Source organism: Musa acuminata, chromosome BXJ2-1, assembly GCF_036884655.1.
Source record: "Musa acuminata AAA Group cultivar baxijiao chromosome BXJ2-1, Cavendish_Baxijiao_AAA, whole genome shotgun sequence".
NCBI lineage: Eukaryota > Viridiplantae > Streptophyta > Magnoliopsida > Zingiberales > Musaceae > Musa > Musa acuminata.
In genome coordinates, this window is record NC_088338.1 from 6819754 (window position 1) to 6927500 (window position 107747).

At 37.5% G+C, this 107747-nt stretch overlaps 7 protein-coding genes and 1 pseudogene across 15 annotated transcripts; 6 read left to right on the forward strand and 2 right to left on the reverse strand.

Moving 5' to 3' along the window:
• The first annotated feature begins 221 nt into the window (after positions 1-221).
• LOC103993639 (GBF-interacting protein 1-like) lies at positions 222-17565 on the forward strand. The gene is made up of 10 exons (XM_009413783.3): positions 222-585; positions 1625-1668; positions 2619-2724; positions 3232-3367; positions 4602-5164; positions 8305-8695; positions 11699-12008; positions 13245-13409; positions 13795-14298; positions 16580-17565. Exons 1-10 carry the CDS (start codon positions 423-425, stop codon positions 16871-16873), a joined length of 2676 nt encoding a protein of 891 aa, XP_009412058.2. The 5' UTR covers positions 222-422; the 3' UTR covers positions 16874-17565.
• A 145-nt stretch (positions 17566-17710) lies between these two features.
• On the forward strand, positions 17711-24231 carry LOC135598673 (ABC transporter G family member 26-like). Its single transcript, XM_065092843.1, has 9 exons — positions 17711-18578; positions 19647-19927; positions 20086-20241; positions 21028-21211; positions 21433-21711; positions 21957-22241; positions 22400-22684; positions 23104-23211; positions 23432-24231. Exons 1-9 carry the CDS (start codon positions 18369-18371, stop codon positions 23699-23701), a joined length of 2058 nt encoding a protein of 685 aa, XP_064948915.1. The 5' UTR covers positions 17711-18368; the 3' UTR covers positions 23702-24231.
• Positions 24232-24854: 623 nt separating this feature from the next.
• LOC135584427 (GPI inositol-deacylase-like) lies at positions 24855-51299 on the forward strand. 5 transcript variants are annotated; one of them, XM_065092844.1, is made up of 19 exons: positions 24855-25032; positions 25098-25632; positions 28007-28258; positions 29164-29354; positions 29448-29619; positions 30144-30281; positions 30358-30547; positions 31973-32118; positions 32583-32765; positions 32972-33082; positions 33890-34009; positions 34134-34281; positions 36755-36918; positions 37043-37129; positions 37575-37903; positions 46481-46562; positions 46736-46875; positions 49409-49679; positions 50682-51299. In XM_065092844.1, the coding sequence occupies exons 2-19, from the start codon at positions 25342-25344 to the stop codon at positions 51015-51017; spliced, it is 3351 nt and encodes a 1116-aa protein (XP_064948916.1). In that variant the 5' UTR covers positions 24855-25032; positions 25098-25341; the 3' UTR covers positions 51018-51299. The 5 variants fall into 5 exon arrangements, with proteins under 5 accessions (XP_064948916.1, XP_064948918.1, XP_064948917.1 ...); XM_065092846.1 differs by lacking the exon at positions 24855-25032 and having other exon boundaries at positions 49433-49679; XM_065092845.1 differs by lacking the exon at positions 24855-25032 and having other exon boundaries at positions 25199-25632; positions 46745-46875; positions 50682-51165.
• A 1273-nt stretch (positions 51300-52572) lies between these two features.
• Positions 52573-61985, forward strand: LOC135598674 (C2 and GRAM domain-containing protein At1g03370-like). Of its 2 annotated transcripts, none has more exons than XM_065092851.1 (9): positions 52573-52691; positions 54537-55805; positions 57579-57761; positions 57922-58205; positions 58290-58406; positions 59532-59794; positions 60040-60208; positions 60322-60594; positions 61085-61985. In XM_065092851.1, exons 2-9 carry the CDS (start codon positions 54653-54655, stop codon positions 61286-61288), a joined length of 2646 nt encoding a protein of 881 aa, XP_064948923.1. In that variant the 5' UTR covers positions 52573-52691; positions 54537-54652; the 3' UTR covers positions 61289-61985. The 2 variants fall into 2 exon arrangements, with proteins under 2 accessions (XP_064948923.1, XP_064948922.1); XM_065092850.1 differs by lacking the exon at positions 52573-52691 and adding an exon at positions 52698-53679.
• A 2741-nt stretch (positions 61986-64726) lies between these two features.
• Positions 64727-68082, forward strand: LOC135598675 (protein YELLOW LEAF 1, choloroplastic-like). 2 transcript variants are annotated; one of them, XM_065092855.1, is made up of 5 exons: positions 64727-64827; positions 66043-66118; positions 66986-67125; positions 67489-67564; positions 67708-68082. In XM_065092855.1, exons 2-5 carry the CDS (start codon positions 66061-66063, stop codon positions 67905-67907), a joined length of 474 nt encoding a protein of 157 aa, XP_064948927.1. In that variant the 5' UTR covers positions 64727-64827; positions 66043-66060; the 3' UTR covers positions 67908-68082. The 2 variants fall into 2 exon arrangements, with proteins under 2 accessions (XP_064948927.1, XP_064948928.1); XM_065092856.1 differs by lacking the exon at positions 64727-64827 and adding an exon at positions 64936-65436.
• Positions 68083-68272: 190 nt separating this feature from the next.
• Positions 68273-78607, reverse strand: LOC103995433 (uncharacterized). Of its 3 annotated transcripts, none has more exons than XM_065092853.1 (15): positions 78092-78607; positions 76881-77539; positions 74600-75775; positions 74401-74472; positions 73788-73859; positions 73586-73623; positions 73407-73494; positions 73181-73330; positions 70703-70894; positions 70538-70617; positions 70382-70454; positions 70155-70256; positions 69099-69204; positions 68691-68775; positions 68273-68616 (listed from the first exon to the last, which is right to left on the reverse strand). In XM_065092853.1, the coding sequence occupies exons 1-15, from the start codon at positions 78459-78461 to the stop codon at positions 68433-68435; spliced, it is 3447 nt and encodes a 1148-aa protein (XP_064948925.1). In that variant the 5' UTR covers positions 78462-78607; the 3' UTR covers positions 68273-68432. The 3 variants fall into 3 exon arrangements, with proteins under 3 accessions (XP_064948925.1, XP_064948924.1, XP_064948926.1); XM_065092852.1 differs by having other exon boundaries at positions 68691-68778; positions 78092-78606; XM_065092854.1 differs by having other exon boundaries at positions 68691-68778; positions 78048-78186.
• A 563-nt stretch (positions 78608-79170) lies between these two features.
• LOC135598676 (uncharacterized) lies at positions 79171-90101 on the reverse strand (annotated as a pseudogene).
• A 4699-nt stretch (positions 90102-94800) lies between these two features.
• LOC135598677 (C2 and GRAM domain-containing protein At1g03370-like) lies at positions 94801-104708 on the forward strand. Its single transcript, XM_065092858.1, has 9 exons — positions 94801-95675; positions 96540-97811; positions 100499-100681; positions 100842-101125; positions 101210-101326; positions 102451-102713; positions 103076-103244; positions 103359-103631; positions 104125-104708. Exons 1-9 carry the CDS (start codon positions 95327-95329, stop codon positions 104326-104328), a joined length of 3114 nt encoding a protein of 1037 aa, XP_064948930.1. The 5' UTR covers positions 94801-95326; the 3' UTR covers positions 104329-104708.
• The last annotated feature ends 3039 nt before the right edge of the window (positions 104709-107747 follow it).

A 107747-nucleotide genomic window follows, 5' to 3' on the forward strand; every position in this document is an offset into this window, starting at 1 on the left:
TTTGATCAGTTCATAAAGGAAGGGGCTCACTACAAACGAAATGACAGAGACTTGATTTGGGAAAACCTTTTTGGTTGAATTCTTTGCCAAAATGCCAAATAGAAAAGAAAATAGAATGTAATCAGGAGAAAAACGAAAACCTAACTTTGGGCATTTCATTACAAGGCGAAGAATTGCCCGAACGTCTTTAACTTTGTACGTAATTGGGGAGAATTCCCCAAATTAAATCGTTCCCCCTTCTCACAAACACGCTGTCTGTTGTAAAAGACCAAAACGAGGGCGGAAGGGACTACAAGTGAAAAGAGGCGGCGAGACGACTTCAAGTCTCCTCTTTCTTTTGTGCTCTCTCTCTCTAACTCCTATTACCTCCTCCTCCTCCTCCTCCTCCTCCTACCTCTCTCCCGTCTATCCCGGATTGGAAGATGAGCGGCGGCGGTTCTAGGGTTTCGATCCCTGCCGGTGTGCGACGGACGATTCAGAACATCAAGGAGATCGCCGGCAACCATAGCGACGAGGAGATTTATGCAATGCTCAAGGACTGCGGCATGGATCCCAACGAGACCGCCCAGAAGCTCCTGCTCCAAGGCACCCTCTCTCCTTTGCCTTCCTCGTCTGCCGTGCGCTTTGGTCCGGTGTTCGGCTTTTGGTTCTGATGGGCGGCCGTTGTTCTCGGGCGAATCGACTCGCAGCGTTTTGGCGCTGTGGAGTTTCTTGAGTATCGATATTTTTAATCCTCCTTTGGCACTATTGCGCATCTCATTGGATTTCTTGGGTAGGAGATTTGGAGTTTCTGGCTGGCGAAATTGATTCGTACGTTTTGTTGTTCTGGGTTAGGTGGATCGATGGTGGTTGGGGTAGCCTAGTCGTTAAACTGTATGTTGTTGGAGTTAAAATGAGTTTTTCCGGAACAGAAGGAACAGTTGGGTCACCAGTGCCCTTAGATTGGATTTCACCTTTAATTTGAATTATATGATCTGCTTTATACTATAACTGCAATATCTAGCAAAAAATATTTATAATCTCGGAATCACGTGTGATTTAGTTGGACTTGTCTTTCATGATTCTGGAGCAACAAGTATTTGAGGAGTGATGGTCTTAGGCGTCTTTTCTTGTTATCTAGAGAGGCACAGTGATGTTGAGTTCCATGTTCTTTCCCGGTAGAGTAGCTTGTAAAATTTTGGTTGTAGTTGTACCTTGCTAAGGGAGTATTTCTATTATATTAAACTAATTTACTAAGCGTCATGTTCTATGTATAATTTATTTTGGAATATCTAGTGGTAATATGGTTGGCATATTTACATTATTTAGATATTAACAAAACCAAGAATTTTGATGGCATTTTACCATGTTCCGTACCATATATTCTGCTAAAATTTAATTTAGATAATAATATATAAATATATTTATATGTCTAAAAACATCTACGGTTTCCAGTATGATGTCTCTTCTTTTCCATGTTTTCACTCCTTTGTCTCTTCAGTAATAACAATATTCATTTATCAGTTGGATATTCTGTAATCTCTTTCTTGGTGTGTATATACCTGAATTTGGAACGTACTTGCTTATGTTGTATTGTTTTAATTGCCTTCTTAGTCATAACTACTATCTGGTTTTTGTGTTGTAGACACCTTTCATGAAGTGAGAAGGAAGCGTGACAACAGAAAGGAGGTAATTTTTTTTATTGTCTTAATGCGTCTGTTTTTATTCTTTGCTTATGCTAAGAAAGTGATTAATATGTGAAGTCTGGGGATATATGTGTTAACAAAGTTGCAGGATCAAACAAGTCATTGACATTTACTTTAATATAAGCATTTGATTAAAGTACATGTCATTTTGTCATCTGTCTGAATCCCAAAAGGGACTAATTGGAATCTATATTGAGACATGTGAAGGTCCAGGTCTTCTTTATATTATATAAATTGCGTAATTCTAGATTAAATTCTTCTTTTTCTTCTTCACTTCTCTCTTCAAAATTTAGTTTCTAGCACAATGTGTTGATCTAATGATTCAGATTTGTTTTCTCCAAATTCTTTAGAGTTTAAATAGGAGAGTTGTCGAAGTCAAATGGCTGCTATGTAAGTTAAATAGGAGTCACCGGAAAAAATTAAACATGCTGGTTCTTGTCACTGCCTAGAATGAACTATTATGAAAAGAATTGAACCCACAATAAGTGTGATTGAAGTGACAAAAAGGATTTGCTTGCTCTATTACTTTCTTAAGTTATAATCTCATAAGAGCCGGAGACTGGATGGTTTCAAGTTTTGGGTGATATGGTTGAAACTGAACCATTTTGGGTTGGTCTTAGACCAGACCCGTAACTCGAAATGTATGGACTTCCTTTGTCTTGAACAAAATATTATGGAAACTGGTTGAGTTTGTCTGTAATACAATGATCTTAACTAGTTGAAACCTGTTCTAACCTGCCCAAAGCCTATTCTTTCAGTTAAATTATTGTATGATGGCTACCCGCATGCATCCTCCACATACTAAAAATCATTCAAGATCCCATTTCTTTATCTCACATTTTTGCCCCTAAAATAAACAAATATCAACAATTTTCCTCTATAAACTCTCCAATTTTGAGATTAACCAAATGAATATTCTGCTATTCTCAACAGAATGTGAGAGACCCTAATGATGCTAGGTGGAGGCCAGGTGTGCAGGGACGAGGTGGTAGAGGAGGTCGAGGAAAGTTGAACTACTCTTCACACTCTCTGCCTAGTGGTATGTAGTTTTCTTGTAATATAATACTCAAACTTTATGTGGCTAATGAGTTGCTCTAAGAAGTTATATGTTTCTCTTCTTGGTCTTGGACCCTTCTTTGTTTATCTGACTGCATAACATTCGTATTTTATGTGATATTACTTGGTTATTAGCTAACCATATGTACATCGATGCCTTTTCTTCTAATTTGAACATCTCACACATACATCAATAAGAACTTTCTTAAATTACCCAAAGTCAGTTGTATCAGAAATCAGATTTGTGCCATCTATATTATGATGTGTGGACTCAGTGTTCTGTTCCATATGCTGTGATATTTTGCATTTTGCTCTTTGGAGACCTTCCATAAATGCTTTTGGAAATACTTTATAGAACATGTTTTGTTGTATTTCTAAGGTGTGTTCTGTGACACAAAAAACACATATTGGCTACTGTTGCCATGCTTTATTGCTACTTGTTGGATATTTATTATTGGATATTGACCATATAATTTCCATTGGCTACAAGATGATGTTGCTGGAAGAAATGTTACTTCAGGGAAGGAGAATGGATTAAATCAAGGTACAGATAAAGCCAATACATCCTTTTCATCCACCACCACCACCCTTGACACAGATAATAATTCTGCTAAGTTCACGTCAAGGTATTTATTTGTGTCTGTTCAGGTTGGCTTTAAGTAAATATACTAATATTGTTAAACTAGGAACATGTTTTTATTTCTTGATGCTCAATTTGAAGAAGACATATATCAAGTTTTATAGTGCTTTGGATTTATGCCTTAATTGTGCTGACGTTCGGACTTCAGTGCCATCAGAGGCTGCTGCTAAGTCAGGTTGTTTTTTCTTGTTATAGTTTCCAGTGCTTCATTGCGTCTTATGTTGTCTTAACATCGAAGCAACATGATCTGCTTGATGGTTTATGTGAGTTGTCATTGGTATGTTATTGGGGGAACATCCTGAGATACCGTTGTTTCCTTCATATGTTTACTTCTAAATAATATTGGTAGTCAAAATTGTCACATCCTGGCTTTTGGTGGTTATATTTTGACTACATGTTGTTGAAGTACAACTTAGGAGATAGCAACTAGATTGAGATCAGTAATTTCATTTTGCTTAAGAATGAGCCTTTTTTTTTTTTGGGCTGGGAAGGAGGGAAATTTATGTGTTAAAGCTTTTTATGTAGCAACTGGATCAAGTTTATGCTGATGAACACATAACCATTAAACGAGGCAACCTTTTTTGTTCTCTGTTTAAGAACTCATGGGCGGATGATAATAGCAGATCACATTCATTTGGAGAGGATGAACTTTGATGCCACCATAAGATTGGTACTCTTCAATTTTGGTGTCAAGGGATTGAGTCATTTTTATAGTCTCTTTGCTTACCGGGATATCATTTCATGTAGCAACTTTCTGCAGTATGCAGTATGCACATCAGTGGAAACTTGTCCACTGGGTTGCCTTCTTTTTGAACCATGTTCATGTGAACCAAAAAAGAACAAACCAGAGAAAGCACACACACACACATAATTTATTCCTAAATTTCATGAATCGTCAGTAGCAACTGTTTCTAAGACTAATGCATCTTTTACCTTATGAAGCTCAACTATCGTATTCCAGTTGATAATGAAGCACAAACTCAGCTTCTAGATATAATTGTTGGTTAGACTATAGTTGATGTCTAGATATAATTGTTGGTTAGACTATTGTATTCCAGCATTTATTTTTATCTGATTTAACACTACTATAATATATATATTCTGATGCTGTCTGTTATGATTTGTTTTCTCTAAGTGTGAGATGTCTTTCTATTACTGCCTAGTTTATTGACCTAGCTATAGTTTGTAATAATTGCATCTGATGTTGCCAATGGTCCCAGCAAAACAGATCATCCATTATCATCTCAGGGGTCCCATGTCTCTGGCGCTAGTGGCATTGCCCCATGGGAAGAAAATTCTGGTGCTGTAACTACTAAGAGTGGGACTTCAGGGATAAATTCCAGTGATGTAATATATGGATCTGCATCTGGACAATCTGTACTAGGTTCAGACCACAGTGCAGAAAACAGGACAGCAGCACCTGTTTTTGAAGTCTCTACTTCAATCTCAGACCTTAAGCTAGTGACATCTCCTGTTACATGCAGCACTGCTGAGTTGGGAACTACCAAACAAGTAACAGGGATTCAACACTCCCTTATTGAGACAGCCACACATGAGTCTGCATCTCGAGATATTTCTGGACGGAATTTCTTAAATATCGGCGGAAAAGGTTCTTCTGACATGAGCAATGCCGATACGCATGGAAAGAAGATACAAATCAAACCACAAGGATCCAAAACAAATGAACTCTCAGAAAAATCTGTATCTTCTTTCTCCAGTGTTATAAACAGCAGACAGTCCTCTACTTACAACAATCGTCCTCATCTAAGTGGTTCACAGAAAGGTAGAACTTAACATTTATTTTGTAGCATCTTTTTCTTTTTGTACTGGGTGATGATTGATCGATCGACTATATCTAATATTGTTGTGGTGCTTTGTTATCATGACCCTCCATTTATTACAGACAGTGGAAGTTTATGAAGTGATAATACCAGGATGGATTATTTCCTTCCCACCCCCCCTTTGAATTAATGCTGACGAATTGATCTGTCAGTTTATCTAAAATATACAGCATGCTTGTTTCTTAGGAGATAAAATAAAGACGACATCTTGTTGTTAACTAATTTCCTAAGCCTGCTTTGACCATGGTTCTTAAATTATTTATTTATATGCTATCAATATTTAGTTTGCTCTGTAGCAATTTTGTTGGCTTCAAGGCAAAATTTTTGATTCAGCATTAAGTTAATGCTTTAATAGGATCTCTCTGTTTTCATGAGCAGGCACCTGTGCATGATAAACTCCCTTGAATCGCTTTGTTTGGTTTGTGATTAGTCCAATTAATTACTTCCATTCTCCTAAATGCCCATTTTTGAATATATATAGAAGTTTCCAAAATATGCAATTTTTTGTTTAAAAAGGTGCTGCAATTCCTGAATTGATCAAATTTCTCTGCTCACTGAGCTTAAAAAATTATCGGTGTTTGAAGATGAATGAGAGACCAATATTTCATGCATCTTTCTGGATCTTTGAGTTATTGCTGTTCAAACAGTATGATTACCCCAGAACATATGACTTTTGCATTTCTTAAAGCTTTCCAACTAAATCTCATTTACTTGAATCTCATGTAACCTCCCAAAATAGAAACTGAAAGATATGGCTGACCATTCTTTGTATCAGTTGTAATACATTGGTTGTCTGTTTGTAACTTTTAGATTTTAACTGTCTTAACAAAGAATATTATACATTGTTTAATTAGCCAAGCTGTTATCTTGAACTTGCATAACAAGTGATACAAACATGTTAACTGGATAAGAGAAATGCTTGTTGCAAGTGCATTGCAATCCTACAACCCTCTCAGTCCCATGACTTACACCACATCTTTAAGTTGGGACTTGGTCATGATTTAAGTCATGATGTGCCATACTCACCGGATAGTCTTTGTCTTAGATGTTTGTTGTAACTATACCTGGAGGGGTTTAGCTTATATTGGCATTCTACTTTTGTAGACTGATACCCGTTATGGTGCTCCCTATCGGAGAAGAGGCCACGGATAAAAGGGTATGTGTACTTTTGATTTTAGCCAAGAATGAGATGATTGATATTAGCTTGAGGAAGATCGAATAAGAAAAAGAAATAATTTGGTGACTTTTTTACTTAGTGACATTGACCTAAAAAGAGGTCAGTGGTGGGATAGTTGATCCCAAATAGATGGGATTTATGGCTTGTTCTTGTTGATGATAATGATAAGATAACAATTTTTTCCTCACTATGTTTTTCTTTGTTTCTTGCCTTCTATTCATGTCAGTATTCCGAGTCATGCCTAGAGTTGACACAAATTGGTACATCATTGCAGCATATGGTGTGATGCCAGGTCTTGAAACCATGGTCCATCAGATTTTTGAGTGCATTGATCTATTTGAATTTTGTAACAATGACAATGAAAGATGCTTAGGGCTCCTTACTATGGTATGTTGAAGGTCAATGTAGCAGCCTTACTCCTACAAAGCAATGTTGTTTCCCTGATTTTAGTCCTGATCATTTAGATCACAAAGAATCAATCTCACTATGACACTGGCCCATTCTCTAGTGATGAAAAAATTGAACCTTAAACTATCTGCAAAAATCAGGTTTTAGATTAGATATAAAACAGAGCCTGCTTCTTGGTCCCAAAGTTCTTCTTTATGTACATATCAAGTAAATCATGTTATAATTGGTTAGATTAAGATGGCTTGGGTAAATTGGTTGTGCAATACATAAATGATAAACATTCTATTATAATACACATGAAATTTGTACTGATATTTGGACTTTGTAAGGGGGAAATCAAGCTTTTGTTATGGTGGATTTATGTTCAGTATGACAGATACAGCCTTCGGTGAAACTCACCCAATTTTTTAAATCCAATGTATGCCTGAACTCTAAATACAAGATAGATAAACAATAAGTTCATTGAACTTGACCTGAAGTGACTTGATTCATGACTTAGCTCTTGTACCCTTAAAGAAAGAAGATACCTGCTATTTTAGGTTTTATTTCTGAAGGGACTAAGTTGAGAACATTTCATGTAATGAGAAAAAAAGATTAGACATGAATATATCTTGTAAGTGCCTGTTTTGTGGGAATAATCCACTATAATATGGTCCCATCAGGTATGATTTGATTTTAGTAAAGTAGTGATAACAATATATCTAATGCCTCCCTGGATTTTGTTTGATTTTTTATCACAGTGCTTTGTTCATTCCAAGCAGGCTGTAGTGAGAAAATAATCCCCAAATCATTCTAGTGTTGTGTCAAATCAGCAGCCCTATCTTTGAAATTGACTAAAATGTTTTAGTTTTATAAAAAACTCAAGCTGGATGTCACTTGATCTGTATGCAATTTTGGCCCAATTAACATCTCAAATCCATTCTCTCTATCATCCCATATACCTTGTTGCTAGAGTGTATCAATTTATTTGTAGATGTGATAAGATGCAAGTTTGCTAATTATGTAGATGGGAAATCATCTAATACAGAGAAAGCTGTGGAAGTTTGCTAATTATTTGAGGTTGGCTTCCATTACTCTTATCTCTCTGTTTCAGAGTATATTATACTTTAACGCAAGGTTTGGTATTGTAGCATAACCTTGTGTTGGAAACTTGCTGGCTTATAGTGCATAGACTTTAGTCCAGTGGTGCATTTGGATGCTCTTGCAGTTGACACACTTTGTGTCAAATATCAGTGCTGCAATAGCATGTATGAGCAATCTTTTGTTGTATGTCGACCTTGTTCTCAGTGCAATTCCTATAGGTAGTCCACAAATGTTTGGTAATTTTTAGTAGTTGATCTCCTAAAATCAATTCTCATATGTAATTACGTCAACCGTGTACAGTTTATCTTGAGTGTTGAAATTACATGTATTTAAGTTCTTGATTATTCATTTTTCCACTCTTTGATAAGTTTGCTATACTTAATAGTTGACTAAGTAGTACTTATTCTTATTCAGCACCTGTGCCTAATAAAGAGTGGAAACCAAAATCAGTACAAGTGAATCCTGCCCAAGCATCTGAAATAACTGACACTTCTGATATATTAGTGATGGCTGAAGCTGTTTCTCAATCGTTACCAGCATCATGTTCTGTGACCTCAGAGGAAACTACCATGAAGTTAGAAAAGAAGCTAGACGAACTGAAGTTATCTGACAGACAACATGTCATAATTCCAAACCATCTTCAAGTCCCAGAGTCTGAAAGACATGGGTTGAGTTTTGGAAGCTTTGATGAAAATTTTGAGTTGAATATGGTTTTTGCTAATGGCCCTACTAGAGACAAGATTGATACACCACCTTCTGAGTCATCTCAGGAGGTTAAAGAGACTTCTGAGCAGCCTTCTTTAAGGTCTCAGGCGCATTAGTTGCATTGTTGTTTGACAATTTCATTTACATGTGCTTTACTTATTGGTTATTTTAGATCAGGGTATCATGATTCACATTTACATAATGAACTCATTTTGTATTTGATGAGATGAAATAACTTCAGTAAAAAAAGGCTAACAAGTTTATTCAATATGGTATAATATGCATGTGCATATTAATGTCTGTTGAGGAAGCTTTGAACTTTTACAACGATCAATTTTGCTCTTGTTTGTGTGGTTGTTTTTTCCTATACTATTGTTTTGGCTATGTGGAAAAAATTGCAAAGTTGTGTGGTAGAATTTTGTCGACTGCTCCTTTTGCTGTAAAATAAAAGATAGGTCTGTAAGTGATAGGCATTGTTACAGTACTTGTATATTAGAAAATAGAAACTTTCACATGTTATTCTTCCAAGAATTTTAGTTTACCCGCTAGTTGATAACTTGATATTTCAGTCACTCGTATTAGTAAAAACTTTTTGTTGTTATGATACTCATGCATGTTGATGCTTCCTACAATGTTATATTACGAGTTGGTATATCTATCACTGGTATTAATAAAATAACTTTAGGATTTAACTTTGGCAAAGGGCATAGAATGCAAAATGTTATTTGCGTTGTGTACAAGAAATACTAGTAGGCGGTGACCTTTGCAATCATTGTCTGTTTTATTTGCTGATCATAGCATAAAACTATATTGTAAAATGTATCTATTATGGCAAAGATGGTGTGGTCGACATGTTAGCGCCACCCGTCGACATGTCGGCTCTTTTTCGGCACCTCAGCTCCACGTGGTTGACCGACTGATTCCACAGGGTCTACATGTCGGTTCCACGTGGACACATCAGCTCCATGCAATTCGATTGGTTCCACGTTGAATTCGCCATGATCTACTCAATGGCCAGATGGTAGGTGACAATTTCACCACATTGCCCTTGTCACCGGTGTGTCACGACCTTAGCTGGAATTGCCTAAGGCATGAGGCACCCTTGTGGCAAAGATGCGAACTTAGCTTGCGTTGCCTAAGTCGCGAGGCACTCTTGTGGCAAAGGCGCGAACTTAGCTTGCGTTGCCTAAGTCGCGCTTCGCCCTTGCGATTTGCGTCCGCAAAGATCAGCCTACTTGCAACCTCTCGCAGGTCCCGAAGGGCCTGTAAAAAGAGAAAGTTGATTAGTTCGAAGAACGAGCGACGAACAAATCCCGACGTCTCGCAAAAAGGGGAAGCTTTACAAGCAATTCAGCGAGCACCTTGCGTGCACAAGAGAAAAGAGGGAGAGGGGGAAAACAAGGACTTTAAAAGGTTGAATGAATAACTGCAAGTCCACAAATAGCTGCTCACCGGGTGCCGGGCGCGACAACAAGTTCCTGTCAAGGTAACGTGCGAACTTGCGAAAGATTGTTTAACGCCCGACACTGTACCGAAGCCCCATCCAGCCTTGTGCCACCTGGGTGGTTCCAAGGGGCTGAGATGGCTGACGTTTTGGTGAGCGAAAGCGGACTGCAAGAAATAGCCCGTGGCACACGAAAACGGAGCTGTTTTGGGGCTGTTTTGCTCGGTTCGGTGAGCGGTCGCTTTGTAGCGCTGCAACTTGTTCGAACTTACATTTTTACAAGCAAAATAACTCAAAACCATGACAAAACATGCTGCCAAGCTGCTGTACATGTAGATGAGAGCGACGAACGGTTCGTTGAATGGAGTTGTTGCGGGTGCGCGACGACCGTTCGTGATAGGTGGGTATGGTGCGTGATTAGTTATCAGATCACGCTTGGATTCTCCCGCTCCCTAAGAGAGGAGGTGTGCATAGCAAATGTCCACGTCACTTCGTGTCGTTGTGCCCAGCCTCGATGGCCCACCACGTCGTCACGCTTGGCCCTGTCGGTCCACTGTGCCTGGCCTTGTCGGCCCATCATGTCGTGCCGTTGCTCTCGGCCTTATCAGCTTGTTGCACTCAGCCTTGTTAGCCCATCGCATTGTGCCATCGCTCCCGGCCTTATCTGCTTGCCACACTCAACCTTGTTGACCCATTGTGCCACAACGCCGACCTTATTGACCCACCGCCCCACTGTGCCTGGCGTTGTCAGCCCGTCATGCCATTGCACTATCATGCCCAGCCGCATAGGCCCGCTAGAACCACAACGCCAATCGCTGATGTCAACCTAACCCTACTTTTCGACCTGATTTTGCTACACTCCCTACCTCGGCTCTCTTTCGACACCTTGGTTCCACGTGGCCGATTGATTGATTCCACAGGGCCGACACGTCCACGTGGACGACACATCAGCTCCACGCAGCTGACTAGCGGACCCTACGTGGCTGACATCAAGGAGTCACTTGGTTGACTGCTTGTCACCACCATAGCTTCATACAAACTCCCTATAAGTAAAGCCAAATGGCCGCACCTGATGACTGTCACGTGGAAGGAAGTTATGCAATCTTGGGTCCCGCACGAGTTGACGACAGTTACAACCAAATCCCACGCCCCCAATATGGCACAAACTGCACAATAAGCAGGCGTAATGGCTCCAAACCTCCACTATAAAAGAGGGGGTCATAGGTATGTCTCGACACACTCAACAATATAAATCCGACTAGATAATTGACTTAAGCATCAGAGGGGACTTTGTCGGGAATGCCCCCCACATAGTTTTGTAGGGTTCTGACGTCTGAGTTGGGGAGTTTCGCTTTGGGACTGGCTCGAGGAAGAACAAGGTTAGATCTGATTCAGCTTCCAGCTCGGACAACCAAAAACTGCTCTTAACAGTGTCGAAAGAAGCTTACATTTATTTAGAAACTTTTCTACCTCATTTTAATATATACTATAGTCAAGTCAATATTGATTTAAGCTATCTTTCACTAATTTCAATGCTGTATTGGAGGATCTTGTTTCCCTTTTCATCATTTTTTTCTTGTTTTGTTTACTACTACCATTTTGTTATGCTTAGATTGTGGCTTTTTAACGATTTTGTTTCTTTCTGTTTTTTATGGGCAGCATTCATATGGCAACCTCAGCTGGTCAAGAAGCTGAGTTTATGGGTCATCCTCAATCACCTGAACTGGTGTTAGATAGTTATCCAACCAAAGAAGCAAGTGATTCGTCAAGCATATCTACTGCAGTGGAAAATGACCAATGCAAACAAGAGGCTTCTTTAGCTCCAGATGGCTCTCAGAATCTGGTTGTTCAATCTGCACCATCATATCCATCACTTGGATTGGACACACAAGTGCTCGGAAGCCAATTTGCACCTTTTGAAAGCTCAGAACCTCAGGCTTGTGATACCTCTCGTCTCCCAAACTTTCTGGTACAGTGACACCTTTAGATCTTTATATCCATGTCACTTAAATTATATAATCTGATAGCTGAAGTGATGCAGTGTTTTATATACAAAAGTGTTCTTTATTTCAATTTTATGATATTAGTTAATAGCATGATTGCTACTGAAGCTAATCTGGTGGTGGCCAATAGCCATAAGATATTGAGGATCAGTCATTGCCATTTGTCTATCATTCAAACTTTTGCCTTCAGCTGTACACTTGATACATAATCTTGATTGCATCAATGAGCTCATTGCTTGTCATGGATTGCCTCCCCTACTTCCCTGTAACTATCAGGACACAAACATCCTTCATGCCTCTATTTGTGTGTCTCCTATGCTCCTAGCCACCTTCACAACTGCTTTAGCTGGTAGCGATCAAGTGTTTCTCAACGACCCTTGTACAGCTTGCAATTTCTGCACACACATCCCACATGGTAATTGTCAGCCACATGAGCATTCACAAGTCACGACTCACAACTACCTTGCTTTTCTGCCTTGTACCATCCTTGACATGGCAATAGGTCCCTCCTACCACTATGGAGTTCCAGCAGGATCTTATAATACTGTTCAGATGGGGAAAAGGGCCATGAACCCCTATTTCAACTAGGAATGGTGCATAAGAAGGGGGATTATGCTGCCACTTTTTGTGAGGCCAGGTGATGAGGTAACAGATCATAGTTGGGTATATGGTGCTAAGGAGATAGTGTATCAATTTACTCTTTTTTCTAAGAGTCTAGGTAAGGTTAAGATATGGAATAGTTTAAATAAGAGGTCTTTAAAGCTGTAAGAACTTGTCTCGTTTTCATAATTTTTTTAAAATTTTCTGTAATCCTGCAAGAAAATTATTGTAGTAATCTGTCTCTTGAGGAGTCTTCTGCTTCCCCTTGGATCCAGTGGTGATGCTCGAACATTATTTGGTATGTGAATGAGATTGATCGGCAAGCATTTGTCAGAGTTCTTCTATGCTGATGCACACCATGAGGGGTTCACCCCTTTAGACGTCATGAACTCATGATTAAGTTGATAAAGCTATAAGAAGACCTCAACAATTTGGGAGCTAGTGGAGAAGTGTGAAGAGGAAGATACTTGCAAACCATAATCACACTGTCTGAATTCCCTTGTTTCAAAATTTCTCTATTTTTTATTTTTCAGATTGGCACTAGAAAACAATCTGCTTCATCTTTTCTCATTTCCTGTTGGTATATTGATCCTGTTATACAGGTTCAGCAATCCTATGACCCCTCCACAAGCTACTACACACCATTCTATCGACCTATTGCCGATGCTGATGGTCGCATCTCTCCACTTCTTGCATCCAGTGCCTCCTCTAGGTACAATGGGAACACTACAGTCCTACCTGCTCGGACAGTCCAGGCTTCTCAAGAGGTTTGTGTTTGACTTTCTGCTTATATACTTTTTTTATTTTGAAATATTGGGAGATATCCTTTTGAATTATGTCATACTAATTACCACATTACGGTCCATCTTTTGGTATTGCTTTTGGAAAACATATGCTCTGCTATTTGCCCTCTTCATAATAGTAGAGGTTTAAATGTTCCTAGCTCTTGAATTTTGTGGTTGAATTCTAGGATTCATTATGACACCCTTTTTTCCTGGTCTTGACAATTTACTTATTATTTATAATCTTGTATTAAAATCCCCAAATAGTTGGGATTTTACAACCTTGTTGTATTAATATTATCTTCTTGTTCAGATTCTCAACATCATGATCTTAGTATATTATGATGCTCTTACACTTTTTCCCATCCAGAATACCAACTCCGTTGTGCTACCTATGGTTGGGTCAACTCCTCTAGCAACTCAAGCTGCAGCTCCTATGCAAGGTTCTGTTGCTATTCCTCAACAGCCAGTTCCTATCTTCCGACAACCTCCTGGTTTACATATATCTCACTATCCTCCGAACTATATTCAATACAGCCAATATTTCTCACCATTTTATGTTCCTCCTCCTACCCTTCACCATTTTTTGAGTGGTGCTGCATTCCCTCAGCAACCTCCTACTGGCAACATATATCCAACTCCTGGAGCTGCAAGTCCTGTTGCTGCTGTCAAGTACACCCTTCCCCAGTACAAGCCTGGTGCTAATACTGGCAATTCAACAATTGTTGGATTGCAATCTGTATATGGAACGTATAATGCAACTCCAGCTGGCTATGCTTCTGGTCCTGCTGCTAGCAGTGGAAACTCAACTTCCAATGAAGATCTTGGGTCTTCCCAATTTAAGGAGAATAATGCTTATATTCCTGGGCAGCAGGTATTTCCTGTTTTTATTATACAGGTTTTGTGTATGATGTTTAGTTCTTGCTTAGTTACTTTATTCTAATCTATAAATCCATAGTTCTGCTGTTACTTAGATGTGTAAATTGTTGATTTAGAATTAGCTTAAGGGTTCCACAAATCGTTTCTGAAAAAGCTGTCTTCTAGAATCTTAATTGTATAACTTTCAAATGTTATCACTGTTTGAGCTCCTAAACTCATTATTCAGTGATGATTTTTTGCTACTTCACCTGAATTACTCAAACAGCTACAGAGTTATATTTTTGTATAGTTTGCAAATGTGGTAGGACTCAGTTCTCCTTTTGCTTTTCTCAGTGCCTATATGTAATTGTATGTTGCATAAATAGCTTAGGAAGCTGTTGTTAGTTGAGCCATTGCAGATGTTGAGCTGACTGAATCAGTTTGTAATCTTGATAGTTGATCCCTTTCAATGTTTAGCATGCAGGATAGAGTGAACTGGAAATCATTTCTCTTTTTTATAAATGATTGCTTTGGAAGTGTTAGGATTTGCATTGAGCTGAGCATAAGCAAATTTTTTGCTGCAGTTTTTACCTTTTAGAAGCATAATTTTTTAAGGAGATGCACTTGATTTGATCTGAATAAGGTATGAGGTGAGAACAATTTTTAAGTCCAAGATCTGAACTTTTCTCAAGTCCTATATGTGAATTTATTGAAGTCAAACTAGAAACTATTGATCATGGACTAAGGAGAATGAATTCACAAAGCATCCGTTCTCTGAAGCATCAGAAGCAAGTGTAAGATAAGCTTACAAGTTGTGACATGACTATATTCCAAGAAATTCTGAGCACTGGGATTGTACATGATGTTCTTATGGAATGACTTATAAAGGTAGGGACTTGGATAGGTCAATCTTGTTCAGGCAAGATCTATCAGTTTATTTCATTAAGATTATGAATTCAAGTACTAGTGGATACAAGCCAGAAAGGGGATAGAAAGAAGGAAATTGCAGAAGGGAGAGTGTGGGCCTTACATTATATAACCGAAAGCATCTTGGAATAATTGAATATATATGGTGTATGCTTCTTGAATGTGTTCTAAGCTGATTCCTTGAAAGATAATATATTGTATATATTTCAAACAGTTAGAGAGCGAACTCTAGTGACAGTAAGATTTTTCTTTTTGATCTGGGGGACCTTGGTTCAAGTCATATAGACAACCTATCTGTTTGCAAGGATAAAACCTCTCCTTTTGAACATATGTTGGCAAGAGTCTCGTTCACTGCATTTCCTTTTCTTTATTTCTAAAAGTTGTCATTTTTGAAGCATATTTTTTGTCAGATGCTTATCTTGCATGGCTACTTCTTCTCTAGGAAGTAAAATCCTGTCAGCTTTAAGTTTATACATTTTATCAAGTTATATTAATTGTACTCGATATCCTTCGATCTGGGTTCCTTGAATAATCATGACCAACTATCTGGATGGTTTGATCATTAGCTTCTATTTACCTGTATAGACTTGTTTCAATGTCTTATTGTTATCAAACCCAAAATAAAAAGAGCCATCCCTGATGACAAGTTGGTTATAGTGCTTGCTTCAAAATTAGACTAGTTCCAACCAGGAAGTTGCCTGGTTTTTTTAATCCTTTTTTTTTTTGGTTTTTCTGTTGGTGCTATAGGCGTTAGGTGCTCTGTTGGTGCTATATCCTATAGCTGCCTAAGTTGACCCTCCTGGGACTTGCATTGGTAATAGCCTCCTGAAGTTGGTGACCTGGTCACGTTTTTTCTTCTTTTGCTGTACCTTTTCCGTGAGATCTTGCCATAAGTAACATGATTAAAAAAGTGTTTTCTAGTTTCACAATGTGCTTAGTTCACAAGTTTCCTGTATAACTTTGTTGGTGTTCCAAACAAAAATATGTTGATTTTCTTGGAACCTGTGAGATGATAGCCTACTAGGGAGTTACTACAAACTAACTAACGTGGAATTTAGCCTGAGTTTTGCAAAGCTGTACTTATTGCCCATATGTTGGATGTATTTACTGGTTAGCTTGTGGTATTGATACGAGGAAAACCTGCTGCACCAGTAAATAATACTTTGTACGAGTTTTTTGCATTGACCTGTTGGCTCTTTTTTGAAATCGACAATATTGAAACATAAGATTCTCCATGCTTTGTTATGCCTTTGCTTATATTGCTTTTTTCTTGAAATTATAGAGCTTTTTTGTAATAATGTGCATTCTCATTTATAATCCATGTGCATCAGTTAGCCTTGGTTGTATCTGAAACTCTGTTTTCCAAGCAGAGTGAAGGTTCAGCTGTCTGGATTCCGGCCCCTGGACGGGATATTTCTGCTCTTCAGGCTAGCTCCTTCTACAACATTCCTTCTCAGGGACAACATATGACTTTTGCACCCACACAAGCTGGCCATGGTGCCTTCAGCGGAGTCTACCCTCCGACGCCAACTGTCTCAGCTCCTGTTCATCCATTGCTCCAGCAGTCCCAGACTGTCACTGGAGCTGTCGAAATGTTGGGGCCCTCTGGTGGTGTTTATCAACAGCCACAACGTGCACAGATGAATTGGACCAATAACTATTGAAGGAAACCAAACCTAAGTTATGGCAGCCGCAGCTCAGTGATCAAGGATACCTGGGGTTCCGATCAGAAGATGTTTCGAATGTGGCGTAGAGTTGCCTGATCGGAAAGACTGGATATATATCTATATCTAAAAGACGGCCGTCCTGAATGAGAAGGTTTCAGAATTTGGAATCGATAGACTTTAATAGTTCAAGCTGATGTTGACCATTTTCATGTCAATTGTCCAGTCCGCTCAAATTCCACGTCCTGGGTTGTCTGCTGCTCATTCTTTGTCATTTGCTTGTTTCTTTTCGATGGATGAAAATTTGACATCCATTTGCGCCGCCACCACCACCACCACCACTACTGATGAGGTGATAGAAAGACCTTAGAAGGTAAGAATTTACCCTAGTGGGTTGTCATTTCTCCACTGCCTTTGTCTGTAAAGTAAAAATTGATACTGAGAAACTGTAGCACAACAGTTGTATTTGGTGTAATCGAGATAGCAGCCGCACATCCTCTTTGTTACATGTCGTGTTCTCCTTTCAGCTCACCAGTGTTTGGGAGAAACTAAAGATGGATTCATGCGGGCTCATATCCTCGTCTTTGTAATTCAATAGAATATGAGACATGCCACAATTCCAGGTTTGTTTCTGGCAAAGCATCAACCAAGTGTTCTTATTCTTTTTCTGGTAATATGATCATTATTTTTTATTCTTTTTCTGGCAATATGATCATTATTGTCAATTAATTGGAGTTCAACATTGAATGGTTAGTCGGGACATGTGTCAAATGGATATGTCATGTCAACACAATATTTAAGGAGCATATTTCGTCATAAACATTTATCATTTGCATTCTATGCTGGTTGTTCACGGTGAACTTCTGATATAGTCTCTTATTTAGGGTCTAAACTTTCTAAAATAAGATGAAACACTTGGTTCTTCTTAGAAAGGGAAATAAGATCGAGCATACGAATTACCCTTATTTGGTTCTTTTTATTCTAATAATTTGATCGTCAACGCACTTGAAGCTTCTTATCATTAAAGGAAAATAAGATGGAACACATGAACTCGTTATATGTGCTCTTTGTTTACAATAAATAAATTTTAATTTTTGTTTACAACAAATGAATTTTAATTTGATGGCTAGAGGGATCTTGTCGGAACGTTGTTCTTGCGAAAATGAACCAAGTGGGATAAAAACTTTTTGGCCCAAAAAAATGTATTCTTTTCCTCGTCAACTTTTCCATGTTGTAGATGATTGCCTCCCCAGCATTCTGCAGAGGATGGAGTTGTAGTTCCAGTCCTGAATCACCCGCGATGCGTGAGGGAGCGGTGCGTGAGGGAGATGTCACCCAGGAAATGGTTTCTCGGGTGGCGGTTTGAACGAGAGACGACGTGCGAAGCTTGTGGGGTACCGAACCATCACTCAACTTGGATGAGCGACATAAGTAGGCGCGCTGTTGGTTGCTTCTCGTTGGCCGTGACGCCCAATCTTATGATGCATATACGGCCATGGCATCGCAACCTTGGCCCTATCGTTTCTTTCACCGCTCCATGGAGATTCGCAGCGTCGAAGACGAGAAGCAGCCGTCGGCCGTCACCACAAAGGGAGGGCTCCCCAACGCCGCACTGCATCAAGGGAACGATGGCGTCGTTGAGATCGAGATTGAACAGGATGATTCGGGCACTTGTGGCTATGGCCCTCTTCCTATATTTCTCAAGGTACCTCTCCCCAGCCTGCAATAACGTGTTATCGATCCTCCAAAGCAGGTCATTTCGCTGTAATATTTACAATTTTTGCCTGAGATAGGACAACATCATAGCAGTGAGACATTTTTCGTTAATATGTCTTATGAACTATCCTGCATTTAAGCTAAATGTTCCCTTGCAACCTTTGCTTTTTTGTAGCACATGCACACACATGCAGATATATTCTTATAAAGTTAATGATTTCCATATTTATTGCTTTAAATTTACTTAACATTAGGTGACATCCCGGTTTAGTCTCATGTCGAAAGTCAGACGAAGTTTGAGTTAGTCTACAAAATTAGATGTCTTTCACTGCTAACTTGGCTGGTGTATTGGGACGTAGATTATCATAGCGTGAGGGGTCTAAGTAGAAAAGAGCTACTTCTTCACAGCTTGAAGTAATTGTGACTTGTAACATCTTACTTTAGTTCTACATTGACAGTCGAGGAGATTTGAGTTGACATATGATGATTCAAGTTTATCAGGTTAATAGGTTAATTATTATGTCAGGTTAGATTGTGACAATATCCCTTAAAGCTTGAGCTAACCTAAAAGCTTAGGCATCTGCCATTGTTGTTAAACTTTCATTGAATGCCGTATAATTACTAGTTGAAACTCTAATTTACATTAACAATAAAAAAAACACTATAATACTAAAAGTATCGAGGTACCTTATATATATATATATGTATATATATATATATGTATATATATGTATATATATATATATATATATATATACACACACATTCCAATTCAAATGAATTAATACTAAATTGTTAACCTAGTTCTTCTGCATGGATGTTAACATTGGTGATTTTTGTGGAGGGTTTTAATATTTTGAGGATATAAATATTTATCCTGTATGCTGAAATTTATAATGGCAAATATGACATTTCGAAAGTCACCATTCTATAACAAGTAAGTGATCATGGTTGGGGAAATCCAAAACTGATTGTGGAAGGGTGTCAGATATGGACCACAGTTGACAGGTTCATCATGTGAAATATGTTCCTCCTGCTTGCTTTTTGTCTGCTGCAGTTTGAGGATGTGGAGTATAAAATTAATGGGAGTTCAAGGAACCCTGTGAAAGCTACAATTGCCGGTGTAGCCTCCTGGCTGAGGATGGAGCAAGGAAACTGCAAGCACATACTGAAAGGCATAACTGGAAGTGTTGGCCCTGGTCAAATCCTTGCTATGATGGGGCCTTCAGGAAGTGGCAAGACCACCCTGCTAAAATTACTTGGTGGTAGGTTGGATGGGGACATCAGAGGGAAGGTTACTTACAATGACACTCCTTATGGCCCCTCTCTCAAGAGGAGGTGAACAACTGCTCTTTCTACATGTTTCAATTCTTTTGTTATTGAATTACATTGATTAAGAGTTGGAATTTCCCTTGTTTCGATGTGTACATCAGTAGGATTGTCCACTTTATGATTTCATTTTACCAAATGCTGATCTTGTTGCAATTGCTTGACAGGATTGGATTTGTTGCACAGGATGATGTGCTGTTTCCTCAACTTACAGTGGAGGAAACCCTTGTCTTTGCAGCATTCTTGAGGCTTCCCACAGAGATGAGTCGCAAGGAGAAGTACTTGAGGGCGGATAGGATCATAAAAGAGCTAAGTTTAGAGAGGTCAGTATCAGTGTTTGCTATGGTCACATATATGTGCAAGCAGCCCATATGAATTATATGTTCCTATTGGTTAGAACAATCTTGTTAATTTTGAATCAGGTTCTGCTCTAACTTGAGACTTTGTAAGTGAACTTTTTCCCCTACATTTTTGTAGTTTAAATGCTTGTGGATTTGCTTGGGTGTCTCTTTGCATGTGAAGCATGTGTGTGCTTAATCATTTGGTTAAGCTAGTTTTAGTAAGTTTGAGGGAGATTTCAATGTACTGTATTTGACCTCGGCTAAATCTATAACGAAGTGTTGGTTGTACTTGCAAAATCGGAATCGACTTAGATCATTAGCTTGTGTTGGTGGTAATTTGTCATATTAATACTCTATCCCCACCTCTGCAAATGAAACCATGTAGCCGGTGCTCCAAGTATAATATTAGTCTCAACTTTTAGATTCATTCTTTAGTTTTGACATGCAAATTATTCTTTCTGATTATTTTGGTTTTATTCACAAAACAATGTATACATTCATGATAATCTATATTTATTAGCGGAAATGTCTTTTTCAAGTTTCTAGATAGATTTTCCAAGATATTGATGCTTCCACTACTACCTTGATACACTAAATCTCATTAGGATCATGTGATCATGGTCCATGCTATTGAAATGTTTGGCCCTCATTTCTTGTCATCAAAATGATTTGATTCTATTTATACTAGATATATAAGGTGATTAGAAAAAAGGTTAAATAAGTTAAAAAACTGTTTTGATGCACTCATTATTTATCTCTGTGAATTAGATGCCGACACACCAGAGTGGGTGGTGTTCTTGTGAAAGGCATTTCAGGAGGAGAAAGAAAAAGGACCAGTATAGGTTATGAGATCCTGGTCGATCCTTCATTGTTGTTTCTTGATGAACCCACTTCAGGCCTGGATTCCACCTCTGCGAGCAAGCTCCTTATAATTCTTGGAAACCTGGCAAAGGTGATAAAGTCAACTGATTCTCATAACTGTCTTTCTGAGGAAAGCTTATATGAACTGTTTTCACTAATATCAGTTAATTAATTACGGGGAGAGTAATATGTTGTTTCACTTCTGGAAAAATGCTTATTATACACGGAAAAATCAGACATCTGTGGAGAAAATAACACCTGAAGAATCTGCAAAAAATGTATGTTTGAGGGTTTTTTTCCCTCCAATTTCAGGTAGGGCGAACAGTTATCATGACCATCCATCAGCCATCTAGCAGGATATTCTACATGTTTGATAAGCTTTTGTTGATATCTGAGGGTCAAACCATATACCATGGTAATGCCAGGGAGTCCATGCATTATTTCTCGTCCCTGGGTTTTGTGCCTGAGATGGCCATGAGTCCTGCAGAGTTCCTGCTAGATATAGCGACCGGACATGTCAAAGACATCAGCATCCCTGAAACTTTGCAAGGTTCAACAAATATGCAGGAGATCGAGGTGAAAGTAATTAAGGTGAAAAAGAATCTCAAGAAATCTATTAAACCATTGTGTTCTCTCATTGCTCTTTAACTAAGATTCTTGTAGTTTAGTCAAGAGCAAGTTCATTTTGCAAGAACTTGCAGAAAGCTCAATGTTCTGTTTCTTTTTTCTAAGAAAAAATTATTATGCCAGTTTAAAAGTGAGCATTTTGATTTCTACTGCAAGTTATCTCTCATTCCAACACCATATTTATTTGTTTCCTTCATTGCCTCTTACAGTTTCTGCAATGCAAATATAAGACAGATTTGGAACCTAGAGAAAAAGAAGGGAACTATCATTCAGTAAAAGCACCCATGAAGCTTCAACTATCAATTCAAATTAAAAAGGATTGGACTTCGAATTGGGTGGAGCAGTTCATTATTCTATCAAAGAGGACATTTAGGGAGAGAAGCAGAGATTACTTAGACAAGCTAAGATTTTCACAAACAGTTGGAGTGGCTGTTTTATTAGGCCTTCTATGGTGGAAATCTAATATAGGAACTGAAGCTCAATTAAGAGATCAGGTGGTTAACAAAACACAGACAGTTCAACTTCTGCTGTAAGATGTATAAATATTATTTGCAGCACAACATTATTATCACAAATGTTGGCGGAGTAATTTAAAATATCTTTTGACCCCTCTATTCCATTTGAGTCTTAAGCATTTTCTTCCATGATGCAGGTTGGCCTAATGTTCTATATCTGTATATTCTGGACATCATCATCATTAATTGGAGCAGTATATGTCTTCCCTTTCGAAAAGTCCTACTTGGTGAAAGAAAGAAAAGCTGATATGTATAGATTTAGTGTTTATTATGTGAGTAGCACTCTCTGTGACATGATCATCAATATTGCGTATCCCATCATTTTTATGGTCATCCTGTACTTCATGGTTGACCTCAGAAGAACGACGCCTTGTTTTCTCTTGACGTCCTTTGCAATTATGTTGATCGTCATCACGAGCCAGGTAATTTAAGATCATGAAGCCATTTATTTTGGTATAAGGCAGTATGTTTATAATTTACTTATTTAGACAAATGAAAACAAACATCTTGTGCTAGCACTTGTAGATGAAGTGTTCAAAAAGAAGAAAAAAAAGACTTGGGTACCAAAAAGTTATATTTCATTACTTCAACCACCCAACTTGAGATCTAAGACATATATTTCATAATAGAACTTGATGTGAATTTGGATATTTTAAGGTCACCATCTTTCAAAATTCACAAGTAAGAATTTTGCTATCTTATGGTAGATTCTTACGTTGGTTCTTCAGCAGGAAATTTCTGGAGAAAAATACCTGAATAACTTCTCTTTCTATATTTATTTTTCTTTTTCTTTCCAGTAATTCTTAACATTTCCAACATTCACAAATCTGTCTAATTCCAGGGAATGGGGGAGTTAATTGGTGCAGCAATGTTAAGTGTCAAACGAGCTGGGTTGATGGCATCATTGGTTCTAATGTTGGTTCTCCTCACTGGTGGATATTATGTGCAGGTATCTATGTCAGTTACTAGAGGGCTAATCAAGATCCGAAGAAAGTTGATATGGCTGAAACTCAAAGTGATTATTTATTTGAGGATTAAAGAAAAACTCAATCTGATTTATGTTTTTAATAAATTATCTATCGTATCAACTTCTGAAACATTAGCAAATTCACAACTTCTCTCGAGGAGCTTCCTACCGATGATAACAACTGAATTTGCTTGTCTTGCAGCATATTCCCAAGTTCATGATGTGGCTGAAGCACATATCATTCATTCACTATGGCTTTAGACTCTTGCTGAAAGCACAATACTCACAACACTTAGTGTATGATTGCCAAAGTAAAGGTGGATGTAAACACTTACAGAGCTCACCAACATTTGATACTATAGACTTCAGCAGCCGATTACAGGAAGTCTGGATTCTCTTGGCCATGGCTCTTTCTTTCCGAATACTTGCTTATTTTGCTCTCGAGAGAAGAATAAACATGACTCCTTTTTAAGTTTGGAGTTTTGTAGAAGAGTGCAATGCCCGCAATTCTTGGTGTATGACCACCAAAATAAATGTGGACGTAAACACTTATGGAGCTCACCAATGTTTGATACTATAGAGTTAAGTGGCCGATTACAAGAAGTCTGGATTCTCTTTGCCAAGGCTCTTACTTACTGATCGCTTGCTTATTTCACTCTTCAACGAAGAATAAACATTACTCTTCTTTGATTTTGGTCTTGATAAAAGCACAATACTCTTGATACTTGGTGTATGATTGCCAAAAGAAAGGCTGATGTAAAAGCTTACAGGTGCTCACCAACATCTGATACTATCGACTTGAGCAGCTGATCACAAAAATCCTTGGCCAGGATACTTGTTGATTGCTTACTTATTTTGCTCTTCAGTGGAGAATAAACATTTCTCCTGTTTGATTTTAGACACACACTTAATCTGATTGATTGGTGTATGATTGCTAAAGTCAAGGCGGCTGTAAACACTTGCAAAGCTCACCAACATTTAATACTATGGTGTTGAGCAGCCTGACTACAAGAAATCTGGAATCTCTCAGCCACAACTCTTATTGATTGCTTTCTTATTTCCATCCTTCAACGAAGTACAAAAGTTACTAATTGATTTCAGACTCTTCATCTCATTACCTGGTGAATTGATTGCCAATGTAAAGGTTAATGTAGACACTTCATCTTTTTCTGGTAATTCTCCATACATATGTTTTGTCCTGCAAATTGAAAGAATTTGTTGGGAATCCTATGAAATTTGTGCACCTGATTTGATCAAGAAAACCTAACAAAATTAGTTGGAAATCGGGAAAAAAATCCGGAAGTATTTTGGATCTTTAATTGCCCAAATTGACATATTATTAAGCAACTAAGTTAACCCAATATGGATTAGTCATTAATCAAATATACACATCAAACAAACACTTCCATTCTCCTACTTAGTATTGAAATATTTGGTGATCTTTCACTCCTCCCATCACGCTTTCGTCTCCTCTAAACTTACTGGTAAGCAGCGGCGACGAGCTGCTTCGCTGAAACCGGCTACCGCCGGTAGTCGGAAGCCTACGGTGGGACGCAAACGGCCGTAACGGACACCTGACGACCGGGTACCGCCCGTAAACACTGAGGCTGGGGCTCACTTATAAAGCCCCCCTGGCGTTGGGTTATCGGCTCTCCGCCGCGGTGTCTTCGCTTGATGCTTTCTCCCGTTCGCAGGGCGAAATCCTCCGGTGAACGAGCTCAAGATCGGCGAGTCCCGCTTTCGGATCTCTTCTGTAAAGGGTTCCCCTTCTCCCCAACCAAGATCTCGAGTCCTCTCCGCCGGGTGAGTTCTTGCTTGGATCTCAGGTGTCGATCGCCCCATAACACGATCTGGTTGGCTTCTTGTAGGTTGAGTTCGGAATTGTGGTTTGAATCCTCTGCGTGTTCGGGGTTGGGAGATCTCGCATTCTTGATGAATACGTTGATCTGCCGACGGAATCTTGGTTCTTGATTTCGTAAGGGTTTCAGAATATCGGTTTGTTGGTTCTTGGTTGGATCCCTTCCAGATCTGATCGCAGATCATTCTCGCCGGAATTTGGCTTTTGATGAGATTCTTGTAGCTGTGATTTCTCGAATTGAAGTTCTTGGGGAAATGAGGGGCTTGAGATCGAAGTGTAAAGTTGTTGTTCTTGTACTTCTCTTTGTATGGGTGGCTATCACGGGGCTATATGAACTGTTGAAACCAGTCCCGAGTGGCTGCATCATGACATACATGTATCCGATGTATATCCCTATCCCCACGCCCGCTAATGTCTCGTCGGACAAGTACGGGCTGTTCTTGTACCATGAGGGATGGAAGAAAATTGATTTCGATGAGCATCTGAAGAAAATTAATGGCGTCCCTGTTCTTTTCATACCTGGAAATGGTGGCAGCTACAAGCAGGCGAGCCTTTTTAATCTTTTACCCTTTTCATTGTTCAAAGTATAAAATTTTCACTTTCTCCAAGTATCTTAGTTACAATATGTTATTTAAAAATGTTTATCTTTTGTATTATACCAGTTATTTCTCTAGCTCTGTAGTAAAAAAAAAAAAACACTTCTTGTTCATGTACATTCAAGTTAATGATGCAAATTTGTGTTCAAGACTTGATGCATATTTGAGTAGTTTTCAAGTTAAAAAAAAAACACTTTTTATAGCAGCAAGGAATTTTGCTGCCAAATCTGGTCTGATATTTGAGTAGTTTGACTGGAAATAGACTTCACCAATGAAATTGTTGGTCTTTTAAATTAATCACGATGCTTGTCATTCCTTGAAAAGTCAAACTGACCTGACACAGTCTGCATCCAACATTTGGGAAAACCAAGAAAATATGGGGAAAAGATAGGATTTTGATAATGTTTTTATTTCCATGGTACGGGAAGAGAATAGGGATGGGTGTCAGTTTCAACCGTACCTTCTTAATATAGGCTTCTGATCTTCCTTCTAGTGAATCAGATAAAGATTTCCATTATGTTCGCTGAATTGCATTTTGAATTCACTGGAATGCCTAAGCTGTTATAGAATTATGCAAAAGATCGGAGACTTTAAAATACCAACTCCATATATCAGTTAATCTGTATGCATTATTTTTCCTGTTCAAACAAACTTGTAATCAGAACTACTGTCATTTTCAACTAAAGCGAAAATGGCTAAGTTGACTAATAGTAACTTTATATTTACTGTGAAGTATGGTATCAATGGAAGACCACTAAAGGGAAAAAATAGTTAAAAGTGAAACAACACATAGAAAATATGTTTATAGTTTGAAGGTACAAAGATTTTGTTCACAATCTTGAAGGTACATAAAATAAAGTTGTAGACATAAAAAATGAATGCTTCATCCATAAAAAAAATTATAATTAGGTAATTAAAGGATCTTTTTGTGATGGTTGCTGAACTGATGTCAATTCCAGATATAGTGCAGACTGCAGAGTTAATTTTCAAAAAATGAAGCAGGCAAATTGGAGTTGTAGGTAGTATTTACTTTTTTGAACAATTTTTTCTGAAGCTATTATCACATAGCCATTTATGGTTCTGAATACATGCCAAATTGTCATTTTCATTAAACTTCTTAATTTGATGTGCAAAATAACTCAAAAGTCCTCCTCTGAAAAGTCTTCATATCTATTATGCACCCTGCATATGTGCTACGTGGTACTTTAATATCTGCATATCGCGCTTATTCGAACATTGCCTGGGTCATTTGAACATGCTCTAGTGATGTCTAGTGATGCTCCAAGCCCTAAGATATAGTGTAAGGTTGAACTTGGTTTGATGGCTTGTTGAAAAGGCAACTCAGGTAAATTGATCCTCTTTTGTACCATGGTAGATGAGCCATACATTGTGCATTTGTTTCAGGAATTTTGTTGTAATATAAACTCCACAATCTCTTCATCATACTCTTTCATGATTTTTGTATCGCTGACTTCAATTTGCCGTTATCTTGACAACCTCAAGGCAACCTTCTTCTTTGTATCTTTGGACCCAGCAATGGCTCTTATTTTAAATATTTATAAGTATCTCGCCTGAATGATTACCTGAATTCTGAGTTATCATGTATCTTTTTTTGATCCTTGATTATGGAAGAACTAGGGTATTATACCTTTAAAGAGGTTATGAGCTTCTGAAACTGCTGGTATCTGTGGCTAAACTTTGGATCCACGGGGTCCATTTAGTTGTTATAATCTGCAGTTTCAAATTCAATCATATGTTCCTAGTTTCAACTATTGTCACAGAAAAAATTGTCTATACCTAGCTCTGTGCTGTAAATGTTGTTGTCATGACTTGATGTTGTATGATTTGGCAAGCAACATCAGTGGTTAATTGATTTCATGGCAACTGAAGTTATATGAGCTTAACGTACAGCCACAGGGACATATTCTTATCGCTAGCAGGCTTGGTTTAATTGAAACCTGGAAGTACTCTCTTCTCTTAATTTGCTTCCATTTTCTGAAGGATTTTTATCCAGCTTGATAAATGAGTGTTGGTGCACTTTAGGATTGAGTTAAATCAAGTACTTAAATTTGTGTCTTAGGAAATGCACATCTTTTTATTTTATGTTAGTCCATTATGATTTTCATTACAAAAACTTGGGGCTTCCTTAAGCCAGTTAGCATGGTAGCTTCTTCCTCCATTGAATCTAAACATTATGTTATGTCTCTGCCGTCCCAATGTTCTGATTTATGCTCTTTTAAGCCTGCTTAAAGCTTGATTTGAATGTGGTGTTGTAAATAACATCTGTCTTGTTTATCTTTTCATCTGCACTTTGTCTTTCTAGGTCCGGTCTTTGGCTGCCGAATCTGAACGGGCTTACCAAGGAGGACCACTTGAACTAACTTTCTACCAGGAAGCATCTGTTGTACCGGAAAAGACAAAAACTAAGTCGGAGGATCTGGATAACTTTGTGCTTCCCACCCAATATACTCATAAGCTTGACTGGTTTGCTGTGGATCTCGAAGGGGAACATTCTGCCATGGATGGTCGGATACTTGAAGAGCATACCGAATATGTTGTATATGCAATCCATAGGGTATCTTCGATATTAGACTGAACCATGTGCTACGTTTTGAATGAAGAATTTACTTGCCCAAACGATAATTTGCTTAATTGTTATCAGATAGGTAAATAGTTGCATGACTACTAAATGGTGTAGAACCTGATCTCAGTTACATAGTTCTTTTTTCAGCATTTTATGCTGAAGATGCTTCCGATTATGCACATAAACAAAGAAACATTTTGTGTTGACAAACTAGTTTCTTTACACTTGTTTGAGCTGGTTAGTCCTCTTTAGTCATCGCTTGAAGTGCACCAAGGGATAGTTGCATTTAACCTTTACAAGTCAATGACATATCTGATTCCTATGTGGTTTCAATTAAATTGTTCTCAAGTAGTTTAGTGAGTTAGCAGAGCGGCATTTGGAAAAGCTGCAAACAGCAAGGGACAATTTTGAATCTTATATGATTTTTTAATACTTGAATTTTCTTAATTAAAATGTAAACATTGGATATCGCTTTATTAGCTTACTTTAGTAAGTGAGCATAAGTTGACCTGAAAATTACTGTATCTAAATCCTTTTGTATGGTCGTAATTCAAATATGAACTTGCCTGCAAAGTTTTGAATGTCGATCGGATCGGCACATGCTGATTGGCATTTACTGGTCCAACCAAGGACCAGTGGCGGGCCATATAGGTTGTTTATGTTAGTATCTAATATTTTATTATTTTGTCAATGATATTGGGCACCAGAATTCATATATCTTTCAAGTATATCGACATCCTAATGGTCCAATCGGTTACTAAAATTAGTATCATTTCGAGATATAAATCCTTCTTTGTCAATTCTGACAAATTATGTAACTTGTTCTTTCATTTGTACAAAATTATGTACTAGATCATCAGATAATTGCTGACCCATATTTTCATATGCTCTTGTAGATCTTGGATCAATATCAAGAGTCTAAAGAAGCCCGATCTAAAGAAGGTGCTGATGTTTCCGGAAGCCTGCCCTCAAGTGTAATATTAGTTGGCCATTCAATGGGTGGCTTTGTGGCTAGAGCTGCAATTGTGCATCCATACTTGCGGAAATCAGCTGTTGAAACCATAATAACACTTTCAAGCCCACACCAGTATGTTTTATCACCTTTTTTCTCTGATTATGTAGATTATTAGATTTCTAGCATGAATATTTAATCCTTGATGAGAGCTTACAACTTGTCCAGATTGCCTCCAATTGCACTGCAACCATCCTTGGGGCACTATTTTTCACAAGTGAATGAAAAATGGAGAAAGGGTTATGAGATGCAAACAAACAATATTGGCCATATTATATCTGGTCCAAAATTATCTCATGTTGTTATTGTCTCTGTATCTGGCGGCATTTACGATTACCAGGTTTGTTTTTTATTTTTCTTAATGTTAGTTATAAAAGAGATTTTTGATGACTGTCTTTATTTTATCTTCCATTTATATTAGTGTTTACTTTATAGTTCTTGTTCCTGTAGTTCTTGGTTATATGATTAGTGATGTTCTATCAATCAGCATTCTAGATCCTTAAAGACAATACACTCAAGTCGGGAAACCATAGAAAATAACCTTGACCATATTTAGTGTGCATAATTGGGAGTTTTCTATGTGTGGTGTGATCATTGACCATATTTAGTGTGCATAATTTGGAGTATGCATAGAAAATAACCTTGACCATGTTCCAGCCAAAGTAGGTCTTTTGCAATTCGTTCAGATTTGGATGCCAATCCTTTTTACAATGAGTTGCTAGGTGTGTAATTTTGCATTTTCCTCTATTTTGCTTGGATGATTTTTGTTTGTGCTTGAGTTTGTAAATGTGACTTTGTTCAATGTAAATCTTGTGTGAGTATGCTGACTGTGGTCCCACTTCTTTGATGAATATGTTTTTCCAGGTCCGTTCCAAATTGGCTTCTTTAGATGGCATCGTTCCGTTTACTAATGGTTTTACAATAGGAAGCTCAGGTATGAACAATGTCTGGCTTTCAATGGAGCACCAGTCTATTCTCTGGTGCAATCAATTAGTTGTACAGGTAAGCAAGTCTACAGATTGGTGCATGGATCAGTTTGGTTCTGTGAGTCCTCCATCAACATCAATGTTCTTTGCAGATTTCACATTCTCTTCTTAGTATGGTAAACTCTGAAACTGGGCAACCATATCCAAGTGTAGCAAGAAGGATACTTGTGCTAACAAAAATGCTTCAAAGTGGCATACCTCATAGTTTAAACTGGCTGGGGGATATGCATACATCTCAGGTTTCAATAAAGCTTCCCATCAAGGATGCTGCACGTGATACTGGTATTTTTCATTTTGCCACCTCTAGCACATCACGCGTTGTTTTCAATTTTACCAAGTTTGTAATTATTTATGCACGAAAGCTGTACAAACTACAAATTCATGCACAAATTATCTGTGCACTGAAGCAATGACATTATTATAAAAAAGAACAAAGAAAAAGCTATCTTTCATCCGATGTGGATATGAACTTAGACATATTTTTTTTCATTCTTCATACAAGTTTCAGAAATAAATTTTGGCATCAAATCTGTGACTTTTTAGAAAATAAGGGGGCTGTAAGAATAGCAGTGGCCTTCCTGAAGAGGACTTTTATTGTGACTGGCTGCTACTAGTGTTTGGTCTGGCGAAAGTGAAAGAGAAGAAAAAAACCAGAAGTGCAATTCTAGATAAGAGATTATTTCTTTATTCTGACTTTGGTTGGGAATGTGAAACTGACATCTGTGGCAATTAATGTATTGATTTTTCTTAACCAAACATCATAGGTAGCTATAAAATGATTTGACATATTTTAAAGCTAAACAAATTTGTTTTTATATGATCCAACTTAATATTATTCTTAACCCAGACACATTAAATCAATGTGATCAAATCAAAATTAACTAAATAATTAAAATTTATTCTAATTAAAACAATGCTGTCATATTTCATCTTTCTGCAATAATAAATTCTGGAACTCTGCAAGTTTGGCAACGACTTTGGGTCAAACAAAAATCTTCATGGGAACCTAAGGTCCTAGTTCAAACTGAGTTCAACTTCTTAAAACAATTGACTCCTAATAGCTGCAGAAATTAAGGCAGCTATTTTTCTTGAACACATCATTCATCCATCTTTTTGTTCCTTTTCTCAAGGTAGAACATTTAGAATTCCCTTTACTCACTGTATGAGTATTTATTGATGTCTCTTTTGTCTAAAGTTGTTTTTCTTACTTTAATATTTACAGTTTCATTCACTGATCCCTCTTGCCTAAAGTGGCTAAGAATCTGTTACAAACTTGAAGCTGAGAATGGCTGGTTAATACTGCATAAAAAGTCTGTGTGACCCTTCATTAGAATTTAAGCGGTTTGATTTATATTCAACTCCTATTGGTGGAGGATAACTTTGATGATTTTTATGATTACTCCCATTGTACATCTAGAATCTGAACATTGATATAGATATATGTAGGAAGAGAGATTTCTTGGGGTAGAACATTTAAGCAAATGAGTAATATATTATTGTTCATTGCTTTTGGACTGAGAATAAGAGCCTGTTGCTTGTTGCCTATCTCTCTGTTCATGCTTATTTGTAACTTTCTCAATGGTTGGGAAAGATCTTTATGACTGACCCCAAATTGTTGTTCTCACTTCTTACCTTGTACTTCAGAAGCCATTGTGATAGATATGAACTATGAAGTATTATAACTAAAGATATGCATTGGGCTTGCAGATCCTCCAGTGCAGGATCGATATTCATGCCCCCCCTCTGTTCACTGGAGTGATGATGGCCTTGAGAAGGATCTCTACATAGAATCAACCACTGTTACGGTTTTAGCGATGGATGGGAAGAGGCGTTGGTTGGACATTAAGAAACTGGTAAATTTCACCCAGCTTCAATATTTTCTACTCATGGGTGTGGTTTGAAGTTAGTGTTCCTCTTTCTTAGCTGGTCTCATGCTTGATGGGATGCTTAAAGAATAATTTGCATAGGTGTGCAAGCAATATTTTATCTTTTGTTTCATCATTTACTCTTGAGAATATAAGTTCTGTGCAATTCATCTTTTACTCAATCAAACCCAGTATTATCCCCACGTTGGGAAAGGCTGTTTCCTTGAAACCATGATGTCAAAGTGGCAATAGAGCAAGCTTCCCAGTGGCTGATGCTTGTCGTTATTTATGTTACTCTCACACTCTATCGCATTCTGTTAACCATCTAACTTGGTCAATTTAATTTGTCTGTTCTTGCTAATAAGTCACTGAAGACTCTTTTGGATGGTTTCTTCACTGTATGTTTAGGTAATATATATGTATTGCTTAATTAGTGTTTTAACTGCTTTCAGGGTTCAAATGGTAGAGGACACTTCATCTTTGTAACAAATCTTGCTCCCTGTTCTGGGGTTAGACTTCACCTGTGGCCTGAGAAGTCGAAAAAATCATTATTAGGTGAACTGCCTGTTAGTAGGAGAACCATTGAGGTGACATCAAAGATGGTTCACATTCCTGCAGGACCTGCACCAAGACAGGTACCTATTCTGCATCATCCTCCGATGAAATTCCATCATGTACAATCTGCATAGAAACTATTGGTTTTTATTCATTGACAGACAGGTATCTCTATTTTTATTCAATTTTTATCCGAGCATCATGCCATAAATGCAATTCTAGGCTTTTTTTTTTTATGATTTAAGGAGGCACTCTTACAGTGGAAAGATCCTCTTTTATGCATCAGATTGAACCAGGAAGCCAGACTGAACAAGCACCTCCATCTGCCTTTCTTCAGCTAACTCCTGAGGAACTGCATGGTTTTCGATTCTTGACCATTTCAGTCGCTCCACATCCGGTAATACCTTCTTTTCTGTTTTCTTTTCTTTTATTCAGCTATATGGTAGATCTCAATTGTCACCTCCTATATAAAAAAAATGGATTTCTTTTGGAATTCCACATCACTTTCCTGGTCTATCTGCATGAATTTCTGTACAAAATTTGTGCTCTATGACATGATCTTGCTTCTGCAGATGTAGATATTATTTTCTATTCTGCTTTGTGGTTCCTAAAGCAAATGCATTCTGTAGAGGGGACCTAAACTAATGCTCATGTGGGTTAGGCTGTTGCTAGGTTCTCTCTTTTGGCTATATTTATGATGATGATAGCTTATGAAAATGTTGATATGCATAACTAGTAACAATTCCTAGTTTCCTTATTTAAAAAAACAAGTGATAAACCATACTTTAGATTCTTACCCTTTTTGTAGATTACCTTTCCAGAATTTCATTACACCATGTTAATATTTTCTGTATTTCAATTGGTTGTACTAAACTATAAAATACTATCTAAGTTTAAGAATTGAGACATGTCTTTACAGGTCTTTAGCATTGCATGTATCAGATCTCCCTTTAGAACATTGTGTCTGATAATAAAATAAAAAATTACCTCTTTCTATCATCATTGTAATCTATGCAGTAATTCAAACAGTTAAAATCTGTTTAAGTATAGAGCCTATGACAATTCTATAGAAACTTACAAAACATATGTATACTGTTATATAATGCTACAATTTAACTGTCTAGGAGAAAGATGCTACCTTTTGTTTTAAAATCAAGTTAACTGGTAGATTCTTGATCTACATTTATTTTTTGTTGTTGTTCAGACTGTTTCAGGTAGGCCTCCGCCTGCTGCTTCTATGGCAGTTGGACAATTCTTCAACCCTGAGGAAGGAGAGAGAAAATTTTCTGCTGCTATGCTTCTTCGGTCTAGCTATGTGCAAGAGGTTCATGCTTAAAAAGTTATTTGTAGGTTTTTGGTTCACTTACATATTATATAGATGTGGTACTTAAGATGTTCATTCTTTTCCATTTAAGTAAAAACCTTAATCATTTTCCGGGTGGTTGCAGGAAATGTTGCTTAAGGAGGATCATCCACTTGCTTTCAATTTGTCGTTCTCCATAAGCCTTGGTCTTTTGCCAACTATTTTGTCTCTAAAGACAACTGGTTGTGGGATAAAGTCTACTGCTGAACAAACTGGAGATGATGAGCAAAGCAGTAAGCTCTATTTGATCCTTCCTTTTCCTTGTTTCTTCCAATCATGTTTAATGTTTGAATTCTGAAGATTTTAACTTTTCTAACTATAAATGATTTCTCTCTTTTTAGTTCTTAACGTCCTAAATCCTAATTGCATATTGTTTCCCACTTGTCAATGTGTATTTATATTTGAAATGTTGGACTTTAAGAGTTTAGAATCTGTGGTTGATGTAAAGAGCATTGGATGGGTACCATATAAAATGACAGCAAAGATGAAGCATAATGTTAGATCTGGCATGAGAGAGCTTATTGATCTTTTTCTCTAAAGATAAGTGAGGTAGGTAATATAATCTTTGTTGCATGCATTAATCAAATAAGTTAGAATGATGGGTATGCTTGTCAAAACTTTGAGGGGCCTATTTGCCAAAATCCTTGGAGAATTGTCATAAGATTTTGCATGGGTGACAAGGAACCTCAAATGAAGAAATCAAAGGCTAGTAAACATTGGAAAAGAAAGTATGAAGAAATTGGTTGCACAAACTAAATAGTGGCAAGACAAGGTATCATAAAACCAATCAATACATTCAAAATTGGTGAGAAGGAACCTTGGAGAATTGTCATAAGATTTTGCATGGGTGACAAGGAACCTCAAATGAAGAACTCAAAGGCTAGTAAACACTGGAAAAGAAAGTTTGAATAAATTGGTTGCACAGACTAAATATTGGCAAGAATAGGTATCGTAAATGATAAAACCAATCAACACATTCAAAATGTACCTCGGTAGAAAGGTATTGGTGCTTGCTGTGCCAACTCAGAGTTGCTGCTGACATATAACTATCAAATTGTGCATTGTATGAGGTTATCGGCGTGGCAAACGCTATTCCATGATACTACTTGAAATGCAAAACTGCAAAAATGACAAGTTGACTATATATGGAAATTTAGTATCAAGAAATTGATGAAGCAATTCCAAATGTACCTCGGTAGAAAGGTATTGGTACTTGCTGTGCCAACTCAGAGTTGCTGCTGACATATAACTATCAAATTGTGCATTGTATGAGGTTATCGGCGTGGCAAACGCTATTCCATGATACTACTTGAAATGCAAAACTGCAAAAATGACAAGTTGACTATATATGGAAATTTAGTATCAAGAAATTGATGAAGCAATTCCAAGTACACAAGTGTAATATGTCAAGCTAGTCCGATAAAATCAAAATTATATAGATTGTCTTAAAGAATATGGCTCTAATAAATATCCTTAGGAGTTAGTTACTTGCGCCTCATTAATCATCACAAGAACAAAGCAGTTAATGTAGAACTAATTATTGTTTGGACGTGAAATGATCTGCCTTACTACACTTGAATGATCTAAAGGTGATTGCTGTTGTGATATATAATATAGAAATAATCTGAACTTTAATGTCTCATGTCTATTGAAAAATTGAAATAACATGTTTCTATGGAAACTGTAATCCCATTACATTCTTCTGAAACTGACCCCTAGATTCCCAAATAATTAATTCCTAATGACTTAATAATCTCATTGACATAATTTACATCTTGGTAGGATACATGAGCATAAATTCCATTCAGGTACTGGATATTATGGGGATCAGATGTAAATTACAGTTTCAGAATTTATTATGTCAATCCCAAATAATTGGGACATCTTGTGTTGCACTAGTGATGGAAAAAAGCTTCTTTTCATGTTTTTAAAATTATGGCAACTGAACATATCATGGTGTCACAAGACCAGTTTTGTATCTACGAAAGGATGATTGGAGATTCTACTAAGGAGGAATTATGTGCCAATATAGTATGAAGCATTAAATGGGAATAAAAGGACTAAGACATGGAGAAGTGAAATATTACATTTTTGACAAGGACAACAACAATAATAAAACCGTAATGTCCCAATTATTTGGGATTGGCTAGATCCTTTGCTACCATTAGACTCTGCAAAAATAATATTGAAATCGATTAAGATTTATGTTTATGAAACCTGATTTTTTTTATGAGTAGATCAATGAAAATTGTATCACACATTTTTAATCAAATATACATCACCATGGACATATACACATCGGAATAATGGGTTGCTAGACTTGTTATTGAGATTCCCCATGGTTAGGGTGGGAACATATAGAGGCAACATGAAATATAAAAACTACAATTTTTTAACATCTGTCATGTGTTATGACAGACTTATTGGAAACTTTGATAGTTTGATTGGTCAGGATGTTTGAGGTTGGTCTTGGCTTGCCGCACCTTGTCTTTTCATAGATAAAAACTACAATTTTTTAACATCTATCACATGTTATGACAGACTCATTGGAAATTTTTGATTGGTCAGAATGTTTGAGGTTGGTCTCAGCTTCCAGCAGCAATGCTGTCTTTTCATATATACACAACATTTTTTTTCTTTCTATACATGCTTGCTTAAATGTTCAGTCCTCCAGTTACTCATGTTGATTTATTGTTAGCATTTCAGGGTTTTGCAAACTTCGTTGTTTCCCACCTGTTGCCCTGGCTTGGGATTCGGTATCTGGTCTGCATGTCATTCCCAACATGTATACTGAGACTATCACTGTAGATTCATCACCTGCAATGTTTGATTCTAGTCCAGAGTCTGACAAAACTATTGTATTTTTGTTGGTAAAGCTCTTTTTTATCTTGTAGTATATATTTGTTGATGATTGTCATGGATTTGCAATCGATTTCTGAATATATATATCAAAATGTTCGTTCTAAGGTGTATCTTGCATCAACATTATTGCAGGTGGACCCACACTGCTCATATACAATGGGTATTTCTGTTTCTTTAACTGCTGCAGCAAGCAGATTTTGTCTTTCATATTCTTCACAGGTGATTGTTTTCTGTGATTCGCTGCTTTTCTTCTGAGCTTACTGATTTGTAATCTACAATTTTGATCTCCATATAGAAGTCGCACATAATAAGTAACCTTCAAAATTTGGAGAGAGGAAAAGGAATTAGGAAAAAAATGAGAAATCTTAATTAGTGATCTTTTCAACCTATCAAACAGAAAAAATAATAATTTCACTTTTGACATTTGCAGGTAAATTTGTCGTCTTCATCAAAGAAAAAGGATAAAATGGTTTAAAATAGGTTCAATTCCCCATCTAAGGGTGTTTATGTCTGCATGCTTATATCCTAGTATTGTGCATATTGCTCGCAATTTGATTCACTGCATGTTTTTTTCGTTCTTTCTTCATTTGTTTGAAACTAGCTTTACTTCCATGGATATGCTTCTCTATATCAAACTTGATCACTAGGCTACTCGACTTTGCAGATTACTGGTTTCATGATAGCGGCTGTGTTTTTTGCTCTGATGCGGCAAGCACGTGCTTGGGAACTCGATGCATCACTTCCATCCATTTTGTCAGCTTTGGAGTTTAATTTGAGGATGCCACTTCCTTTTCTGATCTTTGCTGTGTTACCTGTTTTTGTTTCTTTGCCTGTTCTATTGCTGACAAGGCAACATGTGCCTCCAATTGCAAGCTACATCTCTCTTTCTGTATTGTGCTATTTAGTTGCAAATGGATCTGTGATGATATTGATTCTAAGTTCTCAGCTGATCCTCTATGCTGCTGCAACTATACATGTTTACATCAAGAAAAGGTTAGTGTTTTCCGTAGTTTACAAATAATCTGTTTTCCAATTAATTTAAATTATGCAGTTCTTATAATTCTTTTCCTTTTGTTAAAAAAATGTTCATTTGAACTAGTCTTTGTTGATCATTGGATTTGTATCTTCCATCTTCAAAAGGATTTTATTATGCATTCTTTAACACTAAATTAATTGTGCTAAAGCAAAATTTCCTGTTTTTGATTAATTTAATATGCAACAGTGTGGATGATTTTTTTGTACCAGGAGGTCTCTTGCATGTCTGCACACCATCCAGCAGCTAGGACTAATAATCGTGGCATAACCAAATTTGTTGACCCTAATACCTTGGATTGTGTCAAAATTCAGTAGTTTACTCTTAAAAATGTTCTGCCCAAAGAAGTTTAGTTTCTAGAAAAAGATTTTATTATCCTAAAAGAATAGAAGATCTCTCTTAAACCAAGGAAAGTTTTGGTTGACTGGAGAAGGAAGTGATTAAAAAGTTCTGGAAGGTATGTGTTAGATGGATTGTTCACCTTTGCACACCATCCAGCAGCTAGGACTAATAATCGTGGCATAACCAAATTTGTTGACCCTAATACCTTGGATTGTGTCAAAATTCAGTAGTTTACTCTTAAAAATGTTCTGCCCAAAGAAGTTTAGTTTCTAGAAAAAGATTTTATTATCCTAAAAGAATAGAAGATCTCTCTTAAACCAAGGAAAGTTTTGGTTGACTGGAGAAGGAAGTGATTAAAAAGTTCTGGAAGGTATGTGTTAGATGGATTGTTCACCTTTGCTTTCTAGGAGCTAGAAAAATCAAGAAAGAGAGATTTTTTTTTGATGAATTTTGTTGGATCTAAACAAAATTTTGGGCAAGGAAACTAGAATTATGATTGGTGGAGGTTAACATGTGACAAAAATATATAATAGGTTGGTGATCAGTCTGATTTGTTCTAACGTCTCTTCTGGATGGCTCTTTTTGTTTCTTTTTTTCTTCTTTATCCCTCTGTCCTAGTATTTATGTTGTCTTTTTGATAAAAGGGAAGCTCAGGCTTTGCCTATCTTTGCCTCAAAGAAAGACCAAATAGCAAGTCAATCATATGCTGGTGGGAGTATTGTGCTCTGGGTTATATTAATTAATAAAAGATGCATATGATCAAGTTTTAAATACAGGGTGATATATCGACTGCTTATATTGCTTGATATCATCAGAAAAATAATAAGATGTTAGATATCAATCAGCACTGTCCTGTATGGTCTATTGGTATATGTTTGAATTGGTATAGACTACTTTATACATATTGGTTCATAGAGGTGTTTTTTTTTTCAAATAGAATTATCTTAAATCATCAAATGCTCGTACAAGATGTTTGGAGGTGAAATGCTTCTCCAAAAGATATTAGTCAAATGTTGTCTTGCAAAGTTTGCTAAAGCATGAGCATAAAAAATTGTGTTGACGTGGGATAAAGTTCCAGTCTGTAACATGCATGACTTTTGCTAGATGTAGGATGTCTAGAGTTATATTTTTGAACCTCCATGAGTGATGTCAGGTTGTTGCAGAAGCTATATGAGTTGCATAGAGTCTGATTTGACCTGTAGAGAGGATAAACTCTTGCTCAAAGCTTTACCTAGTCCTTGGTAGATCATCCAAGTTTCAGCCATTAATGAGGAGGATGTTTTTACGGTGCAGCAACCAGCAAAAACAATATTGTTGTCTCGATCAAAGATGACGTATCTTGCCCCTGTAAAAGAAGACATAGGAGAGTAAGAGCCATCACAGAAGAGAGAGTATGAGTGTTGATTAGTTGTTTGTGTGGGAATGGGGGAAGGAAAATTTTTTCCTTATCCCTCAGGTTTTGGGATAGTAATTGGGGCATCATTGGTTAAGCCAAGTGCACTGACCGATATATTGGTGGGTTGAAGGTGTTGGTTACGATGTTTGCAATTCATTACGATGCTTCCATAAAAGCCAAAGACAATTTGCTAGAAGAGAGCAAAAGAGAGAAGTCGAGTGAGGATCTAAATCTTCTCCTTTGTAAAGCCAAGAACCATGAATCAAGTTGTTGAAGAAATTAAGAGGATGAGATGTTTGGGCTTTACCAGAGATTTTTTGTGAAGACAATCAAAGAAGATATGCTTGATTGAGTCTTGGCTGGATTGGCAAACCGGACTTGTGAAAATGTAAATATGGAGAAAGTGGGATGTCCATTTGGAGGTGGATAGACATTTCTGAAGCTTCCATAGGAAGTTTTTAATCCTAGGGAGTATCAGAAATGCCCACATCACCTTCCAGCCCTTCCATCCATTGTCCATTTTTCTAGGGATGTCTTTTAGATAGGCATAAGCACTACGAGCAGAAATATGTCTGAGGGGATGGGGGGTCAATTGTCATCACTTGGGATGGCTGGAAGAAAAATATTAAGAATGGAGGTGGCAATGTCAATAGAGAAAATGTGATGAATGAGTTGGGCATTCCATGAGTTGTGTTCAAGAAGGTCCTAGACAGAAGTGACTGTATCTAAATAGTTGACGTTGATGTTGGTAGACCACTTGGATAAAGGAATATTAATGATCCATGGGTCATTCCAGAGATGAGTGGTAACACCATTTGATATTAGTGGCATTGAGTGGATTGTAGAGGGATTTCTAACCATAAGATGATTTCTTGGGTAATGAGGAGTTCCAAGGGTGAAGATGTCCATATTTAGTAGACAAGATTTTGGCCCATAGACAAACAACATCATTAAGTAGAGAGATGATGCGTTTAGCAGCAATCATGGTTTTGACAAGTTTCAAATCACGAAGACTGAGGCCGCCATCAGCCTTATGATTGGTAATCCTAGTTGATGAGACAAAGGCTGTTGTGATTGGGTTAGTTGTTCTGAAAGAATTTTCTAGAAATGGTAATGATTCTATTAATATTTTTGTCAGATACCCAAGTGTTCATGAAGGTATGAAGACGGATGACATTAACAATCGAGTTGATAAGGGTGGTTTTCCCAGCTTGAGAGATAAGGTCTTTTTTCCATCCTTGTATTTTTGTTGAGGCATTTGTTAATAATGATGTCTTGGTGCACCTCAGTGAGTCTGGCGTGGCTGATGCAAGTACCTAGATAGTTGATGGGCCAACTGGCCTCACCGATGTTGAGAAGGTTTTTGACATGATGCCTAATGTAGACATTGCAATTTTTCAAAAAAATATATGCTGGATGTTTTAGTGTTAACCTGAAGGCCTGTGATTCTAGAATGTGTTGAGGGCATTAATAACATTAAGGCAGGATTTATCAATAGTTCTAAAGGCTATAATGATGTCATCGGAAAACATCAAATATGTGAGCTTTACACCTTTGATACTGAAAGGAGTAATATGACCGTTGGCTGACAAATCATTTAGTATACGAGAAAGGATTTGCTGAGTTATAATAAAGAGTAGAGGGGATATGGGGTTGTCCTTACGAATGCCATGATGACTCTTGAACCAATCAGTATGGAAATCGTTGATTAGACAAGAGAAACTTGGAGATGAGATGCATGCTTTAACCCATTTGGTAAATTTAGATGGAAAATTAGTTCTAAAGGCGGGATTTATCAATGGTTCTAAAGGTTATATAATGATGTCATCTGCAAACATCAAATATGTGAGCTTTACACCTTTGATATTGAAAGGAGTAATATGACCGTTGGCCAACAGATCATTTAGTATACGAGAAAGGATTTGTTGAGTTATATAATAAAGAGTAGAGGGGATATGGGGCTGGCCTCACGAATGCCATGATGACTCTTGAACCAATCGGTATGGAAATCGTTGATTAGACAAGAGAAACTCGGAGATGAGATGCATGCTTTAACCCAATTAGTAAATTTAGATGGAAAATTAGTTCTAAAGGCAGGATTTATCAATAGTTCTAAAGGTTATAATGATGTCATCTGCAAACATCAAATATGTGAGCTTTACACCTTTGATATTGAAAGGAGGAATATGACCGTTGGCCGACAAATCATTTAGTATACCAGAAAAGATTTGTTGAGTTATATAATAAAGAGTAGAGGGGATGTGGGGTTGGCCTTACGAATTCCATGGTGACTCTTGAGCCAATCGGTATGGAAATCGTTGATTAGACAAGAGTAACTCGGAGATGAGATGCATGCTTTAACCCAATCGGTAAATTTAGATGGAAAATTCATTTTGGACATGGCAAAAAGGATGCCATCCCAGAAGATAGAATCAAAGGCTTTAGATAGGTCAATCTTGAGCAAAATCAAAGAATTACGACCTTTGGAGTTGTACATTGCGTGAGCTAACTCATGAGCCACAACAATGCTATCGTGTATGGAACGACCCAGAAGGAAGGCTGAATCTGTTAATGATATTGGGAAGGATATTTCTGATTCTATTAGCAAGAGTTTTGGTAAGAATCTAGTAGAGAACAATACATAGAGCAATAGGTTTGTAGTTCGTGATGGCTTTTGTATTGGACTTTTTAGGGATGAAGATTAGATTGGTTTTGTTCCAACTAGGAGGCAGAAGATTGAAAGTCATTGAATGCTTTAGTGATAGAAGAGGCAAGCAAGTCCCAATAATGTTTGAAAAATTCAATAGTGAACCCATCAAGCACAAGACTTTTACCAAGTCCCACAGAAGTGCACCATGTGTCTCAGATGTGGTGAAAGATGTCGTGATAGAGTCATGGTTGGAATCAGGAATTTTTTGAAATTGAAGCCAATTGGTCATGATTGGGATTTGAGTTATCCAAATTGACTGCCCATAGATTTGAATACCAATGAAGGAAGCATGAACTAATGTCTTCAAGCTTGGTGATGATGTCACCAGAGTTAAGTTTAATCGAGTGAATGAGATTTTTACATCTTCTGTGCTTGACAAGGGAATGAAAATATTTGGTATTCTTGTCATTGTTCTTGATCCAATTGGTTTTGGCCTTGGTCCACATTTAAGGTGCACCTGAGACTGAGAGTGCCATGCTCTTGTCGGTGAGAATTTGGAGTTCAATTAGGTCTCTCTCATTCAGAGGATGGGACTTGTTTCGAGATTCAAGGTCAGCGATAGTGGCTAAGGTGTTCTTGAGTTTAGTTTTGATGTTCCCAGCACTGTACTGACTCCATTGGAGATGTCAGGACCAAGGCTGTTCAATCTCTCATGAAGATTAAACAAGGATATGGTGGGGAGACTAGGATTGCACCAAGAATCGTTTAACACGGACCTAAGCTCAGGGTAATCTGCCCAATAAGGCTCGAAAATAAGTGATTTAGTTGGCTTGGGGCCAGAGTAAGAATTGGTGCAGATCAAAAGAGGGCAATGACCCAATAAAAGGTGTCTTAGATAGAAAACAAAAGCAATAGGGTTGATGTCTAACCATGACATATTAGCAAGTGCTTTGTCAAGTCCAACTCCAACAGAAACTCGAGAGTTACCAATCCGATTATTGGACCAAGTAAAGTTCGAACCATGAAAACCCAAATAAGAAAGATTGCAAGTGAACATAAAATCACGGAAAGAAGTAATTGAATTATTTAATTGAAATGGCCTGCTCCCCTTCCTTTCCTTGGGGTGGACAATACAATTGAAATCTCCACAAAGAAACCAAGGTAAAGAATCCAAATCAAGCGATGAAAGACCAGACCAAAGCGAGTTGTGTAAACTAGGAATAGGACTGGCGTAAATAGCAGAGAGGAGCCACAAAGATTTACCTTGTTCTTCCAGTAAGAAGTGCATAATTTGGGATCCATACTCACAGTGCCTGCTCTTAGTTTGTCAAGTTTCCAAGCAACAATTATACGTCCTGATCTACCGCGGGCTAGAGAAGCTGCTCCCTCCCAGTCACGGCTGAGTCTGCTTATGAATTTCTGGCTGGCCTCCATGTTCAAGTGAGTCTCTAGAAGTACAACATGACTAATATACATGGATTTAATTAAATACAACAAATGATTGAGGCAATCACATTTGTGAGCCCCTCTACAATTCCAACTCAACACATTCATGAGGGAGATGGAGAGGACATGGCTAAGGACCTGCTGCAATCTGTAGAAACAATTTTGGTGGATTCGGATTTCTTTTTTCTTACTTTTGTGCTTAGAGAAAGAAGAAATAGGAAGAGATCCTTCGGAGGGGTGGATCAGGCTTTGGGACCTGGCTTCTGAGGAAGATGGGACCATTCTAGATCATCACCATCTAGGATGAAGTCCCCTTGATCTTCATTTGCTTGCTCTGCTGCTTTTGGAAAGCTTGGGTTACCTTGTGTACAAGGCTGTTGAAAAGCCCTTCTTCAGGATTGCTCAAATGAGGGGTGTCTTCGGTCTTCGTAGGACGTTGAATGAGAAGGATCAATCGGTAGGGACCTGCAGAAGAAACTCGCCATGTTCTTGCAGGAATGGAATAGAAGGTGGAGAGGCCAAATGTGTTAGCGAATGGTAGGGAAGGGAGAGGAGTTAGGAAACGGGACAGATTGGAGATGAAGATATTTATCATAGCAGAAGGGGATGATTGTGATAAATATCTTGCCATGTTCTTGCAGGAATGGAATAGAAGGTGGAGAGGTCAAATGTGTTAGCGAATGGTAGGGAAGGGAGAGGAGTTAGGAAACGGGACAGATTGGAGATGAAGGTATTTATCACAGCAGAAGGGGATGATTGTGATATCATAGAGGTGTATTTAATGAATATCTTATGACCAGAGTATTATATCAAGGTTCAACTTTAAGTCCTTTATTTTTGACATTTGTAATAGACCTTCATAAATTTTAGAGTTTGCTAATGATATTCTTTTGATTGATGAGAATATGAGTAATTATAAAATCATGGAGATAATTGTTAGAAATTAAAGGTTTTAAATTAAATAGGACTACAGATTAAGTACAAGGCTTTAAATACCAGTTTCATAAAAACATCAATTGCTGGTTGGATTATTACATTGTCAAGTTACCAGTGATATTTCGACGTATACCACCCATATGTAGAGCGGTATCAAATTGCATGGATTGTTATCAAGTGCTTGGTCGGGTTGACAAGTATCAAGTTTTGTGTATTGGTTTGATTCTATTATAAACCATGTCTGATTATATGAAATACATTTTTAGCAATCCTAGAAAGGAATTAAGAGTTGCATCTAAAATAGACAACAAGTCTGTGTAAGCAAAAAAAAAGTTATAGTGTATCTATTCTCAACAAAAAAGACAGATTGATGAAATTATATTTCATAAACCAAACTGTACGGAAAAAGAGAGTGGGAGTGGGTAGTTGTAGTTTTGTATGATTGTTATGTGTTCCTTAGATTAAAAAGAAAAACTTTATTGGATAGTTGTAAGGCTAGCCATGCCTCATAGTGATATTTTGACATCTAAGAAACAACAAATACAAAAAGTTATAACTAAAAAAGATATTCATTCTTCTATATAAGATCGAATGAGTATCCATACAAAATGGTGTGGCTTTTTGTAGAAAAAGAGACATATATACCTTCCAATGAGGATTAGTTTCAGAGTGATTCGGCTAGCAACCTAAAGATGGATCGGACGAATTGCTTGGTCTAATTTGGAGGTAGGGTCATTGCCTAGTAGTCCTACCTAACTAGGCTTACCACTCGGTTTTAATAGTTCAAAATCTACCATTCGGTATCCCTATAATTTATTTTATTTGTTTTACAGTTGCCTTTCCTTTTTTTTCTTTTTCTTTAATATTATCTTCCACGTAAAACTAAACCCTTTCTTTCTCTCTCCCTCTCTTTGCCACTTCTGCTCGATCCGTCATATTATCACTGCTGCTTGGCTGCCTACAGCTTCCATCCCACTGCATCACCACTTGCCCACCATCTGGTTCGCACTTCCTCCGCTGTTGGTATATCTCATTTTTTTCCTCCTCTGCTTCTCTTGTTTCCTTTCCCTGGTTCTCCTTCACTTGCACCGCTCCCCCTCCTCTCCCTTTGGTTAGTGTTGACAAGATGGTATTGTCGGTATGTACCGGGATTGGTATGAGTCTAGTATATAGATTCAAAACCCGCATTCTAGTTATGGAGACAAGAAAATTTTCCAAGAAACTGTAAAAAAAATACAGTTGCTTTTAATTTAGCTAGGATTTTTCCTTATATGATGCTCAGTATCAGGAAAATATTCAAGTCACCGGCCTAAATAGTTGGGACATTGACATCTTGTTCTTGTTGTTGTGATAGAAGATATAAGCAAGTCCTTTATAAAATTAATTTTGGAGGCTGAAAGTTAAAACTAGGGTGTGCGATCAGTGAGCACAGTTCCATCCTAGAAAGAGCAGCTGTGTAAAGTTTGAATTTATGAAAAAAAAATTATTTCAGTAAAGTAACAAGCTAGTTTTTAACAGGATACTGGACTTTTTGTAGAAAATTAAACAAAGCCCAGAACACTGGACATTAGTCACATTATGCCCATCCTAATGAGATTTTCCTTGCACTAAAGTAATAAGCTAGTCTTTAATAGGATATTCGACTTTCTGTAGAAGATTAAACAAAGCCCAGAACATTGGACATTAGTGACATTCTGTCTATCCTAACAAGATTTTCCTTACAAATTCAATCTTCATGATTTTGGAAATGGTGTATTGGTTTTGCAGCTGGCTGGCATGGGAAGACAACTTTCAGATTGCGTTTTTGAATCAAATATTTAGGTTTACATCAATCTTTTACTCATTGAAGGTGAGCTACCTCTTCTACATTTCTTGATTTACAATTCGATTATGGAGAATGTGAAACTTTGATGAGGACCTATATGACATTTGGAATTACTTATGCCTCTAGAAACTAGAACTGTCTTTAAGAGCTATTCGTAATTCTCCTAGCATCCACACATAAATGAACTTCTGGAACAGATTGTGCAGATTCTCAGGGGCAGTCCAAATTTCGTTGTAGCATTTGTTGCAATTCCACTGGTCTGTTTTGTTCATCCAGCACTTGGCCTGATTGTATTGCTTATATCTCATGCTTTCCAGTGTCATGCTGCTCTGTGCAGGTATTTCTTTGAAGCAGCTCTCAATACCTGTTTGATCAAGTTGTTATCATCTTCATTTTAGTGTTGCTTTTTCATTCCTAAAACATTATATTCCATCCATCAATAACTGCATCAGTTTTTGCTTATTAACAACTTATTCTACTTTCTTTGTTAATGTAATGTTTTTATTACTTGCCCTTGCTTTCCTTTTAATTTATTTACTGTGGACAATGCAGAAACTCATTGTTATTGGTGCATTGTAATTGCATCTGTAACAAGTTCTATTAGCTTCCCAATTTCTAAGTTTTGTGTGTCAATGGTGTAAAGGAGACTGTTGATCTTGCTTTCTTAACTATTTTACACAAGTGTACACTTAACCAAAGCTAATGGGTACTTTTGAGAACTGGATAGCTTTGTCCTGCTCAGTGCATCAATGCTCTGCTGCAACTTAAGTTTTTCTGTCTCAAATTTGGTAGTGTTCTGCAAGTTACGACTTCAGTTGTTCTCTAACTTTATGCTGTTTCATTCTTCTATGAAATTACAGAACTAATACAGGATAATTGTGAAAGAAAAGGAGCATGTCACAACATCTTACTAGTTGTTCCAAGTAGAATAGGTGAATTCAAATAATGAAGTCCTTGTTTAGGTAGGACGTAGGAGTACTAAATTTTTTGATCAACAAGCACCAAGATCATAACATGATATGCAGTAATTACTCCTTGTGAGTAAATTTTTGGAACCTAGAACCATTTAAATGCCCAGAATAACTAACTAGTATGTTAGCTAATAAAGTAATGAGCTCTAGTAGAGGTCATTCAGGTCATTCTTTTCTTTCTTTGCAATTTCAGGAATTCCAGGTCTTCATACTGCATGCAATAAAGCTTTGAGAGAGAAAAGAAAAATGTCTACCCAAATAAAGGTCTTTGGCCTTCCAAAGCTTTTTCACTATGTACTTGAGTATTTCCTCTAGTACGTCATTAATTCTCCTCTCTTAGTCCATACTTAATGAAATGGTCTGATGCTCATACATATCCATGTAGTAACAAGGTCAAGCTTTTTGTGTCCGTAAGATTTTGTTCTCGATTATTTTGTTGACCTGATATCACCCTAATTTTTTTTTTTTTTTGCTTTATTTTCATTCTAACAAACCTGGACACATCAAGGAACTTCATGGTTATAAGCCCCAAGCTGCTCTTTGGCCACCAATTTTCGGCATTTGTTAGATATTGTGTGATTCATTTACAATCAGTTTTTGCCCCTCTTTAAAGTTGACAGAGAACAGAAATAGCTATTAATTGATATTGTGGTTAGGTTGAAGAAAGCAAAATAAATTCTTAGACAAACACCTATTTGGCAAGAGTTAAAGCAAGATTTAGAATGAGATCCTCCTAGGGGTCCTGCATCAAAGGTTCCAAAGCTGGTCCTCTTGTTAAAACTTCCTAGGAGCACGTAAAACTGGACTTGTAAATAGATTGGATATAATCCAGTCAGATCCAAAATCTGATCTGATATAGGTGGTTCTTGATGGACATTTTAATACAATGTTTCAATCCACTTATTCAATTATAATCAGATTGGATACGACATCAGCCCCATCGTATAATAGATCCAATCAACTTATTGTTTACGTGCACCAAAATGAGTAGATTGGATATTTCATAATTGTGTAAAGGAAGTGAGATGTACGGTGGAAGGAAGAGACTAGAATCAGGAATAAAGCTCAAAGGAGGAAGAAAAAGAATAACCGCGGCCATAAGGATATGTCATCTTTTACCCTATCTTAGGATATGTCAGTATTTTATTGTTAAACCTACTTTTTAGAATAAAAAAAAGTCTCAAAACCTCCCATGCAAGAAAGAATTTCTGTTGACATTGACATGTCCTCTATTCTTTCGGTTTACATTTGATCATCTTCTTATAATAAGTTCCTTGATCTTTGTTACTTCCTTTGGATATACGACTACCAGTGGACAAAGTGTCTTTCCCAGATTTATTAATTGTTTCAACTTCATCTGTGGTTACACCTTCCAAAAATATTAATTACTTCACAAAAAAAAGGGCATTTCTTTTGTATCAGTACCCCTATTTTTGCCCACTAAGATGAGTTTTATTTGATCTTTGAAGGAAGGATATTGCATTTCTCTATGTATTGTTTGACTTTTCACTATTAAGGTCTGAGTTTATTTTTGTTCAACATTAGCAAAAGTCCACCCATGTGGATTAGTGGAATATCATGATCTTTGATATCATGTAGCTTTCTCGTTGAACACTTGAACACCTCATTTCATTTACTGTCTCGTGGACCCTTATTCATTTTCACTGATATTTCCTTTTTTAATTCTCTCAAATAGTTCTTTTTGTCTTTATGACCTTTGAACACTCCATTTCATTTATTATTCCATGGACCCTTATTCAATTTTACTGATGTTTCTTTTTTTGTTTTTCATTCTCTCAAATAGTTCTTTTTGTCTTTATGACCTTGCTATCGTATTGATACTCTTTTATATGGTTTCTCTGGTTATCATTCTAAGAGTTTATTTCATTCTTGTAACAGTTTTTTGACGGCTTCTTTACGCAGCCATGCTCAAAGAAGGGAATTCTCTGGCTCAGGAACCAATTGCAAGCCTTTTTTGCTATCCAAATGTGGAACAACTGATGATTTTGATTCACTGCTTCCTGTCGATGAAATCTCTCCAACTAGCCCAAACACAGTGAAAAGCTTTGGTGACAGTCAACTAGAATTTTTCAATTGCCAGCACAGCATATTGATCTTGCATCTTCTTGCTACACTGATGTTTCTACCATCACTAGTTGCCTGGTTGCAGGTATGGGATCTCATAGTTCTTTTCTAGCTACTGATAGGCATCTCGTTGTCTTAAAAATTTCGTGAAAAATTAACTGAGAAGGATTGCCTACTTGAACTTACCATTATGCTAGCACAGCAGTGAGCTTTTCATTTTTAACTCTTAAAAGTTTTGAATTTGCCAGGACATGCATTGCAATTTACATGACAGACATGTCAGGTTTCTTCTAGATTGTTTTCTTCTGTGAAAATTTCCGTGCATTAAGCTTAAGTTGCAACACATAATATAAATCACCAAGAGTCCCTTAGTCTTTGCTGGGAAGCTACACCTAATTATCTAATAATATATATTTTTTAATGTTTTCTCTTAATTCCACATGTCTACCTCAACATATCTATCTCAACGATCCATAAAGTATTACTGAACTAAAAATTTTCTTATATATTTTTTCTTTCAATTTAAATTTTAAAGTACCCAATGATTATACAAAACTCCTGATGCCCTCTCCATTTTAACTACCCATTTTTACTCATTGAATAATAAATCTCTTCATTTTGTTGAATTACCATTCCAAGATATCTAAAATTTTATTTATCAAAAAATATTGTTCATTTGACTTAATTATATTCTTAGGTTTACTCCTTGTATTAATTACTAAGATTGTATATCTCATATATTCAGTCTTAGCTTTACATAATCTATACCCTTTAGTTTCTTAGGATTATTTTTATTACTCAAAGTAGAATTAGTTTCATGTAAGCGCTCATCAAGTAATACAAATATATCAGCAAATAAGATACATCAAGCAGAGGTCTATCTTATATATGACTAGAAAGTTCATCCATTTTTTAGCTTGTATATGTTTTTTATTAACAAGAATAGTCTCGTGGCTTCTCTTATGCTATTATAATGTTTTGTAGTTTATACTTGCTTATATTTTTCATCATATGAAGTTTCTTTTGGCTTGTCAAAGATTTACTTGTTCTCTCCTGCATCTCTTATATTTCTCAACATTTGTTCCAGAGAATTGGGATGGGCCAGAGCTTCCCTTGGCTTATCGATTCTGTTCTATGCATGGGTGTCATTCTGCATGGTCTTTGTGGATCGAGGCCAGATGTGAACTCTATTTATTTGCCCTTACAGGGCAGTCATGGTCGCGAAGTTGGCTTTGGCCTTGTGTATTTTCTTGCTGGGTATTTTACTTTCTTGAACACTCTTGTTTCGACCCCTTACAGAGCATTCTACGCCATGGCGGCTATAGGAACCATATCTTGCATTTTGAAGAGTATTGATAAAAGGAATAGAGAAAGAGGAGACATTCATTCTAGAAGTAGGCGGAGACATTCTCATAAACACTAACTACCGACTTCCCAATGGTTTGAAAGAAGTATCATATGGTGCGTGCATGTTAGTTGCTTTCTGGATGGTTGTCTGCGGTACAACTTACAGAACAACTAGCTGCCATGGTCATGACACTGTATGAGCTACAATTCCTCCAGTTTTGATGTGGGACAAGAAAGAAGCAGCATTGTTTTTCTTTTTCTAAATTTTGGGAAGAACATCCATCCATTCCCAAAGTAAGAAATTATCACATGTAATTTGCTGCATTTTCAAAGCAAATTCGAATGCACCATTTTTATAGGCTTTATATGTCAGTTAAGTAATGGAACTTGCTCCAGTCAATTTATTGGTAAGCTTTTTGTTTGTATGTGGTACTGAGATCCGTTGTTGCAAAACGTAATGCTTTTTAAAACCCTTTGCTGTGGTCCCTCCAAAGTGCTTGACAAATTCTTTACTGAGTCCAGAATTTTCCATGTTACCACGTTCAGTATTGCTTTTGTAGTCTTTCTCGCCTTGAGCTTTCTTCAATCGAAGTATGATTTGCTTAATGAAGTTTTGTTTTCCTCCTTTTTTTATGCTGTCTCCTGCCCGTTAATAAGGTGCAAATCTTGCAATGCTTACTCATTTTATAGTTCTTAAGAGGAAAACCGTGCAAAGGCAGGCAGGTGCCAAATTCTTTGTATAAGTGCAATTAGTCAGATGCATCCTTCTTCAGGTAACTGAAACAAAAGCTACATCTCTTGTTTTCTCCTTTTTTTTATTTTTATTTTTAGCTATGCAAAATGAACATGATCCAATGCAAAACCCATCACCTTATATATTTAAAGCAGGGGTATGTATTGATCTATCGGATAGATCTAGACATGGATCGTCCTATACCTATAAAGGTACTTAACGTCCAAAGAAGATAAGTCCATTATCCTTTTCTTATTTAATTTTGTTTATTAAAATGAAACAATTTATATTAGGGCTAATCAAAAGGCTCTAATTTAGGTTTTTTATTTTCGGAAAATTTTTTGATTATTTTTTTTTATAGATTTTTTGGCATGCACCTATGTACTAATAATATGATACATCTTCCAACTTAACGCAACTTGCAGATTAAGGTATCTCGATATTGGACACTTTCTGCCACAATTAATTGTTCCTCTCTTTTTCGTTGCGTCTTATTATGATGCATAATTAAGAGATTTGATACACCGCAAACGCTATAAATATATGATTCAAATATGGGTCATGCTTTTAAGACGTAACATAATGTCATATAATATGTTGAGCCGGCTTATTTTATAAAATAATTCTTTAACCAATTTGTATTTTCTTATAAGTAATATATAAAGACTGCATTATAGACGAACCTTTTAATATTGTCTACTTCTTTAAAGCGATAATATACAAATAAGAAAATTAGTTATAATTTTTTTAGAGAAATATATTTTTATTCTTTTAGATCGTGGGTGGTACGAACGAACTCAACCAACCAAAGTCTGACATGTATTGGGCAAAAAGCGAGCGGTCTACAGTTACGCCAGCGTCAAAAGTAGTCAGTCGGATTCAACCCCGGACGAACTAATTGGACGACACGCGTTGTTCCACCTATTGGATGCAATAAATCCTCCCTCGGTCGGTCGATTGGATACAAAAGGGCGAGGATGACTTCGCGGGAAGCCGGGGCGAGATAGACTGTTACAGGTATGGATTCATGCCCGAATTCTTGAATTAGGGATTGTGCTTCTAGATTTGCTACAAGCATCCGAAGAGCGCGGTGGGGAATTCCCATTTCCTAAGTCTCTCTCTCTCTCTCGTGTATGCCTTGCGTCGATCTTCGAGGACTCCACGTGGGCTTTCGATGCGAGACGGTCCTTTTTTGTGTACATTAATTCAGTCGTAGCGAGATTTCGATGCGTAAAACGGTGACGGTAGATGATCCACCTCGTTCCCATCTTTCTCATGATTCCCAAAAACATTTCTCATTCCAATTCCAACTCGACGCTGCCTTGTGTGGTTCCGCTTTATTCTCGCCCCCTTGTCTTTTTTTCCCCGGATATCGGATGCGAAGGCAGGCAAATTAGGGTTCTAGAGTCCCCCAATTACTGTTTCATTTTGATTTTATTCTTTCATTTTGATCGTCTCATTAAGATTCCAATTACTTTTTTTTTTTATTCAACTGCTAAAAATTTGGATTTCCCTCCCCTCTATTCATGTGAGATCTTTCTGTCGCTATATCTTGTTTATTCTATCCATTCGTCTTTATGCTTGGAATCCAATTTGTTGTACGTAATCGATTAGTGGTTGGGTTGAATTGTTATTCCTTCCTGCATATTCTTTAAAATGAAGCTTTTTGTTCACGTCATTGAGGCCCGTGGTCTTCCTGTAATGAATATGAATGGGTCATGTGATCCCTATGTGAGATTGCAGCTTGGCGGTCGTAGGGCGAAAACTAAGGTCATCAAAAAGAACTTGAACCCTTTTTGGGATGAAAAGTTCAGCTTCCTTGTCGGGGAACTCAGTGAAGAGCTTACTGTCTCAGTTCTCAACGAAGATAAGTACTTTAATAATGATTTCTTGGGGAAGGTGAAGGTGTCATTGTTGAAGGTCTTGGACGCTGAAAACCTATCCCTGGGGACGGCCTGGTACCAGCTGCAACCCAAGAATAAGAAGTCGAAGATCAAAAAAAGGGGTAATATGCCGATTATCCTTCTCTGTTCTATGGATGTTATTCTCTAGCTGGAATTATTTCAGTTTAGTTAGCTCCAGCTTTCCCTCTCCTGATCATGTCTCTCCTCCCTTTCTTGGCTTACATATGGATTCTCTGGTTCCTGGTTCAGGTTCCAACATGTGGGGCCCTGGATATTAGTTCTTTTTCACTCGTTTAGTTGTATGAATTTAGTTTCTTAAAATGCTCAGATGTTCTTGATAGCTTGTAACCGTGTCAAGTCTCTATATCGTAGATGAATGAAAAGAGGCAAATATTAGGCGACCAAAGTTGTAAATGATATATAGTGAAAATGGATCATGAAATGGTTTTTGTGAATTCCAGATACAAATGTTCTTTCTTTACTGAATACCTATAACTGTACTAGTTGTTATTGCACATGTTTAGTCAAACATATGCATTTATTAATCAAGTAACTATTATCTGTTTATCTTGCATTTAAAATGAAACAATTGTAGATCAACAATTAAAAAATGATCTCCATTTACAGTTTCAATCGGTAAATTAGATTTAGTTTTAGCAAGTTCAGCAGCACATGCTCCAGCTTTGGTTGTTTTGTTAGAAGAAAAATAATAGAACAGGGGAAGGATAACCCGACACATGCAGATGTTAGTGTCTGGTAGTTCTCTAATCTTCATTGTATTGATAAGATTAAGTGTATAAATGGTGTCATTTAAGCTTTCCTGGCTCATCTCAAAACATAATGATTTTCACTCGATGTCCTCACGATCAGATAGAAATTTGTACCATGACGTAGTTCTTTTAGCACAGGCATATGCAATATTTAATGGTACTAAATATTTAATTTGTCCCACTTGTAGGGGAAATTTGTCTCACCATACAATTGTCCCCTAGAAATACTATCTTGGATGAATCTTCTATTGTCTCACAAGCACCTTCTGGTGATCTTGCATCAAGTTCAGAGACCTCCCAACTGATGAGGGAAGCGCCTTTGTGTACTTCTGGTGGCAAAATTGATTCATCTTCTTTGATGGATCTTGAAGAAACTAGAGCTACCAAGGAAAATAAGTCAAACACAACATCTTTTGTTGAGCTATTGTCTCAGATGTTCCGTGGGAAGAATGCAGAATCTGTTCCTTTAGCTGAAAATAGGGACCTTGATTCCTTAGAACAGTCAGAAGGGACATCTACGAAAGCGGATGTATGTGCTGACTCAGCTGACAATGTACCATGTGAGAACAAATTCGAGGAACTACTGGAAACTATGGCCTCAAAATGTCTCGGGTCTGATATGCCTGGGCATCTACCTGGTGGAATATTACTTGATCAATCTTACGCTATTGCACCAGGTGATCTGAACTCCCTTCTTTTTTCACCAGATTCAAATGTTAGGAAATCTTTTGCAGAGCTTCAAGGAACTACAGATCTGCAAAGGGAACCGTGGAGGCTTCTTAATGGTGAAAGTAGTTTAAAGAGAGTGCTGACTTACACAAAAGCTGCAACTAAACTGATCAAGTCTGTGAGAGCTACAGAGGAGCAGACATATCTGAATGCAGATGGAAAACAGTTTGCAGTTTTAGCAAGCGTAAGCATTCCTGATGTTCCTTGTGGTAGCTATTTTAAGACAGAGATCCTCTATTTGATAAAGCCTGGGCCTCAGCTGCCATCAGCTAATCAATCATCACATTTGATTATATCATGGCGTTTAAACTTTCTTCAAAGTACAATGATGAAAGGCATGATTGAAAGTGGAGCAAAGCAAGGTCTTACAGAGAGTTTTGCCCAGTTTGCTGACATTCTTTCCAAGCATGTTAAACCAGTTGCTTTGGATGACTCTTCTTGCAGCATAGAGAAAAACTTGGTTCTACCAGAGATAAAACGGGAGTCTAGTTTGGGCTTGGCATTCCAGTTCCTCCGTAATTTTACAGTTCTACTCTCTCTCTTTGTAGGATTATATGTCTGTGCTCACATCCTAATAGCCAAACCTGGCACGGTTCAGGGGCTTGAGTTTGTTGGACTTGATTTGCCTGACTCCTTCACAGAACTTCTAGTGTCTGCAGTTTTGACGCTTCAAGGGCAATATGTTCTAGAAGTAATAGGACGTTTTTTGCGTGCCAGAAAACACAATGGTATGACCTGTAATCCATCACATTTTTTTCAGGAATGATTTTTATTTTTATTTTTTGTCTCTTAAATGCTTGATTGAGGAGCTTCTGTGAAGAATAATCAAAACAAACATTATATATGTTGAGTTTCTGATCTATGCTTGTGCTAGAATATTGCTAACAGATCAAGAATTAGATTGAAATTAAGGCCTTAAGTATAACTTCCTGTTGCTGCTGAGCCTAAAGATTATTAGCAAATTCCCTGGTATATGAATGACACGTAGGTTCTGAAGATGGACTTTCAAGTAGATTCTGTGGAAAAATATATAAGTAGATTCTGTAGCAAAATATATAAGTAGCAAGCAGGTGACGAGTCATGCAGCACCTAAGGTGTGAATTTAAGCATAGATGGTTCAAGAGCAATGGTGGAAACTAGATGATTGGGAAGATGCAATGGAGATACTAATGAGGTTTTGGGAATTATCAAAATTTTCCGAGGAATGGTAATAATCGGTTAACCACCCTTTTTGCTTTCATAATGCAGGGTTTAATATTTTGATCTGGAAACTGTACTGATCCCCGGATGGGGCATACCATGTTTCTGTATTCCCTGTGCCAACTGAGGTGGGCCTGGCCAAAAGAAGAGGAGGAGGAGGAGGAGGAGGAGGAGGAGGTGGTGGTGGTGGTGGTGTGGAGGAACCGGAGGAGGAGGAGAAGGAGAAGAGTGAAACAAACAAGATGTAACAACAATGAGGAGAAGGTGACAACATCAGCAGTGGAGGCTGCAAGCCAGAGAAAAGAGATGGGAAAATGGGAGGCTATCAACAGTTGCTGACAACTGTTTTCAACCAGAGATTAAAAAGATTAAAAAAATGAATTACTTGTTTCAACTGGATCGGACAAAATGGTTTGATCTATGCCCTATAGCTACGTGGACCATAGTGGACAATACGGTTGGCATATAAATCTTTTCGCAATGTATTATTTAGTTTTAACCAGATCTTAATACATGATCAGATTTATATGTTATTTCTATAATCTAACTGTTTCCATGCATTGAGATATGGTAGGGTTAACATTCTCGATTTGTGTGTAATGCCTGGATTTTTTTTTGCTGTGTCTCTGATATGAAGTCGAACTTGAGAGTATATTGAGAGGAAAGAAATGAAAAGCAAACTAGTGGTCGGTTAATTGTCATCTCAAATATGTAATAATTTATCAGTTGGAGAATGGGTAGTATTTTATTATAATTGCCCAGGAAGGTTATAAATTAAATTTTTTTCCAACAATATAACTTTGCTAAAAATTAAGGATTGTTGTCTTGTAGTATGAGAGCTTGCTGATAGTATGTTAAGACTTGGCTTAGGTATATGTTTGTATGGATCAGAAGAGCACATGCAGAAACCTTTTTGGCATGGGACATACCAACCCATGCTGACCAGCATGGAGTCATTGCTTGTAATATACCTGCAGCATTAGATATAAAATAGGATTTCTTGCAGATTCACTTTAAAGTAAGTTCTCTTGTACAACTTTGCCACAATCTGCATAAAGCAATAGATAAACTAAGTTTTTTAAGAATATTAAGGCTGTAACACAAGGTAGTGTCCACCATCCAAACATGGCTAGTAGTTGAGTTTGCCACCTACTGCAAATTCAAAGTGTAGTTGTGAACTTTTTAACTTCCACTGATGAGACTTTCAGAATCTTGGTTTCTTTATCTATTTTTTCTCCTGCTAAAGGAACCATGTTTTTCTTCTTCAGTTGCTTGATTAAATAGCTGCATTTTCTGCACAGGTAGTGATCATGGGGTTAAAGCACAAGGAGATGGTTGGTTGCTAACTGTTGCATTGATTGAGGGAAGCAATATAGGAGGTGCATATTCATGTGGGTTCTCTGATCCCTATGTTGTCTTTACATGCAATGGAAAAACAAAGACAAGCACAATTAAGTTCCAAGCAGCAAATCCAGTATGGAATGGTAATTTGGTGAAATACCACTTCTTTCACTTTGTTTATTTGGATAATTGCAGTGATTTGGAAAGAAGCATATACATTTCTGTTACTGACTTTTCATGTTGGTATATAGATCTTGATACAGTGGACTTCCTATAATTGTTCGTACTTTGTTGGATCTGCAGAGATATATGAATTCGATGCCATGGATGATCCTCCATCTAGAATGGAGGTGGCGGTTTATGATTTTGATGGACCATTGGATGAGGCTATATCTCTTGGTCATGCAGAAGTCAACTTTGTGAAATCTAATTTATCAAAACTAGCTGATATCTGGATTCCTCTTCAAGGAAAATTTGCTCAAGCATGTCAGTCTAAGTTGCGTTTGAGGATTTTTTTGAGCAATTCAAGGGGCAACGGTGTTGTCACAGATTATCTAACAAAAATGGAGAAAGAAGTCGGCAAGAAGGTAAAAAACACATACAGTATGATGACACTGTTCTTGTGATTCTTCATGTCTTCTGGCTTAGGTATCGGATGGTTAAATATGTAGATAAATCTGCGGTCACCTCAAACAAATTCTGCATTCCAGAAGCTCTTTGGTCTCCCACAAGAAGAATTTCTCATTAATGACTTTTCCTGTCACCTGAAACGCAAAATGCCTTTACAGGTACTTTATGTTTTCCTTATGTTACTTGATCTAGCTAATAAATTAGCACTGGTACACTCTGTGTCAATTTACTATTATGGAACTTTATTGATCTCAAAGTTTTTGATGGTTATGTATTTCAGAATGTATCCATAATATAATTTATGGAAAACTTGTTGGTTGGACCCACCATGGATACATTTATATAATTGCTAACACAAATCACTAAGGTGTGTTGCTTCTCAGTCTCTAATTTTTAACTCTTCTGTATATATAATACTAGCCTATTCGCTTGTGTGACATATGCAAGGTTCAGAAGATCAGGAACCAAATCTAAAGCGACATCAGAATTTGGGATCCTTTTCTGTCCAAATGGAGTCATTGAATTGGATGTTCTGGAATTGTAGGCCCAGACTGGGCTAGCAGCAGTCCTGGATCCATGGGAACCAGCTCAATTTGAGCAGCTAGTATATGTACAGTAGAAATGGAATCTTCCATTAATCCTGAAGTATTATTATGAGTAGCCAAAATGTATTTTACAAGTGGAATCTTCTATGTGCTATGAAGAACTATGAGTAGTTTAAGCTGCCAGTGATGGATCGTGTTTAGGACACTAAGCTATATAGGACGATGAAGATGAATGGAATGGAATGGAAATATAAATGTAAATGCACCTTTACTTGCTCTTTAAGCCCCATCCATATATTAAAATGAAAAACAAGAGGAATGGATAGACATAAGGAGAACATATTGATCAACTATATAAGTTGGAAATTACATAAAAAATAACATGAACATTCTTTCTTTTTTAATGGGTAAATAAAATGAGAACCATTCACTTTACTATTGTGTCCAAGTGTCGTATCCATTTTGAGTAAAAGGTTCATTTTAATTGTTGACATGTCCAATAAAAGTGAGCCTATCTCAATATTTTTGTCAGCATGTTGGGTATTGAGATAAATCGGTCTTCACATTGCAATGATATATGTAATCCAGCTATCAAGTTTGCAGTCCATTGCACTAAAGGTTGTACTTCTTTTCTAACTGCTACTTAGCTTCTTCAGATTCAATGGTTGTGTATTTTAGAGTTCTGTTAAATGTTTTAATAATGATGCTTGAGCAGCTAAATGCATAGGATTTTTGCAGGGTCGGCTTTTCCTTTCTTCAAGAATTATCGGGTTTTATACGAATATATTTGGACACAAGACCAAGTTTTTCTTTCTCTGGGATGACATTGATGATATCCAAGTTATTCCGCCATCTCTGGCAAATGTTGGTAGTCCTTCTATGATTATAGTCCTATGGCAAGGTAGAGGTATGGATGCAAAGCATGGAGCAAAAGAAATAGACCAGGATGGAAGATTAAAATTTCATTTTCAGTCATTCGTCTCATTCAACGTAGCCAGCAGGTACTAGTTAGTAGTTTCTTTGTTTTATACTATTGGTACAACTTGTAGACTAACTGCTCAAATGAATCTTAATGGACATTTTTCTTTAATGTAATCCCAAACAGCTATGACTTCTTTTGTTTATTTATTTGATGTCATTTGTTTTGGAGGTACACTCACAACTCCTAGATCTATATAGTCCTCCTCAGTTGCAACTTTATATTGGCATATCAAAGCTTGCATCTGGAATAACTCATTTCTGACAGGACAACCATGGCATTGTGGAAAGCAAGATCTTTGAGTCCTGAGCAGAAGGTGCAACTTGTTGAAGAAGAATCTGAAGCAAAACACTTTCAAAGTGAAGAAAGTGGATCATGCTTGGGATTTGAAGATGTCAAAACGTTTGAGATCTATGCTGATGGCCTTCCAATGGCTGTGAGTTTTTTTTTTTTTTTAACTCGGACATTGCCAATTGGACCAAATTCGTGTTTTCTATAAAAAAACAAAAATATTTTTAGTGAATACCATGCTGTTTGATGCTTTATCAGGCTAGTTTTGTAATGAATATATTTGAAGGAGGCCCATTGGAACAGAAGATTATGCAGAAAGTCGGTTGCCTTGACTATTCAGCCACACAATGGCAACCAGTTAAACTTGATGTATGGCAGAGGCGAATCGGTTACAAATTCGATGGTAATTTATCACGTTTTGAAGGGGAAGTGACCAGCACTCAGCAAAAGTATCCCTTGCCTAATAGAAATGGATGGATTGTAGAAGAGGTTGTCTCTCTCCAAGACCTCCTACTTGGTGATTGTTTCAGTGTATGTGCCTCAGCGATCCTGTCATTTTCATCCTTAGCATTTTTGAAGTTTAGCGGTTGATATGGAAGTTTACTGGTCTGTGAGTAGTTTGGGATGCGTATTGCAAACACCTCTTATACTTTGCTATTTGTATCCTGTATGCTTTTCTTTTGTTGTGTGAGCTTTGCGATTTCTTTTAAACAGCCTTTCACCATTTGAAAAATTAGCCAGTCTTGTGTACCTCAATAATTTCAGGAGTGTTCAAAGAGGAAGAGGTTGAAGAAGAAAACCATGTGCACTGTGGCATATTTGGAGAATATACTATAGAAATTGGAAATAGAAGATGACACATTGAAAATTTTTAGTGGAATATGATATGTTGCAGGATATAACTATTGATTGTCTTTTATTTTGCAGTATAACCACTTATATGAGTGTCTTGTGAAAAAACTTTACTAATTATAGTTTCAGTTTAGTGAAAATATGACCTTTCTTTTTCTTGTTTTTGCAGCTTCTACTGAAATACCGGATAGAGGATCTTCCCTCTGTATCCAAGGGATGCAGTGTTCAAGCATCCCTGGGAATTGCTTGGCTGAAAAGTACTAAACACCGAAAGAAGATCACAAAGAACATAATTACTGATACTTCTCTTCGCCTCAAAGAGATATTTTCTCAAGTCGAGAAAGAGCTACAAGATGGGAACCAGATTCTGTGATATTAGCTGAGCCCATTAATTTTGATACTATTAGACTTCAAAGAGGCTGCATGTTTATCTGATATTCAATATGGTTCACTGCTAATTTATCTGCTGAATTTGGAGGTATTTGAAGTTAGATCAGCAAACAACCAAGACAGCTACATTTCTTTTCTAGCAACGGTGAGAGGATCTTGGGTGTTTTGACTAATGGACTTGAATTAGACTGAAAGCAGGAAGGACTCTAGAATATATTGGGTGTCATGGATCATCTTCGGTTGTCTCCTCGTTCTCATAGATGACATCAATCTTGCTGTCTTGAAACTCGGATATGCTTACGAGATTAAACCTGTCACTAAGATATGTTTACAGGATAAATGGAGGATGAGTATTCCAGTGAAGTTCTGGTTTGATCCCTTGGTGCACTGTAGCTGGAACTGTGATCGATTGAGACAATTGTGGCACATGCTGATTGTTGATGCTAAGAGAACAGTTGTTTAAACGATATATATCCGAAGGAAACAAAAGAAACCTGATTTTGCCTGCGAAAACCAACTTGCGGCTACACATTAGAGTATATGAATTTAGGTGTCATTAGAGTATATGAATTCCATGTATATCTCTGATACTATTGTGTTATATGATGTACCATGATTTTTTTTTCTGAAACGCAAGTAAGTGAGAAATTTGCTTTAAGCAAGGTTTAGTTTATGCTGAAGATGAAAGTGAGAAATATGTGATGGAAACAAGAAAACATTAACATTTAGTACACGTTATTGTGCATAAATTAGATATACATCGAAGTCCTTCTCGGTTGTCTATTACCATTTGATCAACTATTCTTTTATTCCTTGAAAATATTTTTTATAGTTTGAAAAAGGGTTGAATAATATTTATTGAAGTCTGTTGATCAACTATTCTTTTATTCCTTGAAAATATTTTTTATAGTTTGAAAAAGGGTTGAATAATATTTATTGAAGTCTGTTTAGTCCAGTTGTTTATTGACTCTGTTTGTTTATTGACTTTCTTTGAATGAATCAATCAATCACTGAAATATTATTCCAGTTTGTTATGATAAACCCTAGGGTCTTATCATGTCGATACCCTTGAAATGATCATTCTCTTTTCTATTCTTTTTTTGACGATAAGACCTTAGGGTCTTATCATGCTCATAAAAATATAATTGCTCACCAGTGCTGATTTCCGGTTGTTAAAACATATGTTCCATTTTGCACTAATTTTTTACATTGTTCCAACCCTCGGCAAACTAACCTCTTTCTTCTGCTATCACATTCTAAGTTCTGACAGAAGCTAAATTGCATCTCACAGCTATATTTTGTCTTGCTGGCTGGATTATCTAAAATATAATTCCCAAGAGAAATGAGGTTGATGATCTCTTGATCAAGTTCACAAATTCTCTCATCACAATTTCCCTACCAAAACACTCTGGAATTGTGTTCCTGTTCTCCAAATACAGATAGCCCAATCATTTTATCTTTTTTAGATATATATATATATATATATATATATATACATATATATATATATATATACATATATATATATATATATACATATATATATATATATATACATATATATATATATATACATATATATATATATATATACATATATATATATATATATATATATATATATATGTATGTATGCAAAAGCTCTAGTTTTAAGGTGTCAAATTGATATTTTGGTAATCATAGAACATATCAATTTGGAGTAATCTTTCATTCATAAGGTCTCAAAAACAAGTTATTGATTGTATAAATTCAAGTTAGTATTATTTATTTATGAAAAGCTAAGTTGTTAATTGATTTTTTACTTAATATTTTAAAAAGTCGATATACGTACATACATCAGATTCGAAGTTTGTCACGTACGTGGGTCTGATACTCGAACCGACAATCCATACTCAAAAGCATCGAGAGAATCATCATCTTCACTTTTCATCGTATCCTGCTTGTCCTTTCGTCGAATGGAATTGGTGGCGGTGGACATCTCACATACCATGAGTGGAAGAAGTTGGTGATCTTGTGGCCATGAGAAGATGTCGGAGTCGTAGACACCACATTGCCTATTTTTGTGTTACTTGAGTTCCTAACCAACGGTTCAAATCAAATTCTGCTTCCCGAAAGAAGAGGTCAAGCAAAGATCTGTGTTTCCAGGCTGAAAGTTTTAGCTTAGAGGCAGCAGGTTCTGTTTCAGAAGGATATAACAAGCTTGTGGTCGTAGAGGCCCATGTTTGATCTTAGCTTCTCATTTAATTGGCCCTTTGATTTGGTTTCTAGTCCTCACTCGAAAGATTGCCATCTCCTCTTCACCCCCTCGAGAGAATTCCTGGTAACCTAACCTCTTCTGTCCCTTCCATATCTTGTTTCTAATCATTCCAATATGTTAGTCGAAGTGTAATCTTCCTTGGACATGAAAAGTTGCTGCTGCATGTATTTTAGCTCCGTTCGTATGTTATTGAATGCTTCATTATGCTAAGTAGATGATCTTATTGGAACTCAGTTCATGCGTTCGGAACATGTCTTCCTAAAGCATGTCAGTTTGCCATGGATGGCACAATAACAAGCTCTTGCAACTGCAATCTACATTCCAATTGATGAAGGAAGGAAGCTTCATAGGCTCTTTCTTCCTTCTCATGCACCATCACTCCTACTAGTACTAACTACTTTTTGACTGCTTCCTTATGCTGAGTAGATCCTAAATGACGACCGAAGAATTGAAGCCCAGCAACGACGAGATAATCGAGAGATCACAAGTCGAGGATGCCAAGACTGACTCAATGGCCATCAGCTCGCCCAGCCACGGAGATCGCCGGCCGGTCCTCACCAAACAATCGAGCCAAAGGTTCAGTTGCCTGTGCTCGCCGACCACCCACGCCGGATCCTTCCGCTGCAGACTCCACCGGAGCTCTCTCCGCCCCTCCACCGGCTCCGTCGGCTCCGGGTTGTCCGAATTGGCTAGCAGGCTGAAGTCCCGATCGTAGGATCTCGGTCGCCGTATGCATCGTGCTCATGCCAAGAACGACGTTTCAGCGACGATCTGTTATTGTATGTCCGTGTACAGTGGACTGTATCTTGTGGTTTATGTGAACTGATCATGTCTCTCTCCTCCTCTCTGCACAGTCGTGTTCTTTTGCGGTCATCAACAACGTGCCATCAGATTCTGTGTTGCTTACTATTAATGACGAAGAAGAAGATATAATTATGTTCTTATTTTTTAATATGCTTTCAATTACAAAAAATAACTTTTTTGAGTATTATTTATGTAAGTCAATACTTCCAACGTGGGATTCAATTAAAGGAATGGTTTAATCAACGAACCGAACCGATCAATTTCGGTTCGCTTCGGCATCAGTAACGACCGCTCCGAACCGATCAAGCGTCAATGGGCCGCTGGTCCACTCCACGGAGCTTGGCCCATTTAGATGCGCTATTTGATCCTATTCCCATCCCTCGAACCGAATCCTCTCTGCCTCTCTGCGCCACGCGCTCGGGTTATCTCTCTCTCGCTGGGCTCCTCGGGGGCGATCGAAGGTGTCCCCGAGTTCTCTTCCCCTGATTCTTGCTTCTGCCCCTCTTGTCATTCTTTAGTTGGCGTCCCCGAGCTCCGTCGGGGAGTCACGCTTCGTTGGTGGTTTTCTTCTTGCTCGATGGTGAAGATTTGTGTACTTCGTGTCATTCTTTAGTTGGCATCCCCGAGTTCTTCTCCTTGTTCCGTCCCGTGATCGGTCCCCTCGGTCTTATGATGCTTCTTGATTTCGATTGGAACCATATCGATCGAGATTAGGGGATGTTCTCATCGTTGCGTGTCGGTGGAGTAAAAGGTTTTCTCGGGTCGCCGGAGTTTGTTCTTTTGTTAGCTTCGTGGGGGGTTGTTACATCGGAGTCACGCTTGGTTGTTGGTTTTCTTCCTGCTCGATGGTGAAGATTTGTGTGCTTCTTGTGATTCTTTTAGTTGGCATCCCCGAGTTCTTCTCCTTGTTCGCCTCTTCCAGTTCTTGCTTCTGTTCCTCTGTCTCGTCTCATGATCGGACCCCTCTTTCTGATGATGCTACTTGATATCGATTAGAACCATCTGGTTTGTTATCGGTCGAGGGTCGAGGGTCGAGGGTTGGTCTACTCTCATCTTTGCGTGTCGTTCAGGTAAAGGATTTCTTGGTTGGTGCTACGTTGGGGTTGTTTCGTCCGAGTTCCATTTTTATCTTGCTCGATGGAGATGATTCAAATCTTTGTTTTCATTTATTTGTATGTTTCTAGTGATTCTTTTAGTTGGGATCCTTAGTTTTTGTATAAAGATAAAGGTTTTTATGGTGTAATACTTTATGCCCTATTTTTTGTGCTGCTGCCTCTCCTTTGTTTGTTTTTTCCATATTTTTCTTGCAAGAAGTTTAGAGAAATTCTACACACAATTGGGCATTACTACCCAGAATGCAGCAGTAAGGGTGTTTTTTTGCACATTTAATTTAGTGGAAGATCAATTCTTGGTGCTCATTAATTTGAAGTTCTAGTTGACCTGTGATTATATCTTCTTCTCACAAAGAAAGAGAGAGAGAGAATAGTATGTCTGGTGATTTGTTTAGAGGATCTTCAGCATCAGGTTGTTTGGTGATTTGTTTAGAGAAACTTTCAGCACTAGAACTCTGCCTGAAATCTAAGGATTTCTGTTTTTTCTCTCAGATTCTGTGTTTCCATGGTGTATTTGCTTTTATTGTTTGCTGATTGTTATCCATGTGTACTACTAACTTGCAGATTTGAATCATAAGAAGGATGTCTCTAACAAGTGCGACTGTGCCTGCTCTCGCCACCTCAACGAAGAGCCTTCAAGGTACATCTTCACTTAATATAAATATATCATGATTCTTGTGCTGAAAGTTTTTAGTTGATTTGCAACCTAAATCAGTGGTGCTGAAGACACAAATTAATGGTGCTAGATACTTATGTGACCCATGATGATCACTGAGATCTAAAACGTTACGTGAATTTCTGAAGATGAGATGGTGCATAGAGAATCTGTTGGTGCAAGTAAAAGAAGTATGAAGCAGATAGTGCAAGAACAAGATACTCTAAATCTGTGCTGAGGACTTTGAAATATATAGAATGCTAATCTGGCAAGCCAATTAGAAACAGGCTTGTTGTACTGGGCAGATGCTACCACTGCACTTGTCATTGCCATTACTGCTCTACCTAACCTTGCATCTGATCCAGCTCCTGCCAAGAGAGGAAAGAGGAAGAGGGAATATAAGGGATTGCATCCATACAACCAGGTTAAAAATTGTACAAGTTGGGAGAAAATAGGTTTACATGGAGTAAATAACTTATACTATTGGGCTTTTTATACGTTAGGAAGTTATTGCACCAAATTGCTTTCTAATGTTTCTCCACTGTATGCAGTTTACACATTCCTATAAAATGTGTGCATAATGTGGTGCGTAGGACATTACAGCATTCTAATTGACTCTGTGATTCCAAAGGGACACATCTGGACAAGATCACTTCAGCAGAGTTAGTGCAATGAACTAGGATAATGATGTCATCAGGCTTTATAATTTATTGAGGACTCATCCTTACGTAAAAGGAATGGAGATCTTTTATGTGTATCATTATCTTTGCTCTTGTTTTCTGTTTTTTCATTTGCCTTGTGCATAAGATTTTCTCAGCTGCTATGAGCAAACTATCTTATCATATGATGCAGGGACACCAGGTCGAAGGGTCCAGCTTCCATACTCTGATCTCTCATTGCCCTGCACTAAATATCAGCCATTTCAACATGCGCAAACTAAATTGGGAGCTCGGCGACTACGTTCTGGCGCACTGATATGTGCTGCAGCCTTGGTGTGTTACTTATAACCGTCATGAAATTATTACTCTGGAGGATTCCAAAGATTCATTTCCAAGAGTTTTCATCTGAAAATTATAAAAATAAAAAATAATAATAAAGTTGACTAAAATGAATCTGTTCTCGGACTATTTTGTGATCTTGGATGAATTTTACTTGTGTTGAAAGTGGGTAGGCTTGCTGATATTATCAGTGAGCCACATGAAAGCTAGCCTTGATGATATTGCTGTATTGGCATCATATTTGTTCTTCTCATTCTTATAATTCATTTCTGTTTGTAATTCTTGGTTGTTTTCTGATTGGTTTCACCGCCTATTGCATTGTATCTTACTTGGCTTATCTATTGCATTCTCCTGCAGAGCGCAAGATGTGCAGCGGAGCAAACCCAGACAGTCACACGCCAATCATCTACGATAACAATTGCTCCCATCCAAGGTGAGGAACATATATGTGGATGATACTGATTGCTCTTCCCGAGGCTAAAATTGTTGAACGATGACCGGATGAAATAACTCCTCCCTCTTTTATACTTCCAAATTCCAATATTTAACAAGAAGTAATTGTCATCTTATTTTCAGGGAAGGAGAAATCACCAGAGCTTGACGATGGAGGGACAGGATTTCCACCTCGGGATGATGATGGTGGTGGCGGTGGAGGTGGTGGAGGAGGGGGGCACTGGTCGGGTGGTTTCTTCTTCTTTGGCTTGCTTGCCTTTTTAGGTCTTATGAAGGATCAAGAAAGCGAGGGTCCCTATCAGAATAACAAACGAAGATATTGATTCTCTCCCAGTTTGGTCTATTGATATCCAACACGTTGAGGATGAAGATTGTCACGGTGAAAGATTCATCATCACTCGAGCTGTTAATGTCGAGCACGATCATTAAACCAGCTCTATATGAATGAACATGAATAGAAGTTCTAATCCAATTTGAGCTTAATCTGTTATGAACTAACTGATGCTGAATTGATGTGGTTTTTTATTCTGCTGGCACACGATGGAGTGTTGGGATTGTATCGTCATTAATCAGGTGCATCATTCTTCCCAAATTTTATTTAATGTTCTACTTTAAATTTGTGCAGTTCTTCTGTGGCCTCGAGTGAGTTTGGTGCTGAGGTTAACAAATAAAACATGTTCACGACATCTGCCTCAAATATGTAAATCTGACTGAGTGCCCAAAAGATTAGTTACTTTGACATGTACTCTTTACGAAAGAACCACTTGGAAGCCATCAAACTGAGATCCTAACAGCAGCAAATATATACAAGCAGCAGCAAATAACTCTCCTCAAATATGTAATGCCTCTCAGCTTGCTAGTGAGTCCTGAAACAACAGGGAAATTGCACGGCACAGACTTAAGATCACCAAACGTTTGCCTTGATGGCTACGTAGCGTAGCCATTAGTCTAGCTGAGAGTGATGGAGATAGTGTTGTCTGTGCCTCGCATATCTTGTACTTGAGTTCAGAAGGCTCCGATGGATAGGTTGCACTGTCTCCGAAGAAGAGAGAAAGTTGTTAGCAAGCAAATAAAGTGGGGTTCATGTCGAAGCACTCTGAGCTTACCACTTAAGTTCAGACATATCCATGCTCAATGTCACTTTCTGGCCGTTTTTGAAATTCATAAAACAGAGCTGCAACTCAAGTTGGCCTGCTGAAAGATACGCAAAGGGATTGATTTCAAAATCAGGAATATGCGCCTGAAGTTCTAACTAAAATGGCATCTGAAAATAGCATTTCAAAGAAAAACAATGGCCTGCTTGATGATTTGTTATCAAGTAGTTCAAAATGATTGAAAACTCCACAATGAGAACCTAATTATATGCCTGATGTTTGTACTTAATTCAATCAAATAAACAAATAAAGAGAGTGCAAACCCCTAACGAATCAAAGTGTAGGAAACAATATATTACAGAAATTCACAAGTAATGGATGAATGAATCAAAAGGGATAAAACAAGCAGGGATGTCTTACGGGGTGTATGGCTGAAGGTTGAGAATGTTAGATTCAGATTTTCCATCCTTGCAACTTGTACTTCCTCAAGCACATCAAGTAGGATCCCCATAAGCAAACTGGTTTCCTGCATGATCAGCAAGCAAAATATGAGAATGTGTTTGCTAAAGAACCTTAACCAAGCAAAGTAATGTGTCAGCAGCGCACTATTGCAACGCTCTCCATCCAAAAGAACAGTTTGAACATGAAAGGAAACATTATAAAAACTAAAAACAAAGAAAGGGCAAAAGATCAAGATAGAGTTGATTCTTGCCGCCTACTCTGGCTAGATGGAATGCACCTCACAAAAAAATTGTGTAACTTCAGCACCTTCAATTTTACACACAAAACCATGCAGGGTAATCACTAATAATTCCCCAAAATACATCCCAAACTACCTTGTAAAAAAAATATACTATTTAGCAAACACCTCGTTTTTGGTCTACAACAGTATGCCGATGCACATCGATCCAAAAGTGTTAAGATTCCGACCAAAATTAGGGGCAAAATGTAAAGAAACCAAACCCTCAAAGCTGGAAATAAATGTCAATTTTTTTTTACAACAAAACTATCCAAACAGGAACCTGGATCATAGTTTCCCCAAGAATTAACAGCATGAAAAGGGTTTTTGTGTAGAACTCGTTTGATAACAAGTACTTATGTAAGCTGACTTTCTTCTATTTCTGCTAAATCAGGTATAGCAAATAAAATGCTTAGGAGACACCACAAAGATGAAAATATGCAAGCATGCAAGACATGAATCCAATAGATAAAGACACAAATCCATTGTGTAACTATACTTCATCATGTATAGCAGTTAAAGTTTCACCTTTTCTTAATATTATAATATTCTTACTGAAGCTATTTAGTGCACAACTTACTGAATTTCAAAAGCAAAAGCAGAAGAAAATTCCACAAGGGACAAAAGCACACCCTTTAAAGCATGCTGATCTAAGATGAGACTTTAATCACCATTTAGTTAAAAATTTCTATGAGAAGTAATACGTTATAATAACTCAATTAGTAAAACCAACTTACCAGTGTCTTTTGTTGAAAGCATTTAGAACTGATGACTCTGCTATCACCCTTGTCACCAAAAACAAACTCAAAAACCACATGTGCATTCATGTTGTGAAAAGCCTGCAGAATATCAACATGACGCTAGGAGGTTAGTTTCATAATATCATTGCAACTATACAATAAAATATAAATCAAAGATCAACAACAAAAGAAAAAGTTTGCACCACAAAGAAGATATTCATTACCTTCCCAATGTTTTCTGCATGCAATGAGTTATTGACAAGTATACTTGAGACTTGACAGGAATCAATAGTAAACCTGTTACATCAAACTTAGGTTACAAGAAAATATGGTAGTAAGTTCTTTACATAAGAAAGAATTAATAAGTGGAACTTATATACCTTTGAAAGAGGAAATTGCAATAATTAAGCACAATATCATGTTTATTATCCCTTTTCACTGTGTTGCTTAATTCCCAAAGCTACAACCATAAAAAGGACGCCTTTGTCATTACATAATCGGTTATAGCTTATATAATTCAAATCAGACGACTAATCAAGTCATACTCGTGACTGTTGATGAATGATATTAATACGGTTCCGCATTTCTAAACGTTCATTGGCAACTTTAGTAATTCCATCGGTGTTCATATTTCCTTTTATCTTGCAACAAACTCCAAGCGACTTCACCAAGTGATCCTCCTTCTGTTCCAGCATTTTTAGCTCCTGTCTCATTGATGCCATCCTTTCATCTGCTTCCTGAAAAAGCAGAATCCAACAGCAACTTAACAATCTTGTATGTGAAATAAATATAAATCTATAAGCAAAGAAAACCTTCTGCCTAATTATCCTTCAATAAGGTATCTTCAATAAGGTTTGATGGCATCAATTAAACGATACAGGTAACTCATTATATACAGACCATAAATGAAGAAATAAGCTGCCAATGTTAAAACAGATCATTCAACAATCCTTGTCAATCTACAAGAATATAATATTTTTCAAGAAAAGAGCATTATTAAAAGTTTGAGAACATCTTTTGAGCATGTCGATGTACTTATATATAAGTAATCTTTCAATATATAAGGTTATGCAGCAAAGATGACAATAAGGATTTTGTTTTAAAGTATAAAGGTAATTGGATAATAGTTAAACAATATAAAGGAATTGAGTTTTCTTTAAAAGAAAAACTTCCCAAAGCTCACCGAGAGATCCGAAACATACACTCTGCATGCAAACTAAGACAGAATGACAACCAACTTGACAGCCCTTTACAAGGGAGCTCCAAACTCGCAGAATGTCGAAGGAGACAGATATGATATTTGAGTAAAATTAAAATATTACAACCACAAACTGGTATCAATATAGCACATATGTAGTCTCGAAGAAAACAGTATCTAGTGCATGTGCATTACTAGATCGGGTTGGATTAATTAGGAACAGATTCAGATCAGGGACAGATTAGTTCTCAACAAACCCATATATGGCTTAGTTTGGATTTTCCAAACCCTTACCCAATTCAACACATTGATCAGGATGGGTTAAGCAGATGTTGGCTGCATCCAACCCGAGTTACAGCCTATACCCAGCTTAAATGGGAATGGAGTGAACTTTTGAAAATGGGGAGCTCAGATACAGCAAGTCCCAGCAGCAAATTCAAAACAAGCAATGATAACATATATATAACCATGCTAACCAAAGGAAAAGCATGTGATAGAGTTTGTGGCATAACAAAAATTCAACTCTCCAATTGTAAATATTGAGGCATAATAAACATAAGCAATAAATTGATGGAAACACCATATTCATGCAGTATTTTGATTTCAAAGAAGAGTAGTTATGGAGAATTGGACATGTCCAAAAGCTTATGGGTGATTCACAAAAATTAAAAATGAAAAACTTAATGCAACAGTGTGGTCACTTTTAAGGTACAAGGGCAAACATTCTCCTAGATGACTAGATGGCCACCACAATTGCAGCAGCTTCCAACAAACTTGTCTAAATACTTAGACAACAACCTATACATGTGAATAGACAAGATGAGTCAAGATTAGTGATTCGAGGAGAAAACATAGAGAAAAATTCTCAAAGGACTATATTAAAAACAATAAAAAAATATTTGAATGCTATTGAATTAATTAGAAAATTTGCTTTATAAAATGCTCAATGACAACAAAAAATCTATGTGATCAACCCCAAATAGTCAGGATATCATGACAACAACCTATACATGCGAATAGACAAGATGAGTCAAGATTAGTGATTCAAGAACAAAACATAGAGAAAAATTCTAAAAGTACTATATTAAAAACAATAAAAAAATATTTGAATGCTATTGATTTAATTAGAAAAATTGCTTTATATAATGCTCAATGACAACAAAATATCTATGTGATCAACCCCAAATAGTCGGGATATCATGGCTTGTAAGTGTTGTTATTGCTGTTATAGTTGTTCTTGTTCTTGGTTCTGTTTTGCAGCTGTCAACACTGATACAATCATACAAGTGCTCAGGTCGCTGAAACGTGGAAGGAGATGGCATCAAAGCAAGTTAGATTTATGCTTTGCATAAGTCAAAACATAATTGAGATCTCATTACCTTCTTCAGTATCATGCCATCACCATATCAGAGGCTCCATCAAAGAGAATGAAAAGCATGTTAAAGAGAATAGAGATTTGATATGCACATAATTTTCGTAGTATGTAATTAGAAATTTAATAATAGCACATTTCAATATATCGTTACTTCTTACAAGGTTTTTAAGAACATCTTGCACTTGTAAATTTAATGGAAAGTTATATGCAAGACTTTAAGTTGATCGCTCCCTTTAAGGCCTGAATCCGTGCCCCAAAAAAGATCCACAGAAAATAATGGATAACCTCAGATGAATACATATAAAAAGCAATGAAAAGTTCTCTACCAGAAATAAGCAAAATGTAAAGCATCCTTACAGTGCATAGCCAAATTAATCTTAACAGTGAAAAGCAAATGTCTAGTGTTTAACATATTAGGAATATACTGCAGCTTAGAGAGCACAAAAACACCTTATTTCGGCAACTAGTAATAGATGAAACAGAGTGAACTTGATTCTCCTTATTCTGTACACCTCTTGTATTCTGAAGACAGAGCTGTGAAAACATTGATTTAAGACTATTACATTCCTTAAGTCCCGACTGAATTGAGTGAGCTTTACCCTGCAACAAAATGCTAATTTAGGAGCTACATCAACTTAACTGCAGTAATAGGCCGAATTAATAAACAAGGTCTCACACGTAGTTGATCCAACTTGGCACGCTTTATCTGCATTTTGGCTTGTTCATATAAAAACTGATCTTGCAAAAACCATGCTTCAGTAACTCTGCAAAGTCAAATTAATTAATTAGCCTATAAATTGACATATAACATGGGAATGCAAGACAAATACCCTCTTCAAATAACTAAAAGATTACCTCTGTCGGTGCAAGTCATCCAAGTGATCATTGTTCCTCTGCAATAACAACAGATTAGTTCTTTCATTGGTACAAAAGAACTAGCTTTATAAATGTTATTTGTGGATGTATTGGAACAAAAATGTCAAAAATTGCAAAAGCCTGTTTTTTGCAGATAAATTTAAAAATAATCAATATATGAGCTTATTATTCACAAGCATACCAAAGAAGAAGAAATCTTCAGATATTTTCTAGCCACTTGCAGCTCACCCAACATATCCTCCAAGATGTCCAGCTTCATAGCAAGATAAAAGAAATGCATAAATTGTAATCATCTTCGTGGGTGTTCTTGGTAACAAAAAGACACAAAAATCAATTAGAATGCTATACACTATCCAAGAAATAATGACCAGAAAGAAACAGCCAACAAACACAGTATACAACACAAATTTTATGTACAGATCTTGCTCTCTCATACTTTCCGTTCACCAGAAAGCTCCATCACAATGAACTTCAAATCCTTCCAAACAATCCACATATGTTTACTACTATACACCCTCAAATCCCTCAGACCCAAAACTAAAATATATGACGTCAGGGTAAAAAGTTTGAGACAAACCCTAAACTAGCATTAAGTAAATCCAAATCTCTGGCCTAAATTTCATAAACAAGTCCTTCAGAAACCATGTGCTCTTGTATAAGTTGTATGCATTATTTCATGAAAAATTTTGAGGGGAAAAACATAAATTTCCATAAGCAAAATAATGATTGGCAATTTGCTTAATCTACTGATATTGCATACTTGATGCAACTGCAAAAGAATGGAAAGAGTTTACCTCTTGCAAAGCAAGTTTATGAATAATTGGAGAAAATACTAATTTTTTGGCATCAGACACTTTAGAGAATATCTGCAAGATGAATATAAGAAATAATAAAAATTGATAGTTCTGGTTTTCATTATAAAAAGTCCTAAAAGAATGTTGTAAAAAGCAAGAGAACATGAAGGAAGTTTCAAGAAAAGAAATATATACATACATCGGACCAGTGCACTGCTGTTCGCTGGCCACCAGTTTCAAGGGATTGATCGATAATTTCTGAAGGATGAGCTAAATGTATCATAGGTTTAGTTGCCACTGGTTCACTTGAAAAGATAGGACTCTTTTCTGTCCTGCTAATTTTACTGATGTGGCTTTCATCCATGACAAGAGACTGTTCAATTCTCCTTTTCTTTCCAACTAAATCACCATCAGCTGGCAATGAATCTTGAACAAAAGAGTGATCCAGATGATCCACCTCAGAGGAAGTATTTAGAGGCTGACAGCTTTCCTTGAACTTGATTTTCTCTCTTTGTGAAACATCATGGGCATCAGGGTCAGAGGCCTTTTTGGCAAGGTCATTAGAAATTAATGAACTTTGCAGCATGTTAGTTTCTGACCCAGACAAATGGAAGGAAAGGTCACTTAGAGTCACAGCATCATCTGACTTTCTTGGTGTTGACTCTCTAGCATCATCTAGGCCTGCAAACCCTAAATGTTTTGCATCAACATTGTGTGCCTTAGCTCTGGTCTTTTGAACAGAATTTAGAAGACTGTCTTCCATGTTAATAACAGGGTCACTGCTGCATTTTACTACTGAAATATCAGCCTCCTTTTTAAACATGCCTTCATGGTCCAGGGGCACATGACCCTTCCGTGACACTCCTAATTGGAAATTATCAAGATCTGGTGCTTCAAGAGTTCTGAATTTTGAAATGTGATTCTTAATAGCTGAAATTCTCTCACCATGTCTTGTGAGTTCTGACTCCAAGGAGGAAGGAGGTTGTTCTTTTACTGGACTAAGAAAAAGTTGTTGCCGCTTAGCACGTAAAGAGGAGACAGATCCTTGCAATAAAGCCTGAAAGGGCTGAAGAGAACTTTTGGGAGTACGCATTCCACCTTCAGCTTCTAGACTATGTTCTCGACTACTTGCAATAGCTGATGCTGGAATTCTTGCAGTAGACTGAGAGGAAACAGTTGAAGGGTAGTTATTTCCGCTTTGTTGATTTTTGTGCAGTGCCCGGTGCACATGATCAGATTGCATGGTAGATTTGCTTCTAGATCCTTTATGCAGAGGTACGAGCAAGTTAATATTCTGAGAGGTAACATCGATGCCAGACTGTGTTACTTCATTAGCATCTTTATGACTGTCCTTTCCAAAAGTGGTAACCCTTCCCTACAAGTGAGGTAATCTAGTCTTTAATCAGGAATGCAGCTATAAAAAGTCAACAAAAATAGCCCATGTGGTGAATTTTGGATGAATAGAATGATCTTGGAATGGTTATTTATTGATGAAGAGTCTAGTGAAATTGTTACAATTTACAAATACAGATTATGAGAGAAAATATAAAAAGGAGCATGATATCAAGATGAGATGTAGATCAGTATAATTTCCAAACTATAGCAATCATAAAGCAATTAAGCAATAATGCTAGTAGTAAACAAAGAATGGAACCAAGAAAACCAAAAAGGTCTGCTGATATATTTAGACATCAAGGTAGTCATCGGTTCAAGGTTAAGGATGACTAAATTTATGCTCCCAATATATTTAGACATCAAGGTACTACTTGGCTCAGAGGTAAAAATGATTAAATAAATGCCTAGAGGTTTAGCCCACCAAATGACAATCAAGTTATTCGGAGTTCAAGTAATCCTGTCAAAGGAATTCAACCTGAAACCTAGCATATAAGAACCCGTCTAAAGGAGGATTAAAGTTCCCATGTCACGGTCCTGCCCAATGGGATAACTAATCCATTAACTTAATGAGTTTGAGGCACTAACCTAAAATACTTAAAAGTTAATGATAGTAGATTCACTTTAACATTATAATATAAGGTAATAATTTTCTCACTTCCAACATGGGAATAAGCTGGAGTGTTACATACCCTCTATCATCTTCATTGCCAACCCAAGTCATTCAGTTAGTTAATTCGGTCAAGGACCCAAAAAATGAGAATTAAAATTAGTAAATTGGGTTAAAAGTTTTAACTTGGTAATATTAACCTTGAACTAAATGCAACCCATTTCCTACCTAGCAATCAAATAAAATAGAGGAAAATCTGTTATTTTCTTTTAGTTTCTTTTTATGCTTTAATAATAAAACTACATATCAAAACAAAACCTAGATAAATAATAATGTTATAAGATAAAAATATATATACAACTACTTCAAAATCACTTATCACTTGACACTCTTTAGCAAGATACAGACTCAGGGATTGATTAGGTTCTAACTGTAATATGATGCATTGAAGGAAGATGTACACACAGCCACAGGTCACCTCGGCCGTTTTGCTGATGGAATGATCCAAATGAATATTTTCTTCAGGAGCATTGCTATTAACAATCTGTTCGGTGGTAGTGTCCTTAGCAGATCCTTCCAAGAGATGTGAGTCGAGAGGACAATCGCCGGTTGCATTGAGTCCAGCTGCTTTACGTATACGTGTTTCATTCTCCCCAGATTCTTTTGCTCCTGATACCTCACTTAAATGAGAATCAGATGCTATGACCTTATTGGCACTTTTTGGAGATCTGGTCTGTATGCTTCTGTTCACTTGATCTAGCAGATTTACCAAAGTGGATGATAATTTCCCATAGTCATATTTGCTTGATTTTTCTTCAATCAGACTCATATTACTTGATCCACCCACACTTCCACTTAGATTTCCAGCAAAAAGCTTGCTGCCAAGAAATGGATTCTTAGATCCTGTTGGGACAATGATGCTTGCAGCATCAGCAGTTGTTGCATCTCCGGTTGGTGTCCTCATGCTTCTCATTGAGTCAGCAGTGCAGTCATCCGCCAGGGCAATATTACGAAAGTGCAACGAAAATGCTGTTGAATCCAGTGTAACATCATGATTGGTATCATCTGACATTCCTGCCTCAGATAGCCTCCCTGATCCAATAAAACTTGTCGACACGGGCCCAAAGAAATTATCATCTGACGATGGTGAATAGATAAAATATTAGCAATTGAGGAAACAAATTGCCAATCATGATGAATAAAATAAAGCAGGAAAAAGTAAGTACAACTATGTGAATTTGTTCACGTGATAACAATGGATATCAAAAGTACCAGAAGGAGATGGTATTTCCAACCAGACATTAACAGAGCATACCAAGAAATTGAAAAGGGGTTGTTACTCCAGAATTTGCTATTCTGAAAATATTAGAAATAAACATTCTTCTAATTTTAGTTAAGGAGAATGAACCACCGAGATCTACCAACAAGTATCCAAATAGGCCTTCTGACGTTATCATCACCAACCAACTTCTTCATTAAAAAGAATCTCTAAATGCCAAGAAAAGCAAAAGAAATTGAACATGTATCAGAACTGAGACTAAAGAACAATTGATTATGCATCATAAACGAAACTAATGCTAAATATTAATCATGGCAGGGAAAGGAAAGATAGAATTCAAGAACTCATCAGATCAAGAAGGCTAACCCAACATATCTAACACTTCTTTGGTTCACCAACGAGAACACTACCATCATAAGAGGTCACGGAACCGACGGCGCTTCCAGGCGAAGAAGAATCCATATCCCTCACGAACCGCTCCTGTTCGCCGTCGTCCTCATCGTCCTCTTCGTTCTCGTCATCGTCTTCATCCTCCCGCCCACGGAGCGACCCCTTGGAACCGTCGCTTTCAGGGACACCCTCGTGGAACCCTACCGCCTCCACGTCCGCGCCTCCATCGGCGGAGACCTGCCTCGAGTCCGGCGGAGTCTCGTAGTCGTCGTCGCGGTCGAAGACATGGATAGCGGTGATGTCGGCAAAGCTCACCCGGCGGGACTTCTTCCTCGCGATCGTTTCCTCGTCGCCGGCGCTCGGGAGCTCCCTCCCCTCGCCGGGATCCATGGAGACCCAGGCGCAAGGATCCAAAGATTAGGGATGGATACAGGGTTCGGCGTCCGGTCGAAAGCGGTGGGGCCGTGATTTCTTTGGGAGGGAAATCTAGGGTTCTTAATGTTCCACCAAACTAATTCAAACGACGTGGGTGGCTTTGATGCAAAGAGGGCGCGCAGGACTTGCGTTTTATATGGAAAGTTTCACTTTACCCCCTAACCTTATCTTAAATGATACTCACTGCTCCATATATGAGAGAAGTCCGAATAGATTTATAAAGAAGTCAATTATTTTGAAACCATACATATGCCCTTGTGATTACTCTCACTGGACATTTAACTTCAAATTGATAGATAGATAGAAAGATAGATATGATAAGAATTTTAAAAAAGGTTAAATCTGAATCAGTACTTTTAACCTCAAATTGAGTTTTGTAAATAAATGTTAACTGGAAGAGGATCTTAATATCTGAAGAGGCATATATCCTGCAATAGAATTCATAATAATAAATACAACATGCAAACAATCTATTTAATAATTATTGTTTTGAATCTTGTATTTTAATAATAATGTGACTTGTACATGCAACCATGAAAGATTGACGAACTGTTCTGGGAAATCTATAAGACTCGTCGCACATGAATGGATGCATTGAAACACAGAAAACGGGTATACTCATCAAAAATGGATGTCCTAATCCGTCTCCAACCAAAGACAACAATCAATAAAATCTGTAGCTCCATTTCCTTGCAACTTTCATTTACATATAGCTCATCTGAAATCAGCTAAAGATTTACACAACAGAAGAAAATAAATCAAAATTCTAAGCAGAAATCAAAACTTTTGAAATGAAATTTTCTGATGGAAGAAACTGCATGGAGTCAAAATTTTACAAAATCTTGTCACTTTACGAAGCCATGAAATTTTAGGAAGGTATGAAATTTTGTCACTTCCATGCTTTCCTCACCTGGAACTGCTTGCCTGACCGCCTTTGCCGCTGTTTTTTCTCCTGCCTAGAGCGAGCTATTTTTGCTCTTTTGGCAGCAAGAGGCATCTTCTTTTTATGTTCCTTTTGGCAATTGCTTAGACCACCCATCTGTCAACAAATCGCAGATAAGCAATCGGTCTATTAATTTCAAAACAAGGTGCCTGGTTAATGTAGATACTGAGAAGAGAATGACTAATGAAGGAGAAGGAAAAGCAAGAGGTAGAGAGGAAGCTTTGATTTGCAGCAGGGAGATGGGGGGTGGCAGACAATCCTTTCCATTGTGTTAAAATTTTGCAGACTGCCAACCAACATAGGAAAAGCAAAAGGAGGCAGAGAAGAACAGGATCTACATTCCACTTGGGGGATAATTAAAGAATATTATTACCTTAGTTGAAATGCAGATCAGAAGTGTACCAGATGCTCTGAAGACTAAAGCGCAGGATGTGAAAATAACAGCTTTTGAAAAAGCAAACCAAAAGTACTGAAGGAAACCAATTGTGAGCTTTAAAGGAACATAGGCAAGATGTGTATCATAAAATATAGGAATGTCACTATATTTTAATCTGCACTAAAAACAAAAAATTGTCATGTAACAAGTCGTAAATCCAATACAGGCTAACCTTTTTTTGTTTCACAGCAGTTCTGGCCTGATACTTTCCTCTATCCTCCCTCCCAGCTCTTACAAGGGCCAGTCGTTCCTCTTTGCTAAGCTTTCTTTTAATGTGGACCTAAAGAACAATAGTTCGTTGATGATAAAGAGAATTAGTTCAACTTAGAACAACTCACAAGTTTATGACATAAAATCATAATTTAAAATAAAGAAAATGTAATCCAAAGTAAGAATAGCTACCAGTACATTAAAAAAAAAAGCTAGCAGTACATCAACATCTAGCTATTCATCATGTTCTTTTAATAATAATCATACAAGCTCTCGTGCAGATATGCTTCCATCCAGAGATCAAACGCATGGACCAGTGATCTCAAAAGAATCAATGCCTTGAACAACATATACAACACAAGAAATTTGCATTACCGAATGATAATATATGTGGGAGCTAAAATCGGATCAATTGTACATTATTAAATGAGTTCATCAATTTTACATATAGTTGGAACATTACAAAAGGAGTTTATCAACCTTACATAGTCACAGAATCACCAAATAGGGAAAAGAAAAAGAAAAACATTCATACCAAAAGAAAGGATGAGAACTCACCTCTAGCATAGCAGGATCCACTGGCTTTATAGTTAATTGCTCAGAAGAGGGAATTTTGAAAGATGAGACTTTCGAGTCTATACCCTTTCTCAAAAGACCTTGCTGAGCCATAACCAGCTTTGCTTCTTTCTTAGCCTATAAGATTCAAAAAAGAAAAAAGGCAAAGCTTATAAGATGTCTACATAGTGAGTGAATCTTGGTGATTAAAAATGTAATCAAGAATATAAGATCCATTATTTCATCGAACATTAAAAAATAATCAGAACACTAAAGAAGTTGATTCTCAGAAACACTAGCTTATGCAGATGTTACTATAACTTCATATCAGATAACACAAGCGTATGAGTAACAAAGTTTAATGAACAGTGTCAGAATTTTACTGAATCTATTTCACATAATTAAGATGAAAAGGAGCACTAAGTTTCCGGTGAACACACCTTCAACTCTTTTATACGTTGAAAATCTTCATTAGAAAGAATTCCATCTGTTTCATCCGATGCTTTCTGCGACATCTTGGCCATTGTTAGTCTTTTAAGGGCGCGAAGACTTGATTCTGAAGTATTCAGTTGTCCAACATAATCCGTAAACTTCCTCTTCTTTGATTTGGCCTTCTCCTCTTCCCTTATTTCATCGTTGTCATCACTAGCGCATTCATGATTACTGAGGTCATCATTACTGCAGATGTCATTAGATGACTTTTTCCTTGATGCATCTAGCTCACTGGAGATATCCATATTATCATCACTAAGATCCACATCTTCTTTAGTATCACTATCATATTCATCATAGGCAGCATTCTCATCAATATCATCACCATCATCTTCCTCCCCATCAATGTTTATCACTGTTACCTAAAACTTCTTCATTTTTTTCATCTGAAACCTCATCATCCTCTTCTTCATCTGCCAAATAAGCATCCTCTTTCTCTGGCTCAGCATCACTGTCATACTCATCATCCAAATCTGATGCAGAAGCCTCAGCATCAGAACTATCAGTCATCGAGTTATCAACGTGTTCCAGCAACTCTATGTCAGGCACATCAGTAGCTATACTAACTTCTCCATATGCTTTTGGCCTTGCTTTGGGATTGACCGGACGGCCACGGTCCTTCTTCACCAATAAAGAAGGGCATATCTGAAAACAAATAAAGCTCAGAATAACAATCACAAGCTATACATCTGATACAAAAATTGTTAGACTGAAGTACATATTCCAACCTCTCTGAATAAAGTGATCAAGGAGCGAGCTGCTGAAGAAACTGCCTTCTCATGTGATTTTTTGTATAAGACCAAGTCTTGAAGCAGATCTTCATTCATTAACTGTAAATAACCAAAATGTGACAGTTAGACAACTAGTTTCTTGTAGACAATTACAAGCTTTTACGGGTACATATCTATTTCAAGTGGTGCACTATCCTTCTCAAATAATTTTATTATTTATCAAATTTAAGCCAAAAAAAAAAAACAAGATTACAGTTAATTAATATGAAGACAGGTGAAATTTTGAAAAACAAAAAACATAATTATTAAGATAATTGCATCTAGAATTTGAGTAAGCAAACATTCAATGGACCCAAATCCACATTGAGTACTTTTTTGTGACAATGTAAAGATGAAAACAATTAGAATTCCATAACAAGTATAGTTCTTTTACAGATTCAACTTCCTAGAAAATCTGAAGGCAGATTATAAAAGTTCATCATACTGTCAACATCTTGTCTCTCAGATGGAGTCCGGCTAAACTGCAAATGTGACAAGATCGTGCTAAAGTGACAAGAAGATATATTAAGTAGGCATGAACTGTAACACCCCTGATTAGTCCCACATCGAAAATGGACAGGATTAAGATTGACTTATAAGGGTCTGATGAGTGTACTATTATCAACTTCAGCTTAAGCATTTTGGTCAGTGATTTAGACCAAACGAAGTTGATAAGTCAGTTAGCCCATCAGGCTCGAGTCATGATATGCTAGGGTTTGAATAAACATGTCGTAAACAAACTTGAACAAATAATTGACTAAATGTAAAGCAATACCAAAGGCATCCTGATACAGATCTCCCTCACAACATTCAGCCCAACAGCAATAGCCTGACATGACAAATAAGAAAGTACATGATCAACAGTTCAACTATTAACAGATGAAAATGACTGAAAGTAATATCATTTTCAGCAGTACCTCTGTGCGAGAACGATCATGCACAAACTGATTCACAATTTGTTTAAATAAGGGTTCAACCGCATCAGGAGGTACCTATTCAAATAAAAACAGCTTCAATGAGTTCTTCTATCTGAAGAACAGAACTGGGAACAGCATGGCTTGACTATGAATGCTTAGAAAATCTACAGTAAAGAAAGCACAACCATATCATGGCAGGCCTGCACAGCTGCAGCAAGCAAATCGGTGACATCACGTTGATGAGGCTGAAAAAAAATAAATACAAATAAGTATGGTTTCAAGTTAAAATACATATAAGCAAAAAAATCCTTGTTTACCTGAACATATTTTTGAAGAAATGGATAAAAATTTAACAAGATCAGACGGTGCAATCCAACATTTCTGGCTATTACCTTCAACATCATCATCCTATCCTGCAACACAAAGTAACAACAATAGTCGACAAAAGAAAATTTCATATATCAACCAATAAATAACACATGTAGTCTAACATAGAAGAGAAATTTCATTATAAATTACTGTTATCAGCTTAGTGTAGAGTGTGAACCAATCTACCAAAACATTGAAATGACCTTGACTATAGCCTTTCAATATAATAAATAAAATTCACCCATTCAAAACATTCTGAATAGAGCAAAGAGCCACATATAACTCTTTATAATACATCCCTATCTTAGTCACATGTAGATTCAAGTATTCAGGCCAATTTTCCAAAACATTAATGATCTCAATGGAACTGCAGATCTTAAGAACTTAATCACTAGCAAGAAATTGAAGATAATGAACAATATATAAAATCCTTCTTTTTAATTAACAAGAACTTGTAGGCTAACAAAGCCACCACCAGACTTGCAATATAGATCAGCAAACATGATATTAAAGTAAAAATTTCGAAAATAATAATAGCGTGCATGAGGAAAAGGATAACTACCTCAAAGCGTTCATTGCATCTTTGAAGGCGAGAGAACAGTTTCTCAGCGAAACCCTAAAGCAGCACCAAAAGAAAAAATTGTCAAGGAAGAATAAGGATTTAATTTACTGAACTATCATACAAGGACCAACCAACCTGTGCATCTTTTAAATGAGTAAGACGTGAATAGTAACTGGAGCTGTTACTTTGTGATGTTATTCGCTGCTGCCTTTTCATGTTGCGTATCGCACGCTGCAACTTTGCCTTCTTTTTTTTCTTGCTGGCAGGCGTACCTTTATGATTTGCCTAGAAGTAAAATAAGAAATAGTCAATTGAACAAGTTCCTCATTTTTTTAAAAAAAATTGCTACAGTCTCACCACTCAAAAGAAACACAATGTTTACATGATCAAAATTAAATTTCAGCTGATGAGTTGCATGTGATGGAAACCAATTTCCAGACATGCATATGAAGAAAATCACAATGTATTAAAATGCAAGTGATATCCACAGTTGCATGCTAATGACCATTTAATCGATGAAAAGAGTTGGGCAATACTTAACTTTTCTAATGCATAACCAAATTTGCATAACAGAAACTTGTGTTATTTATTAACGAGAAGGGAGACAAAGTTAATCTTTTAAAGTAAAGGTGGGGTTCTGCACATGACTGCATTCCCTGAAATCAACTAATAACCCTCCCAAATAACCACTTGCCCTTTGTGAAAGCAAAAAAAAAAACTAATAACCCTCTCCCAAATAGGGTTTTCAGATTATCAACAAGCACCATGATCATTGGGTACAACTTGACAAGCAAAAGTTAGATTCATTTTGAATAACAACTCCATGAATAGTGATTAATAATTCCAGAAGATTTATTTCTGTTATTTGTCTCAGTTCTTTAACATGGTTTACTTCAGGTTCCCCTTGGTCAGCTTCAGTACTACAATTTACAATCTAACCACTAGAACAATTTATTTTAATTCTGTAGGAAACAGATACAGCGCTTCCATATGATCAAAAGAATAAAACCTGAACTACTTAAGCATGCAAGACCTTGTAAATAGCTTCTCGGCTAAGAGTAATAGGCTGTTGACTAGTTGTATCGTCTTCACTGCTTGAGGCTTCACTGTCATCCTCCTCTTCAATTTGTTCATAACCAAGAAGAAATGAGAGAGCAGATATCATAATCCTGAACATATAAAAGCTCTCTATAAGTTAAAGATATATAACTATAAAAAGAAGAAAAGAATAAGCTAAAATTGGCAGCAAAGCGCATGAGGATTTTCCCAATGTAGAATCTGAGCTTAACTAAATACACAAAGAAATATTTTTGCTGTGAAACAATAATGCTGAGATTTAACAAAGCCAAGATTCGTCGAGGCTGTAAAGGCTCAAAGTGGCTATGACTTAATTACGAGCCTAAAGATTATGTAGAATCTGATCAGACTCTGCTTGTTGAAACTGATCAAGATTCTGTCAAAGTTCAGACAACCAGTGCTAGGACCTATAAGAAGTTTTACAACCTAAAATCATGCCTATCTCAAGATTAACATGAGCCTTATTTGAAGCTTGATTAAATATACTTCAATTGATCTCAACTTTTAAACTTTAAACATATCAATTTTTATTTTTAATTTATGCCATATATTTAAATCTTTTACCAGTTCATAGGTTATAGATGAGTAATGACTCATGGATGCCAACAGATTGTGGAATTAAAAAATATTTTAATGAACACAAAACATCTCTTTGACACCCCATATCAAACTACATCAATCATTCATGAAAATTTATTTATTTAAAAAACATATGAAATGTATTACACGTATTTACGTATATATTTGAACAATTAGAGTCCAGTTTGACAGAAACCAACTAATTGCAAGCCCGGTTTGGCTTGACTTTGATCCAGGCCTGCACTTAGCTGTTTTGTTTCTGATGCTGACTTAATTGAGCTTAATTCAGCTTGACATCAGAATGAGTTTGAGCTGTTTATCAACAGCTACGTTAAATTAGCAGCCCTATATGGCACCACAGGTGCAGACTTGATCAAACTACATACCTTGAAGATGAATGGAAACTGGCAGTGCAAATGGCATTAGCTGTACGATCATCAAACCACACCCTCCGTCTATGCAGATCACAAAGAATAACAAGAGACCTTTTGGCCCTCTGTTCCTCCTCCCCCTACAAAGGAAAAATTAATGATGTTGGTACAAGGTTATGATTATAGATCTCAACAGGAATAGAATAGAGAGAAGATTAAAGAATCAGAAGTCTAAAGTAGGCAGTTAAAGGCATCCAATAAACGAAGAACATTACAAGCTAGAATATTTAAAAAAATAAAATACATACCTGCAGCATCAAAAAAAGAATATTCTGCAGTTTGCGATTCTTGGCTTCGTTCTTGTGTTTCTGGTTCATGCGTTGAATGTTATCTACGACATGTGAAAAGGCCAGTTTTCTTAAGGTCCGGTCACCAAGAATCTGAAGGTCCATAAACAATTCGAGAGTTTCTTCAATATCAATGATCTGGAAAAAAAAAAAGTAACCAATGTGATGTTAAAGTCCGTCAAAGATTAAAACGAATTTTCAGATAAAACAGAATCATATTGAAGATCAGCAATAATGATCGAAAGTTAACTGGTATCATGATGTCAAATAATAAAGCAAACCTTTATGGCTTTCCTTAGGAAAGTGACTTAGACAATTATCAGAATATTTTAGAGAAACCAAAAAGGCAAGATTTGACAAGGCAAAACTTGGGTAACAATGAAAGGACAGTGTACCAAACTTTTGCACAGATTAAGGCCTTCCAAGATGCCAATTTTTCACTTCATATGTTCTAAACTCTGATAATGCATCATTAAGGGAACATTTATTATCATCTAATGAAAGACTGAAATGTGTTAGCTTCAACACAAACCTGCTTAACCTAATGGAATCATTTGGTTTGGTTGGGTTGGCTGTTTGGAAATAACGATAGAGAGACATTCCAGAAATCAGAATCTGATCATACATCGGCTTTGATCGGGTTAGGAATGATCTAAAAATAGTTTAATTTAGAAGGTCATCAAAATAGTAGGTGATGGTCATCAGAACAAGAAAAGAGGGTATAATATTACACCAATACAGGAAAAGAGAAAGCGGGCTAATGGTCTAGATATGCCAAAATATGGAACGCCCGATGTTACATATATGGCAGCACTAGAAAAAAAGGAGCTGGCAAATGTAGTAGGCCATGACGGAAAAGAAGAAGAATGGCAGGGGACCAACAGGCAGAGCAACTCATCTCAGACAACAAACAAGAGAAGCATGAACAGTGAATTCCTGTGTCACTGCCATATGATCTGGCACCACACTAATAGCTAGACAATAAAATTAATCCTCAGATCAGTAACACTGCAAATGGCATATGACATGTATTTCAGCACAAGGTGACATATAAGACCTTTATTTGAATTTTTTTTAAAAAAAGGTCTCACAAGAACGGTGACACACTAGGTAGGAGTTTTAAGAAAGTGAAGCAGGTAAGCATTACATAGTATGGATAAACTGGTAACCGCACCCAGCATGCCAACAACATCATATTGGATAATGGCATGTCAATTTACTGAAAAATTATGAGACACGTAATGATACAGGAAGGTAAGATTTCCATCAGGTGAAGCAGGTTAGAATTTAGAGTATTGTTGAGCCTGTAAATGAAACCAGGTATATGAATGATATATGATGAATTATGCTAATAGCCTTTTATCGAGAAAACATGAAATCCATTGGTGATATAGGGAGGGATGAGTGAGGAGTTCTCAGAAAGTAAAGCAGGTCAGCATTAAATAGTTTGAATGGTATATGATGAATTATGCCAATAGCCTTTTATCGAGAAAACATGAAATCCATTGGTGATATAGGGAGGGACGAGTGAGGAGTTCTCAGAAAGTAAAGTAGGTCAGCATTAAATAGTTTGAATGATATATGATGAATTATGCCAATAGTCTTTTATCAAGAAAACATGAAATCCATTGGTGATATAGGGAGGGACGAGTGAGGAGTTCTCAGAAAGTGAAGCAGGTCAGCATTAAATAGTTTGAATGATATATGATGAATTATGCCAATAGCCTTTTACCGAGAAAACATGAAATCCATTGGTGATATAGGGAGGGCTGACTGAGGAGTTCTCAGAAAGTGAAGCAGGTCAGCATTAAATAGTATGTTTAAACATGGCAACCAGGCCAGGTATGCCCAATAACATGCTGAATATTGCTACTACCTACATTAACTAATTAGGAGACTACGATGGAAATAAGTCTTTTTTCTACAGCTTTACCTCAAGCGAGAATTTGTAAATTAGAACATGATTCTGTTATTTCGATCTGTAAATGAACAATAATTAGACTGCTAAAATAGAGAGAGCACTCATATACAATCTTAATAAGCAAGTCCATAAAAAACTGGTGAAAGATGTAAAATTATAAGAATAAAAAATCAAAACAACTTGTTGAATTCTGAGGTAATAAAAGACAAAAAGGTTTCAAAAAATATCCGGCCACAAATTTCATCACAGACAAATCCACAATGCATGATTTCAATTAATCATGCCCCAACCGATGGAACCAAACGATTTCACAACAAAACAATAAAGATTCGAGTAACAAAAGACAAAACGTTTGGAGTAATTTACAGCCTCAGTTTGCATCATAGGAAGCAGCCCATCCACAACACTACCCGTCCACAGCCACAGTAGATAATTTCAATAATTCAACCCCAACCGACAGAACAGAATTATTTCCAATCAAAACAAGAAAAATTCAAGATGTCGTCAATTCTTCAAACAATCATTCACACAATTTGTAAGTCCCATATTCCAAAAAGAAAAAGAATTTAGCACTCGAACCTTTCTATTGACGAGGAGGATCAGGGCTTGCGCAAGATGGCACCTCAACGACGATGGAAGGGCCCGGGAATCGACACGGAGGAGGTCGGCCATCTGTCGGGGGAAGTTTGCAAGCTTATCCGGGTAGAAAGGGGTGACATGGGAGAGGAACATGGTTAAGTCCCCGAGATCCTTGCCCAGGGAGAGGTCGGAGGAGGGCCTGAGGGCGGACTGGTGGCGGAAGAGGTGGAGGGAGGACTCGAAGTGGCGGTAGAGGAGTAGGAGCTCCGCCTCGTACCCCTCGGGGTCGCACTTCATCTTGGACTGCAGCGCCGGGAGGCTCAGCTTTTCCGCTGTCCGGCCGGCAGCCGAGAGGGACTCTGGCGAAAGGACGATAGCGGAAGCGGCCGCCGGCGTCGGCATTTGGAAACCCTAGAAGGAGAGACGCTCTTGAACTCGAGGGTCGACGGCGTCACCGACAACGTGATCCCGACGGGCTGCGTGACCTGCACCTTGTACGTGCCAGGCGGGCCGACGTTCTTCACGGTGCGAGTCGCTGTCGCCGTCGTCGTGGGGTAGCGGATGGCTATCATGGGGTAGTTCAGGTTGTGCTCCTCGATCTTCTGCTTCGGGCACGCGTATGGCGGGTCGCTGAAGTGGGCTATGGTAATTGGGTCCAGGAGAAAAGAAGTAGGCCACCGCAGGCGCCGGTCTTTAGCTCCGTCGTCGGCCCGGAGATCGAAAGGTCATTTGATCTACAGTCATCAATCGACATGTTACGAGGACGTATACGGAAGAGATGATAAGAAGTCGAGTGTTCCTCTGTACTTGGAGTCACGGATGTTCGATTAAAGAGCTTGACCATCTTTTTCGGAGATCAGCAGATGCGCCTGGTCCATGAAGGCGGTCATCAGGAAGTTGTCGCCGCGTTTATTGTTGTCGATGACAATCGTTCCGGCGGCGCCAGACGCCTGAGGGAAGTTGTCGAGTACAGGCGGCGGAGGACCACGCTGGCACAAGACGATCTTGCCCTCCACCTTTGCAGCATCGATGGAATGCGGATCGCACAACGTGCTACAGATGATGACCACCAGTTCTCGCTTCAACTCTCGGAAACGGTCAATGGAATGCATGAATTTACGTGCTTACGCGTCATCCTTGGAAGCATTAGCAGCTATGGCGTCGACAGCTCTGATCAATGTGTATTTCTTCCCTGTATCAAGAGATTTCAGCGTGAAGCTCCTGCCCTGAGAAGAAGATCTGTTGATTAGAATTGTTTCCTACGTTTTCTGAGCTTAGATCAGCATGAGAAAGTAGAGGAAGGAAGAAGATGGAATCCGACCTGTATCTGCTTGTTGTTGGTGGAAGTAATGGTCTGTTTGAAGTCCCTGTCGATGGTGCTGGCGGCCACGGTGATCACCCAAGGGGCGGCGTTGTTCACGACCCCTAAAAGGAAAGGGCCGCTGTTGCCGGCTGAGCACACCACGGTGATGCCTTGGGCAACAGCGTGGAACGCACCGATCGCGGAGCTGTCGCTGAAGTAATCCACGCTTCACGGGCCGCCTCCGAGAGAGACGGAGATGACGTCGACGCTGTCTTGGATGGCGGCGTCGAAGGCCGCGAGCAAGTCGGCGCCGTTGCACTGACCACTGCAGCTGGCGGTTGGGCTCGTCGCACAGGTTCCAGCACACTTTGTAAGCCGCGACGTGGGCATGCGGGGTGCCGCCCTTGGCCGTTTCCTTCGCATTAGCCGTTGAGAATTGGCCGTTGAGAATTGATTCATAACAATTATCTAGGTAGTTATCATATTCTAGATAATTATAATCATATGTTAATAAGTGGCTCATGATATAGAAGCTATATGGTAGTTCCTATACCTAACTCAATCATAAGTGATATGGTGGAGTAAGATAGTTCCCACTAGGTCCTAAAAATATGATTATAGTTCATGAAATAAGATAAGGAGAATACACTTGAGAATATTTTGTAAGTGTTCTATGTCAATTCTCTTATTTTAAATACTACATCAATTTTCTTGATCGAAAAGATTATTTTAATTGCATCGTAGTATTTTATTTTTATTGTTTCCTGGCCCCTCCATCCCAACATTTATGGTATCAAAGTCAAGTTTCAATCTGAACTGGGCATTATGGCTTTCAATGATAATTCTATGTCTCAACCCCTTATTCTCATCTTCTCGGACAAATGCTATGAATTTTGGAGTATCAAGATAAGGCTCTATTCAAGTCTCAAGATCTTTGGGACTTAATAGAGAATGGATATACAGATCCAGATAAAGAAATCAGGTCGAGGGAGAATAGAAATAATGACTTAAAGGCATTGTTCTTCATATTATATTTATATTTATATATATATATATATATATATATATATATATATATATATATTGTGATGTCCATTGATATATGCAATAGGAATCGAATTGTAATGAGATCATGATAATGAGATCGATTCACTTTTAAACACAGACCATAAATAATCTCAATCATTAGTTATTCGAGAGGGACATCGAGATCTCAATCATTAGTTATTCGAGAGGGACATCGAGATAACTAGACAGATTGATGTACTATATACTCATATATATAATAGAGACGGTTAGTCTCATAGCTTCTCGTGTGGGGATACTAGGGATATAGTACAGGTGCTCATTGGAGAATGAGTTCAATGATTGATTCACTCCCAGAATGCTGGATGGTTGATGGTAACTTATTATCAGATAACGATTATGTCATCTCAATGGTGTATCTGATTCATAGACTTGAGATACTAAATATATCTTGTATGAGTACTCCATTCTTTCATACCATATTTATACGTATGGAAGTTTCAGATCTAATACAGTTGACGATCGAGAGTGACAACTAACCTTACGAGGGCTATTGAGTATCGATAGAGGATCATCCACCCTTGATATCATAAGAGGAATATCTCATGTATTTTTAGGTAGATAAATCCCTAGCCAAGATCATTCGGATTAAGAGAGAAAGAGTTCTCCGAAAGAATCCGATTAGAGCGAGAATCAAGTAGAAACTGTATGGGCTTGACAGCACCATGCGTGGTATGCGATCTCTGGGATATTAGATGGATGAGGGATTACAAATACACAATAATTGAGGATAAATAGGTTCAAAAGATTGAATTCTCTTGTATCGTCTAGGGATTGCGGCATAGTGACATAGTACGTTCACAATTGATAAGTCGAGTGAATTATTATTGAGATAATAATTAACTGAGCTAGAAGGATGTTCTAATAGGTATGACTCATGACTAGCTTGATATTGGGCCTAGAGGGTCACACACATATGGTAGATGTTACGACGAGTAGAGGTTCGGATATGAGATATTTATTAGAACCCCTATCTTATTGGATATCCAAGAAGCCTCTAAATTATTGGATCCTATGGATGAGATACAATAAGAGTCAATGAGAGATTATTGGGTAGATACCTATTAATCTAAGAGGCATGAGTCGTTGGATGAAGATCCAGTACTCAATATGGTAGGATCCATTAGGGTTAAGTTGATAGGGGACCTCTATATATATGAGAGAACCAAAGGGCCATAAGCTATACCTTTTTTGCTGCCACCTCCTATTCTCCTCTCCCCTCCTCCTCGACTAACAGGGGGTGTGTGGAGATTTGAGTAGTGACTTGAGGAGTGTCTTCACAGCCCCTATCGTATGGATCATGGCTAGAGAGGAGGATGGTTGACTTCCTTCATCCTCTACCATAGATATATAAGAATTTAAGGATATACGATCTCTCTAGGTAACACAACTATCTCTCACGTAGTTTTTGGTTCCATGGGTTTTTATGCACCAATCTTTACATGACAATGAAACATTATTTTCTGCGAAAAAATTTGAGATTTTTCTTTTTGTTCTTTCACTGCGCATGAGATGTCGCCCCTATATTTTCCAACACCTCGGGCGAGCAAACCTGCCCTTGAGCTACGCACCATGACTATAAGACCCGAGCTTACACTTGACCATACAAACCCACTCCTGAGTCATGCACCTCGGCTAGAAGATCCGATGCTTGTACCTCGGGCAAGCAAACCTACTCCCTAGCCATGCATCTCAGTAAGAAGACCCAAGGTCTGCATCTTGACCGAGCAAACCCACTCCTAAGCCATGCATCTCTGCAATAAGACCCAAGACCTACACTTCGACCGAACCTGCTCTTGAGCTATACACCTCGGCCAAAAGACCCGAGGCTTGCACCTCAACCGAGCAAACCTGCTCCCGAGTTGTGCACCTTGGCAAGAAGACTCAAGGCCTACACCTCGACCGAGCAAACTCACTCCCAAGCCATGCACCTCTGCAAGAAGAGTTGAGGCCTACGCCTTATTCGAGCAAACTTGCTCCTGAGCTATGCACCTTGGCCATAAGACCTAAGTCCTACATTTCGACCGAGAAAATATGCTCCTGAGCCATGCACCTTAGCAAGAAGGCTTGAGGCATACACCTCGCCCGAGCAAACTCACTCATGAGCCATTCACCTCAATAAGAAGACCCCAGGCCTACATCTCGATTGAGCAAACCTACTTTCGAGCCAAGCACCTCGATAAGAAGACCCCAGGCCTACACCTCAATTGAGCAAACCCACTCCCGAGCCATACACATCGACAAGAAGACCCGAGGCCTATACCTTAGCTAAGCAAACCCACTCTCGAGCCATGCACCTCAATAAGAAGACTTGAGGCCCGCACCTCGACTAAGTAAACTCGCTCTTAAGTTATGCACCTCATCAAGAAGACTTAAGGTCATGCGCCCTGTCTAGAAGACCTGCTACAGCGGACCTGTGCTTGAGCCACGCAAGCACTCACCTATGAGCATCCTTCGAAAACTCTGTTCAAAGTTCCAAAGGATTCCCTTCCGGGGGGGGGGGGGGGATGAATGAAAGGGATAATCCTATCCCTTCCTAGCTCCTCAGCCACGTGAGTGAACACCTAAGCAAAACTCTAGGTCACTAGCTCCTCGCAAGACACTACATTATCCAACCTAGGTTCAAGAAGTGGGCATGCCAAGACCTGCTCTGCATTGATGGCCGGTGGCATGGCCCAACCTTACCTGTCCTTCTAGCCAGACAAAGGAAGAGAAGGTCATACCTGGCCTAAATAAAAGAAGGAAGGGAGCCTAACCATAGGCATGGCCTTGAGTTAATCAATTAAACTCAATCGAATTAAATTTTTTTTTAAATTAAAATTAATTTATTTTGATTCAAATTTATTAATCAAACAAAAATTTAAATTGAGAATTAGATTAAAATTTAAATTAAAACAATGCGAAAAGGTTGATAATTAGGCTACTATTGATTAATCAAAATTAAAACTAGTTTAGTTCGATTCAAATTAATTAATTTTTTTTTAAAAAAATATTAAAATCGAAACATTTGATTAATCAAATTATTTCTATAGCTATCAAAACCAAGATACAAATTTAAAATTGATTAAACAAATTATTTCTATAGCTTTTAAAATCAAACTATTGGTGAATAAATTCAGATCGAATCGACTTTCAAATGGTTCAAATTCAGTTTTGAATACCCATTGTTTTGATTAAATCATAATTAATTATATTTTAAATTTTAGTAAATTTAAAATTAAAATTAAAAATAATGATAAAAATAAAAATTAGGTTACTTCAATCTTAGTTTTAGGTAGGGGTGTTAATTAATTCAAATTATTTTTTAATTTAAATCAATATTATTTTAAATAGATTCAAAATAAATTAATCTGCTTCAAGTAATCTGCCGAACTCAATTGAATTAATATCTTCTAAATTAAAACTAATTAAGTTCGATTCAAATTGATTAATCAACTTTGAATTGGTTCAAATTTAGTTTTAATTCAATTTTATTTTTTAATTCGATTTGAACACTTATCAAGTTAGTGAAAGACTAATATAAACAATTTTAACAAATCTTAAAATTAAATTAAATTTAAATTTGAAATTAAAATAAAAAATATTAAATGTTTAGGTTCATAGCAGAATGGTAAAGCATTCGATTGCAGATCCAATAGTTATCGATTCAAATCAGATTGGTCTCTTAATTAATTATATTTAAATTTTAATAAAATTTAAATTATGAGAAAAAGTTGATAATTTAAACTGGTTGAAATTATAAGCATCCGAAGAGCGCGTCGGGAATGCCCATTTCCTAATTCTCTCTCTCTCTCTCCTATCGCGTCGATCTTCGAGGCGAGACCGTCCTTTTTTGTGTACATTAATTCAGTCGTAGCGAGATTTCGATGCGTAAAACGGTGACGGTAGATGTTCCACCTCTTTCCCATCTTTCTCATGATTCCCAAGAACATTTCTCCTTCCAATTCCAACTCGACGCTGCCTTGTGTGGTTTCGCTTTATTCTCGCGCCCTTGCCTTTTTTCCCCGGCCGATATCGGGTGCGAAGGCAAGCAAATTAGGGTTCTAGAGTCCCCCAATTACTGTTTCATTTTGATTTTATTCTTTCATTTTGATCGTCTCATTAAGATTCCAATTACTTTTTTTATTATTATTTTTCTACTGCTAAAAAGTTGGATTTCCCTCCCCTCTATTCATGTGAAATCTTTCTGTCGTTATATCTTGTTTATTCTATCCATTCGTCTTTATGCTTGGAATCCAATTTGTTGTACGTAATCGATTAGTGGTTGGGTTGAATTGTTATTCCTTCCTACATATTCTTTAAAATGAAGCTTTTTGTTCACGTCATTGAGGCTCGTGGTCTTCCTGTAATAAATATGAATGGGTCATGTGATCCCTACGTGAGATTGCAGCTTGGCGGTCGTAGGTCGAAAACTAAGGTCATCAAAAAGAACTTGAACCCTTTTTGGGATGAAAAGTTCAGCTTCCTTGTCGGGGAACTCAGTGAAGAGCTTATTGTCTCAGTTCTCAACGAAGATAAGTACTTTAATAATGATTTCTTGGGGAAGGTGAAGGTGTCATTGTTGAAGGTCTTGGACGCTGAAAACCTATCCCTGGGGACGGCCTGGTACCAGCTGCAACCCAAGAATAAGAAGTCGAAGAACAAAAAAAGGGGTAATATGCCGATTATCCTTCTCTGTTCTATGGATGTTATTCTCTAGCTGGAATTATTTCAGTTTAGTTAGCTCCAGCTTTCCCTCTCCAGATCATGTCTCTCCTCCATTTCTTGGCTTAGATATGGAGTCTCTGGTTCCTGGTACAGGTTCCAACATGTGGGGCCCTGGATATTAATTCTTTTTCACTTGTTTAGTTGTATGATTTTAGTTTCTTTAAAAGCTCAGATGTTCTTGATAGCTTGTAACCGTGTCAAGTCTCTATATCGTAGATGAATGAAAAGAGGCAAATATTAGGCAACCAAAGTTGCGAATGATATATAGTGAAAATGGATCATGAAATGGTTTTTGTGAATTCCAGATACAAATGTTCTTTCTTTACTGAACACCCGTAACTGTACTAGTTGTTATTGCACTTGTTTAGTCAAACATATGCACTAAGTAATCAAGTAACTATTATCTGTTTATCTTGCATTTAAAATGAAACGCTCGTAGATCAACAATTAAAAATTGATCTCCATTTACAGTTTCAATGGGCAAATTAGATTTAGTTTTAGCAAGTTCAGCAGCACATGCTCCAGCTTTGGTTGTTTTGTTAGAAGAAAAATAATAGAACATGGGAAGGATAACCCGACACATGCAGATGTTAGTGTCTGGTAGTTCTCTAATCTTCATTGTATTGATAAGATTAAGTGTATAAACGGTGTCATTTAAGCTTTCCTGGCTCATCTCAAAACATAATGATTTTCACTCGATGTCATTATGATCAGATAGAAATTTGTACCATGACGTAGTTCTTTTAGCGCAGGAGGCATATGCATGCAATATTTAATGGTACTAATTATTTAATTTGTCCCACTTGTAGGGGAAATTTGTCTCACCATACAATTGTCCCCAAGAAATACTATCTTAGATGAATCTTCTATTGTCTCACAAGCACCTTCTAGTGATCTTGCATCAAGTTCGGAGACCTCCCAACCGATAAGGGAAGCGCCTTTGTGTACTTCTTCTGGTGGCAAAATTGATTCATCTTCTTTGATGGATCTTGAAGAAACTAGAGCTACCAAGGAAAATAAGTCAAACACAACATCTTTTGTTGAACTATTGTCTCAGATGTTCCGTGGGAAGAATGCAGAATCTGTTCCTTTAGCTGAAAATAGGGACCTTGATTCGTTAGAACAGTCAGAAGGGACATCTATGAAAGCGGATGTATGTGCTGACTCAGCTGACAATGTACCATGTGAGAACAAATTCGAGGAACTACTGGAAACTATGGCCTCAAAATGTCTTGGGTCTGATATGCCTGGGCATCTACCCGGTGGAATATTACTTGATCAATCTTATGCTATTGCACCAGGTGATCTGAACTCCCTTCTTTTTTCACCAGATTCAATTGTTAGGAGATCTTTTGCAGAGCTTCAAGGAACTACAGATCTGCAAAGGGAACCGTGGAGGCTTCTTAATGGTGAAAGTAGTTTAAAGAGAGTGATGACTTACACAAAAGCTGCAACTAAACTGATCAAGTCTGTGAGAGCTACAGAGGAGCAGACATATCTGAATGCAGATGGAAAACAGTTTGCAGTTTTAGCAAGCGTAAGCATTCCTGATGTTCCTTGTGGTAGCTATTTTAAGACAGAGATCCTCTATTTGATAAAGCCAGGGCCTCAGCTGCCATCAGCTAACCAATCATCACATTTGATTATATCATGGCGTTTAAACTTTCTTCAAAGTACAATGATGAAAGGCATGATTGAAAGTGGAGCAAAGCAAGGTCTTACAGAGAGTTTTGCCCAGTTTGCTGACGTTCTTTCCAAGCATGTTAAACCAGTTGCTTTGGATGACTCTTCTTGCAGCATAGAGAAAAACTTGGTTCTACCAGAGATAAAACGGGAGTCTAGTTTGGGCTTGGCAGTCCAGTTCCTCTGTAATTTTACAGTTCTACTCTCTCTCTTTGTAGGATTATATGTCTGTGCTCACATCCTAATAGCCAAACCTGGCACGGTTCAGGGGCTTGAGTTTGTTGGACTTGATTTGCCTGACTCCTTCACAGAACTTCTATTGTCTGCAGTTTTGACGCTTCAAGGGCAATATGTTCTAGAAGTAATAGGACGTTTTTTGCGTGCCAGAAAACACAATGGTATGACCTGCGATCCATCACATTTTTTCCAGAAATGATTTTTATTTTTATTTTTTGTCTCTTAAATGCTTGATTGAGGAGCTTCTGTGAAGAATGATCAAAACAAACATTATATATGTTGAGTTTCTGATCTATGCTTGTGCTAGAATATTGCTAACAGATCAAGAATTAGATTGAAATTAAGGCCTTAAGTATAACTTCCTGTTGCTGCTGAGCCTAAAGATTATTAGCAAATTCCCTGGTATATGAATGACACGTAGGTTCTGAAGATGGACTTTCAAGTAGATGCTGTAGCAAAATATAGAAGTTATTAGATTAATCGTGCCTCCTATTTTCAGGGATCCAGTAATAGAAGAAAATTGCTAATAGATCAAGAATTAGATTGAAATTAAGGCCTTAAGTATAACTTCCTGTTGCTGAGCCTAAAGATTATTAGCAAATTCCCTGGCATATGAATGACACATAGGTTCTGAAGATGGACATTCAAGTAGATGCTGTAGCAAAATATAGAAGTTATTAGATTAATCATACCTCCTATTTTCAGGGATCCAGTAATAGAAGAATATGAATTTTCTGAAATTATCAGATTCTCCCTTTGCCACAGTGTAACTGCGAAATTTACATAATTGTTATCTTAGGTTAGATACAGTGATTCCATTTTCCATAACCATGATTTCTTTTGTCTTTGTTTGCTAAAATACAAGTTTTGGTAGTTCAGTTAGACTGTATCTATAAAGAGCATTATTACAATATTGATCAGAATTAATTCCATGTGCCTGGCCATAAAAATACTTGGACATATTATTCTGTATGTGTAACAAAAATGAAAAGCATTATTATTATTTTTTTACCTGGATGGCTGAGATATGTCAAGCTATCACCAACATTCAGTCATTAGCAGATGTTATGTCCCGACTAATCTCACGACTTAGATCCCTACAGGAGGAACATGTGACATATTTCGACACCTTCTGTTCATTATCTAAGTTGATTGTGAAGTTCGATGACAAGCCGCATGCTCTTTTAGTCATATCGATGGGCAAGAGCATTTATGAGAATGTCCTCGTCTTTCCCTTTCCCTTTGATATTCTCGTGTCTCCGGTGGTGCTGATCGGGGGATCTTCTCATCTCTCTATATCTGCCATTGAGCAAGCTGTTAGAGGCTGAGTAATAAGTGATCATGAATGTGCGATGGTGGAGATGGTGTGATCAATGGTGGTGGGGCTACTAGAGAGGCAGGTTGGAGTAGCAAGCAGGTGACGGGTCATGCAGCACCTAGGGTGTGAATTTAAGCATAGATGGATCAAGAGCAATGGTGGAAACTAGATGATTGGGAAGATGCAATGGAGATACTAATGAGGTTTTGGGAATTATCAAAATTTTCCGAGGAATGGTAATATTCGGTTAACCACCCTTTTTGCTTTCATAATGCAAGGTTTAATATTTTGATCTGGAAACCGTACTGGTCCCTGGATGGGGCATACCATGTTTCTGTATTCCCTGTGCCAACTGAGGTGGGCCTGGCCAAAAGAAGAGGAGGAGGAGGAGGTGGACGTGGTGGTAGTGGTGGTGGTGTGGAGGAACCAGAGGAGGAGGAGAAGGAGAAGAGTGTAACAAACAAGATGTAACAACGAGGAGAAGGTGACAACATCAGCAGTGGAGGCTGCAAGCCAGAGAAAAGAGATGGGAAAATGGGAGGCTATCAACAGTTGTTGACAACTGTTTTCATCCAGAGATTAAAAAGATTAAAAAAATGAATTACTTGTTTCAACTGGATCGGACAAAATGGTTTGGTCCATGCACTATAGCTACGTGGACCATAGTGGACAATACGGTTGGCATATAAATCTTTTCGCAATGTATTATTTAGTTTTAACCAGATCTTAATACATGATCAGATTTAGATGTTATTTGTATAATCTAACTGTTTCCATGCATTGAGATATGGTAGGGTTAACATTCTCGATTTCTGTGTAATGCCTCGATTTTTTTTTGCTGTTTCTCTGATATGAAGTCGAACTTGCGAGTATATTGAGCGGAAAGAAATGAAAAGCAAACTAGTGGTCGACTAATTGTCATCTCAAATATCTAATAATTTATCAGTTGGAGAATGGGTAGTATTTTATTATAATTGCCCAGGAAGGTTATAAATTAAAATTTTTTCCAACAATATAACTTTGCTAAAAATTAAGGATTTTTGTCTTGTAGTATGAGAGCTTGCTGATAGTATGTTAAGACCTGGCTTAGGTATATGTTTGTATGGATCAGAAGAGCACATGCAGAAACCTTTTAGGCATGGGACATACCAACCCATGCTGACCAGCATGGAGTCCTTGCTTGTAATATACCTGCACCATTAGATATAAAATAGGATTTCTTGCAGATTCACTTTAAAGTAAGTTCTCTTGTACAACTTTGCCACAATCTGCATAAAGCAATAGATAAACTAAGTTTTTTAAGAATATTAAGGCTGTAACTCAAGGTAGTGTCCACCATCCAAACATGGCTAGTAGTTGAGTTTGCCACCTACTGCAAATTCAAAGTGTAGTTCTCTCATCTGTGAACTTTTTAACTTCCACTGATGAGACTTTCAGAATCTTGGTTTCTTTATCTATTTTTTCTCCTGCTAAAGGAACCATGTTTTTCTTCTTCAGTTGCTTGATTAAATAGCTGCATTTTATGCACAGGTAGTGATCATGGGGTTAAAGCACAAGGAGATGGTTGGTTGCTAACTGTTGCATTGATTGAGGGAAGCAATATAGGAGGTGCATATTCATGTGGGTTCTCTGATCCCTATGTTGTCTTTACATGCAATGGAAAAACAAAGACAAGCTCAATTAAGTTCCAAGCAGCAAATCCAGTATGGAATGGTAATTTGGTGAAATACCACTTCTTTCACTTTGTTTATTTGGATAATTGCAGTGATTTGGAAAGAAGCATATACATTTCTGTTACTGACTTTTCATGTTGGTATATATATCTTGATACAGTGGACTTCCTATAATTGTTCGTACTTTGTTGGATCTGCAGAGATATATGAATTCGATGCCATGGATGATCCTCCATCTAGAATGGAGGTGGCGGTTTATGATTTTGATGGACCATTGGATGAGGCTATATCTCTTGGTCATGCAGAAGTCAACTTTGTGAAATCTAATTTATCAAAACTAGCTGATATCTGGATTCCTCTTCAAGGAAAATTTGCTCAAGCATGTCAGTCTAAGTTGCGTTTGAGGATTTTTTTGAGCAATTCAAGGGGCAACGGTGTTGTCACAGATTATCTAACAAAAATGGAGAAAGAGGTCGGAAAGAAGGTAAAAAACACATACAATATGATGACACTGTTCTTGTGATTCTTCATGTCTTCTGGCTTAGGTATCGGATGGTTAAATATGTAGATAAATCTGCGGTCACCTCAAACAAATTCTGCATTCCAGAAGCTCTTTGGTCTCCCACAAGAAGAATTTCTCATTAATGACTTTTCCTGTCACCTGAAACGCAAGATGCCTTTACAGGTACTTTATGTTTTCCTTATGTTACTTGATCTAGCTAATAAGTTAGCACTGGTACACTCTTTCAATTTACTATTATGGAACTTTATTGATATCAAAGTTTTTGATGATTATGTATTTCGGAATGTATCCATAATATAATTTATGGAAAACTTGTTGGTTGAACCCACCGTGGATACATTTATATAATTGCTAACACAAATCACTAAGGTGTGTTGCTTCTCAGTCTCTAATTTTTAACTCTTCTGTATATATAATACTAGCCTATTCAGTTGTGACATATGCAAGGTTCAGAAGATCAGGAACCAAAACTGAAGCGACATCAGAATTTGGGATCCTTTTCTGTCCAAATGGAGTCATTGAATTGGATGTTCTGGAATTGTAGGCCCAGACTGGGCTAGCAGCAGTCCTGGATCCATGGAAACCAGCTCAATTTGAGCAGCTAGTATATGTACAGTAGAAATGGAATCTTCCATTAATCCTGAAGTATTATGTGTAGCCAATATGTATTTTACAAGTGGAATCTTCTATGTGCTATGAAGAACTATGAGTAGTTTAAGCTGCCAGTGATGGATCGTGTTTAGGACACTAAGCAATATAGGAGGACGAAGATGAATGGAATGGAATGGAAATATAAATGTAAATGCACCTTTACTTGCTCTTTAAGCCCCATCCATATATTAAAATGAAAAACAAGAGGAATGGATAGACATAAGGAGAACATATTGATCAACTATATAAGTTGGAAATTACATCAAAAATAACATGAACATTCTTTCTTTTTTAATGGGTAAATAAAATGAGAACCATTCACTTTACTATTGTGTCCAAGTGTCATATCCATTTTGAGTAAAAGGTTCATTTTAATTGTTGACATGTCCAATAAAAGTGAGCCTATCTCAATATTTTTGTCAGCATGTTGGGTATTGGGATAAATCGGTCTTCACATTGCAATGATATATGTAATCCAGCTATCAAGTTTGCAGTCCATTGCACTAAAGGTTGTACTTCTTTTCTAACTGCTACTTAGCTTCTTCAGATTCAATTTCAATGGTTGTGTATTTTAGAGTTCTGTTAAATGTTTTAATCATGATGCTTGAGCAGCTAAATGCATAGGATTTTTGCAGGGTCGGCTTTTCCTTTCTTCAAGAATTATCGGGTTTTATACGAATATATTTGGACACAAGACCAAGTTTTTCTTTCTCTGGGATGACATTGATGATATCCAAGTTATTCCGCCATCTCTGGCAAATGTTGGTAGTCCTTCTATGATTATAGTCCTATGCCAAGGTAGAGGTATGGATGCAAAGCATGGAGCAAAAGAAATAGACCAGGATGGAAGATTAAAATTTCATTTTCAGTCATTCGTCTCATTCAATGTAGCCAGCAGGTACTAGTTAGTAGTTTCTTTGTTTTATACTATTGGTACAACTTGTAGACTAACTGCTCAAATGAATCTAAAGGGCGTCAACTTGGATTTAGCATCACCACTGTCATTTTTCAGTTTCCACATAGTTTACTAATGTTCTATGCTTTAGGTTGTCTTTTGAGTGCTGATTTCTTTAACATCTCATTTTAATGGACATTTTTCTTTAATGTAATCCCAAACAGCTATGACTTCTTTTGTTTATTTATTTGATGTCATTTGTTTTGGAGGTACACTCACAACTCCTAGATCTATATAGTCCTCCTCAGTTGCAACTTTATATTGGCATATCAAAGCTTGCATCTGGAATAACTCATTTCTGACAGGACAACCATGGCATTGTGGAAAGCAAGATCTTTGAGTCCTGAGCAGAAGGTGCAACTTGTTGAAGAAGAATCTGAAGCAAAACACTTTCAAAGTGAAGAAAGTGGATCATGCTTGGGATTTGAAGATGTCAAAACGTTTGAGATCTATGCTGATGGCCTTCCAATGGCTGTGAGTTTTTTTTTTTTTTTTTAACTCTGACATTGCCAATTGGAGCAAATTCGTGTTTTCTATAAAAAAAAAAATTATTTTTAGTGAATACCATGCTGTTTGATGCTTTATCAGGCTAGTTTTGTAATGAATATATTTGAAGGAGGCCCATTGGAACAGAAGATTATGCAGAAAGTCGGTTGCCTTGACTATTCAGCCACACAATGGCAACCAGTTAAACTTGATGTATGGCAGAGGCGAATCGGTTACAAATTCGATGGTAATTTATCACGTTTTGAAGGGGAAGTGACCAGCACTCAGCAAAAGTATCCCTTGCCTAATAGAAATGGATGGATTGTAGAAGAGGTTGTCTCTCTCCAAGACCTCCTACTTGGTGATTGTTTCTGTGTATGTGCCTCAGCGATCCTGTCATTTTCATCCTTAGCATTTTTGAAGTTTAGCGGTTGATATGGAAGTTTACTGATCTGTGAGTAGTTTGGTATGAGTATTGCAAACACCTCTTATCCAACTTTGCTATTTGTATCCTGTATGCTTTTCTTTTGTTGTGTGAGCTTTGCGATTTCTTTTAAACAGCCTTTCACCATTTGAAAAATTAGCCAGTCTTGTGCACCTCAATAATTTCAGGAGTGTTCAAAGAGGAAGAGGTTGAAGAAGAAAACCATGTGCACTGTGGCATATTTGGAGAATATACTATAGAAATTGGAAATAGAAGATGACACATTGAAAATTTTTAGTGGAATATGATATGTTGCAGGATATAACTATTGATTGTCTTTTGTTTTGCAGTATAACCACTTATATGAGTGTCTTGTGAAAAAACTTTACTAATTATAGTTTCAGTTTAGTGAAAATATGACCTTTCTTTTTCTTGTTTTTGCAGCTTCTACTGAAATACCGGATAGAGGATCTTCCCTCTGTATCCAAGGGATGCAGTGTTCAAGCATCCCTGGGAATTGCTTGGCTGAAAAGTACTAAACACCGAAAGAAGATCACAAAGAACATAATTACTGATACTTCTCTTCGCCTCAAAGAGATATTTTCTCAAGTCGAAAAAGAGCTACAAGATGGGAACCAGATTCTGTGATATTAGCTGTGCCCATTAATTTTGATACTATTAGACTTCAAAAAGGCTGCATGTTTATCTGATATTCAATATGGTTCACTGCTAATTTATCTGCTGAATTTGGAGGTATTTGAAGTTAGATCAGCAAACAACCAAGACAGCTACATTTCTTTTCTAGCAACGGTGAGAGGATCACGGGTGTTTTGACTAATGGACTTGAATTAGACTGAAAGCAGGAAGGACTCTAGAATATATTGGGTGTCATGGATCATCTTCGGTTGTCTCCTCGCTCTCATAGATGACATCAATCTTGCTGTCTTGAAACTCGGATATGCTTACGAGATTAAACCTGTCACTAAGATATGTTTACAGGATAAATGGAGGATGAGTATTCCAGTGAAGTTCTGGTTTGATCCTTTGATGCACTGTAGCTGGAACTGTGATCAATTGAGACAATTGTGGCACATGCTGATTGTTGATGCTAAGAGAACAGTTGTTTAAACGATATATATCCGAAGGAAACAAAAGAAACCTGATTTTGCCTGCAAAAACCAACTTGCGGCTACACATTAGAGTATATTATGAATTTAGGTGTCATTAATGTTTCATAAATCACTTGGTAGATTAATGGACCTAATTTTGTAACAAATTGTTCAGAGTAAATGAATTCCACGTATATCTCCGATACTATTGTGTTATATGATGTACCATGATTTTTTTTTCTGAAACGCAATTAAGTGAGAAATTTGCTTTAAGCAAGGTTTAGTTTATGCTGAAGATGAAAGTGAGAAATATGTGATGGAAACAAGAAAACATTAACATTTAGTACGCAGCTGTTATTGTGCATAAATTAGATATACATCGAAGTCCTTCTCGGTTGTTATCGTTTGATCAACTATTGTTTTATTCCTTGAAAATATTTTTTATAGTTTGAAAAAAGGTTGAATAATGTTTATTGAAGTCTGTTTAGTCCAGTTGTTTATTGACTCTGTTTGATTCAGTTAAAGTCATATAGAGTTTTATTTAATATTTATTTATTATTAAGAGTCCATGGTGGATCCTAGGTGGAACTCTATAAATAGTGATGTAACCATTTCTTTTAATGAATCAATCAATCATTGAAATATTATTCCAGTTTGTTATGATAAACCCTAGGAGGTCGATCCCCTCAAAGCGATCAAGGAGGCCAATCCCCTTAAAGTGATCAAGGGAACTGATCCTCTCGAAGAAGTCGCGGCCACCCCTGCTTCCCCTGCTTTCGGCCTGCCCACCCGCCACCGCTGCTCTGGTCAACGATCACTGTCGCTGTTGCTTCCCGACCGACGGACCACCACTACCACCGCTATTGCTCAGCCAGCAGCCACCACCACTACTGCCTCCTTCTCCACCATCGCCCCTCTCCCCTTGCGTCGCAGCCCTAGCCGCTCGACCTCCCCTCCTCGGCGATCATTGGTGACACTGCTCCCAACCGCGCCACCACCATTGCCTCCTCCACCGCCGCCCGCCTCCCCTTGGGTCGCAACCGCTGGTTGCCTCTCTCCTCGCGGTGACTGAAACAGGGCAACTCACCGATTGCCCTTGTTCCCAATCGCGCCACCACCGTTGCCTCCTTCTCCACCGCCACCCACCTCCCCTTGGGTCGCAGCTGCAGCCGCTAGTTGCCTCTCTCCTCGCGGCGACCGAAATAGGGCAACTCATCGATTGCCCTTGTTCCCAGTAGCGCCACCACCGTTGCCTCCTTCTCCACCGCCGCCCGCCTCCCCTTGGGTCACAACCTCAACCACTGGTTGCCTCTCTCCTCGCGGTGATCGAAACAGGGCAACTCACCGCAGCAAGTACGCTGCCCTACCTCACACACCACCGATTCCTCTTCTTAACCCCGTTCGCTTCAACGCCGCCTCCCCCTCGACATCCACCTCCTCGGCAACTTTGCATCGACAGTGCTGATGCCCTTGACCGACACCAGAAATAAGAGTTGAGATTATCGATTTGCAGTCATATGCAATGACTACTGATAATTCAGTGAAAGCACAAATGAAAGCGTTGAGAACCAGAATTGAGAATCAGCTAATGGAAGAATTGGAAACCAGAATTAAGAATCGGCTACAAGAAACCCTTCATGATTTCAAAAAAAGCTTGTTGGAGCACTTTAGTAGGTTTCAACAAGATAGGAGCTAAAGTTCTATGTTGCATAGATCTGGAAATACAAGAAAAGGGCCCCAAGATTGTGACACAAACTACTCACACATGAAGGTGAAATTTCCGAGATGGGAAGATGGGGATTCAACTAGTTGGATCTCTAGGGTGGAAATTTTTTTTCGTTTTCATAGAACCTTATAAGAATCCAAGGTAGAAGTGGCCTTAATCCAGCTCGATGGAGATGCAATCCAATGGTACAATTGGTATAAAACTTTCCATGGAGTTCCTTCGTGGAAGCAGTTCAAACGAGGGCTTATTGTTCGCTTCAACACATCAAAATATGAGAATGTTGATGGACAGCTCGTCAAAATTCGTTAGACTTCTACAGTGTTGGAATATCAAAGTAGGTTTGAAAGATTATCAAATTAAGCTAGAGATTGGTCAAAACGATAACTTCTGGGTACACTTATTGAAGGGATTAATCCAGAGATTCGGTGTGAAGTTAAGGATTGTCAACCCCGCATCATGATAGTTGCGATTTCATTTGCACGCCTGCATGAGGAAAAAATCAACTTGGAATACCGTCGAAACAAATGTGTCAATAAATAAGTGATCGGCAAGCCACTCGCCCCATCTATTCCCAACCAAGGGCAACTTCTGATGATTGAGCCAATTGGAGAGGAATCGGAAGTAGAAGAGTTGGACTCTGATCATGAAAGTGTGGGAACTGATGAAGATATTGAAGCTAGCACACATATAATACATGCATTAGCTGGCTATGCTAACCTACAAACTATGAAAATTGGAGGAACTTTGAAACATCAACATATCACTATTTTGACTGATACGGGTAGCACTAATAATTTTATGGACAGGAAAGTTGCAGGCCGATTAGCCTACCACATTGAAGGCTATGACATATTTGAAGTAAAGATCGCTGAAGGACGGATTTTAACTTATGATAGCAAATGTTCATAGATAAAATTGATTATACATGCCAGGAGTTTCTTGCAACAATTACTATACTAAAAAATCGACTTGTTGTTTACACTATCAAAAAGTGGAGACTATATCAACGAACTAGATGCGTTGTAGATAGCCTATAACTGAAGTGCTGAAAGAAAAACTCCCTGAGTTGATGTTGCTCAACCTTCATGACAAGGTTGATTTGAAGATGGAGGAATTATTACGACCATTTTTTTGAGCTTTTGAATCATGTTTATTGAGTCTGTTTAGTTCAGTTGTTTATTGAGTCTGTTTGGTTCAATTAGAGATTTATTTAATATTTATTTATTATTAAG

Coding starts and splice junctions, on each gene's coding strand:
- LOC135584427 (XM_065092844.1), top strand. CDS start 25,342: ATGAGGGGCTTGAGATCGAAGTGTAAAGTTGTTGTTCTTGTACTTCTC. Junction 29,355..29,447: donor ACACTTTCAAGCCCACACCA/GTATGTTTTATC, acceptor CAACTTGTCCAG/ATTGCCTCCAATTGCACTGC. Junction 32,119..32,582: donor GGTTGGACATTAAGAAACTG/GTAAATTTCACC, acceptor AACTGCTTTCAG/GGTTCAAATGGTAGAGGACA.
- LOC103993639 (XM_009413783.3), top strand. CDS start 423: ATGAGCGGCGGCGGTTCTAGGGTTTCGATCCCTGCCGGTGTGCGACGG. Junction 2,725..3,231: donor TTCACACTCTCTGCCTAGTG/GTATGTAGTTTT, acceptor ATTGGCTACAAG/ATGATGTTGCTGGAAGAAAT. Junction 14,299..16,579: donor CTTATATTCCTGGGCAGCAG/GTATTTCCTGTT, acceptor TTTTCCAAGCAG/AGTGAAGGTTCAGCTGTCTG.
- LOC135598675 (XM_065092855.1), top strand. CDS start 66,061: ATGTCTCTAACAAGTGCGACTGTGCCTGCTCTCGCCACCTCAACGAAG. Junction 66,119..66,985: donor CTCAACGAAGAGCCTTCAAG/GTACATCTTCAC, acceptor CATATGATGCAG/GGACACCAGGTCGAAGGGTC. Junction 67,565..67,707: donor AACAATTGCTCCCATCCAAG/GTGAGGAACATA, acceptor TCTTATTTTCAG/GGAAGGAGAAATCACCAGAG.
- LOC103995433 (XM_065092852.1), bottom strand. CDS start 78,461: ATGGATCCCGGCGAGGGGAGGGAGCTCCCGAGCGCCGGCGACGAGGAA. Junction 73,860..74,400: donor ATAAACTTGCTTTGCAAGAG/GTAAACTCTTTC, acceptor CTTGCTATGAAG/CTGGACATCTTGGAGGATAT. Junction 69,205..70,154: donor GCTTTCAACAAAAGACACTG/GTAAGTTGGTTT, acceptor CTGATCATGCAG/GAAACCAGTTTGCTTATGGG.
- LOC135598673 (XM_065092843.1), top strand. CDS start 18,369: ATGGCATCGCAACCTTGGCCCTATCGTTTCTTTCACCGCTCCATGGAG. Junction 20,242..21,027: donor AAAGAGCTAAGTTTAGAGAG/GTCAGTATCAGT, acceptor TCTGTGAATTAG/ATGCCGACACACCAGAGTGG. Junction 23,212..23,431: donor CTGGTGGATATTATGTGCAG/GTATCTATGTCA, acceptor CTTGTCTTGCAG/CATATTCCCAAGTTCATGAT.
- LOC135598677 (XM_065092858.1), top strand. CDS start 95,327: ATGAAGCTTTTTGTTCACGTCATTGAGGCTCGTGGTCTTCCTGTAATA. Junction 101,126..101,209: donor AGAAAGAGGTCGGAAAGAAG/GTAAAAAACACA, acceptor TTAAATATGTAG/ATAAATCTGCGGTCACCTCA. Junction 103,632..104,124: donor TACTTGGTGATTGTTTCTGT/GTATGTGCCTCA, acceptor TTGTTTTTGCAG/CTTCTACTGAAATACCGGAT.
- LOC135598674 (XM_065092850.1), top strand. CDS start 53,331: ATGAAGCTTTTTGTTCACGTCATTGAGGCCCGTGGTCTTCCTGTAATG. Junction 59,795..60,039: donor TCATTCAACGTAGCCAGCAG/GTACTAGTTAGT, acceptor CATTTCTGACAG/GACAACCATGGCATTGTGGA. Junction 60,209..60,321: donor CTGATGGCCTTCCAATGGCT/GTGAGTTTTTTT, acceptor ATGCTTTATCAG/GCTAGTTTTGTAATGAATAT.